The 144,179-nt window shown below is 43.2% G+C and overlaps 1 protein-coding gene across 3 annotated transcripts; it reads left to right on the top strand.

The window, feature by feature from the left end:
* Positions 1 to 47,711: 47,711 nt before the first annotated feature.
* Positions 47,712 to 136,577, top strand: MUSK (muscle associated receptor tyrosine kinase). Of its 3 annotated transcripts, none has more exons than XM_077816482.1 (14): positions 47,712 to 47,790; positions 52,386 to 52,512; positions 60,988 to 61,139; positions 67,232 to 67,359; positions 67,954 to 68,095; positions 96,973 to 97,097; positions 106,895 to 107,054; positions 108,784 to 108,790; positions 111,106 to 111,372; positions 117,722 to 117,897; positions 124,294 to 124,477; positions 126,725 to 126,916; positions 133,299 to 133,447; positions 135,901 to 136,577. In XM_077816482.1, the coding sequence occupies exons 1-14, from the start codon at positions 47,712 to 47,714 to the stop codon at positions 136,575 to 136,577; spliced, it is 2,565 nt and encodes an 854-aa protein (XP_077672608.1). The 3 variants fall into 3 exon arrangements, with proteins under 3 accessions (XP_077672608.1, XP_077672607.1, XP_077672610.1); XM_077816481.1 differs by having other exon boundaries at positions 124,252 to 124,477; XM_077816484.1 differs by lacking the exon at positions 111,106 to 111,372.
* Positions 136,578 to 144,179: the final 7,602 nt, after the last annotated feature.

Below are 144,179 nucleotides of genomic sequence, written 5' to 3'. Positions count from 1 at the left end.
TGTGTAGGCCATGCTGGTGCTATCAGGATGACTTTGGCTTGATAGATTCTGATCTTGTGCAGGACCCTGGACAGCAATGGGGTGGGAGGGAAGGCTTAAAAGGAGGGGTGCATCACCTCTGGATCCCGATCCCAGACCTGCTCTGGAGCAAAAGGCTTGGCATTTGCTGTTCTTTTCTGTGGCGAATAGGTCTATAGCAGGGAACCTCCATCGGTGGAATATGCTCTGGATCACGCAGGTATTGAGTTCGCACTAGTGATAGTTAGAGAACCTCCAGCTTAGGGCGTTAGTCATGACATTCTGAGACCCCAGTACATATGTGGCTGATATGGTGATTTATACACCATGTCCATAGTTTTATGGCCTCCATCCATAGGGAGTGTGACCTCGCTCCTCCCTGTTCACTTATGTGGAACATTCAGGCTATATTGTCTGTCATGATCTGTATGTTTTTGTTTTTGATCAGAGGCATGAAATGTTCACAGGCATTGCGGACTGTGTGTAGTTCCAGTACTTTGATGTGGAGGGTTGATTTGGAAGGATACCATCTTCCCTGTACTTTGAGGTTGCCTAGGTGGACCACCCACCCCAGTAAAGAGGCATCTGTTGTGATTATCAATTTGGGAGGAGGTTGAAGGAAGGGGACACTTGCGCAGATGTTGTATGGGTGAGTACACAATTGTAGTGAGTCCTTGACCTTCATTTGAATTCTTAGAAGTTTGTTGAAGTTGTGCTCGTGTGGTGCGAACACCGACTTGAGGCAACCCTGCAAGCTGCGCATGTGCAGCCTGGCCTGTTTCACCACGTATGTGGTCGCCGCCATGTGACCTAGTAGTTGGAGACAGGTCCTGGCAGATATCCTGGGGCTGTGCACTAAGGTATTGATGAGGTTCAATAGAACGGTAAATCTCTGAGGAGGTAATGATGCTGTTGCTTCTAGAGAATTTAGGTGCATGCCGATGAAGTCCAGTTTCTGGACTGGTGTTAATGTGGACTTTTGGAGGTGTATTTGTAGACTTAGACTGGTAAAAAGCAATATAGTCTGTTGGGAAGACGCCGTCACAGTCATGCAATGTGAGCCTTGATTAGACAGTTGTTTAAGTAGGGGTATATCGTGAACCCATGCTTGCAAAGGTGGGCCACCACCACAGCAAGAATGTTAGAAAATACGTGGGGGGCCACAGAAAGGCCAAAAGGTAGTACTGTATATTGGAAATGATCCTGTCCCAGTACAAATCAAAAATTTCCTGTGCATTGGGCGTATGGCAATGTGAAAATATGCATCTTGCAGGTCAAGGACAGCAAACCATTCCCCCTGTTCCAGTGCTGGAATGATTGTGGCTAACATAACCATCCTGAATCACTGAGTTCTGAAGAATTTGTTTAACTTCCTGAGATCGAGGATGGGTCTCCATCCTCCAGATTTCTTCTGCGTTAAAAAAATAACAGGAATAGAAACCCTTCTCTCTGTGATGTACCAAAACTGGCTCTACTGCTCCCAGTTGTAGGAGATGCTCCACTTCTTGTCTCAGTAGAGGCATGTGAGAGGGGTCCCCAAAGAGGGATGGGGAGGGAGCGTAGGTAGATGGGATGGAGAGGAACTGGATGGCATAGCCAGTCCTGATAATTTCCAGAACCCATCTGTCAGAAGCGATGGTTCGCCAGGTTGGATAGAATGATATCAGGTGGTTGGTGAAGGGATGGCTGGTGGGATGTAATGTTGGCAGCAATAGATGGGGGAGGTCTGACAAACCCTCGACCAAACTTTAAAATCTGCTGTTTGGATGTTGATTGTTGAGAGATGGTGCATTGGGAGAAGTTTGGGCCATGTCTGGGCTCTGTCTATGTTGCTGGGTATTGTCTCAGTTGCTGCATGTACGGGATTTGTCTGGATTGCTGCGATGTACAATACCTGCCTTGTTTGCGTTTTGTTGCAGGCGTATAAATGCCAAGAGATCTGAGAGTGCCCCTCAAGTCTTTCAACGAGTGGAGTGACTCAGTCTTGCTGGCGAAGTTTTGGACCCTCCAATGGAAGATCCTCTACTATGGCTTGGACTTCCTGGGGAAATCTCGACAGGTGAAGCCAGGAGGCCCAGCGCATTACTACGGCAGTAGTGATGGTCCTTGCAACCGTGTCAGCAGAGTCCAAAGATGCCTGGAGGGTTGTCCTAGCCAAGAGATGAACCTCAGAAATGAGCGATGTAAATTGCTCCCTTTTGTCCTCTGGTATGCAGTCAATAAAGTCAGAAAATTTGGAATAGTTTATGTAGTCATACTTTGCCATAAGGGCTTCTTAATTGGCGGTTTGGAAGTGAAGTGTTGCTGGTATGTAGGTCTTGCACCCGAGTAAGTCTAGTCATTTCCACTCCTTATCAGAAGGGGTGGTTTTGGAAGAAGATTGTTTTCCCTTTTTGTTAACTGCATCAACTACCAATGAATTTGGCTAAGAGTGTGTGAATAGAAAGTCCATCCCTTTTGGAGGGATGTAGTATTTTTTGTCCACTTTCTTAGATGTGGGTGGGATGGTAGCAGGGGACAGCCATACATTCTTGGCAGGTTCAATGAGTGCTGAATTAATTAATTAAACTGTAACAGCATGTAGCAAACCTGTAACAAAGAAGGCGGCAACCTGTAACAAACCCCATTGCCTTCTCTGTCCCCATATCTACTCTAGTGACACCATCATAGGACCCAGACACACCATCAGAGGCTCATTCACCTGCACATCTACTAATGTGGTATATGCCAGCATGTGCCAGCAATGCCCCTCTGCCATGTACATTGGCCAAACCAGACAGTCTCTGTGTAAAAGGATAAATGGATACAAATCAGATGTCAGGAACGGTAACATACAAAAGCCAGTAGGAGAACACTTCAATCTCCCTGGACATTCAATAACAGATTTAAAAGCAGTCATCCTGCAACAAAAAAAAACTTAAAAAAAAAGACTTCAAAGAGAAACTGCAGAGCTACAATTAATTTGAAAACTTAACACAATTAATTTGGGCTTGAATAGGGACTGGGAGTGGCTGGCTCACTATAAGAGCAACTTTCCTCTCTTGGTAATGACACCTCCTCCTCAATTATTGGGCGTGGACTACGTCCACCCAGGCTGAATTGGCCCTGTCAACACTGGTTGTCCACTTGTAAGGTAACTCCTTTCTCTTCATGTGCCAGTATATTTATGCCTGTATCTGTAATTTTCACTCCCTGCATCTGAAGTAGTGGGGGTTTACCCACGAAAGCTTGTGCCCAAATAAATCTGTTAGTCTTTAAGGTGCCACCGGACTCCTCGTAGTTCTTGTGGATACAGACTAACATGGCTACCCCCTGATACTTGAGGGAAACAACATCCCTTAAGGGGATGAAATAAAGGTTTTTTTTAAAAGGGGGAGAAAAAGAAGAAAAAAGTAAAGGGGCTCACTCAGCTAACCTACCTACTCTAAACTATGTGACTAATCTAGCTAAGCTAATTCTGAGGGAAACAGGTGAGCGCATTGCTGGAGCTCCAGCTCGGACCAAGGGTGCTAGAGAGGGAACTGGGGGGTCTGGGGGCCCCCACAGGGCGAGTCAACTGCTGACACAGGCACAAGACGGGGAGAGGGCATCCATGGCCCAACCAGGTACTGCTGTCAAATTCTCTGACTAGAGGTGCAGGGTGCACAATCACCTAAAGTGGAGCACCCACAGGGACACTCCTCAAAGAACAGGTTGCTGCATAAGGCAGGGAGACAGAACTCACTCCACCTTGCTTTAAGCTGCTCTTTCCAGCCTGACTCTGGTAATTGCACGCTTTGCACCAGAGGCCCCCTGGCCTGCGAACAGGATCAGAAGCCGTACCCACCATCCCAACACACTTAATGTGACAGCTTTCAATTCCAACAGAGTCCTCAGTACTCAGGAACATTGCTCTAAAAGGTAAAAGCACTAATGATACAAAGCTAGTAAGAGCTCTGCAGTCAGAGGGGAATAAAGAGGACTGGGAAATACAGAGATGCAGGTTTCTAAAGCAGAACCAATGACACACTTGGTGCTGGAGGGAAGCAGAGAGACATCGTCTACAGCTCTGGATGCTAGGAAGCTGCTTGGGAGAAATGGCTAATACCATCATCTGGGCAGAGACCCAGCTTAAGTTTTCAGGGGCAGGGGGAAGAGGGGGAGCAGCAACATAATAGTCTGCGAATTGCAAGCCCAATGAAATTGGGCAGCTCCCCTCTTCCCTGAAAATCATTTCTTTACTATAAATAGGCCACTCCAAAGTTGTGTGTGTGTAGATGGCAGATTCTTTAGAGAGCATGAGAATCCCATGGCCACTTCCCCACCCATCATCCCAGCCATGATCTCACATCCCCTCCGACAGCCTTAGCACTAACTGAATTTGTACATGTGTGGTTAACATTGAAATCAAAGCCTGTCTCTGATCTCATGGGTGAGTGAACACTTACTAAGCTTTAAAAATCAAATTATTTCCCTTTCCAAATCCCACTGTCTCCTGTTTCTCTTTATTACAGATGCCACCCCCTTACATCTGTCTAACCCAGTCTCTCCCAACTCTTTTGCCCATTCTCTGCTCCTCTTTGCCCTTCCCCCCCCCCCCCCGAACAACCTGAATGAGGACGCTCTTGACTTCTACCCAGCAGCAATTTAAGGGCTTGTTTTCCACTAAAAAAAACATCTAGGGTATATCTTCATTGCAGAGCTAGCCTGGGGTAGCCTAGCCTGCATGGGGCATCTCCACTGCAAAGCCCTCCCTGTGCCAGACCCGTGTCCACAGTGGTGCTCCACTAGCCCACATGTGAGGGACAGGGTTCTGGTGGGATATCCACTGGTTCTCAGCAGTCTTAAACTGGGTTGCTCTATGAATTCATTTGCAGGGTGCTCTTGTGCTCTCCCCTGCCCCCCTTCTCCTAGCGTGGAGCTAACATCTGTGGCAGTGACTTGAGAACAAGACTTTTTGTAACTATCTCCCTAATGAAGTGTCTCATTATTGGATACGTCTATGCTACAAAACCATCCAACCAAGAAAAAAAACCCCAGTGGCAGCAAGCGTCAGAGCCCCTGTGAACTGACTGGGACTTGTGCTATGGAGCTGAAAATAGCAGTGTAGACTTTCCCGCTGGGGTGAGTGGGACAGGGGCAGGCAGCAGGCTTTGAAACCCAAGGGAAGAGGGTCTCAGAGCCTGAGCTCCCCCGCCCCACTCCGCTGAGACCAAGGCTCTGAGACTGACTGTGGCTTGGGGCGGGGGGCCTGGGGAAGAGGGCGGCATAGATATGCCCGTTAATGCAGACAGTTCTGAAGATCATAGGAAACAACACTTGGCAGCAAGAAGTTTTAATGAGAATGTCATGGAAGAATTCAGTCTGCCAGCCACAGAGTAATTTGTAGTGCACCCAGCTGACTTCTCCCTCTCCAATTCTTTCCTGGCCTCTAAACATAAAGGTGTCATTATGGGTTTTATTGTTGTCACGCCAGTTTTACTAGAAGGCTGGTATCAGCTTCCGGCCAACTGGCAGCTTAGGAAGATTTCTTGGGCAGCATCTTTGTTCAAATGCTCTAGAAGTGCAGCAAAAAGAGCAGAAGGGAGGAGGTAGACTAGAAAGTACAGCCCAGCAAGAATAAGTTTGAAGGACTAACAGCATCTTGGCTTGATAAGCCTGAAGGAAACTCAAGCTCAGGCCTATACCCTCAACCCTGCCAGCTAGCCCAGGCTTAGAGCACCCTCAAACCAGGGTTAGAGGGTTTTTTGTGTGGACAGGAGGGTTGGGGCAATTCTTCTGCAGTAATGCCCAACCCTTAGTCTGTTCCTGTTGGCAGTTATGGGCTCCTCTACCTCATAGGGCTGCAGCATCACCTAGTGATTATTTGTGTGGTCCCTATCACTGTGCTATCCAAGTGCCTCAGACATTAATGAATTCATCCTCACAACATTCCTGTGGGGCAGGGAGCTATTCTTCCCTTTTCTGACAGGTGAGAAAGCTGGAGCAGACTAAGGGCACACGGGAAGGGTGACACAGCTAGGAATTAATCCCAGACCTCACAAGACCAATCCAGTGTTGTCACTGCAACACCATCTTTCCATCTCTCCTCAAGTTGCTCCTCTCCTCGCATACACTGCTTCTTCAGACATCCAGATTCTAAGCCTGTAAAATCAGCAGTAAAGGTGGGGTCAGTACCCAATGCTCTCTGGGCCACAATTTGAGAATTGCTGCTACAAAAGAAACCAAACAAAAGTCACTGCTTAGAGGGGACTCATATTAGTGGCTCTGTGGCGAAGAGATTTTTGGGCTCCTTTAATTTTCTGACTCTGCAGGAGGGTGGAAAAGTGATCAGATGCACAGAAAGAATCTGTAGAAAGATCAGAAGAATGGTACTGCTGATAGCTTTGCCCTAGTTAGGAAGCAGTGAGGCTCCGTGGTTGCTGAAGCAACTCTGCCTCAGCGTAGAAGGGTCTGTCTATCTTTTTGTGGATCAACTATTACTGGGATAACTAGAGGTTTAGAGCTTGGGAATTGGGAGACCTGGATTCAATTTCCTGCTCCACACAGAGTTTCTGTGTATCCTCTTTGTGCCTGAGTTTCCCCATCTTTTAAAATAGGGATTTAGCACTCCCCTATCTCACAGGAATGTTGTGAGGATAAATATGTTAAAAATTGTGAGGCATTCAAATATTTATATAGTCCCAGTTACCACAGTAACTAAGATAGGTAGATGGATTACCTGTATGTGTATGTGTGTACCATGACCATTGCCCCTAGAAACGGATCTGGCTTTCTGGGAAGTTCTTCTTTTTCCACGCAGATATAGGGCCCTATACTCCACAGCCTTGCACACTGAACAAGGTGAGTAGAAAATAGCTGTAAAATGCCAAGAGTGCAACCTTTTACTTCCCACTTTGCACGGATGTGACTCCAAAATACATGGCAGTGGAGATTCAGACCCAGACATTTTCTTCCTGTTATTTTCAAAGCTTTGGCACCCACAGAAAAATCAAATAGATTAACAACAATTGCTACTGCAAATATGGTAATACATGCCATGGGGCAGATGATCCAGCAGTTTGAACTCTGAAATGCAGGGCTTGTCCCAAACAGTAGCGAGATGTTTGAAGAGCTAAAGGTTGTGCTGATAGGGGGACTGAAAAAAAAAACAAACCTATCTTAACAGGAATTTTGAATGAGTAAAGACTCAAAGGTCATTTTTTGATTCAAGAGACCAGTATCTCCTATGAAGCATTACCATCCATTTCCTCCCCCCAAGGACATCTAAATTGGACCTATCAGGTTTAGGCACACAAAGCTGCAGCAACTGACCCACGTGAATGAGAACGCTGATTCTGGCTACCCTCCAGTGGTGCTTTGGTATAACTGCAGCAGTTTCCTTTGGAAAACAAGCACTTGAACAACAAACTGTTGTTGAAAGCCCAAAATAAGCACAAGCCCACTCTTATAAGCACTCTCCAACTATGGTCATTCTCTTAAAATACATATTATTGCAAGCCAGAAGCATATTTCACTGTGAGGATTTCCCCCTAAGTCTTCACGGAGTTACCCCTCTATATCCAGTTCATTTTAAGCACACTGCATTCTGGGGTTGGTCCAAAGTAAGGGGGCAAGCCTTGGTTATGCTCTGCAGGTGCCCAATGCTCAATGTGCCGTGGAAACGCTGCTGTCTGAGGCATCAAGACCAAGCCGCAGAGAGCATCAGCTAGGTAGACGCAACACCCTCTGTGTGCTACAGATAGCAGACACAAGTGAGTCAGGGTCATGAAAATGGGGTGTTTGTGCAGCAGAACTCCCCTGTAATTATGATATATCATGTGTACTGAAGTAGTGCCCAGAGGTCCCAGTCAGCGATAGGGCCCCGCTTTGGTGGGCACTGTAGACTGTGCCCCAAAGAGTTTGCAAGCTTATCTGAAGCAAGATGCAGCAGAAGACACTGTGACAACAGGAGAAGAGGAGATGGTAATCAACCAAGTGGCCACCTAGGAAAGCAATGTGCATAACTAAATGGCTCTGAGTCATTTCAAAGGTTTATTTTAAAATAAAGATACATGAACCAATGTCACCGGCTCCTGACTGCACCTCAGTCTGGCCATCATTAGGTGGCTGACCCCTCACACCAGAAGCAACGTTTGATGGAGTGGCTTTATAGAGGAGCTTTGGGGTGTGTCACGGTGCAGCACTCACCCCTGCGGTGCCTCCTGCTGGTCACGGGGGATTAGCTCTTCCAGCCTCCGGAGCACCCTCTGAAGGTCAGTGTCCCTCCCGGACCCCGGTGCCTCTTTTACCCAGCATGGTGCCCCCCTGGCAGTACCCTCCCCAGTCTCTGGATCTCCCCTCCCTGGGGAACCCCCACCCACTATCCCCACCTCACCTCACTCTTTGGCTACTGCCAGTCATCATTGAGCCCCTACACACTGGGGTGGGCTGCAGTGTCTAAGCCAATCATCACAGGCAAGGGGGGTTTGGACCTGCTGCCTCTGCCTACCCATGGGACGCCCCCTGCAACTCCAGTACCCCTTTTTTAGGCCATCTGCCAGGCCTGCAGTCTGGGGCTTTCCCAGTCTGGAGCCTCCCAGCTCCTCTGGCCTTCCCCAGCCCTGCTCCACTCCAGGTACCTTCTCAAGCTCCCCAGCAGCCAGGCCTGTCTCCCTCCACAGCTAGAGGAAACTCTCTACTCCTGGCCCACTGCCCTCTTATAAGGGCCAGCTGAGCCCTGATTGGGGTGTGGCCACAGCTGAGCCTGCTTCCCCAATCAGCCTGGGAGCTACCTGCCCCCAGCTACAGCCCTCTCCTGGGCTGGTTTAAGCCCCTCCAGGCAGGAGCAGGTGACCACCCCACTACAGGGTGGCAGCCCCAGAAAGTGGAAGTGTGTGTGGAAACAGCTGTGGGAAAAGCAAACAAGTGTGTATTCAAGGTTAGCACCACTGATGGAGCTGAGAGGTCAGGGCATGATGCAGTAAGCAACATGGGTAGATAGGGTAGATAAGCAGGGAAGGGCATAGTCATGAGGAGCCTTGAAGGGGAGGACACGAGGCCGAATCTGACTGTGTCCACTTCATAGATGCCATGGCCATTCCCTATCCTCCCCACAGCACAGCCCTTGACTATACACTATGTATTATCAAAACATACAAAGGAAACAAGCTGAAAACTAGAGAAGTCAGCGGTGGTTTTGGTAACCTTAGCAGACAAGGAGATATTCAAACAACAACACAGTCTGAATATCTCAGTCTAAGATATTTCAACAACCACCTCCCATTAAAATTAATGGGGCCTGAGCAACCAAATCCTGTAGGAGGCTTTGGAAAATCTCATCCATAAGTGACAACCTTTATCTGTCAGCCTGCGTCACTCAGGTGACAGGTACACAGTTATTTGTGTTTATCTGCTCTAGGCATTTTGTTTCTAAAGGGTAGTTAGAGAGGGAAGATATCAACATGTGTCACAACTGACACTAAACCCTGATGGCTTGTTTAAGTGCGGTGCTGGTCTGCTGTGTAAGAGCTAATGGATTTTTAAAATTCCCCTTAGTAAGAGAAAAGAGAAACTTTCATTTATATGCAACACTTATCTATTGTTGAAACACCTAGGGCTTATCTTATAAAAAGCAGTGCAGCTTTAACTATACTCATGTAGTGAAGCAGCAAAAAGTCCCCTATTGTGGAGAGATAAGCCTTGTCTCTCTAATATCCTGGAACCAACATGATTACAACCCTATTGTGGATGCAGTCACACCAGTATCAGAGTGCTCATAGCTTATTCCACCGAATGAACACCAGTACAACTGTGTCTATACCAGAGCTTTTACCACTGTAACTTTGTCAGGAAAAACCACACACAAAAATAAGACAAACCAAACCCAAACACTCCTAACTAAGGCTTTGTCTACACTGCACTTTCACTGTTAAAACTTTTGTCGCTCAAGGGTGTGGAAACACCTCCCTCCCCGAACGACAAACGTTTTAATGACGAAAAGAGCCCGTGTGGACAGCGCTTCACTGGTAGGAGCTGCTCTCCCGTCGATGAAGCTACTGCCTCTCGTTGGGGTTGGTTTTATTTTGTTGCCGGGAGAGCTCTCTTACAATGCGCACCTTACAATGGCGAGGCTGCATTGGCACAGCCGTGCCGGTTTAAGGTGAGCGATGTAGACACAGCCTAATACAGTTATGCCAGGAAAACTTAAGTGTAGACCAGCCCTTAGGCCTTGTCTTTACTAGGTGAGGAAAGAAAACAGGTGTGTTTTTAACTCCAGTTAGCTAACTTAAGGTAAAATCCTAGCGAATACAAGGTAATTGTCACATGTTAGCATGGTTCCCTATAGTCTTTACCTCAAACTGCATTGTCTTCACTGCAGTTTCTGCCTTGAATTAGTTACCTTGAGTTAAGAGCACACTTCTTCCTCTTAGTCAAGGCCCAGCCTCTGAGATTAAAGAATGAGGGGCCAAATTTTCACTTCATTTACACTGGTGTAAATCCAGCATATCTACATTGACTTAAGTGGACCTATTCTGGATTTACACTGGTGTAACAGAAGTCAGCATCTGGCCAGAGAAGTATAAGCTCAAGACACAGCACCTGTCCCTACTTCCACATAAGCATGCCGGTAGACTTGAAAAACCAAAATCCAAGAACCCTACATTGAATAGCTAATGCATTCCCATATTAAAATACCCCTCCTCCCCCATTGAAGAGCTACTGGCCTTAGCCCATGCGATATGGAACGTTGCAAGTCATGAGTCTAGGAACAGAAAAAAGGTTTAGCCTGTATACCCATTCACATGGTGTAGTTTTAAGAGGGAAAAGATAGACACATTTCCCTGCAATGTGCAAAAATAATCTGGACTGGGCTTTTCAAAGGAAAATAAGGGAGTTAGGATCCCAACTCCCATAGGCTTCGTTGGAAATTCCATCCTTTGCTGTAAGGTAAAGGCTTGATCCAGCAAAGCACTTAAGCATGTGCTTAACTGATTCCTATGGGACTATTCACAAGCAGGTGCTTAACTTTAAGCATCAGTGTTTCGGTGGATTGGGGCCTTAGTAAATAATTTTTAGCCTGGTGTAAGCTTTGTACCACTTAGTGAATCCATTATTGTAATGTACTTGTTTCATTGGGGGTGTTCTCTGTGTTAATCTCTCTCAGGCTGCATACCTCATTCTGGTAAGGTCAGAGTTTTATTTATTATGCCATATCTTGTTTTGTTCAGATTATAAATATTGTTGAGTGACAAACATCAATTTTTTTTCATTCTTTTCTGAAAGACTGCCTGGTAACTTGGGGCACAGCTAGAGAGACTTTACAAGCTATCATTACTATGGCAATTCAAAGTGCTAATGTACAGGCGATGGGCAGTATACATCCAAAGCATGAGTCACTTCTTGCTACCAATAGCAGCAGATACAATGACTGAGGTGTGCTCTGAAGGGGAGTTGGTGATGGGAAGGGGTAGCAGTGTTACTAAAATAGCATTACAACTTGTTGCAACGTGCAACGAATTAGCATTTGCACAGAGTGTATTCATTCATAAAATGATGATGATGACTTTAGGCCATAGTCACAGTATGGTTGTAACAATGACTGAAAACAGTTACAGGCCAGTTTTAGCACCGTATGCAGCCGTGCACAGAAGTGCGTGTGCCCCAATCCTGCATTCCTTGCGCATCCATAATTGCCATTGATGGCAGTGGGAGTTTAGGGTGGGCAAGGAATGTGTGTCTTCCAATGGTGGTAAGAAACTGTGCTCTAGACTTCCTGAGGGGTAGGCTGTAACATGGTTTCTGGAGGAGTGATGGTTTAGAAAAAAGAAAATACTTGTCTATCTATACTGGATAAGATTTTCCAACTCAGGTGCCTAAATAAGTGACCTGACTTTCAAAAGCATTAACAGCTCTCGCCAAAGTCATTGGTTGCTGCTCAGTGCGTTAGAAAATCAGGTCACTTTTCAAGCACCACAATTGGAAGTTTGGAGCCTAACTTGTGGCACCCAGTTTGAACATTTTCTTTTTAAATTAAAAAACAAGTCACTTTCAAAGTGAACAGTGCTATAGGATTTCTATCCTGATCCTCCTTGCTTTATAGAGGGTCAAGCTAAAGCCCACTGAAGTTGATGGGAACATTTCCGTTGACTTTGATAGGCTTTAGATCAGGTCCTAATTTTGTGCTACCTAAAATATTTGAGAGACTTAGTTTTCACCTTTGCATGAACTTTGTGGTTTCAAACAAAGCAAAGACAGTAATTTACTGTAGTTATACTCTATGAAAATAAGATGCTACAGTGATAGGAATGATTATAGGCTATATTACCTAGCTAGAAGAGAGTTCAGAATCCCACATGCCCACTTTAGAAGTCTGAAAGGGTCAAATTTTGCAGCATATCCTCAACGTACCATTATCAATCCTTTCCCCACAATGTTTCTTTACAGCCAGAGCTGTTGACAGCAGCATTTGAAGTTTGCCTGCATTGCTTCCACCCCTCTCAGCACATCTCGTCGTCTGCTCCCCATCACGTAGATCAAAAGAGCCCACCCAATGAGGCCATCTTAGCTGTGGGTGGCCTGGTGACCTGCCAATCCCTCCCATGTGTGGGCACTGCTCTGAAGTAACTAGATGGGAGTAAGAGCACAGGAGGGGCTGACACATCTCTAAGTGTGTCAAGCTGCAATATATTATAAATGCCGGGTGTGAACAGAGTGATTTTCTTCCCTTATATTGTCTGACAGAACCCCCTCTCCAATGGCTACCCATGTCTCCTTTCCAGTTGTGTGAGTTCTTGCGTAACTCTAGAAACCTGTAGCTTCTTCCTTAACTATTTCTTTTTTGAAGTTTTAGTCCAGAGCTTCATTTTGCTACAAGACACAGCCTGATCTGTGAGCAAGATCTCAGCTAAATATATTGAGTATTATTAAGTAGCTAAGTAGAACTGGTCAGAAAAAACCTGGATGGAACTATTATCTGGCAGAAAAGGGACAGTTCCACTGAAATTGACATGCTTCTCGAAATTGGTCAGTTTCTCAGAAATTCAGTTTTGGAGAAAGAAAAAAAGAAGTCTTGACAATGTCAAAACCTCCTGTGTTGACATTTTCAGAATGAAAAATGTTTCCATTTTTCATTTGGAAGTGATGTTTCATTTTGAATTGTTTTTATTTTGTAATATAGTATAATAGAATAAAAAAGTTAAAAATCAAAACAATTTGAGTTTTCCATCTGGGAGAATTCTAAAATGTTCAGGTTTTGTTCCAATTTGAAATGAAGTCAAATTTTCAAAATCCCCAACTCCCTTTGCAAAGTGGAATTTCCATCCTCTGCCCAGCTCTACTACTAGGCCTATTTTATCATATTCTGTGGAAATGCTTTTGAGGTATGAACATGCCTTTCTAGATGACACGCTTTAGTCAAACAAGTTATTGAGCTCAATACAGGGTAACTGGTGAAGTTTTGTGGCCTACATTATACAGGTGATATGACGAGATGATCTTAAATGGTCCCCTCGGGCCTTAAAAATCTAGAGAATATCTTTTGAGCTGTGCAATAAAGTATTTCAAACCAACTAATCTCCTCAGCTCAAAGCTCTATTTTCCTGAAATAACAGGAGACACTGGCAGGCTTAGATAAAACAATTTTATCTTTATAAAACAATCTTACTATTCAAAATTCTGTTGTCTTCTGCATCTGGGATACTGGCCTTGCTTAAGAAAAAATATTCCTTCAGTAAAGTTTCATATGCAACCAGAAGATGTCAGTGTTGACACAAACAACAGTGCTGGAGTTTTTAAAAATAGAGCAGATTTCACACTAAAGACGACATTTAGCCTTACCTGAGAGGCTAATATATTGGATGACATCACATGTGACTGTTACATGATTTAGCAAGAAAAAGTTTGCTGAAAAATTAAAATACTTCAGTATTTGCTGGGGGAAAACACTGAAGGGCTTCTTCATCTGTGTTTTACTCTATGCATAAGGTCAAAATTACTGCTGCGTTTTCCAAATAAACAATCAGTTCAGCATTAGAGCAAACATCCATTCAAATGACTGTACGAAAATATTTCCAACAAGCCAAAAGACAGACTGGATAATCATGAGATATGATGCTTTTCACTTCTAGGTCACTGGCTCTGATCTGGCCTAAGTTTTATGACTGAAAGTTGTTAGCATTTGACAGCTGTTTTGTGGCCTTTCTGAGTTAGTGATCTCAGTGCTGTTGCTAGTGGATTGATGTCCCCAGCACATAAATCAGCTCAAGAACTGGCATCTTCATGGACAGTGTCACCAGTGGTGTCAATGGAGAAAGAACTGTTCTCTTACCCCTAGAGATTGCCCCTCTAGGTCAGGGTACTGGCCCGCTGATGGGGCAGTTTGGGAAACTTGCACACTACTTGTACTCTATTTTTCAAAGTTGTCAATTCAGCAGATCTTTCAAATGCATGCAGATTTGGTAGTGATCAGAACAAGTTAGGTAGCCAAGGCTTGGTCCTGCTCCTATTCAAGTGTATGGGTAATTTCCCATTAACTTGTATGGTGCCGGATCAACCCCCAGAAAGCTTTTCATACTCAATTCAATAAAGACTTATTGTTTGGAAAGCAAGCAAGCATCCAAGTGGGAGCCATAGTGAAGTCATTAGAAAGGAAGGCTTCCAGAGGCTTCAGGAATTCTCTAGGACTCCAAGAGTTTGGAATTCCTTGCTTGTATCTTTATTAATGACAAACTTCCTGGGGGTCTGGCAGAGGCAGGAAGCACAAATAGTTTGTGTTCCTTGGAGCATTTCTTCAGGGCCAAATCCTGCCTATGGGCATGTACCTGCAATTCACAGACAAGTTATAGTCAAAATCATATATAGATCTGAGGTCAGAATTTGGCTATTATGTATAAGCACATCCACCTGAGTAGGTACTTATATGGCCTCTACCATGGGAGTATTTGAGTGCATACATGTGAGGTGTCCACATGCCATTGGATCAGCTTTGGTTGCTTCTTATATTTTTTTATAAGTATTTATATAAATATATGTAAATAAAATATAAACATTGTTCAGATTTGGGGCATTCAATACTTCAAATATACTCAGCTAAAGGTTTATGAAAAACACGCTATTTTCAAGTCTACTTTTGATGGTTAGCATCTGATTGACCAGATCTGTATCTTGTAAATATTGCCTGAGGTCCCACCATGTGCTTGTGGCCAATGTAACTGCCGTAGGATGTACGTTGACAGTCGGATCATGGAACTGTTCTCCTGGCTAGGGAAAGTGGGATGCACACTGCTCCATCTGTGTGATTTTCTAGAAAAAAAACCACATCATTGTTTTATTGGTGATATCTAAGAGCAGAGATGAACCTGAACCAAAACCCCAGACCTAAATATCCTCACTCTTTAGGGAAGCTCAGACAGGGACCTGAAGTTGCTATCATCTTTGCAGTGGGCCAAACAATAAACCCAGCTGCAAACAGCCTCAAACATTCAATGTGTTCCAATCCACATTATGCTTGGGCCCATCTCTGCTGAAATTGCTTCATCTGGTGATACGAAAGTTTTAGTGTCCTACCCAACTAAATATTGTTAAGAGTGCAGTACATTAAAGGGTTTTAGGTGTTTGTATTACAGCAGTGCTTAAATGAAGCCAGACTTTCAAAGTAAGATATGTAGAATGGTGTCACTTTCACAGTGTTGTGAGGGGGGTATTGAATTGTTTACGAAGAAATTACTTACAGAATATGCATCAGGCTCCCATGAAGCCCTTCGCACATGGTCACATTGTAGGGTCTAATTTCAAGAGCTAAAATTTCCCCTAAAAATGCAGACATGTATAACCCATTGTCATTTCCTCTACCCAGGTGCTTCAGCAATGTGCTGCATCCTGACATGATGCATTTGCACATTAAGATGTGGTCTGAGCAATGAAAATAAGCTTCTAGCTTATTCACTCTTCTCAGATTCACTCCACCCCCTGGTTTAAATAGTTTGATGCCAGTCTGAAGGGATCAGATGATCCAGCGCACACAGGCCCCAGTCCTGTTCCCTTAAAATCCATGGCAAGACTCCCATTGACTTCAAAGGAGAAGGGCCAGTCTCTGTGCAGCGGAGATGTACTAATGGGGCAAGTTAGATTTCAGTACATTTGGGTAGATTCCTTTACATTCAGTAAGGAGGCCTTTCACCTAACTACTAGAGCTTGCTGACTTTTTTTAAAATAAAAACCAGAAGTTGAAAATGGCCTTTTTTAAAAATGAAACATTTCACGCACAAAAAATTAACTTTCAAAGAGGATGTGTGTGTGTGTGTGCCTGCCTGTCGAAAAATGTACAGAAATTTCCCTCAAAAAACGTTACAAACATCAGAGTAGTTATCAACTTTGTGTTTACCAAAATCCCAGGTTTCAGTAAATGAAACATTGTGGTAATCAATTCAATCATGGTTTGGCAGGTCTTATATAAAGAAATTGATTTCATAAGCGGAAAATGGGCCCATTGCAAACCATGCAAAATGGGAACAGCTTTGAAATTTCTCTCTCATATATATAAAAAGCTTGTGATTAGCTCTGCTAGTTATGCCTGTTGTGAAAGAAAGTGAAAAGTAGTCTCACAAGCCAGGGCAGGAAACTGTCAGAAGATATATGTTAGATTTGGGGCTGGCTGACTTTAATATGCATCGCTGAAAAATGCAGATCTCTGAGCTGTTTTAGGATTAACAGTGGTACCCGCAACTGTCTGCGGCCGGAGTTTATGGATTTTTGGATGCATTGCATGATGGGTTGGGTTCATTCACAGCCATGGTGAAAATCACAATTTGAGCAACGACTGAGGGCAATAGGAGCATGGAAAAAATACAATGGGCCAAATTCTGCCTTCATCTTAAGGGGACTTGCAAGTGTAAAAATGAAAGCAGGTTTCCAGATGACGAGTGTTAAGTAGAGGCTAAGACTAGAAGTACATGGCAGCAGTTTAAGAGTAAAAACCCTTAAAAAAACATTCTACTTTATATTTATTGAAAAAAATCCATTACGTAACTAGGAAATTCATTTAACGTTACAAGACACTCACAGATTGGAAGCTATATTTGGGTGGGTTAACTGTGAACTTCCAACCTTAATGCTGCTCCTCCAGCAATGCCAGAGAAAGCAGTAATACCTAATTCTCATACAGTACTTTTCATGAGCCAATCTCAAAGCACTTTACAAAGGAGATATCATTTCCCCTACTTTGCAGATGGAGAAACTGAGGCACAGAGCAGCAGAGTGACTTGCCCACAGTCACCCAGCTGGCCAGTGGCATAGCTGGGAATAGAATCCAGATCACCCGAGTCTTGTGCTATAACCACTAGGCCACACTGTCAAACTATCTTATCTAAAAATCAGCAGTTTCATCTTTGCATTAATCACACACCCGAGAGTTTTCTTTTCCTTACAGAAAGAAATTCATCGCTGTGCAGAGGACCAGCACAAGATTTATGCATTATGAAGTTCTCAAAACAGTGCATAATGGAACTCACAAAGGCCTTTTGATAGCATTGTGCAGAGATGAATTTCACTACAAGTAGTGTACCTCTTCCAAAGCCGACTCAAGTCTATGGAAATCTTTCCATTGACTGCAATGGGCTTTGGATCAGGCCTTCAGTTTGTATACTTCTGTTTCATTCCCTTATCATATTAATTTGCATTACACTGTACATCCAAATATGTTGGTCACAGGAAAGGTATGTAGGAGAATTTTCAAATGTGACTCTGATTTATTACATTGCAGGAGATAAACGTAAAAAAAGGAAAACTGGACTATATTAAGAAAAAAAAGACCTACAGCCAGGACACAAATTAATTTCCATCCGTCATTATGACTCACGAGACAGCGTGCCGGCAACATTGCACAAAAAAAGGCCATTGAAGTAGTAGTAATTATTTCCATTGCTAATGGTTACACTGGCTCAACAATATTTACAGGTTTTGTTAAGCTGCCGTAAAAAAAACACTGCAGGGAAATAAACATGGCTATTTTACCAATATAATCAGACCCTTCTCTGTTTAGAAAACAAAATGGATTTTTTTTCCTATCCTTGCACATGAGATGTCAGGATGTCTAGTGAACAAAGTCAGATTTAGGCAGACTTTCAAATCAATTTGCAAAAAATTCTTGCTGTGGTACATGCAAGCTTATTATTCCAGCAGCACCTAATTGCACCTGGAAGAGTGAAGCGCAGTGACACTCAGGTCTGGCTTAGCTGCCCCTAACAGCCAGGTGCCACCCTTCCATGATGGAGGGGTGGCTGGGTCAAACTTTGGTTCGAGTGTGCTAGGCACTGTAAAAGACAGTCCTTTCCCCTTAGTCTTTATTTAGAAAACAAGGCTTACAGAAAACAAAAGGCTTTTTTAAAATGGATCAGAATCTCAGTTGTTGCAAATCAACATGATGCCACCAAAACTAATTATACCAGCTGAGGATCTTCCCCTTTATTTTCCTATGAGATGCAGTACTGTCTAGTGGTTAGAGTTGGGGACCAGGGGCACAAGAGAATTGGGTGCCTAAGCACCTAATTATTTTTTTACAATCCAATACACAAAAGTGCACCACTGCTTGTGACACTGTGCCTCACCAAGGAAGGTTCTCTCCTGCCACGGTAAGAGCATGTTCTCCGTCAGAATGCAGATGGATTTTTGTGTAGTTTCAAACCAGAGCATTTATAATAATTCAGTGAGCCAACTGAAACAGGACATATCCTGACAGAGAGATTGTCCCAGCCAAAACTGATTTTTGATGAAGTTTTACAATGGTAATTATTAACTGCATGATTACGGTAATTCACCTGTACAGCAAAAACCTTAGACTTTACATGTAACAAATAAGCTTGTTGACAGCACAAACTATAGGAGTACTTGTGGCACCTTAGAGACTAACCACTTTATTTGAGCATGAGCTTTCGTGAGCTACAGCTCACTTCATCGGATGCATACCGTGGAAACTGCAGCAGACTTTATATACACACAGAGAATATGAAACAATACCTCCTCCCACCCCACTGTCCTGCTGGTAATAGCTTATCTAAAGTGATCATCAAGTTGGGCCATTTCCAGCACAAATCCAGGTTTTCTCACCCTCCACCCCCCTACACACAAACTCACTCTCCTGCTGGTGATAGCCCATCCAAAGTGACAACTCTCTACACAATGTGCATGATAATCAAGTTGGGCCATTTCCTGCACAAATCCAGGTTCTCTCACCCCCTCACCCCCCTCCAAAAACCACACACACAAACTCACTCTCCTGCTGGTAATAGCTCATCCAAAGTGACCACTCTCCCTACAATGTGCATGGTAATCAAGGTGGGCCATGTCCAGCACAAATCCAGGCTTTCTCACCCCCCCCCCTTTTTTTTTCCAGGGACACACACACACACACACACACACAAACTCACTCTCCTGCTGGCAATAGCTCATCCAAACTGACCACTTTCCAAGTTTAAATCCAAGTTAAACCAGAACATCTGGGGGGGAGGGGGGGAGGAAAAAACAAGGGAATAGTAACTTGGATTTAAACTTGGAGAGTGGTCAGTTTGGATGAGCTATTGCCAGCAGGAGAGTGAGTTTGTGTGTGTGTGTGTGTCCCTGGAAAAAAGGGTGGGGGGTGAGAAAGCTTGGATTTGTGCTGGACATGGCCCACCTTGATTACCATGCACATTGTAGGGAGAGTGGTCACTTTGGATGAGCTATTACCAGCAGGAGAGTGAGTTTGTGTGTGTATGGGGGTGGGGGGGTGAGAAAACCTGAATTTGTGCTGGAAATGGCCCACCTTGATTACCATGCACATTGTAGGGAGAGTGGTCACTTTGGATGAGCTATTACCAGCAGGAGAGTGAGTTTGTGTGTGTGTTTTTTGGAGGGGGGTGAGGGGGTGAGAGAACCTGGATTTGTGCAGGAAATGGCCCAACTTGATTATCATGCACATTGTGTAGAGAGTTGTCACTTTGGATGGGCTATTACCAGCAGGAGAGTGAATTTGTGTGTGGGGGGGTGGAGGGTGAGAAAACCTGGATTTGTGCTGGAAATGGCCCAACTTGATGATCACTTTAGATAAGCTATCACCAGCAGGACAGTGGGGTGGGAGGAGGTATTGTTTCATATTCTCTGTGTGTATATGAAGTCTGCTGCAGTTTCCACGGTATGCATCCGATGAAGTGAGCTGTAGCTCACGAAAGCTCATGCTCAAATAAATTGGTTAGTCTCTAAGGTGCCACAAGTCCTCCTTTTCTTTTTGCAAATACAGACTAACATGGCTGTTACTCTGAAACACAAACTATATAGTTAAAACACTATTTTAAAACACCTTCCAGATTGATCAGTAACTGAGGGCTTGTAACAGAGAGAACCACTACACAACCCCTTGTAGCATCACAACTCTCTCATTAGACGAGAGCTGCCTGCTTCTCGTTAGGGAAGTGCTCACTTGCTTTTTCTGTCAGCCCTGCACCCCTTCAAGGGTCACCACTGTCCAAACTAAGTGTCCAAAGAGGTCTTTAACAGAAAAGAAATTATTCCACCCTCTCTGGGGCCCTGCCTTTGGCTTAACCTACAGCCCCCTTGCTAGGCTTCAGAACCCTTACAGTGAGCTTGTAGGCCCCCTTCCTTGGGGCGGGTAGAGGAACCCAGTCCCATCTGCAACTCTAGGCTCTGGCCTAGAGCCCTACACCAGAAAGCTAGCCCTGCTCCTTTACTTGTGCTTTGTTTTTTCCAGGTCACTTGCTACCTCTCCTTATATTCCCAGCCCTTTGGTCTTCCAGTAACTTTCCTGGTTATTCAGGATCTCTCCTAGGCCTCCCTGCTGAGAGAACTTTCCCACCTGCTGAGTCTATCGCCTTCCCAGCTGGGCTTTATCAACACTTTAGCCTGGCTCTCTCTGGGGAAGTGCCTGGTTCCCCTCAGGTGGGGCTCATTCTGTCATCAGGTTGGCTCTCCAGCCCATGGGGGAAAGCCACTCTGTTACAGGGCCATGTGGTTATGTTACCATCTGCCCTCTATAAAGGGCCAGGTGTGGCCATACTGCCCTAGGAGAGGAGCAGAGAATTAAATTCCCTGGTTCCTCCTGGTGAAAAGTAATGTACTATTGGTCTATACCAGTAGCAGGTTACATCCCCCACCTAACCAGGTCAGCTGTGCTGGCCGGTATGCGGGGGGGAAGGAGGGGTTGAAGAGCCAAGTCCTCACCCATTACTCTCCCATTCTCTGCTCTCCTTCATAGGGAAGTGTACTGGCAAGGTCTTAGGGGCTGCTTCCCACTCACTTGCTTTGTGTTCACAGCAAAGTTAACTTGAGTGTTTCCTTAACTAGAGCCCTGTCCAACAAAAACCTTTAACTCATGTGAGGTGGTGCTTTTCGCTCAGGCTAGCCCGTCATAGGGTCGAGGCTACAGCTTGAGTGAGTACAACTCCTCAGTTGCCAACACGGCCACTCTGCAGCATGGACACAGGCTAACTCCACTTTAATGCTACTAGTCCTCCAGTGCCTTCCCACCTTCCCCACCATCCCCAGAAAGGACAGGCAAGGTCTCCCACAGTTCACTGGGAGAGAATTCATACAGTCGCTCAGCTCAGTGCAGTGCAAAGAGCCATGGGCTCAGTCCCCAGACATCTAAGTGTCAGACAGGAATGAGTGTGGTGTGGACACCGCAGCTTGAGTTCATTTCACAGTGTGGCTGCTCTCACTCGAGATAACCTGAGTTAACTCTACAGTGAAGACATACCCTGTTCTGTGACTCAGTGTTGCTATCCCACACAATGGAGTAAGGGAGCACCTCCGCTGTGCAGCATTATATGGCCAGGTCACAATCCTGACCCTAATAATAATAATAATATTTATAGATACAGATAAAATTGTGTTTGTATCATTTTCTTATATGCACTTCTATGGCACTTGTGCAATAATATCTCAGCACCTCTCTAGGCCTAATCTCAATCTAATTCTTTAGACGTATACCCAGCTAGAAACACTGCAAGCATAGAGCTCTGCAAAATGAATATGGCTGAGATCTTAAAGAAAATGAGAACAAAATATTTCAACGCTGCATTCGAAAGGAAAAGGATGAGATCATAATTCGAAGAGCCTTGCCAAAGGTGAAGTCAGCAACAATTGCTGAAGCACTTACAGGAATGGAAACCAGCTATCAGAAGTCAATATGAAAACCCGAGTTATGCAACCATGACTAATACTTCACATGAAGTTTAAGACTAAAGCAGGGGGTTTTTAGTAGGGGTTCATGGACCCAATTGCACCCACAGTGGCTCCTGTTCTGTGGGGCCCAGCTCTCTGCTCCAGGCCCTGAGATCTGGTGCAAAGGGTTAGAGTGCTACTCAGGTTTGGCCCAGTCACCCCTCTGTAATGAAAGAGGGATGGATGGGCCAAACCTGGGAGGTGCTGTGACCTTTCATGCCAGGTCACAGAGCTGGGAGCTGAGCCCACACCTGCGGGACAGGAGCCGCCGCTGCAGGGTGAGTGTGGCAAGCTCGCTCTCCAGTCCCTCCCCCCCTCACTGGGATGGCATCCCCCTCCACAGGGTGGGATTAGGGTTTTGGTACTGGGACACAGGGTGCTGCTGCAGGTGGTTGGTAGCCCCTTGGCAGGTGAGGTGGCAGCAGCGAAGTGCACCCTTTGGATCAGGAAGCTGCATCCATCACTGGATTGAAGATGTGGCCTGCAGAGCCAACTCCAACTGCCTGTCCCTGTGAAGAGGAGTCAGAGAAGAGGTGTTTCTGTGGCTGGGAGTTAGTCTGTTTATTAACAATGTGATGAGCAAGGCCCTAATCTTGCCCTTTTGAGGGCACAAGCGAAACATTTTGCAGTATCTCTGTCCATTGTTAGGGTGGGAAAGATTTATATACTGTATCCTGGCCTTTTCTGGACACGTTTCTGAATGAGGTGGCTGGGGGAGAGCAGATGCAGTATATGCAGCTGTGGGAGGATTCTTCTGTAATCCAACCAGCACGACTAGTGTTCTCACCTTCTTTTGCCCTTATACAATGCCCCTGCCTCCTGTCAACCCCTCTTGGCTTGCCTTTATGTTTTCGATACAATATGCCTTGTACTTCTCTAATGTATTGACCTGGATTCACTCTCTCATCTGCCTCGGGTGCCAACCCTGCCCATCTCTCTGCAAGCTGCAATTCCATCGTCTGAAGCACAGTTATAACTGTGATGAAAAAGCAGGGCCTCCATGGGATAATCTGATATATTCTCAGATGTATCATTCCAGATGTGTGAAAATGTCTCATGTCACAATAAAGCCAGTCAAGTAGCTTCTGTGCTCCACTCTGTCGACTCACACTTACTATCACCATCAGGTTAAATTTCAAAACAAAGCCACGAGGGCTGCCACATTTTGTGGCATGTACCAGTGGCACTCATGTCAGCAAAGTGACACACCACAGAATTCCAACCATCACAATGCACATTGTGTATGTGCAGTTACCAATTTGTTGTGTTCTCTTAGAGGGTGTTCTAAAACCATTCAATAAAATCAAGACTATTTTTAGCTCATATTAGTAATTTGAAATCAGTCAGACTTGGATTAAATCATAAATGAAGATTATCTATATCAGACACCTCAGAGACTGATAAACTATCAATGCATATATATTGCTGCTGTGTACACCAAAAAGGCGTGTAAGATTTTTTGGTCCCTGAGTATGATTTCTATTCTTTACACCTCCGAATATTTTTCTGAACTTTTAGGAAAGTTTCTCTAACATTTAGCCTGAAAATGCCCATTGCTCTTCAGTATATGATTCCTAATTGTCTGTGAACTATGCAACTTAAACCACAAAAGTATTCAAAATCATCTTAGGACTGAGTTTGAACTGAAACCAGTAACCAGAAGAGGTTTGCTTGCATATTTATCCATTGCTGATGCCTGCATTTTCTTGTTTCAGGAATCCGAGGTGCACTGTATTTTGCATTTACAAAAACTTGCCCACAGAAAAGTGTTCCCAAAACTTTTGGGATTGATCCAGAGCCCACCAAGGTTAATGGGAGTTTTTGCATTGACTTCTGTGGGCTTTGGATCAGGTCCTTACAGACCACTCTTGAATAAGTGACCCTTTCAGGCATTTTATAACTCAACTGTTGCTTTATTTTTTAAAAACATTTTCACATATGTAATAACTGAAAGCTGTGGAACCAATCTATCTGACTGTACAGAGATCTTGGAGTCCTACTGGCATATTTAAAACCATTCAGTCATCCCAAAGAAATCTGAAAATGCAAAAGCATCGTAGGAGCTTCCAGATGGTGACTGCATTTCAATTTTCGTAGTTTTCTCCTTCCTCTTTGTTCAAGATCTAAATGGGAGACAGTGTCAGAGATGTGAAAAAAGTGCCTAAGGAAACTATTTTGGTGCATCCCTCTTCTTTTTCAGAGCAGCAAGGTTTATACCATATCCTGGGCTTTTTCTTTCACATTTCATTTGCTGAGGATTTGAATGTGTAACACATGGTTCCTTATGTGCCATTAATAACAATACATTACATCTTAGAAGGCCAAACTACAGACACAGCACCAATGAAATGCAGCTACCTCTGGAGTGGAGGGTGACAATGAACTCTTGCACTGACTACTGTGCAATAGGGAAATTTTGGGCTAGAACACTGGGGCAAACTTTCTCTGTTTTAGTGGATGGATGTTCCCTCTCAGTTCCTGTTGCTTTGGGTCTTGGGACATACGGTCCATAAATTAACACGTCACTGCTTGTGTTACTATGCACGCCTGTATTGTTAAATTACTCAGCATGGAGCCATACATATACTCCAGTGCTTGAATGCCAAAAACCACTCAGATTTGCTTGACCATAGCACTTATGCTATGTGATCTATCCATCTAGTACTAACATGTCTACTTGCAGCAAAACTTTCAGAACATCTGCTAAAAAACATACAATTCATGCACTTTGGATCAAATAATTTTGCAAGATTTAAATCCTGATACAACTTTGTAGATTCAAAATTAAACAGCCTTACACGGACTTTAAATCTGCATTAGAAAACCTCTTGGCTGCAACTGTATAAAAGTCAAATTACAGTTCTAGAACCCTAATTTATCAATTTATTTCAGCACCTCTGCCTTTCAAACCACATCTTTATTACATGAAAAGAGTAGGTATCTCTGCAACTTCCTCTGACCATTTTACCAGGAGGAATAGGACTGAGAAACAGCTAATTCTTTTCAGATAGGACACTGAACAGACAATATATAGTAACGGCTTCTGGTGACTACCAGTCTGGGCTGGATTAGAATGGGTGGAGTAATGACGAAAGACAGTATAACATATTCCCCAACCCAGGAGCCATCCTGTCCTCATTTAAACACTAATTTGATGCCAGATTGTGACTGGGCCCTGCAAGGGTGCACGGTAGGGTGGATACAAGAAGTCTTCCCCACCTTTTTACCTCACACTAGGATCAGCCACGGTTGCAGTCTCTGGATTTGAGAGCACACAGGAAGTACTGTCACCGGGCTCCCTAAAGAGAATATGTAGGGCCAAAGCTCAGCCCACCTGTATATCAGCCCTCCAGAGCAGACTGGGAACACAGGGAAGATGGTGCTGCATACAATCGTCCTTCAGATTTAAGTAGCACAATCCCTCCCTAAGCTCCCTGCTGGGGCAGTGCAGCTCTACACCAGACCTCAGTCATGGCTGTGCTTACCTGGCCCGGTCTAGGTCCTTGAGAGTAAAATCATAACATCTTGCTCAGCCAACACACAAGGCTAATACAATTTCATATTGTGACATATCAGGGTATAATCCAGACTAATAAGCAGCTGTGTCACCCCTGACCTACAACCTTGGGTGCCTTACAATGCCCTTGCTGAAGTAGCTCCCACCTGGCCCACTCACAAACAACCTTCCAGCATGCAAGCCACACCCTGAGTATCTGTGTGTAACGGCAACCTGCCAGCCACACTTGGCCTACCCTCTGGTTCTCACCAGCCTTGGTTATACTGCGGGGTGACCCCAGCACTCCTTCAGTCCCAGATTTCTCTCCAGAAATGTATGTCCTGTACTGACCAGATCTCTCTTGGACAGTACAAAATATTGTAAGACTGTTATTTCTTTAAAGGAATAATATGCCAGCTAATCCTCTCAAATAGTTATTCAGACACTTCAATTTAAACACACTGGATTAGATAAAACAGCAAATCAAGTTAATTAACTACAAAGAGATAGATTTTAAGTGAGTACAAGTAATGAGACATAAAATTCAGAAATGGTTACAGGAAAAATAAAGATAAGACATTTGCTAGTGCCGAATTTAACAAACGATATCAGATTCAAGCCAAGCCAAGCCAAGTTTCTCACCACATGTTTTCATCAGTCTTACTGACCAAACCTGTAGGTCAGGACCCCTCCCCCAGTGCGTCCTTTGTCACTTCAGGTGCAGTGAATGCAATGGGCAGAGAGAGAGAGAGAGATGGATGCTGTGGGGTGTTTGTCCCTCCTTTTTATAGTTTCAGTCTCTCTCTTGAAAAACATTTCCAGCTGGGTGCTAGGAGACAAAGAGTCTGTGTGGAAGAATGTTCCCTGCTGGCTTTTCTCACCTGTTTGAGCTTCCTTTGTTTCCCTTCCTGCTTGATGACTCTGTTTATTGCTTAAATGCAAATTAGGCAGAGCACACATTCCTTTGTTTGCCAACCTCAGTTTAGGCAGGGCCGTGGGATTTGGAACATGTGTTAATAATATCGTACAGGGAAATGTTATAAATTTACATATGATGTTGCCACATATTTTATTAGGATGATACTGACCAACAAATTATGAGTTTTCAAAGGATAATTTACAAGGCATGCTTTGTACAAAAAATATTACAACAGCCTCTAGGGCAGGGGTCTCAAACTCAATTTACCTTAGGGCCAGTGCCAGTCCTCAAATCTTTCCAGGGGGCCAATAATGTCACTGAAGACGGTGTTCAGAAAAGAAAACGTTCCTATTGTATTTTTTATTTCGAATTTCTTATAAATAATAAAACTGGTGTACAACTTTATACAGTTCTTTGCCTGCCAGAGAGTTTTTAGTGTTTGCCAGACACCTGGCAACACTTCAGTTATGTCAGTTTGTTGATGTTTGGCCTCAGTGACTGAGCAGTTGAAACCTTCAGGACTGCAGCAAGGAGGGCATCAGATAGTTGTGTTTGGTATTTTGACTTGTTTACATTCATTGTGGAAAAAAGTGACACTGCCTCCATGGCTGACTCTGCCTGGCGACAAGTGATGGTATGTCTGTCCCTCTCCCCCGGCCTATAGGAGCTGCAGGGGGCGGTGCCTGCAGAAGACATTGCCAGCAGCTCTCCTCCATGCACTGCAGTGGGGAGGTTCTCGGGCCGCAGATGGCCCATGGGCCAGGACTTTGAGACCCCTGCTCTAGGGTGTGAACATGGGTACATTATGTCACACATATAAACTCTTAGATGACAACATTAGACACAAGGCTTTACAGAGAGGGTCTACCAATATTTCATTAAAAGGGGGGTCCAAACAATCTGGAATGTTGAAGGAAATCTAGAATCTATTCACTCTTTCCCATAATATATCCCAGGCTAGAAGCAGCACCACTTGGCAAAGAAACCACTATGAAGTGCACTTGCTGGAAATGTTGATGCTTGCTTTCTGAAAAACGCACTGTATACATTGACAGCGTGGTGTGGTGTGCAACTTGTGGTGTCTAACCTGGCGTGTGGAGAGGGGAGATTTTGCAGGTGATCATGCATATTTATCCTTCACCAGGAAAATACTTAGGGAGGACGTGATACTTGGTGTGATCTGGTGCTTCCCAGAGGCAAAACCATTTGCTCATTAGAAGCTTGTCTCAGGATGGATAATTTATCAGTATCTAGAGAGGGGGTGACACCCTCAAAGGACAGGAACTCATCATAACCCTCTCTTCAGTCTGGTGGGGAGATTCTATGGCCCCCAGGAGCCCTCTCAAGCTCAGCACTGGGGTTAGAGAAGCAGACCCGAAAGTTAAATCACAGAGCCCCAGAAGACCTCAGTGTCAATTAGCTGGCAGTAATAGTAGCTCGAATCCACACCAGGGACCGTGCTAGTGGCTGTAACTATTAGTGGCAGTATCAGGAACAGGATAACTGGCCCCTTCTCTTACTTATATAAAGAATTTTGTTACATTAAAAACCAAGTTGTTTCCATATATACACACACGATTAATCTGAATGTCACCCCACACATAAATATCACAACATGAAGATCTGAAGGGAATGACATGCCTAAGAGATTTAGGAGCACAAGTCCCCATGAAAGTCAATGGAACTCATGGTCCTAAACCTCTTAGGTACTTTTGAAAATCTGTCCCTTAAGCTGTGTTAACTTTTTCATTGTAGAGTTATATCAAATTCCCATTAAATTCAATGGGAGTTGTTCCATTGATTCGACCTGGAGATCAGTTGCTAGGTAATTTTAAGTGAATCCACCACCTAAGATCACTATCATGCAATAATTAATCACACAAGTAACTCCACTGAAATTAATGAGATGACTAACATGCGTAATGACCAGTTGTGTGAATGAGAATTGCAGGAGTGTTGCCAGCTCTTGTGATTTCATTGTGAGTCTTGTGATATTTGGTGTTTTGCTTAATGCCCCAGGTCCTGGAGCCATGTGATTAGGAGTGCATCTCAGCTTTACTTAAAATATAATTAAGTAAGTTTCTAGCCCTTATGGTTGTGGAGAAAAGCTTGCAAATGTGACCTTAAAGGCTCAAACACTGGAAGGAAAATAAAAAGACCTCAACTTATTGTATTTTTTCAAAGGCCTGGCATGCGATGTTTGAATATTTGGAATTGGTAATACTGTGGTTAACCATACATTTTGACCAAGAATGCTCAAAAATTTATTTATTTCGTTAAAAATGTGTTTCAGTTTCTAGATGAGTTTTTTAGGACTGGCGCCATTGCTTAATTCAGGGATTTCTTCTTCTCTAATGTTTCATACAGTGTCTTATTATATTCCCCAAACATCCACTCCTCCCCCATAAAAGCCTGAGTCACCCATCAGGCGAAGTTCCTTAATGAACACATTTCCTAAAGTGTTTTTTGGTTTCAAAACATCACTCTTTCACAAGAAAACACGCTGCTAGAAAGGTCAGTTTCAACTAGTTTTCCATAAAGTATCCTTGGTTAGGTTGCAATACAGCTATTAGAGAAATGACGTTTCCTTTCTCAGTATCTGGGATCATAGGCACAACCATGGTGGAGGTAACAAGGGGGCAGCAGGGGACATGTCATTCCCTACTTCCCCTCCTCACACACAATAATTTGCTTGCCTGATGGCTGGGAAGGAAAGGAAGTCTCTCTGTAAGCATAACATCCTCCTACCGGAGATCTCCATTCTATGGCCCCATGCAACAAACAATTCTGTCTTCCCCATTCACCCTAACCTTGATGCAGCCATGCAGGGAGGGGACACAGTGCTGGAGGGGTCCACTGTGGGACACAGAACACGTGGGGTGGGGTGGGCGGAGGGAGAGACGCAGACGACAATGGGACATAGAGCATGCTGGGAAGGGGGAAGTATCCTGGGGCCCTCTACCTACTCAACTGACATAGGCTGGAGTAGCCCCAGGGCTAGGGCTAGGGTGGAATTGTGAAGAGAATCAGGGAACTGAAGACCGTTGCCTAATAGTTCCCCTGTCTCTGCTGGTTGTAGAATAGAATTTGACACTCATTTGCTGGGCAGAGTTTGTCATGAATGAGTGGACCAGCTCTGGGGGCTGGACACGTAGGAGAGGAGCATGACCACTTGTGACCTGTTGCATCCCTTGGGCTTTTTGAAAAGCTCGGGCGCTAAGTTGTTCTGGTCACAGTAGATTCCCCCTTGTGATTTCAGTGGCACGTTATAGTCTGCCTTTCATTCTGTCCTACATGACTATGAACCGTTAAAACCGTTGTCACATTGCACCTTAGAGATGGTTACATTTTAATGATTCCTGACTTCACTGACAGCTTCAAATACACAGCAAGGACAGAATTTGGCCCATAGTTTGTAGTCTGCTTATGGTGAGGCCAATATATGCACCAAAGGTCCCCTGAAGGAGTACTTAGCCTCAGTGATATGAATCTCAAAAGTGAACAGTGCTTTCATTTACAGCTTCCTTCACACATGGTTTTAATGTCAATCAGCTGCAGCTTTAACTGAATATAATAAGTTTTATAGTTTTGTTCCATTGCTCTTGATCCAGAATAGGTCTAATATCTTGGTTTGAGGGCTTCTTAGCTGCTAGATATTTAGAGGTACTGGCTGATTAGATTTCCAACCATCTGCATCTCTTTCCTTTTCCCCCATGAAACATATTCAAGGAATTTGGAAGAAATATATTGCTGTCATGACTTAAGGCTTATCTACATGGGGAAATATCCTGGAACAGCTATTCAGTACTTTGGAAGTAGATTAAGCTAAGCCACACCAAGGCACTCAGGGTATGTCTACACTACGGAATAAGGTCAAATTTATAGAAGTGGGTTTTTTAGAAATCGGTTTTATATATTCGAGTGTGTGTGCCCCACAGAAAATGCTATAAGTGCATTAACTCGGCGGAGTGCTTCCACAGTACCGAGGCTAGAGTCGACTTCCGGAGGGTTGCACTGTGGGTAGCTATCCCACAGTTCCCGCAGTCTCTGCTGCCCATTGGAATTCTGGGTTGAGATCCCAATGCCTGATGGGGCTAAAACATTGCCGCGGGTGGTTCTGGGTACATATCGTCAGGCCCCCCTTCCCTCCCTCCCTCCGTGAAAGCAAGGGCAGACAATCGTTTCGCGCCTTTTTTCCTGAGTTACCTGTGCAGACGCCATACCATGGCAAGCATGGAGCCCACTCAGGTAACGGTCACCCTATGTCTCCTGGGTGCTGACAGACGTGGTACTGCATTGCTACACAGTAGCAGCAACCCATTGCCTTCTGGCAGCAGACGGTGCAATAAGACTGGTAGCCGTCCTCGTCGCGTCCGAGGTGCTCCTGGCCATGTCGGCTGGGAGCGCCTGGGCAGACATGGGCGCAGGGACTAAATTTGGAGTGACTTGACCAGGTCATTCTCTTTAGTCCTGCAGTCAGTCCTATTGAACCATCTTATGGTGAGCAGGCAGGCGATACGGATTGCTAGCAGTCGTACTGTACCATCTTCTGCCGGGCAGGCAAGAGATGAGGATGGCTAGCAGTCGTATTGTACCATCTTCTGCCAGGCAGGCAAGAGATGAGGATGGCTAGCAGTCGTACTGTACCATCTTCTGCCGAGCAGCCATGAGATGTGGATGGCATGCAGTCCTTCTGCACCGTCTGCTGCCAGCCAAAGATGTAAAAGATAGATGGAGTGGATCAAAACAAGAAATAGACCAGATTTGTTTTGTACTCATTTGCTTCCCCCATCTCATTCCTCTAGGTCACACTGCAGTCACTCACAGAGAAGGTGCAGCGAGGTAAATCTAGCCATGTATCAATCAGAGGCCAGGCTAACCTCCTTGTTCCAATAAGAACAATAACTTAGGTGCACCATTTCTTATTGGAACCCTCCGTGAAGTCCTGCCTGAAATACTCCTTGATGTAAAGCCACCCCCTTTGCGGATTTTAGCTCCCTGAAGCCAACCTTGTAAGCCGTGTCGTCAGTCGCCCCTCCCTCCGTCAGAGCAATGGCAGACAATCGTTCCGTGCCTTTTTTCTGTGCGGACGCCATACCAAGGCAAGCATGGAGGCCGCTCAGCTCACTTTGGCAATTAGGAGCACATTAAACACCACACGCATTATCCAGCAGTATATGCAGCACCAGAACCTGGCAAAGCGATACCGGGCGAGGAGGCGACGTCAGCGCGGTCACGTGAGTGATCAGGACATGGACACAGATTTTTCTGAAAGCATGGGCCCTGCCAATGCATGCATCATGGTGCTAATGGGGCAGGTTCATGCTGTGGAACGCCGATTCTGGGCTCGGGAAACAATCACAGACTGGTGGGACCGCATAGTGTTGCAGGTCTGGGACGATTCCCAGTGGCTGCGAAACTTTCGCATGCATAAGGGCACTTTCATGGAACTTTGTGACTTGCTTTCCCCTGCCCTGAGGCGCATGAATACCAAGAAGAGAGCAGCCCTCACAGTTGAGAAGAGAGTGGCGATAGCCCTGTGGAAGCCTGCAACACCAGACAGCTACCGGTCAGTTGGGAATCAATTTGGAGTGGGCAAATCTACTGTTGGGGCTGCTGTGATGCAAGTAGCCCACGCAATCAAAGATCCGCTGATATCAAGGGTAGTGACCTTGGGAAATGTGCAGGTCATAGTGGATGGCTTTGCTGCAATGGGATTCTCTAACTGTGGTGGGGCCATAGAAGGAACCCATATCCCTATCTTGGCACTGGAGCACCAAGCCGCCGAGTACATAAACCACAAGGGGTACTTTTCAATAGTGCTGCAAGCTCTGGTGGATCACAAGGGACGTTTCACCAACATCAACGTGGGATGGCCGGGAAAGGTACATGACGCTCGCATCTTCAGGAATTCTGGTCTGTTTCAAAAGCTGCAAGAAGGGACTTTATTTCCAGACCAGAAAATAACTGTTGGGGATGTTGAAATGCCTATATGTATCCTTGGGGACCCAGCCTACCCCTTAATGCCATGGCTCATGAAGCTGTACACAGGCAGCCTGGACAGCAGTCAGGAGCTGTTCAACTACAGGCTGAGCAAGTGCAGAATGGTGGTAGAATGTGCATTCGGACGTTTAAAGGCGCGCTGGCGCAGTTTACTGACTCGCTTAGACCTCAGCGAAACCAATATTCCCACTGTTATTACTGCTTGCTGTGTGCTGCACAATATCTGTGAGAGTAAGGGGGAGACGTTTATGGCGGGGTGGGAGGTTGAGGCAAATCGCCTGGCTGCTGGTTACGCGCAGCCAGACACCAGGGCGGTTAGAAGAGCACAGGAGGGCGCGGTACGCATCAGAGAAGCTTTGAAAACCAGTTTCATGACTGGCCAGGCTATGGTGTGAAAGTTCTCTTTGTTTCTCCTTGATGAAACCCCCCGCCCCTTGGTTCACTCTACTTCCCTGTAAGCTAACCACCCTCCCCTCCTCCCTTCGATCACCGCTTGCAGAGGCAATAAAGTCATTGTTGCTTCACATTCATGCATTCTTTATTCATTCATCACACAAATAGGGGGATGACTACCAAGGTAGCCCAAGAGGGGTGGTGGAGGAGGGAAGGAAAATGCCACACAGCACTTTAAAAGTTTACAACTTTAAAATTTATTGAATGCCAGCCTTCTTTTTTTTGGGCAATCCTCTGTGGCGGAGTGGCTGGTTGGCCGGTGGCTGGGTGTGGAGGCTATGGAACTTGGGGAGGAGGGCGGTTGGTTACACAGGGGCTGTAGTGGCAGTCTGTGCTCCAGCTGCCTTTGCTGCAGCTCAACCATACACTGGAGCATACTGGTTTGGTCCGCCAGCAGCCTCAGCATTGAATCCTGCCTCCTCTCATCACGCTGCCGCCACATTTGAGCTTCAGCCCTGTCTTCAGCCCGCCACTTACTCTCTTCAGCCTGCCACTTACTCTCTTCAGCCCGCCACTTCTCCTCCCGGTCATTTTGTGCTTTCCTGCACTCTGACATTATTTGCCTCCACGCATTCGTCTGTGCTCTGTCAGTGTGGGAGGACAGCATGAGCTCGGAGAACATTTTATCTCGAGTGCGTTTTTTTTTCTTTCTAAGCTTCACTAGCCTCTGGGAAGGAGAAGATCCTGTGATCATTGAAACACATGCAGCTGGTGGAGAAAAAAAAAGGGACAGCGGTATTGAAAAAGACACATTTTATAAAACAGTGGCTATACTCTTTCAGGGTAAACCTTGCTGTTAACATTACATACATAGCACATGTGCTTTCGTTACAAGGTCGCATTTTGCCTCCCCCCACCGCGTGGCTACCCCCTCAACCCTCCCCCCTCCCTGTGGCTAACAGCGGGGAACATTTCTGTTTAGCCACAGGCAAAAAGCCCAGCAGGAATGGGCTCCTCTGAGTGTCCCCTGAAGAAAAGCACTCTATTTCAACCAGGTGACCACGAATTATATCTCACCTCTCCTGAGGATAACACAGAGATATAAAGAACGGATGTTGTTTGAACACCAGCAAACATACACTGCAATGCTTTGTTCTACAATGATTCCTGAGTACGTGTTACTGGCCTGGAGTGGTAAAGTGTCCTACCATGAAGGACGCAATAAGGCTGCCCTCCCCAGAAACCTTTTGCAAAGGCTTTGGGAGTACATCCAGGAGAGCCACGAATGCCAGGGCAAAGTAATCCTTTCACATGCTTGCTTTTAAACCATGTATAGTATTTTAAAAGGTACACTCACCGGAGGTCCCTTCTCCGCCTGCTGGGTCCAGGAGGCAGCCTTGGGTGGGTTCGGGGGGTACTGGCTGCAGGTCCAGGGTGAGAAACAGTTCCTGGCTGTCGGGAAAACCACTTGCTTGCTGTGAGCTATCTACAACCTCATCATCATCATCATCTTCTTCGTCCCCAAAACCTGCTTCCGTATTGCCTCCATCTCCATTGAAGGAGTCAAACAACACGGCTGGGGTAGTGGTGGCTGAACCCCCTAAAATGGCATGCAGCTCATCATAGAAGCGGCATGTTTGGGGCTCTGAGCCGGAGTGGCCGTTCGCCTCTGTGGTTTTCTGGTAGGCTTGCCTCAGCTCCTTCAGTTTCACGCGGCACTGCTTCGGGTCCCTGTTACGGCCTCTGTCCTTCATGCCCTGGGAGATTTTGACAAAGGTTTTGGCATTTCGAAAACTGGAACGGAGTTCTGATAGCACGGATTCCTCTCCCCACACAGCGATCAGATCCCGTACCTCCCGTTCAGTCCATGCTGGAGCTCTTTTGCGATTCTGGGACTCCATCATGGTCACCTCTGCTGATGAGCTCTGCATGGTCACCTGCAGCTTGCCACGCTGGCCAAACAGGAAATGAGATTCAAAAGTTCGCGGTTCTTTTCCTGTCTACCTGGCCAGTGCATCTGAGTTGAGAGTGCTGTCCAGAGCAGTCAAAATGGAGCACTCTGGGATAGCTCCCGGAGGCCAACACCGTCGAATTGTGTCCACAGTACCCCAAATTCGAGCTGGCAAGGCCGATTTAAGCGCTAATCCACTTGTCAGGGGAGGAGTAAGGAAATCGATTTTAAGAGCCCTTTAAGTCGAAATAAAGGGCTTCATCGTGTGGACGGGTGCAGGTTTACATCGATTTAATGCTGCTAAATTAGACCTAAAGTCCTAGTGTAGACCAGGGCTCAGTGTGGAATAAGAGTGCCCATAAAGGGAGTTAGTGCAGAATAGCTATTGCACTTTTAAATTGACACCCTGGCTCATTTCACAATAGCTTCCCCATGTAGATAAACCCTTAGAGAAATCACATCCCCCAGCCCATCCTGTTCAGAGGAGACTCCAATTGGAAGAGCGGATATAGCAATAGTTACGTCTTCTGAGATACCTGCATCAAATTTTAATTTTTGCTCAAAGTGAAATTTATGGAATGTTCAGAGAACCTCCATAAATGATCGATCTGGGCAGCATCTACATCTTCGGTCTTTGACACAGATCAGAATTTTCAAATTTGAGTGCCTTCATTCTGGCAGCTAAATCCAGACTGAGTACCTAAATCAGGTTACTAATTAGAAACCCTGAAAGAGATCCGCTCTCATTGTTCACAGCTTTTGGGTCCTTCTGGACTCCCGTATGCTAGTGGATATCCAAAAAGTCCCATTACTATCTTTGAATGGCCAAGAATTTTCCCCCTCCCCTACTGGAAACCAGATCTAGCGATACCGATTCATGTACTCACAACTTCCAGCCTCGATCATTGCAGCTCATTAGATCTAGGACAGAGGCCTCACTCCCTGAAAGAGCTCCAGCTTCTACAAATTGCAGCAGCCCCTCCCAGGTCATCGCAAACCTGTCACCCTAGTGCTCAGATGTATGTGCCCTGTTGAATCCAGAGTACAGTTCAAGGTCTCAGCCCTTACGTTCAAAGACCTCCATGGCGAATGAAAAAAAACAAGATGTCCCTTGCACCCTGTATGTTTTTTTGAGCTGTCAGACATTACACAGGTGAAATCCTGGCCCCACTGAAGTCATTGAGCGTTTTGCCATTGTCTTCTATGTGGCTAGGATTTCAACCTAGAAATTCATGTACAGATGGAGAGAAAGGGTATCTTTTACTCAAGTGAACCCTTCTGTATAGCCTCATCCACTGCATAAGAACTGAACCCTCTGCTAGCCATGAGACTTAGTCTTGTCACATTGTGATTGCTACTGTGCGGTTAAAGTGGTATCCATGGTTCCTAAGACCTATACGAGCCATTCCTACATTGATGACTATAACCGACTGGTAGGATTCCTCAGTGCTCATGCAGAAAATCTTACTGATCCCATCACCGTTCCCCAAAATGTCATCATAGCGGACTTAGTCCTTGGTTGCATGCTTTCTGGAAGGGCCTCTCTCAGAGGCTGAGCCGCACGCTTACAGATAACAGATGTCCAGCGAGGGACACATGAGATTTCAGTTTGACAGAAGTAGTTTATGCACCAGAGGACATATAAATTATCAATCTGCTACTAGGAAATCCCCCTCCTGCTACATACACACACGCACGCACGCACCACTTTCAGCAGCTGGAGCATATTAAAAGGAGGGGGAAAAACTCAAGCCTGGTGTAATTCCACTGGAGTCCGTGGAGTTACACCAGGGATTAATTTGGCCCAATGCTTTTTTATATGCCAAGATACTGCAAAGCTCTCACAGAAGAGGCAAATATTATGATAAATCCTCAGCAGGAGAATCACTTAGCGGCACAGTTTACTACGATTTCATATTAAACTATTTTGGGAAACGAAGCCCAGCATTACTCACTCATCATGTGGCTGCTGGGACAAGGTGCTGCTGCCCTTGTCATCCCAAAGATACGTGGGTTGTTACATGGCTCTTCAAGAAGGTTCATTTTGCTTAAAGGCGTGGGTATGTTTGATGGGTCTTGGGGTACCCAGGACTGTAAGTCACCTTGTTACCCCTGCCTCCAGCATGAGGGAATTTTGCTGGTGGTAACTAGATGTTAGCTCCTTAACACCACCAGCCTGTTAGCTACCCAAGCACTCTCCTCTGGATTAACAATATATGCGCCTCAGCCCCTGACTCCCTTTGAAGCGCTGCTACAGAAGATTTGCTACAGAAGCGAGAAACATCTGTTAGCCATAGTGGGCGAGTCTAGAAGTCTGCCGACCCTTACCACATTGTTCAGGAAGGACTCCTACAACGAGAGCTCTCCTTTTCAAGTCACAGCAATGCTTTCATATTTGTACTTTGCTTTCTGTTATTGAGAGTGTGGCATTACTTCTCCATCTCCAAGAATAAACATAATTGAGACAAGAAAAAGCTCTTGGCTACCCACTGAAAAATACCACGATACATACTAAAAGCAGAGCTGTGCAAATCCTGGTGGTTTCCCTCTACAGGGGTCTGTGTTATTTTTTTTCTCTGGTTTTGTTTCGTGAGGATTCACATAGCCCGCGTTTTGGTTTGAGTTTGGATGAACTCAAAATCTCAAAGTGAAACTCAGTCAAAATGAGAGCGTTTCACCTCAAGAAACTTGCAAATTTCACCAGATTCTGATGCACCCCCATAAATCAGCCCATGTTCTCTCAAAACTGTGCACACACATCCTCCAAAGGGGCAGAATTTTAAGATACTTGGCTCCTAAAGATGCAGATAGATGCCTAAGGGAGTTTACAAAAAAGTGCTTAGGTGCCTAATTCTCATTGTGGGAGGCTGGCACTTTAGAAAATCCCACTACACCTATCTGCATCTTTAGGCACCCAAATACATTTAAAAAACTAGCCCTGTGTGCGTCAGGTAACTTTCTGAAAAACCTGATCTGGATGTACAGGTTGTAACAAACCCTGTAACCTGTGACTTGTATGAGCTTTCATGCTGAGCTGTGAATATTTTGCACAGTTCTGGTTGATGTCTTGATAGGGTGAATGACAGCAAACAGGACAAACCTACAGGGCGAAACTCAGCCCATTCAGGTCAGTTGCATTTTCCTGTGCTGGAGCTAAATTTGACATGCAAAACAGTACAGTAAGTACAAAAGGAGCTATGTTTTGCTTTTTTTAATTATAATTATATTATATTATATTATATTATAGTGACTAGGGCTAGTTGAAAATTTGCCAACAAAACTGTAATGTCAGTTAAACTAAAAAAAGTGTCTGCTTTCAACACAAAATTTAAATTTCTTTGTCAACCCTCCTGTCCCGCAGAAACATCTGAAAACAGAAATATTGCCATTTGGAAATGCTGTTGCAGTGTCTCATGGGAGTTGTAGTTCCGTTACCTCGCGGCTCCATTTTCTTCTGTGAGCTAGGATCTTGGGACAGACTACATCTGCCATGATGCACATGGCCAGGGACTCCCATGATAAACTGCCTCCCCACTCCAAGAGGGGAGATTATGGTGCCTCATGGGACACAGGCTGACCAGGAAGTCCAGCCTATCTAGAACAGGAGCATCAGGTGTCTGAACTACAACTCCCTGAGGCACCATAGCAGGGTTTCTGAATCAAAATATTACTGCTTTGTGGCCAAAATGTTTTGGTTTTCAGGTTTCTTTTTTCTATATGAAATTTTTACCAAACAGATGTTTTCCATCGGAAATTTATAGAAAAGACCATTTATTCCATTGTTGTCAAAACTTTCTATGAAAAAGTCTATTTTCCAACCAGCTCTGTTGGATACGTCACGTAAACATTCACAATACCTTTAATGTCACCATCCTAGTTCTTCTGTGGCACTCCCTTGAGGTGTGGCAGGTTATGTACTCACCTGGTTTCTGGTCACTCAGACTGGGGTAGCTGGTCACCCAGGATCTGAATATGAGCCCTCTGGCTGAGTTCCTCTGGAGTTTACCCCTTCTCGGGTACAAGGGAAGAAAGAAAAGAGCAAAGACATTGGAAAAAAGAAAAGGCAACAAATAGCCAGTCCCAGACAGACAAGCCACTGGCCTCTCTTCCTTCCAAGGGGCCCTGGGCAAGCTACAATCCAACTCAATGTCCACAAAGAGCCTGCCTTCATTTCAGGGAACTTGGACCATCCATAGGAAAGGAGGCAGGCTCTACTGCCTTTCACCAGGCCTGCCCCCTAGGCACCGGGAAGATAAACACTCTGCTCTGCTCCCAGGGCTGCCTCCTACTGACTGCTCCCCTCTTGAACTCTTCCGCCACTCTTTACATAATGTGCAGGGGTTGCAGTAATCCCCTTCCCGTCTACTGTGGGGTTTGTACACCCACCATGCTTAAAAATCTGAAGCATGACACTCTCGCAAGAGACAATGGACCTTGCAGGGACAGATCCACCACTGATGTAAAGAGGCTTAGCTGCATTAAAATCAGTTAAGTGAAGTTAGTTTACAATAGCCAAGCTACAAAGGCTTTATGCAAAACCCACTGACATTAATAGAAAGGCTCCTATTGACTTCACTGGGCTTTAGATCAGGTCCTACATGCTGTACAGGTGTGTAGGAAACCAAATTGACAGCTACATGGAACGAAACTGTTGAAAATGAAGTATCTTACCTGAGAGTGAGCATCTTAAGGAACTAAAGAAGTAATGAATGGAAAAGCCAGGACAAAGTTTATGAATAAGGGACAGGAGTGCATAATGTTTTATTCATAGTGCAAAATCATACATTTGGGTCAATGTATTTTCCTTTGCATGGTTTTGCTGAAAAGACATGGCAAAGAGCATTCTATAAAGCCTTGATGCAGGACAAGAGACAGTAGGCTCCAAATATAGGATATCATTTAAAAAAAAAAAATCTAGCAGACCTCACCCTAACTCACTGTTTTCCTGTACTTGGCTGCTGTTCTTCCATCGCTTATGCACAGACGATCTCAGGTTTTCAATATGAAAAGTGTTATTATGCCAGGATCCTCCAGCTGTGTGCCACCGGTGTTCAGTTGCCAGTGCTTCTGTACTCATAATGCCTCTTCTGAGGGACTGAAATTCAGCCAGGATGCAGAGCCAGCACAGGGTTCTCCTCCTCATTTACTGCTCACACAGGGACTGTCCAGACAGAGTGGCTGTGCATAAGAGTTTCCGTGCACTCCCTCTGTGGTACAGAACGCGACTGCTGTAGAAATTAGAGATGGAGCTGTCATAAATATAAAGGGAAGGGTAAACCCCTTTGAAATCCCTCCTGGCCAGGGGAAAGCTCCTCTCACCTGTAAAGGGTTAAGAAGCTAAAGGTAACCTCGCTGGCACCTGACCAAAATGACCAATGAGGGGACAAGATACTTTCAAAAGCTGGGAGGAGGGAGAGAAACAAAGGGTCTGTGTCTGTCTGTATGCTCGGTCTTGGCCAGGGATAGACCAGGAATGGAGTCTTAGAACTTTTAGTAAGTAATCTAGCTAGGTATGTGTTAGATTATGATTTCTTTAAATGGCTGAGAAAGGAATTGTGCTGAATAGAATAACTATTTCTGTCTGTGTATCTTTTTTGTAACTTAAGGTTTTGCCTAGAGGGGTTCTCTATGTTTTTAATCTAATTACCCTGTAAGATATCTACCATCCTGATTTTACAGGGGGGATTTCTTTATTTCTATTTACTTCTATTTTCTATTAAAAGTTTTCTTGTAAAAAACTGAATGCTTTTTCATTGTTCTCAGATCCAAGGGTTTGGGTCTGTGGTCACCTATGCAAATTGGTGAGGCTTTTTATCCAACATTTCCCAGGAAAGGGGGGGTGCAAGTGTTGAGAGGATTGTTCATTGTTCTTAAGATCCAAGGGTCTGGGTCTGTAGTCACCTAGGCAAATTGGTGAGGCTTTTTACCAAACCTTGTCCAGGAAGTGGGGTGCAGGGTTTTGGGAAGTATTTTGGGGGGAAAGACGCGTCCAAACAGCTCTTCCCCAGTAACCAGTATTAGTTTGGTGGTGGTAGCGGCCATTCCAAGGACCACGGGTGGAATACTTTGTACCTTGGGGAAGTTTTGACCTAAGCTGGTAAAGATAAGCTTAGGAGGTTTTTCATGCAGGTCCCCACATCTGTACCCTAGAGTTCAGAGTGGGGGAGGAACCTTGACAGGAGCTAAACCCAAACCCCAGAGCCAAGAACCCCTACATTCTAGTGAAGGTCTAAACTTTACAGCATAAGCCCCTCTCTAGTGGAAATGATTGGGATGTCACAAAGGATTATGGCTTCAAATGAGAAGCAGATGAATGATTAAGGAATAAAGATCACAGGTTATGTTCTGCTCCCAGTTACACTTGCACAAGCCCATTGATGTCAAGGGGTTGCACTGGGGTAACTTAGAGCATCTGGTTTAATGCAAATATCCTTAGCTCTGCTGACGTTTTTTAAAAGTGCTGTCCATAGCCCAAAAGGACTGCACGGTTGCTCCTGCGCTGGGCTGCCATCTAGGCACGCTTACTGTCACTGGCAGAATGCATTACAGGCTGCAGCACTGTGTGGCAACTTACGTCCACATCAGTGAAGTGAGAAGGGGAGGGGACACGCCCGATTTGGGTTTGAGATAAGTCACCTGCAACCAGATAGACGTAACATGGCAAAGGTGACAGCATGATAGCACAGGGCAGCCAGGGTTCAGGTGTACCATTTCCATTACCCTTCACCTGCAGCCAGATATAGCTGGAAACTGCCATATTGTTGGTGGTACTTTTCAAGCTATAGAGTTTCCTCACCATGATGTTCAAATGTTGCAACAGCTCCCAGGTCCCATTTGACTCCAGTGACATTACCATATTTCAGCGATGACACATAGTTGTTTCTGGGTGCTTTCCTGCTGAAAGACGAATATGTTTCTGAATACTGACTAGCAAGGAAACTAATTACTATTATTTTCGTGTTGCAATAGTGCCTAAGGACCACTGTCATAGGCCAGGACCCTCTATGCTACATGTTGTTCAAACACATATGAAACGGAGGCACTTATTTGTTCACACAGTGCCTAGCACTGCGGGTCCCCAGGCACTACCGCAATACAAATAAGGACTATTAAAAATAGTAACAGAGCAACATTTTAAACCCGCTGCCTAACGTTAGGCACATGAATCCATACTGAGGCACCTACCGTAAGAATGTGGGGGTGGGGGGAGGGATTATCAGAGGTGCTAATAGTAATTAACGTGTGACGCAGGAGTTCTGGGAAGAGACAACAAAACTTTATTTCCTGGCTCCTGTTCATTGGTGCGGTATTCACTCAATAACATCTACTTTCACCATCTGGTCAAGTTCAGGTTTACTTTATTTCTCAATGCTACACGGTGCATGTATGTTGGCACCGCACTGGGATCTATCTCAACGTGATGTAGATCCTTAACTCATCCCAGTCCATTACACACCTCGTCGTAGTCTTTATTACATTTTGCATAGATCACCCCCAATTACCATTGAAGTCTATGGAAGCTGCGAGCGCTCGGCACATCTGAAAAATCAGGTCCCCTGTTTAAATAGCTAAAAATAGATTTGGGTATCCAAATTTGAGAAGTTTGGCCTAAGTCACAGGGGAAGTCTGTAGTGGAGCTGGGAATGGAATCTAGGTTGCCTAGATCTTCCCATACGATGCTTTAGACATGAGAGCATTCTGCTTTACAATGACAGATTTTATGTGAATTTTCAATCTTACTTCAAGCTTTAATAAGTGATTTTCTTTTTATGCCTTGGAATCACATGCATCAGGTTCCATCTTCTAGTCTAAGATTCCATATAATAAAATGCACTCTGCATCGCTTTGTAAGGGACCATGTAACTGTGCATTTCTGTGTAAGAGCCAATTTTGCCAAATGGGAATGCACTGGGAAGTTCTTTATCCCCACCAAAAGGTAAAGGGGTTGGTATATTCACCTGATTTCCATGCAGGCTCTGCTAAATGTTTCTAAATGTGTCTCTGATTTCTCACTCATTGAGCTGTTGCACCACATGATAGAGTGAGTTTCATAAATCAATGGGCATAGTGGCCCAGGAGTTTACAGTCCTCTTACTACATTTAGAGTCAGAGGGGCTGAAACAAGAGAACAGTGAACACCAAGACTTTATGCACCTGCTTGGGGTGTCACTCTGTAGAGAAATCAAAACCACCACCAGCTGGCTCAGAAACACAGCAACAGATTTCTTGTGGCACTGTTGCTGAGGATAACTAGGCTGTGAGATTTTCAGCAGCGAGGTGAAGCACTGGCAAGCTGGTACTTCACTGAGAAGAAATGTGAGGTCTCCCAGTTGAGGGAGGCCCATGTATAGTAAAGGATTAATCCGTAGTGATCAGCTAGGGAACAAAGATAGCCACATCTTAGCTGTATGTTTTGTAGAAAAAGGGCACTGCTAGCAAAACTCAGATGTAATATGTGAATCTTCTTCCCTCAGATATCCCTATGCAAACTCAGTTACATCCTGTAACTCCAGTGACCTGAGTAACAGAAGGCAGTGCATGGCTCGGTGTCAGCTTGCATGTCTGTGTGAACGCGGTGGATGGAGAAAGTGTGGAAGTAAATGAAAGATGGTTCTCTCCCAAATTATACCAATAAAGTGGAAATGTTTCAGGGTAGGGGGCCCTGTAGGGACTGAACTGACTTTAGCTTTGAAGTGATTCTCATACAGCAGAATTGCGTTATCTGAGACCAAGATTTACCATATACATTTAAAGCCTAAGTTATTGGGCTTTTGTGTAGGGAACACCCCCCCACACCCACCAAGCCACATGCAGGCCACAGGGCTGAAACAGCTGCTCCTTTCTCTGCACTCCCACAATAGGAGAAAAGAGATTGGGCAGTTGCAGTTTGGGTGACTGATGCCTCTATTTTCCCATATGGGCCAGTCTCTCTGGCTGGACTACAATTCCCATGATACACCCCCAATAGCGACTCCAATGAGCCACCACATGCCCCAGTCAGAGGGGAAACTGCACTGTAGCATGGGGGATGTAGTCTGGCCAGAGAGCCCAGGCCACAAGAGAGACTGGGAGCCTGAAGCACCTCAACTATGGTACCACTAAATATAATGAACTAATTAAAAGTCTGAGATAATTTAGTCTCAAAATGAGACGATGAAGAAGGACTTGACAGAATTATTCAGCATTATGAATGGCAGAGTGAAAATGAATTCATCCCTTCATGTAATTAGAGAACAAGTGGGATGATTGAACTAAAGAGAAGCAAGTTTAGAATAAATTTAATGGAAATACTTCTTTACACAGATGAGATTGGAATTCAGTGCTGCAGGAGGTTGTTGAGCCTAATTAATAGTAATGCCATGGGGCTGGGTTTAAAAGCTGGATAATTTTATGATCATTAAAAACATTTGTAGCTGTATGAGTTAAGAACATAAGGGCAACTAAATATCATGCTTTACTATGCAAACTGATTGCCTTCAATTATGGACAAGGAATTTCCCTGCCCCTGCACACATCATGGCAGTTAGCTAGATGCCTTACAAGGGAGGTTTGCATATTTTATTAACGTGTCAAGTAATGACCACAGTCAAACATAGGATATTGGATTAGATTGGTCAATGATCACATCCACTATGGCAGATCCTGTAACTTAAAAAATCCAGCACAATATATAGCAAGAGAGTGTTATGAGAATAATGGAAGTCTTAGATCAGGGGTCTCAAAGTCCTGGCCCACGGGCCATCTGCGGCCCGAGAACCTCCCCACTGCGGCCTGCAGAGGAGAGAAGCGTGCAGCCACGCTGCTGGCAATGTCTGCTGCAGGCGCCGCCCCCTGCAGCTCCTATTGGCTGGGGGAGAGGGACAGAGATACCATCACTTGTCGCCGGGCAGAGTCAGCCATGGAGGCAGCATCACTTTTCTCCACAATGAATATAAACAAGTCAAAATACCAAACACAACTATCTGATGCCCTCCTTGCTGCAATCCTGAAGGTTTCAACTGCTCAGTCACTGAGGCCAAACATCAACAAACTGACAGAACTGAAGCAAAGACTAAAAACTCTCTGGCAGGTGAAGAACTGTATAAAGTTGTACAACAGTTTTATTATTTCTAAGAAATTCAAAATAAAAAAATGGTGTTCTTTTCTGAACACCATCTTCAGCGACATTATTGGCCCGCTGGGAGGATTTGAGGACTGGCACTGGCCCTAAGGTAAACTGAGTCTGAGACGCCTGTCTTAGATTCTTCCTCTAGGCTCCTGACAAAGGAGATATTTGTCTAGCGTTATAATGCAGAAAGAGTTTAGATACTGTGTTGAAATAAGAGATTGGGCCAGGCTGCTGAGTTCAGATGCAAAGCCAGTAATGTCCAGATTTGAGACATTGTTTTGATTTGGGCCCATTTTTCATTAAAATATTTTAAAATATATATGTTTTTCTTTACTGACATGTCAAGGGAAAAAAAAAGGAAAATACAGACTAACACTACCCCCTGACACTACAAGCCAGATGTTTAAATTAAGACAGCACTTGTTATTACTGATATCAGGAATTACACCTTGCAGGCAATATGCACGAAGGGCATGGGGTGAGATTCTCATTGACCCCTCTCTGCTTCCATGGAAGTCTCTGATGCATCTACCACTGACTCCAATGGGAGCAGAGTACTTAGACTATCACTGGTTGCTTTTGAAAATCCACCCTCAACTTTTTTCAGAGTAACAGCTGTGTTAGTCTGTATTCGCAAAAAGAAAAGGAGTACTTGTGGCACCTTAGAGACTAACCAATTTATTTGAGCATGAGCTTTCGTGAGCCTCAACTTTTTGTTATACATGCTGACTTTGGAGGTTAAACGGTAAGTGGGAGTCTGTGTTACATATCTCATTGGTAGAAGACGACTGGGAAGCTTTATGACAGAGTGTTAGAAATACATCCAATTCATGATCACTATACTTTTTCAAAAACAAATTTTCAAATAGACTTTACGGGACATCAAAGCATCTCCATAAAGCAGATTTAGCTAAGCATAACAATAGCTGAAGAGGCTGCCAGCCATCAGCTAATCTTCAGGACCAATCCAGAGTTTTGGCTGAAATACTTTTGAAGACCCAAGATTTCATGTGGCACTAAATCATAATCCTGTTACTTGAAATAAGAACAGCCATACTGGGTCAGATCAAAGGTCCATCTAACCCAGTATCCTGTCTTCTGGCAGTGGCCAATGCCAGGTGCCCGAGAGGGAATGAACAGAACAGATAATCATCAAGTGATCCATCCCCTGTCGCCCATTCCCACAACAAAAAGGCAGTCCCCTACTTTTGTTCATGTTTTTCCAATATCTGTGCTCTGAATCCAAGCCTCACATATCCCCCCTTCTCACCTACTCCTCCATCAAGCTCCGTTGAGCTCTTCACTCTATGAGATGTTTCAGGACTGCTACTGCCCCTGCTAGTTCTCCGTGGATAGGTAGGACTTTTCTTCCTTCCTTGACCACCGCTTTAGCACATTCACTACACGTTACTCCTTGTCTACAGCAGGCACACAAGGTGGGGGATGTGGGAAGAGCCCAGATATTTGGTCGTTGCAATTCAAATAGTTGTTTAGGCCTATAGTTTCAAAAGTTGTCACTAATCTTGGGGTCCTCAGTTTTTCAGTGCCCATCTTCAGGAAGTGAAGATACAATGAAGTACATTAAAAAAAAGCAGGCACCTAAAATTAGTGGCCACTTTTGACCATTTTGAGTCTAACTTTCCAATCTGCACTGCTGGCATTGTTGGGACACATGCAAATGCTGGACATCTGCACACACAAATAAATATACAATAAATAAAAATTGGGTGCATATGTAGGTATTGTTTTGAGGTTCCCTTGAAAATGTGCTTTGTTTTTCAATATAGATTTGGCAAATAATAAGAAATCACAGAGATAATCATGCCTAGATTTAACATGTATATTTCATAAAATGAATACATCAATTCTTGCCTGAATTGACCATGCTGTTGCTGAGATTATAATAAAATACACTTGGTCCTCCAGAGCACAAATTGAGAAACTTCCCCTGGTAGCAATTAATCTTTCACTTTCCCAAAGCTTGTATGGGTTCAAGAGTCTATTTGCAGGACATGACACTGCTTTCTCAGTTTGCTGCAACAAATCTGGAGAACTGACAGTCTCCCTGACAAACAAGACAAGCTTTCAGTTCACAGGTTCAAACATATTGTGCTCTAGCAGATGTATATACTACGCAAAAGAAAAGTGTTATCTGAAGTGGAACAGGTGGTACATTTCAGCTACTCACCAGGGATTATGACAAAAGAGAGAGAGAAGGAGAAAAAGAAAGAGAGGACCAAGTTGAAAGAAAATCCAGTGTCACTGACAAATATACGTATTACTAGTGTATTTACCTTTGGCTGGGGTAAAGGCATGGCAATTTGTGCTGTACTGGGTCAGGTTATTATTTTGGAAAGGCATTTGGCCATTGTATTCCACACTCTTTGCTCAAAAGGAATTCTAAAGGGATTTGCTTTCTCTTGTTTCATGAGCCTCACATTTTCATACTGACCTAAGTGGATGCACACCAGCTGGCCATGTCCATCACTGCAGCCACGTCTGAGAATTCCTGATTATAGTTAGATCCCATACACTCCGCAGCAGAGACGGTCATTAACTGAGGCACTTTGTAACAAACCATGGTTTAAAATGAAACCGGCAGGGAACTCAATGCACTTTGCCTAAAGGAGCCTTGTATGATTCTGGATTAACCATGAAAGACTTAATGAACATTCCACTCGTACATATCTTCACCCTGGCGGCCTTCAGCTTAGCTGAAAAACTTCCAAAAGGTTTGTTTAAACAGCCTTCATCTTCTCCTAGCTTTTGTGACTGATTAAGGAGTTTTTATAAGGACAGGCAAGGCTTGAAGGGGGGACCCTTGTGTCAATACTGAAAACTGTATAAATGTAAGGCTTTCAGTTTCACTAGTTTGGTCATTTCTCTATTGTCTTTAGAGGATAACAATGAAATAATCCTGCATTTATACCTAAAGCTGAAGGTTGTTTATTTACAAATAGCACTTAGTGTCACTGTAATGGGCAAGGATGTTCTTTGGGTCCAGTTTGCGTGGGATGGGTGTTGTCATGTCAAAGAAAGCTCCTAAGACTTAGCTGCTGACTGGTATACTATGTGTTAGGGTCAAAAGTTTTATGATATTCTTGTGCATCTATGTATGTATATGTATAAATCATATTTGTATATATAATGCATATACATGTGTATATATAAAATGCCTACAAAATGCATGTATATATATATATACACATACACATGTATCATATATTAATATCATATGTCATTTATATTATACATACACACACACACACCAATATGAGATTCTAAAAATCTGTTCAGAAAATTCTGAGAGATGCAAATGCAACTTTATTGTAATGGGAACTGAAGCTTTACCATATGGGAACCCAACTGTCAGCCAGGTAAATGTAACTTTTTTATTTTTCCATATTGATTATTAGGACTGGATCAAAATATACCATAAACTACACTCTCTGTGGACAAAGAAATTTAACCCAAGAGGAAGCTGCTAGTCACTTATTATGCCAATAGCTCTGCCCAAGTCAAGATTAATACCTATAACCGGTGATCAGACTGTTTTCCTTGCTTTCCAAATTTATTGACATGGAAATTGGCCCCAAGGTTTTGTATTAAGGCAGCAACACTAGATAAGGCTCGGGAAGAGCATGGTAGATAGTAGCAAGACTGGAGAGACAAGAAAACAAAAAGAGATAGAAGTGATTTTTCTGATACCATCATGCAATGAAGAGACATCTGCCCTTTCATGAAACATCTGCACTGGATTTTCTCTTTAAGAAAGCTAAACATCATGTTCATGTCAATTGTCTTGTTTCATGAGAGAGTCTGAACATGTGAATGCAACCAAGTGTGCTGAAAAGACCACAAAGTAATATTTTGGTAGGTTTTGCAGCAAAGCTGGACCAGCAATGGTCAGAAATACGCACAAGAGAAGTTCATAGTTAGAGAAGTTTCACTATTTCCAAGAGTCTACAATTCTGGAATGGGGGTAAATTTTATTTTTCTGTTTCATTTGTTCACTTAAAAAAGTTTAAATTTAAAAATAAAAAACAATCCAGTACTAACTGATGGACTGCACTTAGAACAGGGTCCACTATCTTCTCAATGAAAGTAACAAACACTAGAAACTTTTAATATTGACCGTGAATCCTTTTACTATTTCCTAAACTTACAATTGATGCCCAGGAAAATGGCACCTGAATGGCCTTAAGGATGGAGCAGTTATATGTCTTGTTGTGCTAGTTAAAGTTATACTTGTTATCTAAAAATATCAGGGCATAGTCTTGACTGACCTGAGTGCCGCAGCATGCAAAAGTCTTGGCCGGTTTCTCAATCCAAGGCACAAGGTACTATGCATTTTTCTCACTTAATTTAACCATTGGCAATATGGACACCATTGGATTTGATGTGATTTTCTGTCTGGGAAAGCATTGGTTCTCATCAAAACCAGGACTTTTTTTATGTCAATCTCTAAATAAGCACCGGTCACTGCCATTTTGGAGATCTCTCTCTGGACAGAAACAAAATGGTGGCACGGCCCACAAATTACTGCGTCACACAAACACACCAAGTACTTCTTGGACCTGTGTCTTTCTTTTCTCTTATCCTAGCAAAATAATATTTACTCAATCTTCTCTATTATCCCAACATTAAATTTTAATATGGGAAAATAAAAAAGATAGGAAGGAAAGTGCAGGATACTCCCAGTTATTAACATTATGGTTATAAAGGCTTAGAAAGCAACAGAGGGCACTGTTAACAAGTTTTCCTTTAACTGTTTTTCTGATTGGTAAAATATTAGTTGTATGGATGCCATTCCCTTTACATATAAGGGTTAATCCTGCTCTGAGAGTTATGCCATTAATTTGAATGGGAGCTGGATTAGGCCCAAAAGCATAATAGCGCTAGTGCCAATGGTATCTTATCTACCAATAAAAAGATAAAATAAAACTCTTTAATTGTGCCCATTATATCTGTTTACTCCCTGACTCTGAGGGATCTTGTTTTGCCTGATGAGCAAAGTACTATCAATAATACATCCAGTAGATCAGCTGTTACTGCTTTCTCCCTCAACATAGCTACATTTAGCTCATGAATACAATCAGTATGCAGTATACAATATGCATTTGAGTTAATTCATTAATTAAAGTAGCTTGAGATCAAAATGCACCTTTCCACAGCTCTAGGCACGCCAACATAAATTAAAATATCGCATACAAGACAGCCATTGCAACCGATCCATCCCATAATAGAACCCAGCTATAAAATCTGATTCACAAAATAACTAAACCCTCTTTAAAATGAACAGACTTAGGGCAGAAAACGTACTAGCAATAATAAAGGACTTCAAAAAGTGCCTATAGTGTGTTTTCTCTAACATTTCAACACAGTTTTTTTCTTGGCATCTTTTTCAATAGGACCTGGAGTGAAATCCTGGCTTCACTGAAGTCAGTGATAAAACTCCCATTGACCTCAGTGGGGCCAGGATTTTAACCCAGCTGTAACACTTGCGAACAAGGAGGAAGGGACTTCTTATGCAGTAATAAACACACACCCTGCATACTTTAAAGCAGTGATAACCTGATGCAACTATCTTGTTTCTTTTAGCTGCAGAATTATGATTTGTTTTTCACATATATGTAATTACTGATTACTATGAGCAGTTTGCAGTCATATTGAAAAGAAATGTTATTAGCAGAGACATGTTTTAGTAGCAATTTTCAAAAATACTGGACTATGACATGAACTTGAAAGATATAGTTAGCACGAAGGGCCTGAGTCTCCTCAGTTTTACTCCAGTTGGACTCCATAACACCAATGGAATCCTAAGTTACACCCAGGTAAGTGAGAAAAGAAGCAGGCACAAATTCTGTACTATACCATCTAAATATTCTGTCTCATTTGTACTGGAGTGCCTCACATTGCCATATGTTTTTGGTGCATTTTAGTGCTCAGGAATATTTAAGATTGAGTGTATTGGCTACAGAGGAAGCAGACATAGTGTAGGCAAACATTTTTCCACCAAGAAACATCAAAATGTAGCAGAGATCTCTGCAGTAAACACAGTATATCTATTTAGTAATGTATGTGCGGGAAAGGTAATTTTCTTTGTACTGTTTAAAGGTCACTGGAATTTCTCTTGTTGCTCCTTCATGTTCACTGCAGTATTTCACAGAGAAGCAGACGGCTAGTTCAAATATAGGCACAGCTGTCAATGAAATCCAGTGTACCGAGTACTGGATGTACGTCTCTACCAGTCATACATTAAGAGTTACTGGTTGTGTATCTTTGGTTGCAGGGATCACCATGGGGAGGGAACATAATTATGAGAGGTACCTTTTGATCGCTACCAACTATGCTTCAGCTTTTACCAAGTGGCATGGAAAATACCTTTCCAAAGATAAAGCAGCATTTCAGTTGATGATGGGTGCCCAATAATAAATGTAAGCGATAGTTATTTATCATCCACATCACACTGGGCACGAGCTGATTAAGGAAAAAGAAACAAGAGGTTGTGTGTCAGTCAGGCTGTAGTACTGACGTACCTCAGGGGAATTTATAAACTATCCCTATGCCAATAATAGTATTACACATTTAAAAAAAAATGAAGAAATCCAGAAAAACTGAAACAGACTGCATTCATGACACGGATTCCTGAAGCTCACATATTTTGACATCAATGGCGCACCACCTTACACACTCACACGAGGGTGTCAAGGAGCCCCCTTATTCCCACATATGGATCCAGCATTGCTGGTCCGTGCAAGGATGAGCAGCTGCTGTAGGGGCCACTAGTTCCCCTCGTGTAGGCAAGTAGTGTGTAAAGCCGAGGATCTGCCCCCCGCCCCCCAACATGCCAGCCACTGCTGTTGAGCAGGCATGGAGGGGGAAGCAGGGACTGAACTGTGACTCTTTGAATCACACCAGGTTTGGGGTAACTTCATGGACTATCCCTTAGAGAGTTTAAGAAAAAAAACAAAACAAAACCATGATAAAGAGACCAGGTAATAAGTGCCCATGGAAACCTCAGTTCAACTGTTCTAGTGCAGGAGGCCCCGTGTGTACTGGAAGAGCGTGCAGATTTGCGAGTGATGAGGATGCAGAGAATTGCCAGCCCCACTAGCCAGTTATAAGTGGCCTAGTTCTGTGTCAGAGAATTACTGAATTCCAGGGAAGGGGTTGGGAGGTGACCCCACTTACATTGACTCTGCACAGCAGCGGAGTCCCATTGGTTTGTGCCCGTGAAGTCAACAGGCAATTTGATGATTTTGCAGACATTGCTCAGAAGAAACCCAGGCCTGAAATCGCATGTTTTCTCCCCTTCTTTCTGTAGCTCCCTTTATCAATATTCCTCTGGAAACCGTGGACGCATTAGTAGAAGAGGTTGCTAAATTCATGTGTGTAGTGGACTCCAATCCTGAGCCAGAGATTACCTGGACACGTAACAACATTCCCATCAGGTAAGTATGAAGTACTATGACAGCTCAAGGGGACACTGATTAATCTAGAATCAAACCAAAACTAAAAGTTTCAATTCAGTTCAACCATCCAAACTGAAATATTTCGATTCCAGAATGTCAAAACATTTCATTTGTTAGGAAATGTTGAAACAAAATGTTTGGAATCACAATTTTTAGGCTGGTTTCAGAGTAGCAGCCGTGTTAGTCTGTATTCGCAAAAAGAAAAGGAGTACTTGTGGCACCTTAGAGACTAACCAATTTATTTGAGCATGAGCTTTCGTGAGCTACAGCTCACTTCATCGGATGCATTCAGTGGAAAATACAGTGGGGAGATTTCGAAAGCTTATGCTCAAATACATTTGTTAATTTTTAGTCTATTTCCATTCCATAAAACGTGTGGATATTTCGACTTCTTATCCCAGTCAGGATTAAAACAAATTTGGAAATACCAGAATTTTCTGCAGGATGAAAATTCTGATTTCCCACCAGCTCTACTAAAATGTAATACCGAGGAACACAGCAGGACGTAAAATTTGTAGGGCTGAACTGAAAACTATGGATGAAAAGCACCAGCAGAGTGCCAAGTATGTCCCTCTTTAGCATGTCCTTGATAGAACAGCAATGTCACAAGCTGTGATCCTGTAATAGGGAAATAAATGAGGTTACCTGTTGTGATTCCAGACAAATTACTGGATCAGATTTTTTGGCAGGAGAATCACAAGCGTTTTCCTATGAAAAAGACATTTGTGACAGCAGAAAGAAATGTTGCCTAGGTGCATTTTGGTGAAAATCTGTCGTGAGGGGAAAAATGAGCAGAAACAACATGTGCGGGAGTTCTGTACGTTAGAACACGGCACAGATGGGATGCATTAGCAGATGCTTTTTAAGATAGTCCCAGAGTGCTCGGAGCATAGTAGCTGAGTACACTATTCCATTTTGTGGTAACAGATGGGAGAAATAAAGTGCCTAGGTATTCATATATGCTTCATAGGGTTGTTATGTAGGTTCCTGGAGCCATATCTCCATTAAATATATTTGCAGACAGACAGCTACCTGTGCCAATGCTTGTCAGATTTTGTGCACAAGTCAGTATGACATTTGTTGTGTATCCTTGTGCCACCATTTTGGGAGGAGTCAGTTTTTTTTTCAGGGGGAAACAAGTGTATGAGCAGCATCAGCCAATGGGGGAGCACTGGGATGGTTTCTGTCTCAAGGAGTGAGGCAGGATGTTTCTCTGAGGTCTGCTCAGAGCCTGTGACTATGCCCCTTTATGTGGTACAGCCTGTTCTCCTCAACTCACTGGTCCTGCTCTAAGAGCCTGCGTAGAGTCCTTTCTTCTCCTTTTGGGGCCTCATGCAGTCACAACACTCCCACTGCACAAGCCATGTTGAGAAGGAAAGTGTCCTTGCATTCTCCCCCACTCTGCCCCCGAGTCTGGCCCAGAGAGAGATGCTTACTTAGGCATCGAGCTTGTTAAAATATTTTCACACGAAACTCCCACTGACTTCAGTGGGAAAACGAATCTGCACTAGACCCAGTGCTGACTAGTAACTTTGTGGACTAGCGAGTGCTGGGGGTGGAGCACTCTAAGGGTCCTGGCCGCGTGTCAGGGTATTATTGTGTGTCAGGTTTTTGGGTGTGGCCCAAGATTCTACATTTTAAGAAAACAGTTTTGCTTCATTGGGGTGAGCTAGTTAAAGGGAGGGTAAGACTATGACTGGTTTTATTTGGGGATTATTATTTATTATTTAGTGCTCACAGGGCGCTTGGCACTGTACAGCACACAGAACGTGCCAAGAGTGCTAATCCACAGTGCCACGCACTGATGCTTAATACTGGTGGAAGAGATATCGGACAGGGAGTCAGGAAATCGGTCGTCTGTTCCCATCTCTGCCATGAGCGTCTTGCCTGAACTTGGGTGATCCTATTCTTAGTCATATTGGAGTTATTTTCAATGTGGTCATGTGGGTGTATATCAGAGCAGAATTTGATCCTTGTTATTCTTTAGGTCTCATTTCTGTATACGTTAGAACTAATTTCCCTATACGGCCCTACACATTTGAATTTGAAGGAGCAGTCATATGACTGAGTCTATTGCTGGCTATGCCACCACAGATTTCTTGTATAACTCTAAGAAAGCAATTAACTCTGTTCCTTAGTTTAGCCATTTACAGAACAGGGATGACGTTTCTCTGATGAAAGGGAGTGTTGCAAGACTTCATTCATTTGTGTTTTCAAAGTACTTTGTGAACCTTGCATAGAAAATGTTCTGTAATAGCAAAGTAGTATTATTCCTGCCTTGTGAACATAGTAATAGATTAAAACAAGGTTTCTTTGTATTGTACACTGTCACACATCATTCACTACCTACCAAAGCATCATCTAAAGAAGAATGATGTGCTGTGCTTTGGAAACTGTTCATTTCAGGGTGGTAGGGAATATTACTGTTGTTGCTATGGTTACATTTTGCAGACAATCTCTTGCAAAGGTAAAAAATAGTCCATCCACTTTTAACCTTGGATCAGGCAAATTCCTTTACATTCTCTGTTTCACATTCTTGATCCTCCCTTGATTCTCTTTCAGCGATGGGAAATTTCATTTTGTTTAAAAATAATCTGTATATAAATAAAGTGAGACCTGTTTTAATTGTGTAATTTGTACATTACTCAGGATCTGCTTGAGGATGACTTCTGAGAAATACTCACGAGACTCCAGACAGGTCATTACTGCAGGCAGATTTGACTGTTTGTGCGACCATTTTAGAATATTAAAAAAAAGTCCTATCAATCTGTTTAAAACTGCATATGTATATCCACACAAGATTTTAGAATTCATGCTTCAGTGACTGCAGGAGAACTGTCCTCTTTAGCCCAAATCTCAATCCTGCAAGAATTGTACTAAAGCCCCCAAACTGTGCCAAGCATCTTGCAGAACAAGGGCCTAAATCCGCATGAATAGAATCTTCAGATCAAACAACCTATCTTCTAGTTCCTTCTCCATCAATAAAACTAACATTGAAGGGAGAAACAGCCTGGGGGATGCCATTTATACATCAGGACTGGGGTCACATCATCCCCAACCCCCAATCCTTACAGGTCCACACACCTTCTCTGAGAGTATACAGAAAAGTAGACACTAAGTGGTACACTATCTCCTTCTCCAATAACTCAAATCACCTTCCCAAAAGGTGTATCACTTTGATACTAAATTAGACAGAGCATGCCTGTTTTACACAACTGCCAAAAAATCCTCTAAAAGCCTATTTTTGTGCGACCAAGCACATCAGTTGCTTTGTTCTTCTCCTGGTGTTTCTGCAGCAGAAACAAAATAGCTTTCTCCAGAGCAGTCCTGACATTCAGGGTCTGTGCTGGTGGATACAAAGTTTTGGCATGAAGACAGGGCATTATATAAACTGAAACTATTTCAACTAACTACACTCCAAACTCAGGGAGGGAGAAATATTTGCTAAATGGAAAAGAACCAAATCAATGGATTTGTAAAAAAATAAAACGTCACAGACGCTAATTGTTACACACAATACATATTAATTATTTTATTTTTGAAAGCTTCTTCCCTTGCCAAGGCTCAAGGACACTGGACAGACAGGTAACTTCAAAACAAAACAATATGTAAACAATTGAATGCAATGGGAACAGTGCCAGAATAAGGACTGATGAGATTAGATTGCATGCAGCTCCTTATGTATTCCTTGTTTTCTAGGGTCACCGAATATTGACATATATAGTAGAGTTTTCTGCCTTTAGTTAGCTGCTGGCCAACTAACTCAAGGTAGCTAATACATTCGTAAAGCACAGTGTAAAGCCACACATGTTTGCTTTAGGACCTGCAGTATAAACTTCAACTATGCAGACATTACTTGGGGTAGCATTTCCAACATAAAACTCGATAGACTAGGGTCATAGGTTAGAATCCTGAACAACAGGAATCCACTGCTTTGCACCCTGTGTGGTTGTTTACACCTGGGTGAGTGTAGAATGCTCCCATTCTGATTTTGTAGTATTTTCCCACTCCCCTTGCACATGTGTAAATGATGATACAAGGTGCCAGCCAGCGGAGAGCTATGCCTCGTGCTTTTATAGCATTTTCACTCCAAGAATCAGGATGGGCTTTACAAACAGCACCGAATTCAGTCTCACAACAATCCCGTGAGGTAAGGAAGGGTCATTATTTCCTTTCTATGCTTAAGGAAAGTGAAGCACTGAGCAGGTAAGGTTACGTTTTTGAAAGACATTGCCTTAATTATTGGAGGCCCACTCTGCAACAAATGGGGCCTGATTATCAGAGGTACTGTTGAGTACCCAATGGCGTTGTGGCTACTCAGTACCTCTGAAAATCATGTCCTTGAAAATTAGGGCCTAACGCCCACATCCTCAAAGGCATCTAGGTCATTTCAATTGATTTCAAATGGGAGTTAGGTGCCTAAATATCTCTGAGGATTTAAGCCTACGTGACTTGCGTAAAGTCACATAGGAAGTCAGTAACAGGCATACAGAACCAGATCTCCTGACTCTTATTCCTGTGCTTTAGCCATAAAACCGTCCTTCCTGAGCGCTATTTAGGGTTTGTATCTTTCACCCTACTTTGTAAACTCCTACATTTTCCTAGGGAGAACTAGGAAAGGCAACTAACCAACATCCTGAAACTATTTATTGGCAGTTATGACATGTCAGTGTGTGCTAGATGGGTTTATTTAAATTGTGGTTACACAGAACAGCTGAGCATAAAAACTTTCCATTTGCTCACCTCCTGCTTCATTGTCCAACCAAAGCAGTAGTGTGGAAGCTTTCCTGGTACTCAGACAGCCAAGATAGTTTTATAATGCTGCCAGGGCAGTTCTGGTAACATGTCTAATTCTCAGTAAACCCACTGAAGTGTAGCTACTCACGACATGTATCTGGCCAGCATACAGATCACACTGCAAAGCTTAGTTTGATTAAATTGCTATCCTTGAAAAATACTGCTTTAGTCTCATAGCATCTTCTGCTATGGCTGGCACAGTCTCCAAAACATATACACTAAATCACACACCTATTCTACAATGCAGAAATCTGTATTGACTGCATCAGACTCTGTTATTTTTCTGCTTTGTACTTTACTGTCCCATACAGGGGCAGCTTGTGCCCACTGATTTTAAGCCCTCGCGATAAGGGTTTGATTACTTGCTCAACACAGCTCTCTGGCTGTACTGCATCATGTGAACTAATGGCACTGTGTGAGTGATTAATAAAAATAAGTACAAAAATCTGTGATGTACCATTGTTCTGTGACAGCCATAAGGGATGCAGTAAAAAGGGAAAATGATCAAAAATAAATTATTCATATATTATGTATTCATATAATTATATTGTATTATATATTACATTTAGTGCTGATTAATCACAATTAACTCACGATTAACTAAAAAAATTAACTGCGATTAACAAAACTAATCACAATTAATCGCACTGTTAAACAATAGAATACCAACTGAAATTTATTAAATATTTTTGGATATTTTTCTACATTTTCAATTATATTGTATTCTGTGTTGTAATAGAAATCAAAGTGTACAGTGCTCACTTTATATTTTTTTTATTACAAATATTTGCACTGTGAAATGATAAACAAAAGAAATTGTATTTTTCAATTCATCTAAGTACTGTAGTGCAATCTCTCTATCATGAAAGTGTAACTTACAAATGTAGATTTTTTTTGTCACATAACTGCACTCAAAAACAAAACAATGTAAAACTTTAGAGTCTCAGTCCCACTTCTTGTTCAGCCAATTGCTAAGACAAATAAGTTTGTTTACATTTAGGGGAGATACTGCTGACTGCTTCTTATTTACAATGTCACCTGACAGTGAGAACAGTACTTCGCATGACACTTTTGTAGCCGGCGTTACAAGGTATTTATGTGCCAGATATGCAAAACATTCATTTGTCTCTTCATGCTTCGGCCACCATTCCAGAGGACATGCTTCCATGCTGATGATGCTCGGTAAAAAAATAATGTATTAACGAAATTTGCGACTGAACTCCTTGGGGAAGAACTGTATGTCTCCTGTTCTGTTTCACCTGCATTCTGCCATATATTTCATGTTATACCAGTCTCAGATGATGACCCAGTACATGTTCATTTTAAGATCACTTTCACAGCAGATCTGACAAAATGCAAAGAAGGTATCACTGTAAGATTTCTATAGATAGCTACAGCACTCGAACCAAGGTTTAAGAATCTGAAGTGCCTTCCAAAATGTGAGAGGGATGAGGTGTGGAGAATGCTTTCAGAAGTCTTAAAAGAACAGAAACTACAGAACCCGAACCAAAGAAAATCAACCTTCTGCTGGTGGCACCTAACTCAGATGATGAAAATAAACATGCGTCGGTCCGCTCTGCTTTGGATCGTTATCAAGCAGAACCCGTCATCAGCATGGATGCATATATTCTGGAATGGTGGTTGAAGCATGAAGGGACATATGAATCTTTAGTGCATCTGGCACGTAAATATCTTGCGATGCCAGCTACAACAGTGCCATGTGAACACCTGTTATCACTTTAAGGTGACATTGTAAACAAGATGTGGGCAGCATTATCTCCTGCAAATTGTAACCAGACTTGTTTGTCTGAGCAATTGGCTGAAGTAGGACTGAGTGGACTTGTAGGTTCTAAAGTTTTATATTGTTTTATTTTGAATGCAGTTTTTTTTGTACATAATTCTACATTTGTAAGTTCAACTTTCATTATAAATAGATTGCACTACAGTACTTGTATTAGGTTAATTGAAATATACATTTCTTTTGTTTTTTACAGTGCAAATATTTGTAATAAAAATAAATATAAAGTGAGCACAGTACACCTTGTATTCTGTTGTAATTGAAATCAATATATTTGAAAATGTAGAAAAAGTCCAAAAATAGTTAAATAAATGGTATTATATTATTAACAGTAAGATTAATTGTGCAATTAATCACAATTAATTTTTGATAGCTTGACAGCCCTAGTTATAATTAATTACATATGCAGTGACAACCATCCCAATTGTGTCTCCTGTATGCTACTGGTAATTTTCTTTTATATTTTGCTCTCATTTAGATTCTGATCCTGAGCCTATTGAAATAAATGGCAAAGCTTACACTGATATCAGTAAGATCAGGCTCTTACAGAGCTACACACTGAGGATCCAATCTTGATCCCTTTGAAATCTATAGTAAAACTCCCATTGCCTTCAGTGGGGTCCAAAGTTCACTCCTGGGCTTCATTCACTTCAACAGAGTTAGTCTGGATTTACACAGGTGCAACTGAGAGCAGAGATAGCTCCTTATGCTTAAAGGTGGGTTTAGAGGTATCTAACTTCACGTTTGGAAAGCTGAGCCTATAAAATCTTAAATGGTGAATTTAGACTTATGATGCAAAATGTTTTAAACATTAAATGAAAACAGGGCAAATAAGGCTTTGGGGGTTTAAGCCTGCTTGGCAGAAGAACCCCTCTTTCAGTGACATTTGACAGAAGCAAAGGGCTGTTTTCAGGAACGCAGTTGTAAAAGGTCACAGAAAGATGTAAAACTCATAAACTTATGGCTATAGGATATTTGATGCAATCCGGAGAAATCTTGCACCATTAAAGTGACTGCAAAGTTTGTTATATTTTGCAGTTTTGCAAGGAAAACCACAAAACAGCCCCTTCCTCTCCCCTAGGAATTTTGTATTGCTACACAATAGTTAGTCTAGCAGACCACTTCTCCTTCCAAAACATGGAAATCTTCACAGCCTTGTGGTGGCCTTAGGAATTTCCTTTCCTTTGCTAAGACCAATGGGCCAGATCCAGTTGTCATTTAAGTTATAACCACATTCAGATCTTGTAGTCCTTATTAGAGATGGATGGCAAATTTTTATTCTCATGAAAAATTACCAAAATTTTTTTTTTCTGGTTTAAAACAAAATAAAAACTGTTTTGGATGCCAGAAACTTAAAATTGCTTGGCTTTTTCTTACTCAAAACCTGAACAATTTTGACAAAACAAACATCTTTTCACAAAAATTTCCATTTAGTTGAAAAGACACTGTTTGTCCAAAAGCTGTGATGAAATATTTTCAACCAGGTATAGCTCTTATACAGACAAATCCTCATCGAAGTCAAATGCCCCTCAGCTACACTCAAACTATGACTTAGTTTGGTGAAGACTACTGGAGATTCAAGTGGATGCAAGGTTCTGTGCTTGTCTATCCACTTCAGGATAATAGTCCTAGATACTCAACACCTATATTTCACAGTGACTGATATTATAGAAATACCACAGATTAGATAAAAGAGTGTTCAGAACTGCTACTAAATTGGTATCATTACATTTAGAAGTTTCACCATTTTACGAACCACGAGACAAAGCTAAACTTGAAGTGGGTTTGATGACTCGGAATGAGTTCAGATTTATACTGTACATCTTCTGCTCTTACCAGTGTGTCACTGTATCCTGCAGGCTGTTTGATACACGATACAGCATACGAGAAAATGGGCAGCTTCTGACCATTCTCAGCGTAGAGGACAGCGATGACGGAGTATATTGCTGCTCAGCTGACAATGGAGTTGGAATGCCTGCAAGAAGCTGTGGGGCTTTACAGGTGAAAATGAGTAAGTGGGAGGAGCCCTTTCAACACAATTAAACTGAGTAGATGATAAAAGCTGATCTCTCCTTTTGAATTAATCTAGCAGACACTTAGGACTCCATTCTGCTGCTATTTGTGTAAGGGGACTGTTGCCCCCTTACTAACATTCAGTGGGGGTGTTTCGGTTGGCTAGCTCCCAGTACTAAAAGGGGAAGGGTCTATGGGGAATCAGGACCCTGAGACTGATAGTCCCCAGGAACAATGGGGAGAGGCCAGTGCTCCAGGTCAGCCTGAATGACAGGGTGGGCAGGCTAATCAGAGAGTCAGGAGGCCCCGTCCTCCGTGTGAGCTGGAATTGCCTGGGTCAGACAAAGTGGGGCCGAGCTAAGGAGAAAGCAGGGGCCCAAGCTAAGCTGGGGAGCAGAGCTGTGCCAAATCCAGAGGGACCAGAAAAGCAGCCCAGAGAGAGCAGACCCTGTGCTGGGAGCAGAGCTGCAGCCCCAAAGCCAGAGGCACAGCCCAGAGAGAGCAGACTTGCCCTGGGAGCAGAGCTGCAGCAACCAGAGCCAGAGGGGCCAGAAAAGCAGCCCAAGAAGCAGGTCAGTGCTGGGAGCAGAGTCACAGAAGCAGCCTGCAGAGCAGACCTGTCCTGGGAGCAGAGCTGCAGCAACCAGAGGCAGAGGGGTCAGAGAAGCAGCCCAGGGAGCTGGAGGCAGAGCAACAGCAGCTGTGCAGAGACCGAGTGGTGGAGCTAGGGCTGGAGCAGTCCGGAGCTGGATGCGATGAGCAGCTGGGGAGAGCGAGGGGGACCCTGGGCAGTGGGCCCAGCACAGGGAGACGCCTCAGCTAAGAGGCTCTGCAGGCCAGGCTTGGATCGTAACCCCGACAGGGCGGGGGTAACACTGGGAAGAAGGGTCCTACCACTTAGAGCCTGAGAGCATGTGACCACCACCAGAGCAAGTGTCCAACCCACAGCATCCCTGCAGCACAGCTAGGGCCTGAGAAGAAGGCCTGGGACTTACAAGGAACAGACTGTGAACTGCCCTGACGTTCCAGGGACACTGTTTGTGATGTTCCCTGCCACAGAGCGGGTTGATATGTTTCCTTTAACCTTTCCCATTTTTCCTTATTCTTTTTAAAATTAATTGTTGATTAAATAACTTGCATTTGCTTTAAATTGTATGTAATGATCAGTGGGTCAGAGAAGTGCCCAGTGCAGAGAGAGTACCCCGGAGTGGGGACACCCTAGCCCCTGTCCTAGGTGACCACAGCAGGGTTGGGGGTCGAGCCCCCCCCAGGAATCCTGGGCCCAGCCTTGTTGGGGTTACGAGGACTCTGCCAGACAGGAGAGTGGAAAGGGAGCCCTCAAGGGCAGGGAGGCCACTGGGTAAAGGAAGTGGGAGTGAGGACTCAGATCCTTTTGCTAGCCCACTTCACTGGGGTAGTACAGAAGCCAGGAAAGCTCCCCACAGTAGTGGGACTATTCCCCCGCTTACATTTGGAGAAGAAAAAAAGAAGCTTTCTTTGCACAATACGGACAATTTACAGTTTCACATGATGCACTTTCGATTTTTGCATATCTGTATGCACACCTCTGGCTTTGCATGGGGTTTCTACATCTGGCAAATGTAGTCAGTGTTTCTTGCATACAAGTGACCATGTTTGGGTCTTTGCTTATGCATATGTGTTGACCATGTTCTTTGTTCTGACCATCCAATCCCTAATGAGTTCCCCAGCTATTTCTTGACAGACAATAATGGAAACCCTTACAGTACCTGGACGGAAAATGAGAGAGAGAAAAAATTAGCTGCCCAAGCTTCAGGCACCAAATGAAATTTCTATGGTATGTTCCTGTGACTCTCAAAACCGTAAAGTAGGGTAGGTTTATCTTTCCTGACTGACAACCATGGAAGACTGTTATAATGCTTTGCAGATCAAAAAGGCTATTCCTCCTTGGCTGACATTTTCACTGTGGAGCTCATCTAGGAAATTGCTGAGGACTCGTCTTAAGATCCACCCCCAATGGACGGAATGATGCCCCTACCACTGTGGCGCATCTCCACAGCACAACAGCAATGTGATGAGCGTCCTCTCACCCACTACGGAGGGGGACAGGAGTGCCCTATTCCGCACTGAATGGCGTAACCCACCATTCCCCAGCCCCCACGGTGGCAGGTTAGGTTTTTTTTAAAGAAATCCAAACAGCTGCCCCCGTTTCAGCAACCTTTGTGTGAATCAGAAGGCTGGACCTTGTTTATCATTTCCCGTCATACTGGCGTGTGAATTCACATTTAGCTACATCCCACTGACAAAAAATCTGAAGCAGCTTATTATCTGAAATATATTGTATTCATGGAAAGACTGTGCCTAGTTCTAGTCTGAAGGGACAATAGCAGATTAAAAAATAGTCATGGACCGAATCTTTAGCTAGTGTAAAGGGGAAGTAGAGAGGGACTGAGAGGAAGAGTCTATTTGAGAGTTGGGGGTGGGAAACCGGCAGCGTACAGGAGAAAAGAGATTGGAAGGAAGAGACTGTATGCATGAGGCAATGTGGGATCGTAGAGTCTTTCCACAGTTAGTCATCTCCACCACCAGGAACTACTCCAGTCCCCAAGTTAGATGAATTTTGTGACTTTTCTAAGAGAATGCAGCCAAACAGTACCAAACAAGCTATGGAGGCCTTGAAATATGTATAGAATATTGCCCCAAGGAGTTTCAGTCAAAGCCACTATCTTTTATTTTTGAAAAAAATATGTTGATTAGATGCAAACCAGGCACCTAGAGGTGAAAACCCAACTGGTTAATCACCTCATAGGAAACCTACCCACTGCTATTAAAAATAATCACGTAAATGTGAGAATGAGACCCAGACATGACAACCTCTGGAGAAGCCTCAGGAGAGACTACACAGCATACAGCCATATTCTTCAATTTCCCGTTCTTGCTTTATCTATAGGATCCTACACACTCTCACACCTAATAGGCGAAGAGTCCATCCACTAAGAGTCTGCTACCGGATACTTTAGAAGAGGAAGGCATAAAACCTTCATAATAAACCTAACTGTGCATTGCTGTGAAAATGTCTCCCTGACCCCATCTGGAGATCAGTTTGTGCCCTGAAGCACAAGGATTGCTAGCTTTCGCAACAGACAGTGTGTCTAACTATTGTAACTATGATGCTATTCTTATTCATGCAGGGCCGCATTTTGGCTCTTGCGGTGAGAAGCACGCTCTGGGAGGACTGGGAGGGAGTGATGCCAAAGTGGCAGTCCCCTAAAGCATTTTGCCCAAGCGCAGCTGTACACAGAGAGGGAGAACTGGGAAGGAGCCCACTGAGCAGTGGTACTTATGGTGAAAGGCACAGCATGCATTCTCCCTGTCGCTGCCTCTGTGTGCCATCCGGCCTCAGAGCCCTTTAAGATGACGAGCCTTTACTAGCCAAACAGTCCAGCGCTCAAGGGCACGCTGGGGATATAGTTTGGCTGCCTCCTATGTCAGCATGCTTGGAGGGAAGACAAAGTACTCCCTTCTTTGCTGTCCTCCACAAGTGCATCTACGCAGGGGCAGCCAGCCACACTTTGGTCCATAAGCACATCTTCCTTTCTGAAGTTACTACGTCTCATTTGTCTTATTATTTAATGTTAGCATGAGCTTTACTTATTGATGCCATTGGTATACCTGGTGCTGAATATCCTTCAGCCCTGAGTTCCACAAGATAATTATATGGCACTCCCAAGTATGTTCTGTTTGAGTACTATATGCTATTTGAGTACAGCATATCAGATAGCATGGCCCAGATCCTCACAGGGACTTAAACTCCGAAATTCCATTGAAATCAAGGGAAGTTAACTAAATAACCTTGAGGATCTGGCCCTGATTTATTCAGTATGGCCGATTCTCCCACACTTGTTCACCTTGAGTAGCACTATGCCCATGTTGCAATCAAAGTGGCTATTTGTGTAGTGACATACTACTCCACATGAGTATGAGGACCAGAATCTGCCTTTATGTGAAGGATTAAAAAACCCTTGGTAAAGCAATAAAGTAGCCCCTCTTAGCAATGTTGTGCATCAATCCTTCAAGTGCTGCTCCTTTAAACATAATCTTCCCTTGTATTTTAGTAACCAGATTTATTTCAGAGCAAAGTACAAATAAGCCCGCATCGTACTACGTGAGCACAGACTTTTTTATCCACAATCTCAAAAAGTCTTGAGCATTGCTCTATACATGTAGTTGTCCCTTCTTCATAGCTAGGGCCTGGTTCCTGCGAATACTTATACGCTTGAATAGCCCTGTTGAACTCAGTGGGAATAATCAGGTGCCTACAGTGATTTACATGTGTTTGCAAAATCAGAAGCTAGATTTGTAACTGCTATTACATATACGAGTATGAATGGGCATCTGTGAGTTAATGGGCCGGATCCTGAAGACTCTCTGCATGCAGACAACACATTAACATTAACAGGAGTTTTAGGCATGGGACGGTTGCAAAATTGGGCTCCAGGTTTGCTAACTATTGGTCTAATCCAGTGCCTACTGACATCAATGGGAGAGTTTTTGATGTCCATAGGCACTGGATTATAGCCATTATGAGAAAATAAATATCTTTGAAACCATTTTATTACTTATTTAGAATTAAATAAAAATGCTCCCAGAGAACATGGAAGACAAAACTTCAAATGTTTTAGAAAAACTGACACTAAGATTTTTTTTCAAAACTTAAAGTTTCCAAGGTCACGTTTACCTTCCAGGAACACAAAACTAAATGTACCCAAGTTAATCTTTCAGTTGCTCTGGGTTTTATCAGGCCCGCCGACAGCAATTCTGGGCTCCAGCGCAGAACAGTCAGTGGGCCCCCACGCACGCACAAGCCACATCCACGCAGACGCGGTCAGCCTGACATTTGGGCGGTTCTGTGCCTTGCTGGCTGGTGCCCAGTGAGCTGCCGGCTGTGCTGATGGGCATGCTCTTCTGGCATGGCCAAAGCTTCCACATGCCGGCCTGGTTGGGTTACCAACTAATTGCGAAAACCCAAAGACCCTTGCCCTGCCCCCTGTCCTGCCCCTTCACTGAGGCCATGCCATCTGCTCACTCCATCTCCCCTCCCTCTCTTGCTCGCTCTTCCCCCACCCTCACTCACTTTCACCAGGCTGGGGCAAGGGGTTGGGATGCAGGAGGGGGTGTGGGGTGCAGGCTCTGGGAGGGAGTTTGGGTGCGGGAGGGGGTTAGGGGGTTGGCGCTTACCTCAGGCAGCTCCCGAAAGTATCTGGCAGACCCCTCTGGCAACGTCTCCGGCCCATGGGAGTTGTGGAGTCAGCGCTCGGGGTGGGGGGGCAGCACAACAGAGACCCCCTACCCCGTCCAGGGGCTGTAGGGCTGTTCTGCTGCTTCTGGGAGCAGCGTGGAGTGAGGGCGGGCAGAAAGCCTGCCTTAGCTCCATTGCGTTGCCTGCGGTGACAGCCAGGGGCCCCCAGGCCCTTTTAAATTTCCTGGGCCCCTGGGCAGTTGCCCTCTTTGCCCCCTCATCGACAGGCCTGCTCAGATTATCCAAATGTTAATACTCCTGTCACACACCCTTCTTCTTGGGTTACAGATGGACCTGATCTAAAACTCTGCATTTGGACACACTGAGGAAGTCTGAATCCAGACCCAAACTTTCACAGTAAATGCTCTCTTTACAGTGGACAAAGCAAAAACCCTGAAGACAAATATTCTTGAGCATCGGAGAGATTGTTATCTGGATCTCTGCCCAAGATCTGACGAATTCAGATCAGTGTCAAATTTCAATAATTTGAATAATTTATACTAGGGTATCTGATTTGGTGTCGTTTACCTGGATTTAACATTTTAGGGTGTAGCTATAGTTTATAATTATTTCTTTCAGTGGAATTACATGCCTATCAAGAACTCTCTTGGTTCTTCTGTCATTTAGGCCCAGATCTTCCAAGACTTTAAGTACCTAAATACCTTTGAGGGCTGGGCCTTGGTGACAGCAATAAAGGCTATTTGTAAAGAGATGCAGACAGGGGATTTTTGATGATAAAGAATAGTATTGAGTGTATCTGAACTGTGTCTCTTGTCCGCTGTTCAGATTTAATTTTGGCCTTTTTGTTTTAGAACCTAAAATAACTCGTCCTCCTGTAAATGTAAAAATAATAGAAGGCTTAAAGGCTGTTCTTCCTTGCACTACAATGGGGAATCCCAAACCTTCTGTCTCTTGGATCAAGGGAGAAACTGTTCTAAAGGTGAGTAGAGAATGAAATTAAAATATCACTTGCATGCTACAAATATGATGACATAATCAGTCCAAGTATTTGTAAATTCTGCCAGAGAAGCATTTAAAGAGACACAGATGTCATGTTGAAAATGTCAAAACAAGATTTTTGTTTAGGGGTAATTCTACCGGTATAGAATTTTTTTTTTTGGAATTTCTCTATCTCATTTTTCAATTAATAGTAGATCTGAACTAATATAACCCAAAAAGAGTTTTTGAGTCTAATTGTGAATAAAATGTACTCATCTGCTTTGCAGATATTCATTCACAAGCCTTTTGAAGTTATTATTCCCTTATTTGTAAAAAATTGGGTGAGTGAATGGCTTGAACAGTACGAACTGAACTTATTGGACTGGAGGCTCTAGCTATAAATTCCTTAATTCATAAGTCTTGTTCAAAGGTGAACATTTACTTCTAGCACTGTTAAAAGGTATTTTGGAATTCACTTAACAATTCCTGTAGGAAAGTCCACATTTGTAAATGAAAGTTTCTAATTGTTTGACGCAACACGTTAAAGTCTATTCATTTTTCTATTTCCCAACTCCCACCTTCCCATCTCTGGCAGGAAAATGCTCGGATTGCTGTTCTGGAATCAGGGAGTTTAAGGATCCATAATGTTCAAAGAGAAGATGAAGGACATTATCGCTGTGTAGCAAAGAACAGCCTGGGCACAGCCTATTCGAAACCTGTCACAATGGAGGTGGAAGGTGAGTGACCCTCATACCCAGACTATCAGCATTTAAAGATCTTTCAGTCATAACACGATCCAATTTCCAGTGAAATAAATGGGACCTACATTTTGTTATTCAAAAGCGTATGTTAAAGCGGGTGCAAAAGGCTAGAGAAGGGCAAGCAAAGAAAAACTCAGGTTGAGAGCATTGGCTCCGTGTCTAGGAGTGAAGGAAAAGCAAAGGAAACGCAAATCAGCAAGTATGTTTTCCTGTTGCTTGCTGATGGTGAAAGTGATGATTTATGAGGGCCAGCTCCTGCAGACCCTTTGACTTCAGTGGGAATTTTGGCTATGTAAAGACTACTGGATTTGCCTTACAGAGAAATAAGTAATTGATGTATCTCCCTTTTCTTTGTCTAGCCATTCCCATATATTGGTTTGTAAAGCCTCACTGCGATTCTACCCTATATCTTTCTAGCTTGGCCAGGGTGGGGAATGTTGGCGCTCCAGATTGATACTGAAAAGCAGGCTGCTGGAAAGTGCTCACCCCGGGGTGTCTTCAGTTGAAAATGTTGCAGCACTGCTTCTGAGCTTACTATGAAGGATTGCAGCATGATTATTATTACTGCCATTTCCATCCTTTTCTCCTGTTTTTTATTTGAATTGGTTGAGTCTTCAGGAATACAGAACAGTTCTCTTCAAGGAACAGTTCTTTGTACATTTTCCTCCTGCTCAATTGGACACCGATTGATGTTGTTTGTTTTGGTGCTTAGTTACTCGTATACAGGGTGTTTTCCCTCTGGTATAAATTATCACCGATTTCAGTGTGCTGAAAGCAACAGACTGCAGTAGAGAGAGATTGAAAAAGCTAACAACATTTTGATTTCTTGGATACTATAACGAAAGTTAGGTCAAGCAGTGCTTTATGGTAGTCAGTGGTGGAGGAAGGATTAATCCAATGGTTGAGCCAATTTGCATTTCCCATTCTGAATGGAACCCCCATGCTGCAAAGTGGCTGTCCATTTTTCCAGTAACTCTAGTTTGGGGTTGCGTGGTTTTGATCGGTGCAGGCTATATCATGGTTTTCATCAGGGGAGGCTATATTTAGCCTTATGATGACATTTTCCCATATATAGGGTGCAATCCTACTCCCAAACTCCCACTGACCTCATTGGGAGCAGGATGTGGCCCATTGTAACGGAATTACAAGTTAATGTAGGTTTGTTGTTTGCTTAGCAAGCACATTTGCAATTAAGATTTCACCGGACAAGTTGTTTGTATATCAAAAGATCTTGCAGTACACTGAATCAGAGATAAGAGTGTTTTCTTATAACTAGAGATCCAGACTGCCGCAGGGTTCATCTCTGGCGTTTTGGTCTGAAACCATGACAGACATGTGGCCACCCAACACATTTGGATCTTGGTCTAAATTTCTCCAGTGTTTGGGGCTCATTGGTTTGGGCCCATTGTAGAGATAAAGTCCATGAGGGCCTGTGAAGAATTGATTGATTCCAGGAACACAGTGCCATTCAGTGGAACTTCCCCTACAGGGCAGGACCAACCTGTTTTAAGTTTTAAAGCACCAGGACCGTAGGAGCCAGCTGTGGAGTCTAAATCTGTGTTGGGACTGCACCAAAATTTGGGGTGCTTGGATTATATTTTGTTTTGTGCCTGTTAATTCAACCAGTGGAGAATTAATCAGCAAAATCACATTGCAAAGAACTCTGCATGCATACAATCTCTAAAACAAGAAAAAATAGTGGTTAATTAATTAATGAAAGCTCAGTGCTCGTGCACAAACTATTCCTTCATATTCCATTAATGTATGTTATACTAACAAAGTAATGCTGTTTATTACTCTTGCTTTGGTTCTTCTGACCAGGTACCCATATAATATACCTCATTTCAGGGTAGGGTTGCCAACTTTCTACTCGGACAAAACCGAACACCACGCCCCGCCCCTGCCCTGCCCCTCCTCTGAGGTCCTGCCCTGCCACTTCTCCAAGACCATGCCCACTCCACCCCCCCATCACTCTTTCTCCCCACCCTCACTCACTCGCTCATTTTCACCGGTCTGGGGCAGGGGGTTGGGGTGTGTGTGGGGGTGAGGGGTCCTGCTGGTGTGGGGCTGAGGATGAGGGATTTAGGGTGCAGGAGGGGGCTCCAGGCTGGGACCGAGGGATTCGGAGGGCAGGAGGGGGAACAGGGCTGGGACAGGGGGCTGGAGTGCTGGAGGGAGTGCAGGCTCCGGCTGGGGGTGTGGGCTCTGGGGTGGAGCTGGGGATGAGGGGCTTGGGGTGCAGGAGGGTGCTCTGAGCTGGGACTGAGGAGTTCAAGATGCGGGAGGGGGATCAGGGCTGGGGGAGGGGTTTGGGGCACAGGGGGGTGTGAGGGCTCTGGCTGCGTGTGCAGGCTCTGGGATGGGGCTAGGGATGAGGGGTTTTGGATGCAGGAGGTGGCTCCAGGCTAGGGCCGAGGGGTTTGGAGGGCAGGAAAGGAAACAGGGCTGGGGCAGGAGGTTGGAGTACTGGAGGGGGTCATGTGTGCAGGCTCCAGGCGGCGCTTACCTCAAGCAATTCCCGGAAGCAGTGGCATGTCCCCACTCTGGTTCCTAGGTGGAGGCACGTTCCAGGTGGCTCTGTGCGCTGACCTGTCCACAGGCGCCGCCCCTAAAGCTCCCATTGACCATGGTTCCCACCCAATGGGAGCTGCAGAGCTGGCGCTTGGGGCGGGGGCAGCGTGCGTAGCCCCATGACTGCCCCATGCGTAGGAGCCAGAAGGGGGACATGCCGCTGCTTCGGGAGCCGCGTGGAGCCAAGGTAGGCAGGGAGCCTGCCTTAGTCCCACTGCGCTGCCGACCAGACTTTTACCAATCCAATCAGCACCGGCCGCCTGGGTCCCTTTTCGACTGGTCATTCTGGTAGAAAACCGGACACTTGGCAACCCTATTTCAGGCCTTAGTTTTGTTTTACTTTTCAGCTACCAAAATCTGAAAATAAAAATCCTGCAGTGCATAAGAATCTGTTTCTCATTCCAGTGTTTGGGTGTAACTCCAGCAAACATTAACAAGAGTTGCGTGTGCACAGACCACACCTCCTTAAGCATTCAGTAGACTGATTTATGGCCTGGCCCACACACTAGTTGTCCCTATTTTTAGTATTTTCCCCAGATGTCACAATTTTAAAATAGCTTCAGGTGAATAATAATCTAAAATGGCATGGTGCAGGCAATCAGTCCTCAACTAGGTCATTTGAGTGAATTCATTACAGTCCATTGGAGCTTATGTAAGAAAACTAATGGAAATACTTTTTCTAGATTACCTTTCCTTAACAGAAATAAAATAGTTTTTCTTAGCTGATATCTTGATACAACCATTCACTGAAATTACTGGACTGTATATTATTCATTAATATTAAAATGTAGTTACCGAGAATGATTGGAATACTATCAACATTTAATCCCAGAACAAATGCACATTCCAAAAGTAATACAAATATGTTTAATACCATGCTAAATATAGATCATGCAGGTCCTGATTTTGAAAAGAGGCTCCTCTTGAGGTTCTAATTTTATGGGTTCAGTATTGGGCCTGGAATTAGTTTCAGGCACAGTTCGCAACGTATAAATTTCTAACTGCTTGAGGGATTAATATAATGCCCACTGAATTCAATGGGAGTATTTATTGCTTAAAGTTAGGCACATCCTTAAGTACCCCGCTGAATCAGCACCAAGGAACATCAGGTTCTCAAAGCTGCAGAAAACTTTTAGTGCTGGATGGTTAAAGAATTAAATTAAAACTGAAAACACTATGTTCTTTGCACTTCCATGTTCGGGGGCATGAGCCGATGTGAATTTGGAGCCTGATTCTGCCCCCACTGGAATGAATGACAATGGATAGAGTTGGTCAAAAAATACCAAATATTTTTTGCAAGAAATGTAAAATAAAACTATTATTTCTAGAAATAACCTATGGAAGTTTTTTCTGTTTCTTGACACAAACCAGAACCTAACCCTCCCCCCCACCCAAAATGTTGGTTTCTAATTTTTTGTCAGCCTCCCTCCCCCAAAATAATGATTTTGCCACCCCTCGTCCCCCGCATTGTTAATTTTTTGGCCTATTTTCATCAAAAACATTTCAGCGAAAAAAGTCAGCCAGCTGTAGAGTAGGATAAGGGCCTAAATGAGGTAGAGTTCCTCTGGAACCCTTTCTCATTCTATCTGTGCCTTACTGCATAGCCTGTGCATCTTCAGTACAACCCACTTTTATTTTGCAGGTGAAATACCTCCCTCTTCAAGTCAATTGGAGTTTTTCCATTAATTTCATTGTGGCCAGCATTTCACCCATACTTTTTATAAAAATGACTAAAAAACCCAGATCATTTGCACTGTGCTTGCAAGAACTCCCCACCCCAAAATCAAAGGCAAGTCAAACTAGTTTTCACCAGAACACATAAAGGTATTTTTCCTTTCTAAGGACTAGCTTGCTGTAAAATTTCAGCTTTCTTCCCCCAGACATTTCAGCACTAGACATATTCAAAAAATGTTTGAAGAAGATTCTTTTTATGAGATAAAAAGTCTGTTTTTTTAATTTATTCTTCTTATTTTCAAAACTGGCTGAACAGTTCTCACTCAAACTTTTGAAGAATAATCCACCTGCCTTCTGAATCCAAGTCCCCAAGGATCAAACTTTCCTAAAGTTATTGCACCACTAAATACAGAGCTTTAGAATGGAAATGCTTATGGAACCTTAACAATAGCTATTGCTACTTCTCCGACTACAGTATAAATATATTTTGATAGATAATGAATGCATTGCTTTCGGTAGCAGAATAAACTAATGGATGTATAATACAAAATAACATGTTACATTTCTTGTACATAGCTTGAAAACCCTGATTCAGGCACTGATTATAATTTATTTCATTGGGCCAGATTCTGCAGTCATTTACACTAACATAAATCCAAACTAGTTACATTTAAATAAATGGAGATTTCCAGATTTACATTTATGCAACTGAGAGCAGAATTTGGCTCACTGACTTCAGATGAAATTAATTGTGCTGATTTTATTTGAAGAATTTCACAAAATTTGAAATTCATCCTAGTTTATAGAACTGGGTGAATAAGGGAAGAATGTTAACTGAATAATTTGTTTGAAAAATACCATGAAATTGGACAAATAAGTAATTCCACAAATGTTATTCTACTGGCTCTGATATTCCTGTGGATGTTGTATCATCAATATTAGTGTACAGCCATACATCTGGTTCATCATAACACAATTCAGTAGCTTTCATAATAGTTGGAGATTGACTAATGATAAGCAATGATGGAATTCCCATGGAACTGCATGGTACATCCACGAGAACACGCAGGATTTGAATCGTGAATCATGCTAATACAATGAATGATCACATTCAGATCCAAAGGCTCCAGCTGGAATACTCAGTACAGGCACGCAAATCAGTTCACTAAAGTAGGGCTTGCAGAATTCAACCTCCCCTTCTCCCCCACCACCCAACTTGAAGGAAAACATCTAAATGCAGTAAAAGCTGTAGGGATGAGTTTGAACAAAGGAGATACAGGAATTGATCTTCTCCGGGGGGGGGGGGGGGGTTGGGGGGAAGGAACACAAGTGACAAACATTTGTTAGAAGAGTGTTGGAAGTGACAATGCTAAATAAACTGAAATAGTAAATAGAAGGGCAGAAACTATTTTTACAATTTGAGCATGGCCAGTAGTAATAAAATCACGCTGCAAGGGGGCTGGAATGTGATGGTGTCTCTCTTTAGAGACGTCATGGCACACTGGAGCTTATTTTTATGGTTTCATTCCAGGGATAGTAGAGATGGTCCCAAAGGAGAATCTCAGTTTCAAACAGCCCAGAACATTGAGGGGCTCTACATGCATACGCAGGCATTGCGTCCTTGCGTGCATGGCTTTCTCATTTATATCAGTGCAGATTGAAGGCAGGGCATGGCCCTCGGTTGTGTCAAGAACGCAATCCTTAACCCTTTTCTGATAATTGGATAAACGTGGCGCTTGCATAGGCCAAAAAAATTGTTAAAAAATGCAATATTCACCTGCCTCTTCCTTTATTTGTTGTGCAGTCCTGGATGTGACAAATGCAACAGAAGTATTTGCAGACTGTGTGTGCTATATTCTCAGTGACTGCACTGTTAATATTTGCAGTGATACTTTTCCAGGCATCAGTCCTAAATTGCTGATTCAGCTAATAGGGTGGGTCCAGAAATCAATGGGGATCCACCAAGCATAAATGTAGCCCTTTCTATGAAAAGCATGCATTGAAGTTGGCCAGCAAAAATATTTTTATGAAAAATAAATCCCTCTAAAGACTTTCTACCTCATGTTCTGGTTATCTTATCAAACGAGATGCTGATAGTTGGTATTCATAGAATACATGACATCTGCTGTAAATAATAGCCGATGTGGCAACACCAAAGTGGAGCAGTACAGTTACTTTGGTGGATTCAGGCCAGGGCCAGCTTATCACATCATCTGGGCCACATATTGTGACAGAACCTCCTGCTCCTAAATTGTTGCCATCTTCTGCTTTCAGTAGACCACAGGATCTGCTGCCACTCAGAGCCATGCTCCCTGCTCTGTCTGATCTCTGTATGACTCAGAGACTTTTCATCATTGGTTCTCAGCCCAAAAGACCCAGGGACATACTGTGGCCTCTGATGAGATTGTTTTGCTTTGCCCTGATGTAACAAAGAAACCTTAAAGCTGCCAATACAGAGCAGCACAGAAGATCTCCAGCGGTACAGAGTGGCATGGTCAGCCTGTGTGTGTCAGAATATGCTACATTTCAACAATTCCCAGCTGATCTAATGGTCCCAGAAATTGCAGCAAGCCAGAATACATTTGGGTAGCCCAAAGGCTACTTTAATTTAAACCAGAAACCAAACTAGTTCCATCCGCCCTGAGTATCAGGGGGCACTGTGGTGATGAATATACCTCCTTTCCTTCCCTCACCCCAGGTCCCATGCCGCGTGGACCAAAGAATCAGGATCACAGGGTTGTAGGGGCTGTTGGACCTTTTTCTCTTTCCCAGGCCATGGATGGAGAGGAAGGACTCCCTTGGTCCCACACAATGTAGGGAGAGGTAGACAGAAAGAGCAACAGGAACTTTCTTTTTATTTTTGCAAGGACGTTTTAGGTCAGGCTATTTGAGTTGATCCAGGCCTCATTTGGGTTTAATCCATTCCTGTCTGTAAAGCCATTTTAGTCCTATATTTCTGGAATTAATGGTGCACTCACATGTTCAAGTAAATTCAACAAATTAAAAAAAAACCCTTGGTCATTTTAATCTTTAAAAATGATGAGTCATCCATAGAGCTGCAGGATTTGAACCTTTTGCATTACAGAAGTAAACCTAGTATGATAGATATAGCCACTTAGCTAGTGCATCTGCTAATTACACATTCAGAACAGCCGTCCTTGCATTTGGTATGGCTGTTGTTACATTTTTTGAGTATCATTTTCTGTACAGATTCAAAATCCTCTAGGGAAAAATAAGTATCTCTTTAGACACACAGAGAAGGTATAAAGAGAAGATGGTTCAAGTACTCTGCCCTTGTGCTGTATATCTCGCACTCTAAAAAAAATTTCCCAACATGAAAAAAACAAAAGCCTAAGGACTCAATACAGTGTTGAAGTAACTGTTTACAGAAGTATCTGTCTAATCTATCTAATCTAATCTATCTATCTGTTGTATTTTTATATTGGGCCAATTTATTTTTACAGTATATGCTGAGCACTGACTGTGAAGAGAGTATTGAAAACAAATTAATGTGTAAAATGCCTGAACGACATACCCGTGCTTAACCCAAACTGCCTCCCATATCTTCTCGGGTGCCAAAAGCCCTACCTGTCTCCCACCCATCTGCCAAACCTCTAGCGTTCCCCCTTCACATACGGTGCAGCTGTGTGGTTTCAGTACAACACGCTGAATATTAAAAATATAGGCAAAGGTCATGTAAATGGAATTTAATATCACATGAAATAGCACAAGTAACACTGTGCCGATTCTGTTATTCCATTTGTATTTAACTCAATAAAAGCCTCCATTTTTTTCACTTATCAGACAGAATCTCCCGTCTATGGGACCACAGTGCTGCAGAATCCAGGGGCCTTGCCACAGAATTATTTCAAGGTTGCCATAGAGCCTGGGGGGCTGTGGTTATAGGTGTAGAACCATTGTTCATACGGTGGCATGACATGGAGGGCTTGCCTGTGTTAATCAGGGCTTGTCTACGCTTATAAAATGCTGCATCTGGGTCGACGGAAGAATTCTCCCATCGACCTCACGCTGTCTACATTAGGGGTTAGGTTGGTTCAATGGAGTTACTATGGGGTGTGGATTTTTCACACCCCTGAGCAACGTAGTTATATTGACCTAATTTCCTAGTGCAGACCAGGCCTCAGTGATCAGCAGAACTCACTAGGCTCAAAGGTGTGTTTCAGCTGGAACAAGCACTGAAAGGTCCAGGGGCCAGACTGAAAACCCAGTGGAGACTTCAGTAGGACTTTGTGTCTAGCACAATGGGGTCCTGGGTTCATAGGTGCTACGACAATACAAATAATTAATACTATTAATAGGTATCAGGCTGTAGCTGTGTACCTAAATTTCTTTGATCTCTAAGGATTGGGCTGAAAATCTCATGAGAACAGGCTATTTCCGGTCAGGCTGAAAATGTTTCATTTTGAAGGATGGGCAAAGTTCAGGTTCACTCAGACATGATCCAAGCAGATTCATTCATTCCTAATTCAAAGTGGTCCTAATCCACTTCTTGTTCTGCTGCTATTTGATATGATAAAAGGCAAACCAATCAACACACCGGGAGGAGCAGTATGCCTCACATCCTGTTACTTGGAAGATACTTTTTTTTAAAATTCCATCCCTTGTAGACAGAAGCCCTTTGGTGCTTGCAGTTTATTGCTTATTTATAGCTACTAAAATAGCGCCCTGCCACAGCCCACAGAAACGTTCCCCCACAAGCCACTTGTGAGACCTGCATTGCCCTTAAAAATAGGATGGGCTTGCTCTGTGAATCATTCCTTCAGGGAGGACAATCAGCAAGAAGCTGAAATGGAGATTAAAAAAAAATGATGCTGTTTCTACACCTGCAGAGAATTTCTCCCCTTCCCCCTTCATTAACCAAGGCGCTAAGGGGGCTGAGAACTTGCAGATACAACAGACAGTCACTTTTCAATTTGACAGACAGGTTGAGGACACATATTGTAACAATGTTCATTTGCTTCCACTACTTCCTGGTCTCACAAAAGCCGAGTCTTGTGTATTTTACAAATTTGCATTATAGATAAGTTGGCTGACACAAGAAATTACTGTAAAAAATAAGTGTGAAAAAGATGCACATTGGAAGTGCAGATAATTGTGTGTCTACAATATGGTTGCTGGAGCAGAATGCACAGCAGGGTTTTCAGATGGGAGTGGTTCAGAGGGCCACCTGCAAGTCTGTATTTGGGGCATAGAGTGCAGCCCGTGACACTCTTCCTTCACCCAATTTCTGCGTGATCATGGCACTCTGTTCTCTTCAGTGCCACACAGCCGTGGGGACCATAGTGACTAGGAAGAGGAATTTTCTACTGAGGTGGGATGGATGGGGCTTCTATCAGGGGTTCTCATTCAGGCTTCTTAGCCTAGCTATCTTTCTTTCTTTACATATTTATATGGCCCCTATCTGAGCACCTCACATTCTTTAATGTGTTTATCCTCACAACATCCATGGGAGGCAGGGAACTGCTATTATCCCATTTTACAGATGGGGAAATGAGGCACAGAGAGGCTAAGTGACCTGTCCAAGGTCACACAGGAAGCCAGTGGCATAGCAAGGATGTGAACATAGGTCTCCTACATCCCGGGTCATCCTTTTCTGGCTGCTTAGAAGCTTTGTCCAGATAATGTTGTCTGGGCCAAAAGGTACATTCTCCATCCAGGGCTCCTAACCCCTGCTGGCCTGAGAAACAAAACTGTGACTCAAGCATCATCATAATGAATGACCAATAGTCACCAGTCATTAAAAGGTCACAACTGAAATAAATTTCAGTTGAGAAAGCTGTCCATCCCTAGAGCACAGCTACTCCCTAGGCAAGCCCTATGTATGAAGTATGAACATGGCAATAAAAAGGATAGGAGCATCCCTTCACTCCTGGACCCACTCCAGGCCCTCCCTCAGTGTTGTACGACAGTGATATTTATTTAAATAGGAAACAAACAAGTAACAGGATGAGCCAGGTATGGCATGTTCAGCTACACACATGGTGTACTTCTTATAAACATAGCTGGTACATGCCACAGCCATTAACTGGAGAAACCGTCACAGCTGTAGCCCAAGGCACTTTCTAAAGGATAATGACTAGCTTAGAAGGGTCCAGCTGCTGCCCTGGACCTTATTTCAGGCCATTAACACCAGTCATTTTTGAATCCCACACAAACTGCAGTGGGCCAAGCTAAGAATTGCTTTTATAGTTTCTTCAGTGAAATACTAAACTTACAGGGTTATACACTGGCTCTGAATGTGCACATATGGCTCCCACTAAAGCCAAGACAGGGCTGCACTTTCACTTCCAAAGCCAGACTATGGATCTTAATGTGTTTCTCACGTTGCTGTTATTTCTTCAGAGTGCCACTGGGACTGCTCTTGAATGATATTTGTGCTGATCTGGGCCTTTACAGCTCATTTAGTACTCAAGCAGTGAATTAATAGCATCCCATCAAATAGCACCAACTACAAGCATATGTTCATTTCTTTGTACCTTTTATTTTCCCGTAGTCTGCAAAGTGCTTCCAGCCAGGAAAAAAGGCAGTGTTCAGGAATTATCCACTTAGCAAAGGGGAGATGGTGGCAAGAGGAAGAACTAATTTTTAATCAGAAGGACAGATAAAGTTGACGGGAATGTATTGTGCTAAATAAACTGATTGTGTCAACACAAATACCACCTGTATCTTGCACAAGTTCACTTTTTTTCTGTTGCCGAAAAGAAAAAGAACTGCCTGAGTTCCAAAGGGACATTCAGTAAGAGATCAGACCCCAAAAGTAATGCAAGTAATGCAAGAAGTGCTTTCTCACAAACTAATGATCTTATTTTACTTTCTTTATCCTCTTTCTTTGGTCAAATGCACTGGAGATGATAGAAAAGACTTAAAGTGCTGGAAAACATTTTTTATCTTTGGAGGAGGGTTATAAAGGCACAATTCACCTTCTCTTATGGCATTTGATTATTTATTTATTTATTTGTATTGCAGCAGTGGCTATAGGCACTGCCCCATTGTACTAGAAATTGTATGTCTCAGTTTCAGGGTAATTGCACCTGTATTTCCCCTCTGTGGTCCCTGAAGGGCATCCACTTATGGTTTCTGGCTCCTCAGCCATCACCTCTCTTGTATGGTGACCCACGTCTTTGTCCCGCCTGACAGGTTTTAAGGCTGCCTAACACTGTGATATCCCCAGCAAGCCAGTCAGACCGAAGGCCAACATTGTGCTTTGCTTTCTCTCTGAGGGCTCTAACCAGTGTATTGCAGCAGTTAAAAGTTACCACACAGCTGTTCTTAGCAAGCACATTGATTCTTAAGGTAAAAGCATTACAGAGAAAACATATTAAGAACAATAAAAGAGCGTACACGCGTGCTACCTACCTCATCTCCAACTGAGGGGTCTGGTAGGTGTCACTCTTTCCAATTCCACAACTGGGTTTGCCCACTTGATTACATGTTCATGTCAGTTTTTGGATCAGGAACCAGAACCCTGACTGGACAGTTCAGCCGTTTCTTGATACAGTTTGGGCCTTTTATCTCCAGTCTCCAGGACCAGATAATCAATCGCCAGTTGATGGCTCTCTCCTCAGACCCTAGATACAAAATAGGCTGTGCTTTTATATAATCAGAGTTGTGTAATTTGGATCAACTGTTCCTCAGGGATTCCCCCCGCTTAACACTTATTGTCCCAAAACTCCATGCCTCTCTGGCACATTTCAATATTCTTCTGAACTCCTTACGCTTCCCAGAATTCACATCTGTCACACTCCACAAACACATAGTAAGAAGCAATCTATGCTCTAAAGACCTCACAATGTAAATAGACAAGATTCATAGAGTTTAAGGCCAGAAGGAACCATTAAGATCAAGTCTGACATCCTGTATGACACAGATCAGAGAACCTTACCCAATAATTTCTGCATCAAATCCATAAATTATTTTTGAGCAAGGGAATATTTTTAAAAAAAGACAACCAAGACAGAGAAAGGATAGGAGAAAGTATGATCATCTCCATTGTACAGATGAATATAAGAACATAAGAATTGCCATACTGGGTCAGACCAAAGGTCCATCCAGCCCAGTATCCTGTCTACCGACAGTGACCAATGCCAGGTGCCCCAGAGGGAGTGAACCTAACAGGTAATGATCAAGTGATCTCTCTCCTGCCATTCATCTCCACCCTCTGACAATCAGAGGCTAGGGACACCGTTCCTTCCCCATCCTGGCTAATAGTCATTAATGGACTTAACCTCCATGAATTTATCCAGTTCCCTCTTAAACCCTGTAATAGTCCTAGCCTTCACAACCTCCTCAGGCAAGGAGTTCCACAGGTTGACTGTGCGCTGTGTGAAGAAGAACTTCCTTTTATTTGTTTTAAACCTGCTGCCCATTAATTTCATTTGGTGGCCCCTAGTTCTTATATTATGGGAACAAGTAAATAACTTTTCCTTATTCACTTTCTCCACATCACTCATGATTTTATATACCTCTATCCTATCTCCCCTTAGTCTCCTCTTTTCCAAGCTGAAAAGTCCTAGCCTCTTTAATCTCTCCTCATATGGGACCCATTCCAAACCCCTAATCATTTTAGTTGCCCTTCTCTGAACCTTTTCTAATGCCAGTATATCTTTTTTGAGTTGAGGGGACCACATCTATATGCAGTATTCAAGATGTGGGCATACCATGGATTTACATAAGGGCAATAAGATATTCTCCGTCTTATTCTCTATCCCTTTTTTAATGATTCCTATCATCCCGTTTGCTTTTTTGACTGCCGCTGCACACTGCGTGGACGTCTTCAGAGAACCAGCCACAATGACTCCAAGATCTTTCTCCTGATTAGTTGTAGCTAAATTAGCCCCCATCATATTGTGTGTATAGTTGGGATTATTTTTTCCAACGTGCATTACTTTACATTTATCCACATTCAATTTCATTTGCCATTTTGTTGCCCAATCACTTAGTTTTGTGAGATCTTTTTGAAGTTCTTCACAGTCTGCTTTGGTCTTAACTATCTTGAGTAGTTTAGTATCATCTGCAAACTTTGCCACCTCACCGTTTACCCCTTTCTCCAGATCATTTAGGAATAAGTTGAATAGGATTGGTCCTAGGACTGACCCTTGGGGAACACCACTAGTTACCCCTCTCCAATCTGAAAATTTACCATTTATTCCTACACTTTGTTCCCTGTCTTTTAACCAGTTCTCAACCCATGAAAGGATCTTCCCTCTTATCCCGTGACAACTTAATTTACCTAAGAGCCTTTGGTGAGGGACCTTGTCAAAGGCTTTCTGGAAATCTAAGTACACTATGTCCACTGGATCCCTTTTGTCCACATGTTTGTTGACCCCCTCAAAGAACTCTAATAGATTAGTAAGACATGATCTCCCTTTACAGAAGCTATATTGACTTTTGCGCAACAATTTATGTTCTTCTATGTGTCTGACAATTTTATTCTTTACTATTGTTTCAACTAATTTGCCCGGTACTGATGTTAGACTTACCAGTCTGTAATTGCCAGGAACACCACTAGAGCTCTTCTTAAATATTGGCGTTAAATTAGCTATCTTCCAGTCATTGGGTACAGTAGCTGATTTAAAGGACAGGTTACAAACCATAGTTAATAGTTCCACAATTTCACATTTGAGTTCTGTCAGAACTCTTGAGGTGAATGCCATCTGGTCCCGGTGACTTGTTACTGTTAAGTTGCTCAATTAATTCCAAAACCTCCTCTAGTGACATTTCAATCTGTGACAATTCCTCAGATTTGTCACCTACAAAAGACGGCTCAGGTTTGGGAATCTCCCTAACATCCTCAGCCGTGAAGACTGAAGCAAAGAATTCATTTAGTTTATCTGAGATGACTTTATCGTCTTTAAGTGCTCCTTTTGTATCTCGATCGTCCAGGGGCTGGACTGGTTGTTTGGCAAGCTTCCTGCTTCTGATGTACTTAAAAAACATTTTGTTATTACCTTTTGAGTTTTTGGCTAGCTGTTCTTCAAACTCCTTTTTGGCTTTTCTTATTACATTTTTACATTTAATTTGGCAGTGTTTATGCTCCTTTCTATTTACCTCACTAGGAATTGACTTCCACTTTTTAAAAGATGCCTTTTTGTCTCTCACTGCTTCTTTTACATGGTTGCTAAGCCACGGTGGCTCTTTTTTAGTTCTTTTACTGTGTTTTTTAATTTGGGGTATACATTTAAGTTGAGCCTCAATTATGGTGTCTTTGAAAAGTGTCCATGCAGCTTGCAGGGATTTCACCCTAGTCACTGTACCTTTTAATTTCTGTTGAACTAACCTCCTCATTTTTGCATAGTTCCCCTTTCTGAAATTAAATGCCACAGTGTTGGGCTGTTGAGGTGTTCTTCCCACCACAGGAATGCTAAATGTTATTATATTATGGTCATTATTTCCAAGCGGTCCTGTTATAGTTACCTCTTGGATCAGATCCTGCACTCCACTCAGGACTAGATCAAGAGTTGCCTCTCCCTTTGTGGGTTCCTGTACCAGCTGCTCCAAGAAGCAGTCATTTAAAGTATCGAGAAACTTTGTCTCTGCATTTGGTCCTGAGGTGACATGTACCCAGTCAATATGGGAATAATTGAAATCCCACAGTATTATTGAGTTCTTTATTTTGATAGCCTCTCTAATCTCACTTAGCATTTCATCATCACTGTCATAAATATAAAGGGAAGGGTAAACACCTTTAAATCCCCCCTGGCCAGAGGAAAAACCCTTTGACCTGTAAAGGGTTAAGAAGCTAGGATAACCTCGCTGGCACCTGACCAAAATGACCAATGAGGAGACAAGATACTTTCAAAGCTGGGGTGGGGGAGAAACAAAGGTTCTCTCTGTTTGTGTGTTGCCTATGCCGGGACCAGAGCAGGAATGCAGGTCAGAACTCCTGTAAAGGGTTAATAAGCAATCTAGTTAGATATGCATTAAATTCTGTTTTGTTTAAATTGCTGATAAAATAAGTTGTGCTGAATGGAATGTATATTCCTGTTTTTGTGTCTTTTTGTAATTTAAGGTTATGCCTAGAGGGATTCTCTATGTTTTTAATCTGATTACCCTGTAAGGTATTTACCATCCTGATTTTACAGAGGTGATTCTTTTACTTTTTCTTCAATTAAAATTCTTCTTTTAAGAACCTGATTGCTTTTTCATTGTTCTTGAGATCCAAGGGTTTGGGTCTGTGTTTACCTATGCAAATTGGTGAGGATTTTTATCAAGCCTTCCCCAGGAAAGGGGGTGTAGGGCTTGGGGAGATTTTGGGGGGAAAGAAGTTTCCAAGTGGGCTCTTTCCCTGTTATATTTGTTAGACGCTTGGTGGTGGCAGCAATAAAGTCCAGGGGCAAAAGGTAAAATAGTTTGTACCTTGGGGAAGTTTTAACCTGAGCTGGTAAAAATAAGCTTAAGGGGTTTTTCATGCAGGTCCCCACATCTGTACTCTAGAGTTCAGAGTGGGGAAGGAACCTTGACAGTCACTATCACTATCCTGGTCAGGTGGTCAATAATAGATCCCTACTGTTATATTCTTATTAGAGCATGGAATTACTATCCACAGAGATTCTATGGAACATGTGGATTCATTTAAAATTTTTATTTCATTTGATTCTATATTGTCTTTCACATATAGTGCCACTCACCCCCCTCGCCCCGCACGACCTGTTCTGTCTTTCCGATATATTTTGTACCCTGGAATGATTGTGTCCCATTGATTGTCCTCACTCCACCAGGTTTCTGTGATGCCTATTATATCAATATCCTCCTTTAACATGAGACACTCTAGTTCACCCATCTTATTACTTAGACTTCTAGCATTTGTGTACAAGCACTTTAAAAACTTGTCACTGTTTATTTGTCTTCCCTTTTCTGATGGGTCAGATTCTTTATGTGAATGTTTCTCGTCTGATCTGGCCCATACTTTATCCTCTTCCATCCTCTCCCCCTGACAAAAACCTAGAGAATTTCTATCAGTAGACTCTCCTCTAAGAGAAGTCTCAGTCCGATCCACGTGCACCTCTGCAGCAATCGGATGGGGGAACTACGGCAGGGAGAGAGTAAGTGATTTGCTTAAGATGATGTGTGAAGTCTGTGGGAACTGAACCCAGATCTCCTGATTCCCAATCTATACCCCACCACAGCACTAGCTCTGCTAAAACTTCCTCCAGAATCTTACATTGGCTTCAGTAACAGTTTTGACTGTTTTCAGAGTAACAGCCGTGTTAGTCTGTATTCGCAAAAAGAAAAGGAGTACTTGTGGCACCTTAGAGACTAACCAATTTATTTGAGCATGAGCTTTCGTGAGCTACAGCTCACTTCATCGGATGCATACCGTGGAAACTGCAGCAGACTTTATATACACACAGAGACCATGAAACAATACCTCCTCCCACCCCACTGTCCTGCTGGTAATAGCTTATCTAAAGTGATCATCAAGTTGGGCCATTTCCAGCACAAATCCAGGTTTTCTCACCCTCCACCCCCCCACACACAAACTCACTCTCCTGCTGGTGATAGCCCATCCAAAGTGACAACTCTCTACACAATGTGCATGATAATCAAGGTGGGCCATTTCCTGCACAAATCCAGGTTCTCTCACCCCCTCACCCCCCTCCAAAAACCACACACACAAACTCACTCTCCTGCTGGTAATAGCTCATCCAAAGTGACCACTCTCCCTACAATGTGCATGATAATCAAGGTGGGCCATTTCCAGCACAAATCCAGGTTTTCTCACCCCCCCACCCCCATACACACACAACTCACTCTCCTGCTGGTAATAGCTCATCCAAAGTGACCACTCTCCCTACAATGTGCATGGTAATCAAGGTGGGCCATGTCCAGCACAAATCCAGGCTTTCTCACCCCCCCCCCTTTTTTTTTTTTCCCCCGGGGACACACACACACACACAAACTCACTCTCCTGCTGGCAATAGCTCATCCAAACTGACCACTCTCCAAGTTTAAATCCAAGTTTAACCAGAACGTCTGGGGGGGTGGGGGGGTAGGAAAAAACAAGGGGAAATAGGCTACCTTGCATAATGACTTAGCCACTCCCAGTCTCTATTTAAGCCTAAATTAATAGTATCCAATTTGCAAATGAATTCCAATTCAGCAGTTTCTCGCTGGAGTCTGGATTTGAAGTTTTTTTGTTTTAAGATAGCGACCTTCATGTCTGTGATTGCGTGACCAGAGAGATTGAAGTGTTCTCCGACTGGTTTATGAATGTTATAATTCTTGACATCTGATTTGTGTCCATTTATTCTTTTACGTAGAGACTGTCCAGTTTGACCAATGTAAATGGCAGAGGGGCATTGCTGGCACATGATGGCATATATCACATTGGTGGATGTGCAGGTGAACGAGCCTCTGATAGTGTGGCTGATGTTATTAGGCCCTGTGATGGTATCCCCTGAATAGATATGTGGGCACAGTTGGCAACGGGCTTTGTTGCAAGGATAAGTTCCTGGGTTAGTGGTTCTGTTGTGTGGTATGTGGTTGTTGGTGAGTATTTGTATTGACTGTGTATGGAATGGCAGGGAAGCCAGCCCTTAAAGATGAGCTACCAAAATAGAGAGAGCTTTAAAAATATACCACAAATAAACACACTTCATAAACAGTTACATATCTTTCATACTATCCTCATTTCTGTTAGAACAAATGAGATATATTCCTGTTCAAAGAGGGATTTTCCCTCCCAGTAGAGTTTCTCCTCTTAGTGTTCCTTCAGCAAAGTTTTTTTTTCTGCCATAGAAAATGTTGTGTGTGCAAAATCTTGCAAGTACATTTTCTAGCAACAAGGTAGTTATGGGCAAGTTTTCAAAAGTGGGTGCCTGAAGTTAGGCAACTAAATCCATACCTAGGCATCTAAATAGGAAGCCTGATTTCCAGAAGTGTTGTGCTAACACTAATTTCAAGAGCTGTAATGGGTGGGAGCTCAATACCTTTGAAAATTAGGCCACTTATTTTTCTACCGTATGGATTTAGGTGCCAGGTTTGAACATTTTGCCCTAGACCTCCCATGCCAAAGAATGCACCTGCAATTATTTATAACCATAAAACGTTTCCTTTAATTATGTACAGAGACAAAACTGGGAGCATGAAACCTGAGGTATATTTCAAAATAAGGCCCACAGTGGTGAGAGCAAAACTATTTCCATGGCAATAAACTAGGGAGTTTATTATTATATATGACCAGAAGAATATGACTTCATTCCAGGGCAAAGCAGGAGATGGATTGATAGAGCAAATCTTTATATTTCTTAACCTGTAAGCGCCTTGGGGCAGGGTCTGTGTCTATATTTCTTCAGCGCAGATTCGATCCTGACTGGGGACTCTGAGCAGTACTGAAATACATGTACTAGGAAAATACTACATGTATTTTCAAAAGGGCTCAGTTCCCATTTAGGCAGCCAAATGAAGCCAGATTTTCAAGCACTGAGCAGTTTCACTTGGGTACCTAAATGGGAGCTGTTGTGAAAATCTAGTGTAATAAATAATGAACATCCTTAGATATATCTCAGTCCGGATCACAGTGGACACATCACTGCTATTGGAAGTAACTGGCACCCTGGTTGGCAGCTGGGAAGCCAAGGGCACACTAGGTCATGGAGACTGAACTACCCTCTCACACTCAGTCCTGGTATAATGGGGTACAATGCCACTGAAGTCAAGTCAGGGATGAATTTTTCCTATTGTACTGGCAGAGAATCTGGCACTGCCTGTCCCCATGCTGTACCAGGTCTGTAGTTAAACAGAGGGGACTTCAATTTCCAAGGCTGTTAATTCTCTCTCTCGCACGCACACACACACACACACCCCTCCACAAAAAATGTCTTTATTAACAGGAAGGAAAACGTTTGTCACTACCACTGAAGAGACAACCTCCAGATGGGACCCCGTGTTCTAAGAAATGGGATCTACATTAAGATTTGCCAAGCTGGGGGTGCTAATTTGAGGACTTCTCAAATTTATTTCAAAAATGGAAAATACTGAATTCCTTACTTGTATTAATGAGAAATTAAATCTGGCCAGTCATAAACCAGGCCAGCACACTAAGCTTCATCCCAAGCCCCCTAATAAATGTCCTCCTTTGTTTTACAGCCCTGCTAAATGATGTACTGTATCGCTACAGGCTTACTAGGAGACATCTGTTCTTAGGCCAGCTGCTCTCATTTCTGAGAATGAAGTAATATCATCCAATCCAAACAATAGGATTTTAATACAGCCACAAAATCTTTTATGTCATGAAAAGATTAAAACACATTCTCACAAATTTGAATGACTAAACTCCTTGCAAAAACAACAAGGAGTCCTTGTGGCACCTTAGAGACTTACATATTTATTTGGGCATAAATCTTTCATGGGCTAGAACCCACTTCATCAGATGCATGGAGTGGAAAATACAGTAGCAGGTATCAATACACAGCACTTGAAAAGATAGGAGTTGCCATATCAAGTGGGAGGTCAGTCTAAAAAGATAATTCAATTAACAGTAGGATACCAAGGGAGGAAAAATCACTTTTGTAGTGGTAATGAGAGTGGCCCATTTCAGACAGTTGACAAGAAGATGTGAGTAACAGTAGGGGGAAATTAATATGGGGAAAATTAGGTTTTATAATGACCCAACCACTCCCAGTCTTTATTCAGGCCTAATTTCATGGTGTCCAGTTTGCAAATTAATTCCAGTTCTGCAGTTTCACGTTGGAGTCTCTTTTTGAAGTTTTGTTGTTGAAGAATTGCCACTTTTAGGTCTGTTATTGAGTGACCAGGGAGGTTGAAGTGTTCTCCTACTGGTTTTTGAATGTTATAGTTCCTGATGTCAGATTTGTGTCCATTTATTCTTTTGCATAGAGACTGTCTGGTTTGGCCAATGTACATGGCAGAGAGGCATTTCTGGCACATGATGGCATATATCGCATTGGTAGATGTGCAGGTGAATGAGCCCCTGATGGTGTGGCTGATGTGGTTAGGTCCTATGATGGTGTCCCTTGAATAGATACGTGGACTGACTTTTCGTTTCCTTCTTTTCCAAGTGGGGCACCTGACCCCCCAGTCCTTTAAAACAGAATGCTCCTACTGTCATCAATGGGAGTTTTGCATAGCAAAGGCTACAGGATCTGGCCCTTTGTTAATATAGGGCTTGATTGGTTTCAGGTTTCAGTCTGCAGCCACGAGGGCTAAAAATTTACTCCTTTATAAAAAATGAAAGCTGAGAGTCTCATGTAATCACTTGACTCCAGCAGCTGGGGCTTTAAGAAAAAACATCAACTATCAAGAGGCTCGGGATAAAATCACGAGAGGTGGCAACATGGGGGCTCTTTTTATTTGGATGACTAACAAGATTTAGGAGCCTAACTTTAGGCACTGATTTCTTTTAAATCTTGGCCTATGTCCACATATTTTCCACCAGTCGTTTTATACCCAAAGTGCAATAAATAGATTGAAAGCACCTCCTTTCCACTGAGGACTTTGGGCGATTTTGGTTTGGTTTTGTTTGTGCATGCCCCACAAGATGCTTCATAAAAACATACAAATATTTTGCAAAGTCAGTCACTCTTCTTGACAATAAGAAGTACAGTCATCTAGATCCCGATCCATCACATTTATTAATTCTTTCTGAGGAATTTAAACTGAGATGGGTCAGAGACAACAAGACTTGGGGTTAGCTTTTTCTTGAAAGGTCAGCTATGTAAACGATGACATTTTTACCCTCTGACATTTCCAATTAATCTGCATGAAATCCCAGTAATTCTACAAATACCATGTCTGAAAAAACATCATACATTATGTTGTATGGACATGCATCACCACGACTGCCGTGTAGAACTGCATGTAGTCATTAATTTCATGCCAATCCCCAGAACTGGTCAAGTGAAGCACAATCTCTGCAGCTGACATTAGGGGAGTAGATCCTGCTCACAGTCCAAATGGATTCTTCAATAAAGCGAGATCAGGGACTCGCAGCAGCAGAGGTGGACTCTGATTAAACATGGATCATATGGATTCCATATGGAATCTGCTTGATTTTTCTCTCTCTTACACACACACCACCACCACCACCAATGTCATGCAGCCAGTCAGAGTACAGGATTTTATTAATCAGCGTTGCCAGCTCTCACGATTTTATTATGCGTCTTGTGATACTTGGTGTTTTTCTTACAGCCTCAGCTCCTGGAGGCAAGTGACTTTGTGAGACTATATGAGAATCTCAGCTTTCATTTATTTAAAAAGTAAGTTTCTGGTTGCAAAGCAAAGCTTGAAAATGTGACACAAGCACACCTGAAAGGTTCAGAAACTAGACAGGAAATAAAAAGAATCCAACTGTATTATTTTTATTAAAATCTCACACTTTTAAAGATCGATCTCATGGTTTTTTGGCTCCTGACCTCACGGTTTACGAATTTTTAGGGTTGGCAGTAGTGTTGGCTGTACTGTCATTATGCAAATTGGACTCCCCCTGAGTCAATCAGGATGTGTGGCACTGTGTGTGGGTACAATCTGGAGTCAGTAGTGGTACAGCATCCCTCTGAGATGAATATCAGACAATTCCATTTCTGTGCAGGAAGAAGGGATAAAACCACAGCATGCTCATCCAGAGGAATAAGCCTTCAGCTTCTAAGCTACAGTGTCTAGTATCAAAGCATGTTTTTTCTTAGCAAGGTAATAGCTTTTCAAAACAACCGTATTCCAGGGAGAGCTCCAGGATTTATGGATAGTAGTGAACGGGGAGATGAAAGAACCCCAGGTAATAGTAGGACAGACTGCATCAATGGAATATCTGACTGCATGTTAAGTGCTCCAGCTTGCAGAGGAATTTCTCCACTGTGAAAAGACTTTTGTATCCCATATAGATTGCCAAGGAATCCTAAAAAAAAGACTGCTCATATGTAAAGCTGCAATTACCATAGCCTTGGGAGGATTAGATTTTTATAGGTCAATGTCGATAAATGCCAATTTCATACCATATACACACAAACCGACAGAAAGTATTTCCATAGATGATAATCTACGCTTACAGATAGGCAAAGTAAGAAAAATGCTTCTTGAGAACTTAGAGTTTGATTTACACTGTATATTTTGACGTGATATTTTAACGATTATTAGGGCTGAAAAGCCATTAAAAAACGAATAGCCATTAATCACGTGATTAAAAATTAATTGTGATTAATTGCACAATTGTGCTGTTAAACAATAATAGAATACCATTTATTTAAGTATTTTGGACATTTTCTACATTTTGAAATATATTGATTTCAATTACAACACAGAATACAAAGTGTACAATGCTCACTTTATATTTATTTCTGATTACAAATATTTCACTGTAAAAAAACAAAATAAATAGTATTTTTCAGTTCACCTAATACAAATACTGTAGTGCAATCTCTTTATCATGAAAGTTGAACTTATAAATGGAGATGTACAAAAAAAACTGCATTCAAAAATAAAAATGTAAAACTTTAGAGTCTACAAGTCCATTCAGTCCTACTTCTTGTTCAGCCAATCACTCAGACAAATGCTTGGTTATATTTGCAGGAGATAATGCTGCCCGCTTCTTGTTTATAATGTCACCTGAAAGTGAGAACAGGTGTTCTCATGGCATTGTTGTAGCCAGCGCAAAGATATTTATGTGCCAGATGCACTAAAGATTCATATGTCCCTTCATGCTTCAACCACCATTCCAGAAGACATGCGTCCGTGTGGATGATGGGTTTTACTCGTTAACGATCCAAAGCAGTGCGGACCAACGCAAGTTCATTTTCATCATCTGAGTCAGATGCCACCAGCAGAAGGTTGATTTTCTTTTTTGGTGGTTTGGGTTCTGTAGTTTCTGCGTCAGAGTGTTGCTCTTTTAAGACTTCTGAAAGTATGCTCCAGACCTCATCCCTCTCAGATTTTGGATGGCACTTCATTTTCTTAAACCTTGGGTTGAGTGCTATAGCTATCTTTAGAAATCTTTATGTTTTGTCAAATCTGCAGTGAAACTGTTCTTAAATCAAACATATGCTGGGTCATCATCCTAGACTACCAGAACACACACACACACAAAAAATGGTAAAATGTGGGTAAAACCATGGAGCAGGAGACATACAATTCTCCTCCAAGAAGTTCAGTCACAATTTAATTAACACATTTTTTATCATCAGCATGGAAGCATGTCCTCTGGAATGGTGGTCGAAGCGTGAAGAGGCATATGAATGTTTAGCATATCTGGCACATAAATACCTTGCAATGCTGGCTACAAAAGTGCCATGTGAATGCCTTTTTTCACTTTCAGATGACATTGTACATAAGAAGTGGGCAGCATTATCTCCTGTAAATGTAAACAAACTTGGCTGAACAAGAAGTAGGAATGAGTGGACTTGTAGGCTCTAAAGTTTTACATTTTTATTTTTGGATGCAGTTTTTTTCGTACATCTCCATTTATAAGTTCAACTTTCATGATAAAGAGATTGCACTACAGTATTTGTATTAGGTGAATTGAAAAATACTATTTATTTTGTTTTTTTACAGTGCAAATATTTGTAATCAGAAATAAATATAAAGTGAGCATTGTACGCTCTGTATTCTGTGTTGTAATTGAAATCAATATATTTCAAAATGTAGAAAATGTCCAAAATACTTAAATAAATGGTATTCTATTATTGTTTAACAGCACAATTGTACATAGTACATCATTTAGCAGGGCTGTAAAACAAAGGAGGACATTTATTAGGGGGCTTGGGATGAAGCTTAGTGTGCTGGCCTGGCTTATGATTGGCCAGATTTCATTTCTCGTTAATACAAGTAAGGAATTCAGTATTTTCCATTTTTTAAATAAATTTGAGAAGTCCTCAAATTACATTGTTTGGTTATTGAGTGCAGTTTTTAACAAAAATAAAATCTACATTTTTAGGCTGAACTTTCACAATAAAGAGATTGCACTGCAGTACTTGTAGGAGATGAATTGAAAAATACTATTTCTTTTGTTATTTTTACAGTGCAAATATTTGTAATAAAAATAAATATAAAGTGAGCACTGTACACTTTGTATTCTGTGTTGTAATTGAAATCAATATATTTGAAAATGTAGAAAACATCCACAAATATTTAATAAATTTCAGTTGGTATTCTATTGTTTAATGGTGCGATTAAAAACTGCGATTAATCTTTTTGAGTTAATTGCATGAGCTAGCTGCAATTAATCGACAGTACTAAAAATTATAAATCTTTAACCTTTTAAATCTGTGTATACACTGTTATTAAATAATTGTCTGACACCCCCCTCGTAACTTCCCATAACTGTGAAAATTTAAATCAATAAACGTGTAAAAAAAGTGCTTAAAAACTATTTTGCACGATTGTGAAAATTTAAAATCGACAGAAATCTTAATACTTAAAAATAAACATCAATATTATCCATCAAAATTATACAAAAATAAAATCCAATTCTGCCAAGCCTGCATAACCAGAGCAAAATGTAAATAGCTAACTTAGGTCCTGTGAAACTAGATGAAACCTGTGTCTTACAAGTGCTCATTTCTATATACAGCGCAAACATCAGGTTCAAGGATATAGGAAGATAATGCATTCAAATTACCTTCCCAAGACCATGAATAAGGAAATTCTTTTCATGTAAATGCTAGTCTTGTATGTATGTGGTCTTTCAGAAGAAAAGACCCCTACAGCACTCACTGAAGAGAGTTTGTAGAAGATGGAGACACACTAGTGACTATATAGTAAAGGGCCAGACTGTTGGGGTATGTCTACAGGACAGCTGGGAGCGAGTCTCCCTGCCCAGATAGCTAGACTTGTACAAGCCAGGCTCAAGCTAGTGCACTAAAAATAGCAGTCTGGCCATTCCAGCTCAGGAGGAAGCTCAGGCTCTCAATTCCACCCAAGTACCTAGGCTTGAGAGCCCAAGCTCCAGCCTGAGCCAGAACATCCACATTGCTATTTTTAGCACGCCAAAAGTCAAGCACGCTAGCTTGAAACCTACTAGCACTAGCTCAAGCCCTGCTATCATGAGTCTCTCTACCCAGGCTGGGAGGTTCGCTCACCGTTGCAATGTAGACGTACCCTTGTTGGACCATGACCATGTGCATAAGACTAGGGGAGTGTCCAAGTCTCCTGTATATAGTGACAACTTCTTGCTAGTGCCCTCTTGGAGCAGAAAGGGCAAGGAAGAGACGAAGCCTTGGCCGCATCCTCCTACATCCATGAGGATTAGCAGAGCTGGCTCACAGTCTCCATGTATGACTACGCTATTGGGAGGGCTGGCTCCAAGCTTTCCTGAGCTCTGCCTAGGGCAGGGGGGTTTTCCTCCAGCCCCTAATGCAACCCAGAGCATAACTGCCATTATCAAGACCTTAGATCATGCTCAAACATTACGCATTCAGTGTTCTGCGTCCATCAGCCCCATCTCAATAGCAGCAGAGTTTGCAAGACCTGCAAGCACAGCCTGAATGCATTGGAATCCCCACAAGTTCCATGCCTGTCTCTTACCCTGCAGAGCTCAGCGGGATTCACATAGGAGCAGACATTTCTGTGAATAACTGGAATACCCAGAGCTATTATAGTAAATATTGTTTAAAAATAAACAAGAAGGGCTGTAAACCCTCATGCTTCAGGGCATAAGCCAGACTCTTACTATGGGGGACTAAGAGAAAACTTTCCCTGAGGGCAAGTTATCTCATAATTGACTTCTGGGGGGTTTCTGGTACCGTACTCCTGGCTACTCTTGGTGACAGGATACTGAACTAGATGGTTTGATCCAGTCTGGTAATCTTGTGAGCCAGTGCTCCCAGAGTCTGAAATACGTGCAGATTCGATCCATGTGTGACATTCCTTCATGGTGAGAGAGAGCCACTGATTTCCCTCTCTGGGTCCTTCAGTCAGTGGCAGCAGCAGGGGGAGGAAGCAGGAACCTATTCCAGCTCACCTCAAAGCAAAGGGATCTGGGAGGAACTCAGGGCCTCATTACAACTCCCCCCATAATAAGCATTCAGGAAACCAGCAGGGACCAGGGTATTGGAAGGAGCCAGGAGCTGCTGGGATGGGTGTGTGGGCAGAGTCTGGAAGAGGGATTGTTGGGGAAGGGGGTGGAGAAAATTGGTGTTCTTATAGGGGTAGAAGGAGGAAGGACTTGCAGGAGGTAGGAATAGGGAGTCTATATGATCGGTGGGGAACATTCCCTCATTTTGCCCTTTTCCCCCTTAACCTCCCCAATCCCCCCTTCCCATTAGCTTTGTCCTGTTTCCCTCTGCCCCAGGAGTACCCAGGGTTGTGAGGCTACTCACCACCACCTGCACTTAACATGAATCAGTCTTGTCCGAGCCTGCTGTGGATCAGCTCCCTGAAACCACCACCCTCTGCCTTTCAGGCCTTGCTCTCTGTTCCCTGCAGTGTCCGGCCCCTTATCCAGCTCACAGAATTACCAGGCCTGCTGTTCCCAAAAGAACAGAACGTACCAGCTTGTAAGATTCAATTCAGGACCAGCACTTTGCTTAACACCACAGCACTGGGATATGTTTATAGTGAATACAAATAAGTTTATGGTCAAAGACAGAGATTCAGGAGATGGTGAGTGAGGATAATGGAAGCAAATGGTTAAATATAAAACAAAATCGTAACACTTTCTAGAGACTAAACTTAACTAGCATGTTAACCTCCTGTCTAAAGAAGTTTGTCTCACTCAAAGTCCTTTGCAGCTTTTCCAACCAAGGCAGGCTGAGACCCCACTTTCATGAATGCAAGCACACTGTCTGGTTACTTCCTTGGCGCTGGATAACAGGGTCTTCTTTGTCCTTTAGTAATACCGCCAAAGTTCATTGTCTGTACTGTTAGAAATGATACCCCCATGGCTTGTTTTTTCCTGTGAGCTCCTTTCTCATTGAGTTTACATCTCTCCATTAACATTTGACTTTGTATGTAAATGTGCCTTTGCTGTGCTAGCTTACAGTGCTTCACTGACATCCTGATGGAGAGACATGTTTCCTACCTCTTGTCTGGAGGAACCAGACTCAGACATATCACCTTTTGGTGACCTGTTCTTAAGAACAATTTTCTGATTGATACGTAACTCCTTGCATAGTGCATGTACATACATTTCACAATGAGACCGGTGACCAGCGTGACACTGGCTTTCATTGGAAACCTCACGTGGCATTCTTTGATGAACTTGAATGTACTTACCAGAACCAGGAGATACCTGTACCCCTTTGCACCCCCTTGTCAGTTGACATTAAGACTTTGTTGGGTCATAATGGCAGGAGAGAACTTGGTGTTATTAGGGGTATGAGGTGGATGTCTGGCAAGCTTCTGGGAGTCTGGGGTACATAAGGTTGTTGGGGAACTTTGTCTCATACTGTGAATCCTACTCTACTAAAAGCACCCCCAAGTTAATGATTTCATGCCATCAGTTTTTAAGTAGAAGTTCCTGATGATTTCAGTGGAGATTTCTACTTAAAACCTGATAGTATGACATGGTCTCCTGTGAGCAGTTCTTAACCTGTGGGTTCCTTGACGCCTATTGGAGTGATTTAAAAATATTCTCAATTTGGGGCCAAAACCCAAAATATTTCAGCTGGGAAAATCTCATGAGCCCATTCTCCTCTCAGTCTGGCTGGGGAGCCCTGCCCAATCTCTCCCAATATGCACCAGGTTCAGGGACCCCCATGATGCATTAGTTCCCCTTGCCAACAGAGGTGCCCATAGTGCATCAGGGGAGATTAATCTGACAAGGGAGCCTGGACAATCAAGGAGATTGGGGTGGCACAGGCAATGGGGTGGCATTTCAGAATCTAAATATTTCAGTTTGGATTTTTCTTCCAAAAAAGGTAAAAAATTACTGCAGAAAAATTCCTATTTTGTGACCACTAGCTGACATGCTGCCAGCACTGGGTGTGGACAGGGTATGGAGCTGTGTGGGGACAGAGAGACAGCTCATGGTTGCTCTTGGATCCATGTGGTTCGACCCTACTTTCCCATAGAACCTTGACCTCAGCAAGTTCTGCCTCTCGGTGCAATGCTAGCCACTCCTCCCTTGGGGGATAATACAATGGGAGTGGAGAATTTCAGGAGCTGGGGATTTTCTGTGGTAAGACCTTATCTCCAATGTTCCCAGTACAATTCTGTCTGAACTTTAGTGAAAGACACCTCCCCCATGCCTTGTTAATGGTGTGCATGACTGATTTCTGCTGGTTCCTTGGGCAATAGCTTAAAATAGGTTTCACTATTTGTAGACAAGAGATCAGGTTATGCCGTGCAGAAACAGCTTGTAGTGCATTTATTGTAAATTGCCCCACATCAATGCACTGTACATGGGTTTATCCCACTACACCAAACTCTGCCCTCCAAATTCTTGCACATGCACCTCTGCAGTTTGTTGGAGTTGCCCACAAAAATCGGAAGGCAAAATTTGGCTAGTATTGTGTAGTGTATGTAAAGATGACAGTCTTGGGGGGACAAAAAAGGGCTCTCATTTACAAGTGAATGTATGCAATGTTTTTATTCACTGTAGGGCTTGGACTGCCACCTCTTTCAAGATTTACTGAAGAGGAAGAGTGTCTGAGCTTCATCTTTAAATAGTCACTTAACTAGTACCTTTGTCTTCTTAACAGTTTTTGCCAGAATCCTGAAGGCTCCTGAATCCCACAATGTCACCTTTGGGTCCGTGGTGACTCTGCGGTGCGCAGCAACAGGCATTCCCATTCCCACTGTCACGTGGCTCGAAAATGGAAAAGCTGTAAGTGCTCCTTTTATACCTGTGACTAATGAGGGCAGGCATCAGGAAGCAGCATGATCTAATGAATAAAACGCAGACCTGGGAGTCAGGAAGTTGGGTTCTATTCCTGTCTGAAATGATGTGGCGTGCCACCTTGGACAAATCATTGAACCTCGCTGAGTCTCATTTTCCCCATCTGTAAACTGTGGATAGTTGTACAGTGCTTACCTGCTTCGTTGAGATGTTGGGTTGAGTGACCTGTTAATGATTGCAAAGTGCTTGGTAATCCTTAGATGCAAAGTGCGTGAGGTATGGTTATTAGTAAGAGTGCTCTACGTCAACAGAGCTGCAGGTTTGATTTAGTGTTTTATGGGGCTTTTCTCACCATCTTTTCTGACTTGCCTTTTAATGATTCCTTTGATAGGTAGCCAAATATTTCAATAATAATAGGGCAAAAAGATGACATGCTGACTCTGTTTACAGAGAGAACCATAGCATGGGACTGCTGTGAGATGTTAGTACCAGGTTGATGTTCTTGTAGCTACAGATTGCAGGGAGGGTATATGCCAGGATATATTAGGGCAAGATATCTTTATAACAAACTGCCCACACATAATATTTATAGGTTCATTGACTTTAAGGCCAGAAGGAGCCATTGGGTCATCTCGTCTGACCTCCTGTATAACACAGGACCTTAAATTTCACCCAGTTACACCTGTAATAAGCCCAATAACTTGTGTTTTGCTAAAGCATGTCTTCCGGAAAGGCACCCCATCTTGATCAGAAAACATTCAGAGTTGGAGAATCCACCACGTCCCTTGGTAATATGGTCCAATGCTTAATCTCCCTCACCATTAAAAAAGTGTGCCTTATTTCTAATTTGAATTTGTCTGGTTTTAATGTCTTGTTTCTTGTTCTGCCTTTCTACATTGATTGAGAAGCCTTTCGGTACCTGGTATCTACTCTCTGTGAAAGTACTTATGCACCATAACCAAATCAGTTCTCAATGTTCTTTCTGCTGACCTAAACAGTTTGAGTTCTTGAAGTCTCTCACTGTAAGGCGTTGTCTACAGCCCTCAAATCATTTTATGTCTCTGCATCCTGTGCAATTTTCAACATACTTTTTAAAATGTGGACACCAGAAGATATGATTCTATTACCAGTCTCACCAATGCCATATACAGAGGTAAAATCACCTCCCTAAACAGGCTCATGACCCTCCAAGGAGCTCATCAGACCTTCTTTTGCCATAGCATCACGCATGTTGAGTTACTTAACCATTATATTCCCTAAATCCTTTTTAGAGTCACTGCTTTCCAGGACACAGTCCCCCATTTTGTAGGTATGACCTATATTCTTTGTTCATAGCTGAATGACCTTTGGCTGTATTAAAATGCATTTTGTTTAAATGGGCCCAGCTTATCAAGCCATCCAGATCGCGCTGCATGACCGCCCTGTCCTCATCCTTATTGACCACTCTACCAATCCTTGTGCCATCTGCAAATTTGATCTGCTGTGATTTAATAGTTAATTTCAGATCACTGATAGAAATGTTGAATAGCATCAGACCCAGTACCGATCCCTTTAGAAACAGCCCTATTTGATGATTCCCCATTGACAATAACTTTTTATGATCTCTCTGTATTAATGCAGGTACTGCTAGAACTTGCAAAAAATCCTGCCTAAAATGCTTTCTGAATTTGTGAACTGCCCCCACTCATGTTCTGCATTAAGGACAAAATTTTTGCCTGCCCAGAATAGCTGCACACAGCAGGACAAGGGCATGGGGAGCAATGTCCTCTACTGTGAAAATTAAAACAAGCAATGGATCAGCAGCTCCATTGAGTATTGGACATGACTCCCAGGAAGCATGTTCTGCTGGTTTATGGGTGATGTCCCAAGACTGCTGTCAAGGTTCCTTCCCCACTCTGAACTCTAGGGTACAGATGTGGGGACCTGCATGAAAGACCCCCCCCAAGCTTATTCTTACCAGCTTAGGTTAAAAACTTCCTCAAGGTACAAACTTTGCCTTGTCCTTGAACCCTATGCTGCCACCATGAAGTGTGTTAAACAAAGAACAGGGAAAGAGCCCATTTGGAGATGTGTTCCCCCAAAAATATCCCCCCAAGCCCTACACCCCCTTTCCTGGGGAAGGCTTGATAAAAATCCTCACCAGTTTGTACAGGTGAACACAGACACAAACCCTTGGATCTCAAGAACAATGAAAAATCAATCATGTTCTTAAAAGAAAAATTTTAATTAAAGAAAAGGTAAAAGAATCACCTCTGTAAAATCAGGATGGTAAATCCCTTACAGGGTAATCGGATTCAAAACATAGAGAATCCCTCTAGGCAAAACCTTAAGTTACAAAAAGACACAAAAACAGAAATATACATTCCATTCAGCACAGCTTATTTTACCAGCCATTTAAACAAAAGGAAATCTAACACATTTCTAGCTAGATTACTTACTAACTAACAGGTATAAGGCTGCATTTCTGATCTGTTCCCGGCAAAAGCTTCACACAGACAGACAGACCCTTTGTTCTTCCAGCTTTGAAAGTATCTTGTCTCTTCATTGGTCATTTTGGTCAGGTGCCAGCGAGGTTATCTTAGCTTCTTAACCCTTTACAGGTGAAAGGGTTTTGCCTCTGGCCAGGAGGGATTTTATAGCACTGTGGACAGAAAGGTAGTTACCCTTCCCTTTATATTTATGACAACTGCTGATACACAAGGAATGCTCCCAAACTTGCTGTCCCCAGGCAGAATGGCTAAGGAACCTTCTGCTCTCCATTACCCCACTGCTTAGGGATGGCAAGGGCAGAATATTGCTTTAACTGCTTTGTCAGTTGGCTACTTGTATATCATCTTATGAGTAGTCAAATGGCCTTTTCTATACATCCTCAATTCCTTTAATTCATCTTTAGTAACCCTGGTAGAAGATCTTTAGGAACACTTTACTTTTCACCCTCATATTCTTTTCTATTGATCCCCTCTATCCATTAGGGTTCAGTATGTGCAGGCTTTGTGATCTGCAGGGACACATATTTGAGTACCCCAAAGTGGATGAGCATATTACACGAGAAAGCTTGCTTGAGGTCTGAATGAAAATCAGACTCTTTCCGCATTCGGTTTTTGGACTGTATAGCACAACTGTTTTTTATAGCTGGGTTTAATATTTTGCAAGGACAAATGTTATTGGGACCTATTTCCGACAGTGTATCTTTCTAGTGGCATAAGCTTTTGGAGGGGAGCACTGTGTAATGACCTAGAAGGTAGGCACCATCTTCGCCCTTCTGCGGTATGCTAGCAGATGCTGGGCTTTGCAGATCAGTTTTCGACATTGGTGAGGCCTCATCTGGAGTACTGTGTCCAGGTTTGGGCCCCACACTACAAGAAGGATGTGGATAAATTGGAGAGAGTCCAGCGAAGGGCAACAAAAATGATTAGGGGTCTAGAACACATGACTTATGAGGAGAGGCTGAGGGAGCTGGGATTGTTTAGCCTGCAGAAGAGAAGAATGAGGGGGGATTTGATAGCTGTATTCAACTACCTGAAAGGGGGTTCCAAAGAGGATGGCTCTAGACTGTTCTCAATGGTAGCAGATGACAGAACGAGGAGTAATGATCTCAAGTTGCAGTGGGGGAGGTTTAGATTGGATATTAGGAAAAACTTTTTCACTAAGAGGGTGGTGAAACACTGGAATGTGTTACCTAGGGAGGTGGTAGAATCTCCTTCCTTAGAGGTTTTTAAGGTCAGGCTTGACAAAGCCCTGGCTGGGATGATTTAACTGGGAATTGGTCCTGCTTCGAGCAGGGGGTTGGACTAGATGACCTTCTGGGGTCCCTTCCAACCCTGATATTCTATGATTCTATGATTTCCGTTGGAGGAGAAATCAATGAGGTGGAGTCTGGGTATTTTTTAGTGCAACTTGTATTCAGTGTAAAATTAACAACAGCCCTTGAAAACAGGCGGTCACAAACACCAGGCAAGGCAATCTCCTCTTTCAGGAATCACAGCTCAAATGCGAAGACCTGGTTCCTGGGAAGAAAATTTGTACCAAGGATTAACATGAGTTACAGAGATTAAGACAGAGAGCAAACTCTCCTGCTGCTTGTAACTGCTCCATCAAAAGGTACTGATATCACAAAACTAGCAACAATGCGTCCAAGACTGAACAGGGGCCAAATGCTAAGAAAAAGATCTTGTAAGACCATGTGTAACAGCACTAACTGATGACTCCTACATTATCTTTCTAGTTGTGGCATCTTTGCGGCATTATACTCCCATGTGCTTGCCTTGTGGTTCATGCATTCAGTATGAATCACATGCAGTCCCCATCATTCACATTCACTCTCCAGATTTCTGTGTTGTGTTCTCCTGGGTGCTGGGCAATGTGTGTTCTTATATTCTTTCATAGCCACTCTCTGCTGCTCTTGTATCTGAGATCATACTCCTATGGAGGAGCGGCAGAACAGCTGAGAAAACAGTAGAACCACAGAATTCTCTGCCTTCTTTGCAGGAGCCTTCCAAAAAGCAAGCTCTCCCCTCCCCTTACCACTAAATAGGCCTCAATATATCAAAAGGAGCTCTCAGCACAGGATCCTAAATGCCTGTTGTCTGTAGTATCAATATCTTCTCTCACATCAACTTCCAGCTCCTTTGCCTGACCTGGTGATTTACTATTGCCTTTGTTCTGAGTAGATCCAGTCACTACAAACTTATCCCAGAGAAAAGAGGGTCTGATCAATACACCTGGCCTCCAGCCAAGGGCTGAACTTTGTATACTCAATCCATTTCTTAACTGGGCATTGTTTGGGCTGGGGTCAGATCCGCTCCAGCCTCTATGCCTCCAAAGCAGAATCAGTCCCAAGAGGAATGCCTTCACGACCACATAGCTTTAAATATGGTAAGGAGACCTTTCTTTAATGAGTGCCTGCCTTTAGTAAAGTTAAACCAGGAAACAGGTGGAATCGAGCACATGTATTTAAAGACTGACTTGCAAGCAAGCAACAGCGAGTAATTTGAGGCTGTGATCCCTGCAGCGTCTGTGTTGTTATAGTCTCTGGATGCTGACCTGTAATTGTCCTGAAGTTTAACGAGATGAAAGCACTGTAGTCATTAAACTGCCATGGAACAGAAAGATGAAAGTTCCTCTAAACAGCAGCTGTCTTGACTTCCCAATGAACAAACAAACAAAAATACTGTTCCAATCCTGTTTCCCCTCGTTAGCTGTTGCAAGACATCAAGGGACTGAACTATAGCTCTCTGTTGTACTGCAAGGGAGAATTAAGCTAAACACAAAGATGTGGTAAAAGCCTCTTCCTTCTTAGATTCCAAAATGGAATTTTAAAAAGTTAAAGAAAATCCTCCTGGGGGAAGGAAAAAAAAAATGTACACAACTTCTTTAACAAGTAAAGGGAATCAATACATTTAATGAAGACAATCTCAGGTTCCAAGTAGAAAAATTAACAGCCAATTTGTAAGGTCTAAAAATACAATTACCTGAAATTTTCAAGAGCTACATCAGAAAGACAAGGTGGGCGAAGTAATATATTTTTTTGGACCAACTTCTGTCGGCGAGAGAGTCCAGCGTTCAAGCTTACACAGAATGCTTCCTCAGATCTGGGCCACAGACTTAGGTCCAATAAAAGATATTACCTCACCCATCTGGTCTCTCTACTACCCTGGGACCAACATGGCTACAACACCACAGCAAAAGCTACCTCAGGCTCTCTCATGCTGTTTTACATAATGCAAAAGACAGTTTGTAATGCTCTTGCTGTTTGCAAGCAAAGTCAAAGGGGATCGTTTTCACACAAAGAGGCCTTGAGCTGAAATTGGTTATTGGATTATTTTCAACTGTAGCATATTCCCCTGTTCCTGAAATTTCTATCAACTGACCTGGCAAGCAAAGCATTTTGCATTGTGTGATCCAGGCTGAGAAGGAACAGTCCCGACTCACTGTTCTCAGATTTCCTTTCTGAGGCCCATTACGCTGAGTAAAACTCCACAGAAGATCCCAGACTTGACTCAGACCCTTTCATGTTTTGGCACTGATTGGATACACAGGAAGAAGAGTTCAGAGGAAGGGAGGCTTATTCTGAGACAGTGATCCAAGGATCAGAAGTTTCAGTGAAAAATAAAATAACTGACAGGCTCCATGCTTGCAGAGAAGCCAACAGCACTGTCTAAGGATGAAGTCTGAAATGTAAGAGAAGCATTTCAAGGAAGAAACGTATTAAAGCCCAGTCAGCCTGGTGTACTAGCTCAACTATTATTGCAGCTGGTTGAAATCCAGGAGACCTGGGTTCAGGCTCTGAAGAAATTCCTTTTCCATACCAGCAAGAATGATTGCAGTTTTGCATCCAAAGAAGTAGGGGCAGGACAAACTCTCTTTGCTCAATTATCTAATCATGAACACAGGTAAATGTTTAAGAAAGAATGCATTCCTTTCCTCTGAAGCGGATGTCATGGATGTGAGGGGCGGGGATGTCTTTTGGTTTTGTGTTTGTTCCTCTCCTAGCACAGTGGGGTCCTGGTCCAGAATTTGGGCCCATAGCCACCACTGCAGTAAAAATAGATAATAATAATCGCATGCATCTGTGTGATAGGGCTTAACCCCCCCCCCCCATCATCTGCAAGGCTAGCAAATGCACCTTATTAGTCATGCTTTGCTCCTGGGGAGGTGAGCAGCTAATTGGCTCATTGCCAAAAGGCATGGAGATAAGCCCTAATAAATAAACTGAAGGAGTTTAGTTGGGGGGGGGGGAGGAAGAAGAGATGGCAGATGAGACAGGTCTCTCTGACTGAGAGAAGCCTAGGGCTAGGGTGCACAGACAGAGACAACGGGGGGCAGCACAGTACAAGGGTAGCGTAGGTTCCTGCAAGGGAAGCCCTGAGATGGTGTCTGTAAGTAGAGAAGACTTGAGTAGCCCCAAAAGGCAGAAGAACTGTGCAGTTTTGTTTGGGCTTGTTTATAATACCCCTGAAGGGGTTAGAACTTAGGTGACTTGGACGAAGGTCTGAGACACAGAAGACTGGGGCCAGAGTCAGGTGACCAGCAGGAGGCGCTAGAGCTGAAGCTAGCCGCTACATCCTGCGCCAATGCAAGGGGGTGCTCTGGGGGTGAGTAAGCCCTGCCACAGTCCTCCTTTCTGCTGATTTCGAACACTGTACAATGCGCAACCAAACTGAATGTGTGTGACCCAATTGATTTTCAATAGCATTGTGCTGTTTGGAAAACACACATTTCGTTAAAGCTGTTGCCAGATATTTTCTGCAGGCAAGACCTCCGACTGGGATGACAGGAATTCTTGAACCAGAACTGATTCCTGTTAATAGAAATCTCACTCCTATCACCACACTGGATAACTGATACTAAAAATTATTCCTGCCGTCTGGCAGTAGCTATTCTAAATATGGCCCAACTCCTTCCCTGGCCCCGTTGCCTCTCTCCAGTTTGATTCCGGCTCCAGAGACCGCCTCACTTGCTCCTTCCTGCTTCCTGACTCGCTCCCCATAGCGGCTTTCAGTAACCTGTGCATATATGGGTATACACCAGAAACTGAGAGCCACTAGCCATTAGCCAATGAATCCTAAAAACATGGATGCTGCATGCCTCGAATCAGAATGGATCCAAACTCAGTTTGAAGTTTGTTATTTTTCACTTGATTTAAAAATAATATGGTACAAAATGTGACAGACTAGATCCACAAGCAATAAAAAGAAGCCATAAGCCTGTCTTAACCACCCAGCTAAAGTGAGTTTACAGCTGTTTTGAGAAGGAGTACTTGTGGCACCTTAGAGACTAACCAATTTATTTGAGCATAACCTTTCGTGAGCTCACGAATGCTTATGCTCACATAAATTGGTTAGTCTCTAAGGTGCCACAAGTACTCCTTTTCTTTTTGCGAATACAGACTAACACGGCTGTTACTCTGAAACCTGTCATACAGCTGCTTTGTGTCACTGGAGTATCACAAAGTATCCAGAGCCTGATGGTGAAATCTGGCCCAAAATGCCAACTGTAAAGACGGCATTTCTTGATGATCCAGTGCTGATCTGCAGACCTCAGAAACCAGTACCTATTAGGGAGGGTGGGCAGATAAAATAAGCACCACCTCAAAATCCTAACCCAAACACCTCAACCTTTAAAGAGTCATTTAGTTCTTTAGGCCAACTCTAGAAGTGTAAGTGTTAACAAAGCACAAGGATGGGTGAAATCCTGGCGTCATTGATGTTGATGGCAAATTTCCCAGTAGTTTCAATGGGACCAGGATTTCACCCACAACGTTTCCATCCTGACTGCAATCAGGAGGTATTAGGAATCTCCCAAGTAACTCTTCTCATGAGATATCCAGTTGAAGAGTAAAGTTCAATAGGAGTTGAGGGTAATGGATCATAATGTTGCAGACGGAAGTGTTCAGACAGTATAACTTAGCTTTGAATAAGCATTTACACTGGAATACACAACCTTTTGAGATTCAGGAATTATTAGCATATATTCCACTGTGTGGTACTTGTTACTTTAAGCATGGGCATTGTCCCATTGTCTTCAGTAGAACTACTCCTGTCTTTCATGTTAGACATGTGCTTAAGTACCTTGCTGAATTGGGGCCCACGAAAAGATATTCCAGCTCACTAGCCCTAATTCCCATGGTCAGGTAGCACTACTAGGGATCCAGAAACGACTCTCTCTCACTTGAATTATTCCTGATGGTTTGACACTGTCTCTGGCTCTCAGTGGTGGAGTAGGCTAACTGCTCAGCTTTAACTTTGTGATGTGACTTTGCAGGAGCTATAATGGACTATCATCTACAATTGCAGTGAGTGCCAATGCTGTACCAACAAGGAAAGGCTGACTATAAAATTATCCCAGCCTAAAATCATATCGTCCCCAGCTCACTCGTGGATTTCTGAAATGGGCAAAGAGAAGCACCAAGTCTTAACTCTTTCACATGTTACTGGGGGTGAGAAGTCAAAAAGTCTATCAGACCTTTCCTTACATTGGAGCCAGAGCACTTGCTCTGTTCAAAACAGATGGGATGGGATGGGTCTACCTTGAAAAGTGTGAAAATGGCTTGTGAAAATTTTTGAGATCTTGATTTTTTGTCCTAATTTGGGACAGGAAAATTTTCAAAATCTCTACAATTCTCACGGGGCAGGAGAACCATTTTCCACCTAGCCCTAATCCTTGGCTGCCATATTTAATGAAATTCAGTGAATTCAAAGGGAAATTTGCTCAGTTTACGTGTAACAAGATTTTTTCCCCTAGCAGCGAGCCCTGCAATCTCAAAGCCCTGCTATGTTCTTTGTGGCTCATTATCATCACCAATAAAGACAGATCCTGGACCAGATCCTCAACTCAATTACAAAATTCAGTATGACCCTGTGACGTTGCAGTTTAGTTAATAGTTATTGATGTAGCATGAAACAGAAAGGAATCAGACTCCCCCCGTGCGTTGGTGTTGCACTGCTAACAGGGATAAAACATCCTAGGCTCTGCTTTTAGAAAGTTTGGAGCACCCACCTTCTGAAAAAGTCTCATTAAAGATGTCTCACATTGGGCACCCCAAAATGGAAGCACCCAAAATCACCAGTGATTTGAAAATCCAGACTATTAAAACTTGCTTTTGCCCGTAAAGTCAGCAGTTACGAAGGTGCCATTTCTATGCAGTCCCTTTTCTGACCATGCCGTACTTTAACTCACTGCTAATTTAATCCACCTGGTTCAGCTTTGTTTGTTATTTTAAAATTTGTCTTTTAAAAAACCCCTCAACCAACCCCAACCCAGTGTTCTGTTTTTTGATCTTTTAGGTTTCTACAGGATCTATAGTCGAAAGCGTGAAGGACAGAGTGATCGACTCCAGACTGCAAGTGTACGTCACCAGGCCGGGCTTGTTCACTTGCATTGCTACCAACAAACACAGCAAAACCTTTGGCACTGCAAAAGCTGCAGCGACTATCAGTGTGTCAGGTATGCTGAAAAGAAAAGGCTTTTACTAAGCATCTTGCCACCCAGCATTACCTTTATCCTGTCAGGAGGAAGGAGTAGGGGAAGGAGCTTTGGAGGATGTGAGGGGCTCTACTTAATAATAATTTACAGTGGGTTAAATTTGACCATAAGTGCAACCCCCTGCTGGGCTATTTCCTTATATATCATTATGCTTCAGAGATTGGCACAGCTGCCATTTCCTGCTTACTTGCTGTTGTCTTGCATGCTGTGTCCCAGAAGTGCTGTGTAAGTTCATCCTTGTGAAGGAAGTCACAGTATTAATATCACCTAACAGCAAAATGAAAATAACCTCAATGAATGACTAGCATCTTATGTTATATGAAAGAAACCATGGAGCTTTGTGGCAGAACAGGTTCCCCTCCTCACAGAGTGAGATTGCAGGGCCGTGCAGCTACTGGTCCTTAGGTGACCTCTCTGTTTGTTAACTGAACTGTGCTTTTGGGGGGAGACCTGTGCTGTGAACTGGAAAATTTGGGGTATGATAAACCAGGGAGGAACTGTTGATTATTGCAGGATAAACTGAGAGCCCAATTCATTCTTGCACTAACACAGTTAGTTTGCCCCTCCCTTATTCAGGAGTTGGTTTGTTTTCCCATCACCCCAAAAAGACCTAGACTTTCTTACAAGAGAACGCTTCGGGCTTGATGACCTATAGGTTATCATAAGTCCCAAGTAAAGGGCAGTTTGTAGCTGTACTGCCCAAGGAAAAAGCCAGTCACAATTCACTCCATGTTTCCCCCTGGCTCCAGGAGGGAAGTAATCTGTGTCAGTCTCTTATCAGGAGCAAATTACTTCTCTCTCTGCCAGCTCAGCTGCGCTTGCTGGCATATTGCGGGGTGGGGTGGGGGTAAAGATAGTGCTCCAGTCATTCCTGACCCCTGCCTGTTAACTCTCTGCCCAGCTCTTCCCCATATGCTGTGCTGATGTCCTGCACAGGAACATAGGCTGAGCCACAATTTAATCTGCAAGGCCTGAGTGCTGACTCCATGGGTGCTCCAGGGCTGCAGCACCCATGGGAAAAAAAAATAGTGGGTGCTCAGCCCCCCCACCGGTGGCCACGCCAATCAGCTCCTCTCTCTCCCTCCCTCCCAGCACCTCCTATCTGCCACAGATGCTCTTCAGCGGTGTGCGGGAGGAGCTGGGGGGAGGGGATGGAACGAGGGCATGGCGTGCTTGGGGGAGGGGGAGGAACAGGGTGGGAAGACATGGGGTGAGGATGGAACGGGGAGCAGGAAGGGAAGGCGGGGCCTTGGGGGAAGGGGTGGAGTGGGGGTGAGACCCAGGGCAGAGCAGGGGTCAAGCATCCCCCAGGAAATTAGAAAGTCGACACCTCTATTCAAGGTGCTACATTACGTGGACACCAAACTGCTGATCTGCTGGCCTGCCAGAACCAGCACCATTGGCCCGTGGATCACCACGATCCATTTCAGCAAGAATTTCATAGAACACGCCTTTCTGTTCCTAATTCATTCTCCTTCCTCTTCCCAAAACACATCCAGGAAGGAAAGTCTTGGCCTCCCTCTCCGTTACAAAATACAACTCCATGACAAAAGAGAATGGCAGTTAATTTCCTATATGAACCTTTAAGTTTTGCCCTCAAGAAGAATGGGTGAAAGGTCACTGACTAACATCTCCCTTTCTCTCCCAAACCTGGCTCCTGTTGCGGCTGGCTCATGTGCCTTTCCAATAGAATGGAGGTAAGACGATGTTTTCTTGTCTGTTGAGGTGATTGTTTGGGCCAGGGAGGCTGTGAGAGGAGATGAATTATGAAAGTAATAGGAGAACCTCATTTGAGATTTCCCCTCTGATTTCCAGAATGAAAATTTTTTGAATATATTTGGCTGAGCCTTTTTAAATTCCTTCATCACATTTGACTGAAACCTATTTAGGTCCCTCTGTCACAGACCACATAATTGGGGAAGTTATTCATAGCTGATTATTTACTCTGTGAATTCAGCCCTCGTATTCTCTTCACAAGTAATCTATGAGCAGAGTTCAGTTGTTAGCGTTTGTCATTCAGTGCTGCTATTTGATGCAGATTTTCGGTGTGCATCTTTTAGTCCGTGTTGCCCGCACAAATTCTTTACAGCAGCTGTTCGTTTCAGCATTTGCTGTTCAGAATTCACTTTTTGTACTGCATGACTAGTCACCAGATGAACATGTTGATTTTGCTTACGATTAGATTACTGTCTGTGGTTCTTTAATTTAGTTTTAAGATAATGGCACATACACATTCTTCTGAGATCTCTGAACACAAGGGAAACATAATAGCACTGATTGTTGCTATCAAGCTATTCCTGTGGGCCTCCTGCCATAATAGTTGCTGGTTTCACAGCTGACCAGTGCAATCCTATGCATGCACTTATTGCTTCCAGCTTTCTCTGGCTAAGGGTGTGGAGGACATCCCTCACCCACTAAACAGTAAATAACATTTTATAAAAAATAGTACAAGTACTCCAAGAAGGAGCTGACCCTGCCATATTTCTCATTCTGACAAGCATTGCTTCAGTGTAGCCTCTGACATCGCAGTGCTGGTTAGGAAACCGACCCTCCACGGCGTATTCGTGGGCTGAGGCTGACTGACGCAAGCAGAAGTCTCCTGGTCAGCCCATGGAGCATGCATAGGAATGTTGTGGTGGCAACGTTCAGTGCTGCCATCATTCGTTACTTCCTTTTCTTTTAGAATTTTTTTTTTAAAAGTTTGATATTGACCCCAATAATTAGAACTATTACACGGCCAGAAAATGTCCTTAGATTGCTATGAAAATATCACCTGAAAATCATTGAATTTACAGTTGGGAAAGGCTTATTCATTTGTCTTGTTTATTCCCTTGTCGGTATGCTTTTTTTCTTTTCCCTGGAGGAACCTGAAGCTGTACTGACAATGGGTAATTTGTGGAGGGGAAAGAAATAAAAGGAAAATATACAAATAGCTTGACTGGCTTTTCCAAATGGTTAGCATGTTGCGAATTGAACCCCATTGACCTCTGTTAAACTGACTGAATGAGCAACCAGGACAGCTGCAGCCATGCCCCATCCCTCTGCATTTTGAACACTCTCTGGTTAAAGTCAAGGCAGACGCTCCCAGGTGCGTGCTCATACACCCCTCCTGCTGGCTAACCACTCTTGGCTGGATGACTCATGGGGGTGTGGATGTCTTCACGTGAAAACAAAACTCCATGTTTGCAGTCTCTGACCGCAATCCCAGCCTATCTGGCAGCTGCTCAATTAGTTCCTTTTAAATAAAGCTGTCTGTAATAATAAACCCCTTAAATAAACCCCTTAAATTGTCATGCTTTCTTATTACACTTATTCTGTACTAGGCTAGCCCCTTCTGCCTGTCGTCCGTATGGGAACCCAGAACTGTATCAGAGAGAGAGAACAATTTTTTCCTTATCTGAGAAAATATTGGACTAGGGTTCGGTTTGAATGTTGGGCTATGGTTGAGATTGGTTCTTATCATACCCAAATCACTTTGCCCATGCCTAATTTGAACTTCTGTACTAGGGCTTCCATGTGTAACCCATGTGCCTAATAGGGAGATGTCTCTTTAAGAGACCCATTGCGGGGAGGTAGGAGTGAGAGTTGTGTGGGGGTCATCGTTGCTAGGCAGATTTAGCACTCCACACCCAGAAGCTTCTGGAATTGGGTGTGGTAATTTTGGGTCTGCTCCAATAGGTTCCCTAGCAACAATGACCCAGACACAACTCACTCCTACCTCCCCCACCAATGGGTCTCTTAAAGAGATATCTCCCTATTAGGCACATGGGTTACACATGCACAGATGTCTCCTGCAGTACACTGCACTCACTCTCCAGACAGAGCAGAAATCTTGTGTAAGTTGCACCTAGTTCCATGTTTGGATAGCACCTGATTGTTTCAGTGGTTATATTTATGCTCCTTCTTCTTCACTGTCTAATTAGCCTTATAAATACGGTCTTACTGATGAAACTTTGCACTTCAGCACAGATTACCGCTGTACACTTACTCCTGTGTACATTCCCCCTACCAGCAAACTGTACAAGGGTGATACAGGCTACTGCAGCACATACAGAGGTGAGGTGTGTAGTGCTATCTTGGTGAAGGATGCTCTTGTTTTCTTCAACTCCTCCTATGCTGACCCAGAGGAGACCCAAGAGCTGCTTGTTCACACTGCCTGGACTGAACTTAAAACGGTGAGTTCATTCTGCCACCCAGCTGCTGAGTCTCTGCTGTGTAACTACATCTTCCAGGAGTGCAATCCCTCAAGAGTTGGACCAGCTCCAAAGCCCGTGTGCAGGTAAAAAACATTGACCAGGTGGGAGGATTTCGGAGAGGGCGGGGCAGGGGGAGTTTGTCCAGAAAAGAAGTGGGGATTGTAAGGAAGAACAAGAAAATTACTTTAATGTTTAAAACAGTGTATATTTATAGCATTTTTCTTCGCCCCAGTTTCAGCTTTGTTCATCTGCTCATGGAGGTTCCAAACCCAGCCCAATGAACACAATCACAAAGCTTACTTAGACTGTACTGAGGATGGGATCAAGCCCAGAGCTCTTTGTAATACAGAGGGAAGGCAGCATTAAAGAGCAAAAGCACTTTCAAAAATATGCCATTGGTTTCCATCTGAAGTGCACTAGAGGTTTAATGAATGAATGAGTTAACGTCTGTAAAGTGATCTGAAGAAGAATCATGCTATATTATGTAAATGCTAAGTATTTTATTAGCATTGGGTCACATCATGAAGTCATTATTCAAAGTAAGGACAGAGTATGGACTGCAGGATTTGGCCAACCCAGTAAAGCAAACAATTATTTTAACCATGTAAAAGAAAAATGTCAAAACACAGTACAACAGGTATGACGGCACAAATGCCAACATACGTATTTGCATGCTCTGATGGAGAGCCATGCATCAGCGCCCATTGGTACATCCGTACTAATGCTGGTGTAACTGTTTGTTCATACAGCACCTAGGCTGTTTGGGGCAAGGGGATAATGACTCCCAGGTGGTTCAAATGAACATGTACCAGAGCAGTGGGCCAATGTCTTGCCTCAACCAAATCTCTGATTGGCAGAAATGGCAAGTAGAGAGATCAGGACTGGATCCACTGAACTCAAACCAAACAGAATCAAGCAGTCTCTCTAATCACTATTACCTCTATTGTTATATAGGGGTCCACTATCCCAGTCAATTAGACATCCTACCAAAATCATTTACCTCTTTCAGTGCAACTCCCTCAGCATCTCTAAAAACAAGTCATTATGGGGAAGTCCCTGTATGAATTAAGATGATGTAGTGTGCCTTAAATTTGGTGAATATACTGTATACTAGATTTGCCAATCCACACAGTAACCTCTCAGCTTATTTTCAGTCTGTGTGACAATATTTATATCCAAGCCAGTCACCATGTATTTGTCAAGTGAGGCTTTCTGAGGTGCTGTATTAAATATTACACCTACTGCATTCCCCCCCCGCCCCACATCCACAAGTGGCCCTCTATGGGACAGAGCTCCCTGTGACTCAATGGAAGTTCTATGCCTAGAGGGCTTGAAAAATTATGGGCCACAGCCTAAGATGTGTAAACCAACCTAGTTCCTGCACCAACTGAGGCCCTGGCCCAGTGGGCCTAAGGGTTTGCAAGAGAATTCAAGATTAATAGATTTGTCTGGAATGATCTATTTAAAAATCCCAGCTGCTTATTGGCAATGGTTTCATCATCACTCTGTAGATTCACACACAATTTTATCTCTCTCTATCTCTTTATATGGACACACACACACTCTAGTATTTTAGTAGGGATTGAAGTCAGATTTAAATGACGGTTCCTGAGACTACTCCCTCTTCCTGTTTTAAAGATCAAAGAGCCGTACCACAATGATTTTCTCCAGAACCGCAATATCCCTACTACTTCTGTGGTCTTTGATTTCTGAAATGTAATTGTCAATGGTTCCGAGCCCTTGGACGCATTTCAGATGGTCTTGTTGATTTGTATATATTAATTTTTCCAGATATATTGTCTACTCTTTATCAACAGTTTATCTTTCTATAGCAATTGGCCAGACCTCACCACTTTTCAAATCTTGTTAAATTCCATTTTTAAATAAGAAATTCAGTATCTCAGACATAGAATCATAGAATCATAGAATATCAGGGTTGGAAGGGACCCCTGAAGGTCATCTAGTCCAACCCCCTGCTCGAAGCAGGACCAATTCCCAGTTAAATCATCCCAGCCAGGGCTTTGTCAAGCCTGACCTTAAAAACTTCCAAGGAAGGAGATTCCACCACCTCCCTAGGCAACGCATTCCAGTGTTTCACCACCCTCTTAGTGAAAAAGTTTTTCCTAATATCCAATCTAAACCTCCCCCACTGCAACTTGAGGCCATTACTCCTCGTTCTGTCATCTGCTACCATTGAGAACAGTCTAGAGCCATCCTCTTTGGAACCCCCTTTCAGGTAGTTGAAAGCAGCTATCAAATCCCCCCTCATTCTTCTCTTCTGCAGGCTAAACAATCCCAGCTCCCTCAGCCTCTCCTCATAAGTCATGTGTTCTAGACCCCTAATCATTTTTGTTGCCCTTCGCTGGACTCTCTCCAATTTATCCACATCCTTCTTGTAGTGTGGGGCCCAAAACTGGACACAGTACTCCAGATGAGGCCTCACCAATGTCGAATAGAGGGGGACGATCACGTCCCTCGATCTGCTCGCTATGCCCCTACTTATACATCCCAAAATGCCATTGGCCTTCTTGGCAACAAGGGCACACTGCTGACTCATATCCAGCTTCTCGTCCACTGTCACCCCTAGGTCCTTTTCCGCAGAACTGCTGCCTAGCCATTCGGTCCCTAGTCTGTAGCGGTGCATTGGATTCTTCCGTCCTAAGTGCAGGACCCTGCACTTATCCTTATTGAACCTCATCAGATTTCTTTTGGCCCAATCCTCCAATTTGTCTAGGTCCTTCTGTATCCTATCCCTCCCCTCCAGTGTATCTACCACTCCTCCCAGTTTAGTATCGTCCGCAAATTTGCTGAGAGTGCAATCCACACCATCCTCCAGATCATTTATGAAGATATTGAACAAAACCGGCCCCAGGACCAACCCCTGGGGCACTCCACTTGACACCGGCTGCCAACTAGACATGGAGCCATTGATCACTACCCGTTGAGCCCGACAATCTAGCCAGCTTTCTACCCACCCTATAGTGCATTCATCCAGCCCATACTTCCTTAACTTGCTAACAAGAATACTGTGGGAATCATTTTAAAACAGATTTCACCAGCCTACTCTTTTATTAAGAGACTACTTTCTTTTTAGTATTTTTACCACCATTTTTTTTTAAAAATACATCTCTTATTCCTTATTCCCTTTACTTTTTGGTGAGCGTTAACTTACATGGCACAGAAAGGGAAAAATATAAAAGCAGCAAGAGAGTCATCTTATTGGTTTCATCTCAACTTCTTCCTTTCCACAGAGTCCCAGGGGCCTGGAGTTGATGGTAGAATTGGGACATTAGAAATAAATCAGCCTATAATTGTACACTTTGCAGCTGGGCACTAGCAAGCTTGAGCTATTACTTGCTTATATTCTGAATATATCAGAAGCACTACACATTTATGGAAGCGATAGATACATAGAATAAATTAGTGTGAAACAAAACTGTGTGCTCTGTCTCACTTCAGTTAGATTAAAATGTAGCTTCAGGACCTATCCAAAACTACTCAGACCTTTGCAAATACAAAAAGAAAAGGAGGACTTGTGGCACCTTAGAGACTAACCAATTTATTTGAGCGTAAGCTTTCGTGGGCTACAGCTCACTTCGTGATACTTAGCCAGTTAAGAATGGAAATGCAATTCTGCCAATGACTAGGTCTTGAACTCTTTCTTCCCCTCTGAGGTTCAGGATATAGAGTCTCTCTGGTTCACTGACTAGGGCATTTGGAGTATTGTGGGTACCTGCTTTCTATCATCTCAGCTGAAAGATAGAAAGCAGGTATCTTTCTCGGAAAAAGTCATCTCACAAGTAGAAGGTGTAACAGAAAATTAATGAGGCCCAACTCTACCCCAGTGACAGGGGTGCAACTCTTGTTAACTTCAGTACGAATCACACTCAGAGGAACAAGGACAGAACCGAAACCTTAGCCTCGGAGTCTCAAAACCCAACCACCGTTCTCTTTCAATGAGATTGGGGTGCTTGCCTCGTTTAGACTGCTTGGAAAATCTCACCCTTACTGTTCTGGTCATCCTCGGTCATAAATGTTGGCAGTTGTCATGCTTCTGTGTGGACTCATAGGTCATTCTAAAACCATAAACCCCAAATCCATTATACAGTATATTTTCATAGGATTAGGTTCCCTTGGGACTAGATGATCATCACGGATATCCGTTCAGAACAAGCAGGCAGTCTTGGTTTAAAGTTTGTTTACCAGATACAGGTACTTATCTTGTAGTTTACAAAAAGGAGGACTTGTTGCAAAAAAACAGTGAACATCATGAATGACAGAGAGTCTCACATTCTTTCCAATTGACTCTGGAGTCCCTGGATAAGAAGCACTGGGAGAACTGGTGAATTGCCATATTTTGAGTGAAAGTAACTTCTCATCTTATGTAGTTATTGATTGGCTCCATCCTTCTCCCTGTCTTGGTGGCTGGGTATGACAATAGCTCAGGCAGGAGAAGAATGAGTTCATTCCTTTTGAGATACTGCTGTTCTTAGTACTTAGTGGATCACGCAGCAAGTAATATTTGTATGTTAAAAAATAATCTGGAATGACCAGGTGGCATCTCTGCTTCTCTAAAATAAGGTTCTTTTCTTCCTAGTCTGAATGGTCAGTAAGAGGTTACTGGCCCTCCTGTCCTCCTGCTGATTTTGTGTCTCTCCCATTTACATTACAAGGATTCTAACAATGGTCTGATGTCATCTATCTTTATATATGATCTCATCAAGCTCCTGCTCCTCAGTATTAGGTTTTGTACAAAGAACTGCTGCTCACATAGCCCCCTCACCATGGAATCAGAGAACTTCGGAAATATGAATGATTTTAGCCTCACAATATTCCTCAACAGGGATGTTCATCCCCATTTCACAGGCACAAACAGCTTAATCGACTTGCTCAGGGACATGCAAGATGTTTGTGGTAGAGGCAGGTCTTGAACCTGCATCTCCCAAATCCCTGCCCAGTTCCCCAAGATCGTCAGTCTTCCCCAGCTTAGGGTGCATCTCTCACTCCTTTGGAATGTGCTGTTTAATTAAAATTGATACGGTCTGGCTGAACTCAGTGCTTATGGGAGTTAGCAAGGAGAGAGCACTGGCTAAAGGCAAGCACAGTGCAGGCAGGATCTGTGCATTCTTCTTAAACAGCCTTGCTCCTAAATAGAGCCCAGATAGCGCACGCACTGAAGCTGCAGAAGAGCAGCTGCCCCATCCCTTGGTAAAATACACTCCACCTCAGCGGTGCTATCACTGAACAGTTGTGACTCCACAGGGGCAGAACGTTTTATAAAGATTTGCAATGTCCCCAGCTCTTATTAACATTAATCCTCACTGAGTAGTAGGGAAACTGGTGGCAACAAAATTGCAATGTGGTGCTTTAGGTTACACATTTCTAGGGGTGACTGATTCAGTTACTATCATCATGTGCCAACTGCTCAACTCCTAATTATGCCAAAGCCTGTGCTAGTGTTGAATAGTAGGCAAGTCTGTCCCACAGACTTGGCCGAGTCTGCCAAAATCATCTCCACTGTAACTGCAAAGCCAGTATTCCAGACCAGGTTTCCAAAAAATGAATGGCTGGTAATTAACTAAATTACCACCATCAAAATCGTTCCCAATATTCTGGGTATGACAGTTCTGGTTTTCTTATAAAGCAAACAGTTTTTCCTGACAGCACGCTATTCCTGAAGCAACTCAAAAACCATAAGCATTCTTTAAAATGTAAATGAATTTCAATAATTTATTCATCAATTACTTTCAAAGAGTAACCTGGGATGAAAAACATCAGACAGTCCCCTTTTTTATCTATTATTATTATTAAACATTTCTATTGACTTAGCACCTAGAGATCTCATCCATGTTGGCGTTTCATTGTATTAGGTGCTATATAAAGGTCTCTTCCCCAAAGAGATTAGAGTGAAAAAGACAAGACATAGCAGGTGGAGGAGACAAATCAAGGAGACCAGAGCAGGGAGATAGAATGTGCCCAATTCTCAGCCAATCAGGAGTAGTAATGACAGCTCACCGCCTGGTATCAGATTGTAACTTTCTGTCTGTATTACAACAGAGAGGTGAGTTTTGAGGAGGAACAGGAGGAGGTTAAGGTGACCCACAGGCATGACACACTGTCATTAGTTGGTGTGAACTCATGATACAGAATGACATGTGTGGTGCTTTGAACAGAATACTGCTTTACAAAAAATGCAGCTTCAAGGCTTTCCCTAGAGCAAATTGTTACATTTCATGCAGTGTTTCCATTACAGTTTATGAGCCGGATTCGCAGCTCGTATAAATCAGCGTGGCCCCATAGAAATCAGTGGAGCCATGCCGATTTCCACAAGCTAAGGATCTGTCTGCATAACTTTTGCACACCATTGTTAATGCAGTGTTTGTCAGCAAGCCATTGACTGTGTATTTCACTATTCTTTGTAAAATAATGTAGAGAGCATTGCCTTGCGGTAAAGGATCTCTACTGCTTTAAGGAATGGCTCTCAATGGAGGAGAACTCCCAGAAAGGGATTTACAAACCAGGATTAATGCTGCTCGCTCTACCTGAATGCAACAGACTTCCCAGCCTGCACAAGGACGCAAAGGCCTGCACCAGGATTCCATATTTTGGTAACTGAGAATTCTGCTTGCTGTTGTGCTAAATGGAGTCAAGGCGTAGCAAGTGTTTGGGGACGAGGGGAAGGCCTGAGGCCAGTGAGCAATCAGCACCAAAGTATGGGCCAGATTATGCCCTGAGGATGTGGCTCTCTTCTTCGCCAGAGGAAGGGGGGAAATCAGACATGTTGATCCTGCCCCCTTTCCTTGGATTCCATGGTGGATTCTCCAGAGTTTTGGGGATCTGTGGATTGGATGGAAGAGGGAGAGCGCATCCCCCTTGCACCCAGCAGTAAACCCAAATACACCCAGGAGCTGTAATAGCTTTCCTAAGGAAACCCTCTCTGCTGGGGAACCCCTTTAAAGAGAGATACAAGGAGCAGGAGGAGGCTGGGGAGTCCTTGGCAGTGTGACTCCAAGAGAGAGGGGCCAGCTAAAAGAATCCCACTCACATCACTGGAGACACACAGGGTACACTGGATTTGGCCCATGGTACCTTTAAGTATTTATTAGACTGTGGCATGTCAAATGCCCTCTGACAAGGAAGACAATTGTAAAATATAAAATTTACGAATAAAATAAGAACTGGTAGGAAATCAGCTTCCTACGTATCAGTCTATGTAGTTGGAAGAGGCTCTTGAAGTAAATTGTAGCCTTGCAACATCTTTAGTTCTACTTTACCCTGTGTTTGAAATGCCAAATTCTGTGCATTACAGAACAATAGCAACAACAGTTTGTTTATTTGGCCTGATTCCAATGTACAACCCACCCAAAAAACAACCACCCTATTTTAGAACCATTGGTCTCAAAACCTAAAACCAGTTTCGTTAATGATAGTGTTGCCACTTGAAGAACTGGTGTATTCACAGAGAAACTTCCCAGAGCGCTTCTGGGAAAGAATGTTTTCCCACAACACGTGCGAGAACTGATAGTAGCTGAACCATTGAACAAAGATTTCAGTTAGAATATCTGTTGCTTACTTGTTGTTTGTCTTTTTTTTCCCTCCAGATTTTAAGACAGAAAATACAACCAGTAAGTAGATTCCCTTGCAGTTTAGAACTAGAATCCTTGACTTGGTCTAGTTATTTAAGATGCCATGTTGCCAACTCTCCTGATATTTGGGAGGAGAGGGGGGTTCTTTCAGCCCTACCTACCTACTGGAATCAGGTTATTACCTGAAAATCTCAGCTTTCATTTAAAAAAAAATTAGCTCTCAGGCTTGGGGAGAAAATGTGATCCCCAAACTTTTCAACATCAGGAAGAAAATAAAAAGAACAAATAATTCATTCTTAAATCTTGTGATTTTTTTTAAAGCCAGTCTCATGATTTTGGGGGGGCCTTGACTCATGGTTTTTGAACAATTGAGGGGGGTTGGTTAAATCCAAAGATGTTTCACGTTTACAATATTTGCAATATACTTTTTCATTATGATGAGGCAAGATTTTTGGAGCATGATGACTCTTCGGGGTTCATACCTTCCGTGGAGCTTTTGATTTGATAAATCATGATGGTCTGGCCTTTGCATAGGTTGAAATGTGTGTATGCGACTCCTCAGTGTGATGCCAAAAACTCTTCTTAAAGACTGAGAGTTAAACTCTCTGCTTTGACTGTTTCGCATTCCCACAGACAAACTAAATAGAGCCAGGAGGAAGAAAGAATGTGGAAGGGCAAAGGAGAGGAAGGGAGAAGAAAGGAGCTGTGGAAGGGTGGAGAGAGAGAAAAAAAAACCACAAAAACAAAACCCAGAGGTCTAATCTCGTGTACTTTTGCTTTCACCCTTGGGAGGTGCTCAGATACTATCCTGCTGGGCACGCAGTGCAAACAGAGGAAAAATCCAGGAGACGAAAATAGGCTTTTCCAGATAATAATCTCTCTCCCCACAGCTTCCCTCAGGGTTTGGCTTCCAGAAGTAGCCATCCAAATCCCCAGAGCACTTCCCTATCATAGTGTTCTGCGAGAAACAGCTTAATTCATTACAGCTGCTCCTGTTGTGCTTCTTTGACACAAATCTTTGCATTTAAGGCATACAACTGTAGTCCTTCCCCTGCTCAGAGGGGGGGTGTGTGTGTGTGTGTGTGTGTGTGAGTTAACCCTTTCCTGATCATTTTTGGGTCAGGGGTTTTAAGTGCTTTGGAAGGTCAGAAGAGAGACTATGTAAAAATGCTACCTTTGGCTAGTATCAATGGCATTTTATCAAAGGACACCTTCTTATTCAGCTGATAAGCCCCCGCAATGTCCATTTAGTCATATTTTCTGGTTTTAGGGACAAAAGTACGATTTTAGTGCTTTATTATTACAATACTATTGCCAATCCATACAGCTATGGGAAAGTGAGCTGGATTGTATTCCAACTCATGCATAATCAACAGAGCTACTATTAACTAAATCCCAAATATAGAATCTCTGTTACTCCTTGCTCCTTCCTATGGGAAGACTGCCATGCGAGTGGCATCTTTGTTTCCCAGTTTCTCATCGCCCTTAGACAGAAAGCAGGGGCTACTTTTTTGGTAATTGTTTCTGACTCCAAAAAGGTCACTAGAAAGTGTCTCTCAGACATTATATGGATGTTTATTTCAGACACGTGGTGAAAGTACCAAATCGGAGGGCACGGGTCACTGTGCAAGGCTTTTATTTTTGTCAAGAAACAGGCTAATGCTTTAGTGGCACCAGATCAATCATTAAACAAGTTTCAGATATTATTCACCTTGCCTTTGAAAGGGAAACTCCTAAAATATTCATTCTGTGCTGCCAGGACATGGTCGTTGTCGGGTCTGGTGTGTGTTTTCTTTCCTCTGCCAAGTGTGCAATGCAGGGAGCCCTCTATGAGGTGTTCAGGTACTATAGAAAAGAAACTATTGTAGTAATGGAGGTGTGGAATGCAACAGATTAAGGGATACATGATCATCCATGATGTGTTTGATTTACTCTAGTAGCCCTACTTCCATTGGTCCTTTTGAACTTGTACTATAGATGTCCACCCTAAATATTTACATCTGCAACCTAGGTCTGCATGAACTACATTTACCGTACAGACGAGGAATGGGTAAAATCTGTTCAGACAAAATAAGAGGCCAAATCTTTTGCCCCAAACTCAAACTGAACCCCAAACAAATCTTTCTTGAAGTTCAAAACCATTAGTGTAACTTTTCACCCTGTTTCTTAACGTTGTCTCTTCTTGGCACTTCTGATGTCTGGCCAGGAATGGAAGAAATGGTACTGAAATAGTGTGAGAGGTGATTCTTGTGGCACTTCCAGCCCTCCCAGAAGCAGCTAGTTTAAGAAATCTTGCACTTAAGCCTATTCTCACAAGATTTCCTGCTCAGATTAACTCCAGCGTGAATAAGCTTTGGATCTATCTAAACTGTATTCATTCTTTATTATTCTTAGTATCAGTGTGTGCAGGTACCACGTACAGTGTCTAGGCACTATGCACACACACTATGCCCTAAAAAGCTTACTCTCATAAGACAAGCACCACACTGTTGGAGAAGAGGTACATAGTCACAGAGCCTGATTCTCCCCTCTGAAGCCAATGGACACTCTGCTGCTACCCTGCCTCTCCAGGGGCTTGTGGGGACTTCTGTTGCTAGTCCTGAGGGGAGAAGACTGCCCTAGGTCACTGCCAATCTAAGTGGGTGTGAGGCTGATCCATGGGGGTCCTGTGGTAGGGCCTCCGATTGGCATGATCTGGCCCTGGAATTCAAAAATAGTCTCACTTACTATTAGGGGGGCTTGTGTGCCTTAATTCCTTATGTATTTTGGAAAAATCTTCCCCCTTCATTCCTTAGAACCAACTCCTTCCAATCAGATTGGCAAATCTTTTGATGAACAGGATGGTTTTTAATTGTACAGTTCTAAGAGCTGTCCCTCTTTTTATTCTCAATTTTACAGGAAACAAGGAATAACTAATTTTATATTCCATGCAGCTTTACTTACTATATCTGCATATGAAAAAAGCAGAAAGATACTCGTAGGTTGTTCAGAGGGGTTCTGTGCTGCATTTTCTGTAACAGAAGTGAATTGGATGGATGGATGGATGGATGGATGATGGGCAGAATGGCTAGACTGGAATCTGAACCCACATTACAATGGTGTAAACCTGGAATAACTCCACTAGGTCCTTTGGAGTTACACCATCTTTACCTTTGTGTAGCGGAGTTCAAAATCTATTCAATGGTGTGAACAGAAGTCTAGATAGTCTCTTGATGGCAGACTAGCTGTCTGGACACTTAATGTTCTCAATGGTGTTTTTTTGCTTCTAATCTGCAACTGTGGTCATTTACTCCTATTTTATTAAATAGTTTACACATTTTTGATTCACTGTGCTGCAGTCCACTCTCTCAGTTTACTTGTTTAAATGGCCTTTCCCCACAGCAACTTGCTACAAAGGCAATGGCAGGTTCTACCAGGGTTCTGTCAATGTCACAACCTCAGGCATTCCTTGCCAGAAGTGGAGTGAACAGGTGAGCATCAGTTTACTCAGATCTACAGTCGGGGTTGGATTTATAGTCTAATGCTGGGATATCCAAAGGAGTCGAACAGAAACTCGGTGGAAGTTGGGCCGCTGCTCTTGAAAATCCCCTGAAAATCCCAGCCTAAGTACACTATCTTGGGTGTACAAGTCCAGAGGGGAGTGGGGGCAAAGATGGCATCTGAGGAGCCAGCCGTGTGCTAGGCATCTCCCCTGTGTTAGAGCAACCTGAAAACTGGTTTAAATAGTGCCAAAGGCCAATGACCCCAAAGGGGTGTTATGGCAGCTGCAGATTAACCGGGTAGATCTTCCTCGGTCCCTCTGTCAGCATGAAGAAAGGGAGGATGGTGGCACAGAAGCCACAAAGCTAGCTGCACGTTGCTGAAAGATCTGCCTACACTGGGGCAATCATTCCCTGGCTGGCGCCTCAGGCTTAGTACAGGAATCCCCCAGAAGCACAACAGACACACGACACAGGAGCCATCTATTTAAGCGATTGTGTTTTCTTGTAATATGTACAAGTAACTGGAATAAAATCCCACCTATTGAAAACGATACCGAGATGGCCAGCAAATTACTCAGGCCCTATTTAGGCCCTTAATTCTCATTGAAATCAACAGGAGCTAAGTGCCTAAATACCTTAGCGGATCAGGGCCTCAGAGACAGAAAGCCAGGGAAAGTGTGGTTAAAAGGTCAGGTATGTAAGCATTTCACCCTCATGACTGCCCCCTCACAAGATGCGGATGTCATATGTTTCTTGGCAAGCTGTTGCAGACTTGCAGCCATCAGCTGTTTCTAAAAACATCAGGAAGAAGTGCGCTCCAGAAACACTAACGCTAACTTATTCCTTCCCAACAGGTACCCCATTTGCACAGAAGGACCCCTCAGGTTTTCCCAGAGCTGTCAAATGCAGAGAACTCTTGCCGTAATCCAGGAGGGGAAAATGAACGTCCCTGGTGTTACACAAAGGACCATTCTGTAAACTGGGAATACTGCAGTGTGCCTCTCTGTGGAGAGGGTAAGGGACAGCAGCTAACTACTTCGCCCAGTAGCTGTTAGTTTTAGAACAGCATTAAACATTGATCCACAAAACCGTTCAGGACCGTCATATCCTAATAGTCACCATGACAGTTCTGACAGTCGTACCAGTGTCTTTGGAATTCAGTGGGAACAGGATTTGGCCTTAACGTTCAGAGTGCTTTACAAACTAGCACGTGCTCGTAAAAAGAGAAGGGGAGATGAAGGTAGAAAAGAAGCTAAGTGACTTCTTGCCCAAGGCCCTGGGAAATCCAGGCCAGAGCCAGGATACGAATCTTAGAGTTTCTGCCTCCCCAGTATTGTGCCCAGGCACACACTTTGCTCATCCACAGGACGTCAGGGGTTTTAAATGACCATTACAGAAATACTGCACTATTCAAACTACGCCTCAGCAAAGGCCCTTTTCACTATTTCCACTTCCACTAAGCAGAGAGCAGAAACATTCTAAGGCTCTAGTGAGCCAAAGCTATGTCACGATGGCTGCACTTGAAAAGGAATGAAGGGGAACAGCCTGATTTAGCTTTCCTTTTAGTCTTGGCCATTACACGTACAAACCAACAGATTGGTTTAGCTCTTTCAGAGCTTTGCTAGCAATGATTTATATTCATGATGCTTTTTGAAAGAGATAATTAAACTAAAAAGTTTAAATACATTTGTACCTATCAGATTTTTTTCAATCGCTTTTATTACTTTGATTCTTACCAAAGTTATTGGCATAAAAAGGGGGTTTCTTCCTTCCAAACGACCTTCTCCTGTATGATCCTACTGCGGAAGTCAGACTGTGGAATTTGTAGACATCACAATAATTACCATGACAACTGGGTGATGTCAGAAGTATCCTTTAACAAAAAGTTCTGTAGAATTTAAGAGGGATGGAATCATTATTTTTGTTTTCATTGCAGTATCCATATCACCAGGAACGAAAAAGCCACGTGCAGAGACTCCCAATCTCCCTTCTTCTTTCTCCCCTACATACTCGATGACTGTCATCATTTCCATCATCTCCAGCTTTGCATTGATAGTGATTCTCATTATCATTGCTCTTGTTTGCTGCCGAAGGCGAAAACAATGGAAAAACAAAAAGAGGTATGACCTAGAGATCTATAAATAAAGCCATGTCGGATTTGTTCCAGCAAATACAGCTTTGACATGGGGCTTGGAATGGACATTCCAGTACTCACTGAATTCAAATTTAAGGAGGGAACTTAAATGGATCACAGGGAGGTCAAAATGGATCACAGGTTTCCCCATTATATGGGCAGAAAAGATTAAATTCATCTTGGATCATTTCTTCTTGGCTGACAGCTTGTATTTTTCTTTCAAAAAGAAAAGGAGTACTTGTGGCACCTTAGAGACTAACCAATTTATTTGAGCATAAGCTTTCGTGAGCTACAGCTCACTTCATCGGATGCTGTAGCTCACGAAAGCTTATGCTCAAATAAATTGGTTAGTCTCTAAGGTGCCACAAGTCCTCCTTTTCTTTTTGCGAATACAGACTAACACGGCTGTTACTCTGAAACCTGTCATTTTTCTTTCAATGTCTGTTTCAACTCTTAAGGCCGATAGGGCAATGGGAAATATTAGATTGGAAACTCTTTGGGACAGGGATGTCTCTTTATATGTCTGTTCAGTATTTAGCACCCTGGGGCTCCAATCCTAACTGGACCCTCTGGGCACTAATCATACATTAACAACAAATAATGCAGGCCAAAAATTCTCATGTTCTTCCATGAGACCTAGAAATCAGGACAAAACGTTGGTGCTTGTCTAGTGCTTCAGCTTTCCCTCACACTTCCAGTTGAGGTTAGCAATGTTTCATTTTGAATTCTCATCGCACTAAACCAAGGTACTGGTGACTTATATACCGTACGACTAAGACTAAAAGTCACATGAACATCAGCAAAGTTCATAACTACATAGGACCTCATGTAACCTGAGGAATCATTTGACAAAGACATCTGGAAACGTGTGTGCAATTAAGCAGGTCAATTGCTTTCATTCTGAATAGCAAACAGTTGTTCTGGTTTCTCAGGCAATTAACAGATTTGAGAATGAGTTCAAGTTTAGCTTAGAATGTAAGGACATACTATGGTAGGCCATTACTAGACAATCTAGATGTAGGAAACTCTCCTCCTTGGGGAGCTTAGATGTGAAGTATTCAGTAGATATTTAGACATTGTTAAGAATTGAGTGGTCAAAGAGAATTAAAAAGGAGCAACTCCAGCCCCACCCACTTCCAATAAAAAACAAAACAAAAAGGAGACTCTTAATGAAATTTCTTCTGTTCCCAAGCATTACACTACAAACTCTTAATGGTGAGACTTTAGTCAATATATAAGAAGTTATCTGGACATGAATGTGGTTGAAAATATGTGGGTTTTCTCCCTCCTCAAAACCCTCATGCCCTTAAAGCAAATTCCTTAGCCCCAACCCTGCTGTTTATGGTTAACAGCCTGAACAGTTTGTGGAACAGGCCAGAAGAGAATTTTTCCAGCCACTAGATTCCTTCAATTGTCAAAAAGTGAAGGGATGCTGGTTTTTGAAAAGTGTAACTTTGCAGAGTGCTCTGCTGAAGGGTGAGAATAATGTTTTCAGGGTATCATTCCTTTTTGCTGTAGGTTCTCGTGTTAGATCTCCTTTCTCTATATATTGTTGCCCCAGATTACTGACTGAGGCCCTGCAAACTCTTAATCACATGAGCAATCCTGGCTCACATGGATAGTTCTGTTGCAACTGCTGATGGAAGGATGACTACTGTACCCAGTGGCCTGCTGGATTGGCCCCCGACCTGGCAGACCTAGATACTTAGTCTAGATCCCTAGAAATAACAGGCAAACTGGAAATGTCCCAGAAACAACAATACAAGTCATGAGACACATGGTAGTGCACAACTGGTAAGAAGGGGGGAGGTAGCAAAATGCCCAGGCAGATACATTGTACACTTGGAAGGCACATATCCCCGTGTTAAGGGGCACCACACTCACCCATCCAAGACATTTCCTACATGTAGTTCCACAAGGGCATACAGGGCTGAAAATGAGGATGTTGGCATGGTGGGAGCAAAGAGGCAGAACATGTATTCAGGGCATGCTATGGCTGGGCAGCCATTTTCATAGATAATCACTACTCCAGCAGCAGGGCAGGTTGACTGACTGTGCAAGGCTGGCAAGCCACTCTGTATGGTGTGAAGAAGCCCTGTGGATAGTCTTTCTGCACTTCCCCCTTTTCAGCTTTGCAGAGTCAAACCGCAAATGAAGTGAACAAAATGTTCCCTCTTGACGTAGTACCCTACATGCTCTAACCCACTGATCATTTCCTTATCTATCATTTCAGGGAGTCACAAGCACCAACGCTGACCACTCTTCCATCGGAGCTCCTACTGGACAGACTTCATCCTAACCCCATGTATCAGCGCATACCCCTTCTCCTGAATCCTAAATTACTCAGCCTGGAATATCCAAGAAACAATATTGAATACGTGAGAGATATCGGAGAAGGAGCGTTTGGAAGGGTCTTTCAAGCAAGGTAAGTGTCCTGCTAGCAAGTGCTCCTTAATACTGATACGTGGAAGATATTAACATCTGGCTAGAGTTCCGGTAGCAGGAAAATATTTGTTCGTTTATTCCAACTGTCATGGAGAAATTAATTGTTCTAACCAGAATGAAATGTGAGTGTGAAAGTATGACAAAACTAAATGATAAAAACTAGGCTAATTTACCCCTGTTGTTTCCCACTTTCAATTGTTATTTGGTAAAACATGATCACAAATGTCCATAGTCATCTTCTATATATTAGACAGATTATCTCACTTATTCCTGTTAATCCAGCTGAATGTGGCAGCTAAGTTTATGATGCATTCAGGACAGTAAGAATTTTGCTGGTTTTTCCTGTGACTAGTCCATTGTGAAATTTTCAAATTTTCCCAGGATTTCATGTTTGTTTAAGATGTTGGTACATGGTAGCCAGCAACAACAACAAAAAAAACCCCACCACCCCAACATTTGCTGGTGGTTACCCCCCCCTACTGTATTTGCAGTTAGGCCCCAATCCTGCTGCAAAAATACCTTTACTTGCTTAGCGGGTCCTTATTCCTGAAATTGACAGTTTTTCTTATTTGCCAGGAGACCAGGTCATAGACGGTCAGAGCAGGAGTCAGGCCTAGTGGTCAGAGTCCACATGCCCAAGACAGAGTCAGAATCAGGAATCAGAGCTGAGGGTCAGAACCAGAATCTGAGTCTGAATGCCATAGACAAGGATCTAGACAGAACTAGAGTCAGGAATCAGAGCCGAGGCTCAGAAATGGGTTACCAGGAATCAGGGAAAGCAGGAGCAGGGCTGGTTCTGAGGCAGGAACAAGGCTGGGTGCAGGGTAGGATCTGGACTGAAGCCATGGAAGAGTAGAGCAGGAGCAGGGCTTGGTGAGACACAAGCAGAGGGAGGCAGAGAGTCCCTGAGCATGTGCTTTGAGCAGCCAGCAAGCTACTGCTGCTGCTGGGTTTAAGAACTGGCCTGCTGGCTTCCTCAGCCAGTCAGGCAGGACGGTCCATCAGGCATTCTAGCTGGCTCATCAGGGTGTCAGGAACACTGAGCAGGTGCAGCTGCAGGGCCTTACTCCTGGCACTGTTCTGAATTCAAGGAATTAAGAACCAATCCTGTTTCTGTTGACTTCCATGGGAGGAGAGGGCAGTCACTACTTTGCAGGTGAAAGACCATAAATCATGAGCAGTGAGGTAAAGGCTCATGTAAGTTACGAGTGAAGCAGGGAAGATAAAAGGATAGAAATAGTATCCCAGTGCTAGTTCTCATGGATATTAATTACTCTGAAGTGTTTTCCAGTATTGGTTTCTCTAAATGTTTTCAACAATTTACAGGCGGGAATTTCAAAAGAACTCTGAATTTGCTCCACCTCCGTTGGCTGCTCTGGAGTTTGTGGTAACACCCCCATTGCCATCAGTGGGGTAAGATTAGGCCAGTGATGAGAAGTTTTGAAAGTCCTACCCCAGAATTGCTGAAAGGAAGTGGAAAGGCTGCAGTGTGTATTTATTTTGGCTCCCTTTCCTCTTTTCACGGTTAGTTTCAGTGATGTGCTTGTTACTTGGGACACCTCTGCAGGATGGAACGTGACTGGTTAATGAGGTTATATGTGGAATTGTGTGAGAGAAATGAAATGAACAAACAATGTACATGCTCCTCAGCGTGGACATGCACCCACAAACCTTACTTGTGGGACTAGTCTCATTGATTGCTAAGTCAAAGGACTCCTCTTGCAAGTTGTGGTTGCAAGAGTAGACATTTAAAAGTTAATAGTGTGGTAATGCTCTGCCCTGGCATGGTCAGTTATACCATTAACAACTTTATTAGGAAATGAATTATGTAGTAGGTTAAATTTGTTAGAGCGAGGAAATACTTCTAATGGATGCGAGGCATTTTTTTGTCCCCCTGAAGGGATGTGGAGGAAGTGCACATTTATTTATACAGACAGTGTTAAAAATAACAGTTTAAAGGGCACACAGCAAAATCACAGATGCTTAGCTTATGACTGACGATTGGCTTTGTTGGCTAAACTAGATGAGTTGAGCTTGAAGCAACAACAAAGCACATGGGACCAGATTCATAACTGTGCGCCGGATGCCAAGTGCCATTCTGATGAGGCAAAGCAGCCCTACACCCAGTGTATCTGCCTAGCTAAACCAAGCATCTGGGATACACTGGTGAATATAGCCCATCATTTTATTTCATACTGGGTAAAATTCACATCTATGCAGACAGGCAACACAAGGACTATGCCCCACTTAAGACCACTTGAGCTCTATTTTGAGGGTATAGGCTATCCCTCTGCCCAGTGGTGAAGTTGACCTGAACAGAATGGCACCTATACAAGGCAATTCAAACCCTACTTAAGCTGTGGGTTAAGTGAGCCTTAAATGGTATATAGATCTTTACATAGGCCCTATTGACTTGGGTGAATTCTATCCACGGTGAGTTTCCTCTGAATAATCCTTATCCCTCCAGATTCCCACATGTAATTTTCACTGCATTTTGCAATTCCTTTTAACAGAAAGTTTTTAAGCGATATTTAACGAGAACCAGAAAAAAGCGTGAGGTATATGAACAGAAAACAGAAAGACCCTGTGCTTTGGGAACGACTTGGCTTGATGGAGAAGCTCCAGCCATCCTGATTTCTGAATGGGTTTCCTCCCTATTGTTGGCGTTACCCTCTCACCTGGCAGCTTCATCAAGAATGCCTCAGAAGCCGAGCATTTCCTGGGCAAAGGTTCGCAGTTGGCAGTGCTGCGCAGAGTTGGTGGATAAAAAATAATGGTTCTGTTAGCTTCCAGTACTGCCAGACCCACACCTGGATGGAACGCTCAAGCTACCACATGAGAAATAAGCTTTTCCTGTTCTCAGAAAGGAAATTAAATTCACTGCCCTATGTATGTTAATGGATGCCTCTGAGTAAATTTAGTAAGCCTCTTATTTCTCCTTGTATAATATTTCATCCCTGTAAACATAATTCTACACACAGTGCCAATAATCTCTTTGCCAGTTGGCTTCCTTAAAATTCTGATTCACTGTTTACTTATTCTTGGGTGAAGCAGCATGTCAGGACAGGAAGTGACTGGCTGTTATTTACTGGCTCCCTCTGAAAGGCTGCCATTTGTATTAAGAACGGTCTCCTGCAGTGGGAATTGAGGATGTAACAAGTTACCGTCACATCTGTCTTAAGAACAAGATCAGTAGCCAGCTCCAGTCAGTCACTTAAGCAAAGCTAGGGCCAGCTCAAGACCTCCTAATAAAAGAGCATTATCTTATGCATTGCTGGTATTCCTTTTATAGCTCTCAAACCACATGATTCTACATCGATCAACATGCAGCTGCCTTCTTCAGTTTGAGCTCGGCGGCCATGGCCCGGCATATCTAACAGATTGCCTAAAAAACTCTGGGATTAAGACCGTGGTCAACAACTGCACTTCTCAGGCACAAAAGATCTCTCTACCATAAGGGCAGACATAGCTCCTGGGTCCGTCTGTGTGTGGTAACTCTGTTTGCACTACTGGTCAGTCCTTTGTGCTGGTTGTCAGCTATGAGCCAAATTCTGCAGCTAAGAACCATATCCTATCCTGTGCTGCTCCGATGCATAGTGGGCAGAAGGCATAGACAGCTTCCTCCACCCCATACACCATCGTGCACTTGCAGCATAACGTTTAATCCAAGCACTGGAGAGACATGTGCTAGCAAAAATATCAGTTGATGCAACCTGGTCCCAGGAGGAAATCATCTATTGGTTAGGAGGCCCCCAGTTTTCAGCCCTGGAAACTGAACTCCTGTTTAATATCAAAATGAGTTGTTTTCGAATACTGCCCTGGAAAGAGCACTTTGTGGATTAAAAGGGTTCTGTCTCTATACCTCTCTGCTAAAACTGTTAAAGACACCACTTCGTTCCAAATCATGGCGATTTTTGCAACAGATACTTGTCTGCTAAGAACTTGCTCAGCGTGAAATTCACCCTTGTGCAAACCTCATGCACTTCTTAAATCCCACTTAATTTACACTTTCAGGATTTAAGAGGTACCTAGGCTATTGCCAGCCTCTGCACAGGGGTGAATTTCTCACTCAAAAGAAGACCATGTGAAACCTGTGTTGTCTCTTATTTCTGTTCCGTATAAACCCTTCTAGGCTTTTGATCAGGTGTAATGAAGCCTTGATGCTAATCAGAAGAGGTGAGCCCCCTTATCTTTCTTACACTTGCATTATCTATCAATAACTAGAGATCATACCCTCCTTTTCCTCAAGCACTGAAACATATGCCACTGACTGGTACGTGAAAAGACTATTGTCCCCAATAGCATAGTGGAAGTTCTGATACCCACCAGAAGGCACAAATGGCATTTAGCTTTAAAGAAGGCAATTGTGGAGAAAAAGAAGAAGTTTTATTGCTCCTACGTTCTAGATCTCAGACAAACTTTTCAGCTGTAATACTGGCTTGCCTTGGGAGATTTCTTTTTAGATGGGTGTTTTCCCATTCTCTGACATTTGACAATGATGTGACATTTACTGTAGCCAAGTGCATCTGTTGCAATGCCATCAGTCCGCAATAGGTGAAAAGGAAACTGGAAGTTTGCTTCGGAAACTAGAACCTCTCATGGCTACCGAACAGTAAAATAACCTGACACTTAAGCAATGGTGGATCAGTGGGTCAGGTGTAGTAACTGAATTCACAAATGGATGCTTCCTTTTATAGGTATTAGGTGGCTACATCCAGGAACATAATGCTGAGGGCATGGCTTCCATATCTCTCCATGGGTAGGAATTACCTCAAGTAATAAAACGTACACCATTTCCACAGGTTTGACCAGTGTTTAAAGAGTGGAAAGTTACTGTGCTTTGGGAATTGACATCCTTAAGTCTTTGGCAAGCTCAGGACCCAGCATCTATAATTAAAAATGTTAAGGGAAGAGTGCCCCAAGGATAAGAAAAATATTCATGATTATTATTTATATCACAGTGGTGGCTAGAGGCTCCGACTCAGAAAAAGGCTTCAATGTAGCCTCGTGGATTGGGCACTGGACTGGGACTCAAGAGACGGGGGTCCCAGGTTCTGCCAGGCAAGATACATCACTGCCACGTGCCTCAGTTTCCCCTATCTGTGAAATGGGGTTAATGATACTGGCCTCCTTTGTAAAGTACTTTGAGATCTGAAGATGAGAAGGGCTATGTAACAATATTACTGTAGCTTTACTAAGCTGACAAGACAGCGATTTTCCTTAAGTACCAAAGCAGGTCAGTGACAGAACTGGGAATGGAGCCCATCTACTAGGCCATGCAGCCTCCCAAGCAAACCTCAGCCTGGGGTGTATTCGCAGGAGTGTTGTAAGCAAGACACGAGAAATAATTCTTCCGCTCTACTCTGCGCTGATTAGGCCTCAACTGGAGTATTGTGTCCAGTTCTGGGTGCCACATTTCAGGAAGGATGTGGACAAATTGGAGAAAGTCCAGAGAAGAGCAACAAAAATGATTAAACATCTAGAAAACCTGACCTATGAGGGAAGATTGAAAAAAACTGGGTTTGTTTAGTCTGGAAAAGAGAAGACAGAGGGGGGACATAATTTTCAAGTACATAAAAGGTTGTTACAAGGAGGAGGGAGAAAAATTGTTCTTAACATCTGAGGATAGGACAAGAAGCAATGGGCTTAAATTGCAGCAAGAGCAGTTTAGGTTGGACATTAGGAAAAACTTCCTAACTGTCAGAGTGGTTAAGCACTGGAATAAATTGCCTAGGGAGGTTGTGGAATCTCCATCATTGGGGATTTTTAAGAGCAGGTTAGACAAACACCTGTCAGGGGTGGTCTAGATAATACTTCGTCCTGCCTTGAATGCAGGGGACTGAACTAGATGACCTCTCGAGGTCCCTTTCAGTTCTACAATTCTAAGCAGTAGAAATCTTCAATTTATAGCATGTTACAGCAGCTGCTCCTGGGCAGGCACGTAAGCCAGCAAAGCTCAGCAGATGCTACTGTCCTCTCAAAAATATTCAAAAGGTAGAGCTGGCAAAATATGCAGGACTGACTAAAGGGGGTTTAGAGTCCTCAGACAGACACAACAAGGGCAGCAATGGTGCTATCTTTCCCACACACTGACCATGTGTCTTACACTCCTGCCAAGGAGGAGTCACCTCTAAAAGGTGAGGTGGGTTTGATTTTCATTCTCCTTCAGTCCTTGCCCTCTCCGGGGATTGCCCAGCAAGGCTGCAAAATAATTCCAGTTGCAGGTCACTGCTTTGAGAGTCCTCCCCCAATCCCTGCTTTGTTTGGTCTGTGGTTTCTAACAGGAAATGGGGCTAACATTGTGCGTCTGTGTGTGCACGTGCAATACCTCTAGTCCTATTTAGAAATTCTCTTTCTCCTAGGGCTCCTGGATTGCTTCCTTCTGAGCCATTCACAATGGTGGCAGTGAAAATGCTAAAGGAAGAAGCTTCTGCAGACATGCAGGCTGATTTCCAGAGGGAGGCGGCTCTCATGGCAGAATTCGATAACCCAAATATCGTCAAACTGTTAGGTACAAAAACAAAATGCTCAGCTCTTGGGGTATGATCTTTCCAGCAATCCATTTGTCGTTTTTTTGGGTCTAAATTTTCAAAAATGTAACACCTAAGGTTGCATACACAGGATTTGCAGTTATGTGGAAATTGCAAATTAAGGAATGGGCAACAAATTTGCTTTTGGTAAGGCCCTAGTTGTTGGGGGTGGGGGGGGGGAAGGGGTGTTTGTACATGCCACCGCATGTTTTTTGCATTCTCTATTGGCACACGTTTGAATATTTAGCACTAATGCCATTTTTGTTACACGGAGGCAGACTAGTTTTCATATATGGCCATGTAAATAAGATCCAAATCCTGCACCACTTACATCAGTTTCTATCTCTTTGCTAAGACTCTTAACACAGACACCAGTTAGTTCCAAATTATGGTGATTTTTGCAATAAGAACTGGACTGAAACCAGAGTCAATTCACTCAGGGTGAAACTCAGGGAGACTACAGGTCAGTTCATACATGTTTTCCTAGCTTGCAGTTGAAAGATGTGGGTGAAAATCTTATTGCTTACACCTCCACTTGGCTGTACGTACAAATGAACTGGCTAGAGATGCAGTAACTCAGAATTGTTATTCATTTTGCGGGCGCAAAACGGTGGGTGCAAATTTTGAGCACACAGATTGTCTGTTATTCAGGCAATACAGTGATGGGAGCCATCTGAGTACCTCATTGAGTCTTTAAAAATAGAAAGAACAAGAATAGTCTCTCTCTCCTCCTTCCCCTTGGCAGACTGTCTGAAAATAGCTTGATAAAAGTTTATTGGGCTTCTTAGAGGGCACCACCTCCATGGTGGGCTAATGGGGGCCCCCCCGTGTCATTCTTCCATCAAGAAATCTGACCACAAGAATTTTGGCCCTGTAAACGTCATCTTTCAGCAGTGGTAGAGGTCATTAACCAATGCCATCAGATGGTTCTTCTGTAAACTCCCTGGAGGTAGATTTGGCTCTTTGTCATATCAATAGGAACATTATCAGGGAATTCTGTCGGCAATCTGGTTTCATGAAAGCTGACCTGGCGTATGTACTTCAGCCACAGAAAAGAGGAACAGGAAGTGCCCTAAACTAGAATCAACTTTTTGTTTATTGTTAACACATTGGATAAATTTGGAAAGGCCAAAGATACAGGAATTAACTGGTTTTATATTGCAAGGGTGTGAGGAAATGAACACTATTTGACCTATAAACCTTTCACATTGCTTGTTCTTGCTAGAACCAGATGTTATCACGTTGGGAAATGTCTGTTCTTTCTCCGAGAGACAAGTGTTAGGTCATTGGCAAGAATTTCATATTTCACAATAAGCCATATCATTGACTGTGCTGAATGGCAGTTATAAGAAAGCAAAGTGTGTATGATTTGAATGCCGGTTGCACTGGTTTTCAGTAGCTGGCAAGCAGTGGAATACTGGTAATGTTCGTGTCTTTTTGGCCAGCTCTAAAATTGGTTTAATATTGTTATTTATTTGGTAAAACTGAATAATTTGGAAATCTATTAATTGAATAATTCCTTCATTCATTGAAAGTTGGGGGAAAAAAACCCCAATACGCACAGAATAAAGACTCGGGAGCCAGATCTTCAAAAGTGCCCAGCATCCAGTAGTTCCAGTTGAGAATAATAGCTGTTTAGGAAACCCGGCCCTCCTTAAATAATTCCTTTGAATTTGAAAGTGAATATTTGCTGATCATTTCTTGCATCTGACACCTAGCTCGTCTCATAATCACAATGCTTTTTTCTTTAAGATACAAAAGATATATGATCAAAATGTACTGGGTACTTGTCTCCATTTCATTCAGCTGGTTATGAATTTCTTTGAAAGAATCGTTTCTAACTCCCAAGGGAAAAACACAAAATTAAGATATTAAATGGTTCACAGATATTTGTCTTAACATGGGGCACTTGCTTTTATTCCAGGATAGACATCATAAGATATTTGGTGAAACGGTAGAAGTTTGTTAGGTGTACCTGAGTTGGGCAAAAATAGAGTTGTTTATAAAGAAACGTCAAGGAAAAATTAGAATTTTCGCAAGGCACACAGAAGCTTGGTGCATGAGAGTTCCACTATATTGGTTGTAAATTCTTAGGGGGAGGGACTGTCTGTTTTGCCTTTGTACTGTACCTATAGCATGATGGGGTCCATGGCAAAACTCCTTGTTAACATGAATGTGACCAAGATTTGGTTCATAATCAAATGAAGGCATCCAAATTTTTTTATTTTGGGGAATCAGAGTAAATCAGCCAAGAACATTACATTTTTTCCCTCCCCTTGGAGTTCAACATTAGAAGATTAATAAAGGCACAAAGAAAGTCAGGGGGATTTGAGGGCCTAATTTATATCTGTGCTTTTTAAAAATCTTCCTTATACCAAAAAAAAAAAAAAAAAAAAAAGGACAAGATTGACTTGGTGTATTTTCTCGCTTTCAGGGGTGTGTGCTGTTGGGAAACCCATGTGCCTGCTGTTCGAATACATGGCTTACGGGGATCTCAATGAATACCTGCGCACCCGCTCACCACACAACCTCTGCGGCCTGAGCCACAGTAACCTTGATGCCAGGATCAGGCTCTCCAATCCCAATCCCCTTGCTCTGTGCTGCACTGATCAGCTCGGCATTGCCAAGCAGGTGGCAGCGGGCATGGCATACCTCTCAGAGCGCAAGTTTGTGCATCGGGATTTGGCCACCAGGAATTGTTTGGTGGGCGAGAACAGAGTGGTAAAAATTGCAGACTTTGGCCTCTCGAGGAATATCTATTCAGCAGACTATTACAAAGCCAATGAGAATGATGCCATTCCCATTCGCTGGATGCCCCCCGAATCCATATTCTACAACCGCTACACCACCGAGTCCGACGTGTGGGCCTACGGCGTGGTCCTGTGGGAGATTTTCTCCTATGGCATGCAACCCTATTATGGGATGGCTCACGAGGAGGTGATTTACTATGTAAGAGATGGCAACGTCCTTTCTTGCCCCGACGACTGCCCTTTGGAGCTCTACAACCTGATGCGCCTTTGCTGGAGCAAGCTGCCTTCTGACCGGCCCAGTTTTGCCAGCATCCATCGCATCCTGGAGCGTATTTATGAGAGAGCAGTGGCTGCTATCTAGGTCTGAGGCGTGTACTGCAGCATGACATTTCACCCCCATCCTATGCCCAGTGCAGCTGGCCCACTCCTCAGCCACAACACCCAAGCTGAACTCAAGGGGAGTTTTCTGAGTGAGGGCTGCAGGGTCGGGCCCAGTATGTTTAATCTGCTAAACCAAAAAGGTAAAGGGGAGAGACTGTATGTGGACATTTGGGAATGGTGGCTACATTAGAGGAGGACAATTTTGCTGAGAGCAGAAGCATCTTGCTCATCAATCAAGGGGCAAGTTCTCATTTTGTCTTTATAAACAGGATTTAGCTTCTGAACTAGTGAACTAATTTGCAGTTGAGTCAAGGCCTAGACTCCCTCGAAAACCAGTGAGTCCAGTCCTTATTACTACAAATTAGTTCAATAGTTACTGTTTAGGATTTCTAAGGAACAAACAAAACACTCCCCTCAAAGCAAAACTTTCTGTTGACCTTAATTTCCCTGCTTTCCCATTCTCTCCTTTTTTATCCCATTTTCATGTGTTTAGCTTTTCCCCCTTTTCCTCTTCCCTTTCTGCTTTCAAGTCTCCTTTTTTTAAAATCCTTGTTTCCTTTAAAATTTTTGTACATATTCACTTCCTTTAAAAAAAAAGTGTCCCATTCTTTTCCCTTTAATTTCCTTCTTCTTTCACACTCAGATATTTGCCACACAAGATCAGACCATTAGCCTGTCACATCCTGCCGCGAGAAATGGCCAATATATGGATGCTACAGAGGACGGTAAACTCCCTTAATGGGCACTGAGAGCTGCCACTGAAGTCAATGGGAGTTTGCCTGAGTAAAGCTGAACATAAAAAGTAAGGGCCAGATGGGGCCTGCTGCTCCATAGGTGTGTGGGGCTGTGTGAGGCAGGGTGAGGAAGGGTATAAATCTCTGCCCCTGCACAGCACAACATCACTGCAGTTCCTGGAGCACAGGGATTGCTCCCTGCTCTGTACCTCCCAGATAAGAAACCCCTCAAGAGGTAGGGTCCCTCCCCTTCCCCTATGCACTGGTGTGGGAGCAGGCCAGATACACAGGAGAGAGTAGGCTGCCTCCCCTGAAGGGATCCTGCAATGGGAGCACTTCTCCTATATGCTGGGTTGCTTTGGGAGAAGTGCTGCATCTCCAAGGTGAAATTCCTCTTTGTGCTCCAGGTAGGACAAAATGGGTCTATGTAGCCTCCAACTAAGGACTGGGCCTCACAGGCTCAATTGAGCCCTCAATAAAGACTTTAGTATTTGGCCCTTCAAAATTTTGCCTAACATAAAATGTAGCCAATGATGAACACTTGAACTGAGGAACAAAATGAACACTTTAGCAGGCTGGGCTATCTCAGCAAAGGAAAGAGTTTAAAATGAATTTCCAAATTGCCCTTGGCAGACCATATGATGAAACAACTTGGATGATAGCTCAAACAGAACAATAGTTAGACTCGGGAGTGGAGGATGGAAATTTTCTATTCGCTCTTTGTCCCAGTGGGCCCTGGTAAGACCTTATGAAATACTCTGTTTATCTGAGAATTCAAAGGAATTGAACACTTTTTTTAAAGCCCTGCTTCATTAGTTTCACAACATGTCCATTTTGTTATGTGCACAAGTAACACTGAAATATTATTCTGATGAGTTACAGTCTTTGTCAATGCATACTGGATGGTTGTATAATTTGTGTTAGAATGAGTTTATAACTCAAGGTTGAGTCACGCTTTTATACACCTCAATAGGAGTTCTACATGCAGAAAAGGCAGGATTAGGTTCTAAACCTGTTCCCAGTCAGATATTTCCTAGTTTTAGACTCAGATTGAAAATTGTACTTACACACTAGAGGTGCTCACCATACGTTTTTAAATGCCTTGGATCAAAAGTGATGGTGTTCAAATCTAATCTCCAAGAACAAAGGGTTGTTGAGGGGGCGGGGGGGGATTTTCACAAGCACTCAGTTTTTGCCTGATTTTGCTCCTGTTGATGTCAATGGTGCAATTCTCATTGATCACAGTGACAGCAGTTAGGCAAATGCTGACTACGTGTGAAAAAAAAAAAATCACAGCCCAGATTCACAGGCCTTGTGCACAGTGGTGAATTTCACCCTTAGTGGAAGCACGTATAGAGCAAGAGGGTTGTCCTGAGGAGGGACAAATTCAATTTTAAATTATGGTACAAGGGCTGGGGTGCATGTTTAGGCCTAAATACACCCCTCAATCCACAGCACAGCTCCCACCGACTTCTTAGATTGCCACATTTTACTCTTGGTGCAATGTAATAACTAAACTCTTACTTATCATTCATTACTGCTTCAGAGCCTTCTTGTCACATCCAGCATCACTCTGTAAGAAAATACCCTCTTCTTTAGCAATGCCATGGTTTCCTCTTGCTGTCTCATCCCCATCTGTTTTCCTTCTTTCTTCCTTCTCTGCCGGAGATCCCAGTTCCCATAGGTAGGCTTCACTCCCAGCCCTTTTCACATTTCTTGTGCTAAAGTGATCAGCGAGGAAATAGTGCTGATATGCAGAGTGTCATTGGGAGACTATGGATGCATTGGGGCGCAAGGCAGCTGTTGTTTCAGGCTGTCTGCACACTCAGGAAGACAACACTGCATCAGTTTTTTGTGGGTCAGATCCGGCCTGCAGACATCTCTGACCTAGGCTAGGGCTACACTAGAGAGTTTACAGCAGCACCACTATAAGCTCTCTAACGTAACCGCCCTCAGCTAATGGGAGGGCTCTCTCCCGTCAGCTGAACGACTCTAGCCCCCCAGCGGCGGTAGCCGTGTTGGCGGGAGCAGCTCTCCCACAGGCATAAGCGCCGGTGTGGACAGCGCTTAGTGTAACTTATGTCGCTCATGGGGGTGGCTTTTTCAAACCCCTGAGCGACAAGTTATAGCACAGTAAGTGCTAGCATAGACATAGCCCTAGAGTTCCTTCTCTGGTAAAGCTGCTCCGGATCCCTGCAGGTGATGTTTTTTGTGAGGAAAATTTAATATTTTCTGAACCAGTTTTTAATCTCTTGGTTCCCAGAGGAGAGAGAGGGGAAAGTTACCCAGCTTAGAATCTGGAATCCCATAGTAATATGTAATCAGAAAGTGATACATGGTTCATCCCAGCAAAATGGAAGCTTTAGAGTAGTCATTAATGGGCCAGCGTGACTTCTGTGTTTAGTCAAGCTGTTTGCTTTCATCTAGGAGTCACCACAGAAGTCAGGTCTCAAAAGTGGGATTTATTGGTTGGAAAATAAAGCCAGCAATAAGGAAAGCAATGCAATGTGCTAGGTTTTTATAAACTGCAGTTTCAGCTCTGCTTCATGTTGTAGTCACATATTTTCTTACATAACCATCACTCAAAACATTTTGCATACAGCCACAAGAGCGTGGCTTAGTGTTTATAAACCACTGCTGCTTATTTCACCCAACCCAGGAGCTCACCATTACCAGAAACAGTGAAAAGAAATAAGCTGCTTCCTCTGGCCACAGTAGGGAGCTGCAGTCCCTGCTAGGGGATGATGTAAATTGTATGCAGTTACCAATGCAGCAGTGTGTATGCCCAGAAGTCTCTCAGCCACCCTGTTGACCGAGAACTGCTTACATAGCTTGGGACACTGATATAATCTCAAGAACCACTGCTCCAGTAGAAGAACGATCTCTGCTACTTACATGGTCTTCATTACCATAGTATTTGAGGCTAGGGAAATGCTATTATCCCATTTTACAGTAGAGTAACCGAGGCACAGACTCCACAGAGACTAAAGTGACTTGCTCCAAGTTACACAGGATGTCTGCTGCAGAGCAGGGACTAGTGCAGAGGTCTGCTGAGTCCCAGGCTGGCACCCCGCCCGCTGGACCATCCTTCCTGCTCTAAACAGGAAGGACAGTCTTGTGGTGAAGGCACTGGCCGGGGACTCGGGTAATCTAATTTCAGTCCCTGGCTCTGTTATATACTTCCTGTGTGACAGTCAGTATCCTCTCTTCTAAGTAAATACTTTGTGAAACAAGCACCTCTTTCTATCCCAGGTACAACTCCTCCCTAAAGGTCTCAAGAGTGGATTTAGATTGACAGAGCGGCTGAACTCGAAACAAATAAATACATGTAAAGCTTGAGAGATTGAACCTGCATTTCTCTCTATGATTCCAGTGCTGGCTTCAACTAATCACCCCTCCTCCTTTCCCCTCACCTTGCATAGGAAGTCCTCAAACCCTGACGGCTGTTTCCATGCTGCTTAATGATATTTCCAGCCCGCCCAGTTAAAAGCTCATAATGTCACATGCTATAATCTTTCCTCACCCTGCAACTGAGAAAGCGCCTTCTCACTGGAATAATACCCCTTTTTGTTGCACTTTCCTGACCAAGTCCTTCGCTCAGTGACACCGTTTCAGCCCCATTAAGGTCAATAGGGATGTACCGGTGCGAACAAGAGAGAATTTGGTTGTCCTTGTCCAGCATTCCAGCCTTTGCAATATAAACGAGTGAGCCTGAAATCTATGGTAGTTAGCAATTGTTCTTTTAAATGCAACAAAGAATGTTTCCACCCTTTTTGCACGGAGAAAGAAAAGAAGAGATCTTTTCCTAGCAAAACTTCCCACGATATGGGTAGAACTCACCCTTGTGCAGAGGACCACCAGCACATAGGCCATTTAAATAATTCCCTATTTTGGGGATGTAAGTGGTGCATAGATGTAGCGTTGGTGCAGTGCACGTGGGTGAATTTTATCCTGAGGATTCCTGGCTGTTGTATATTTTTCAGCTTGCTGTACAGAAATTGCATTATTTCAGTTTTCCCCTTTGTTTGAGATTTCAGCTTTGTTACTGTATGTTTGCTACCAAGAGGGGTATACAGTGTTCTGTTAACAATTTACTTAAACGCAAATTGTTTTTCATGTGGGTTGGAGGAGGGGGTAGTCTCTTGTTTAAAAAAAATTGAATTTTTTTTTTGCTGTTTGTTTGGATTTAAGTGTTCATGAAGAAGGTAGTAAAATATCAAGTAGATTTGATTTCACATCACATTTGACAAAAACATTCAGAGCATATATGACGCTTTACCACTGAGGACATATAGTGTGAAGTGACTAACCAGAAAGTCCAAGGGACACAGAAATCCTCCTATTCATATTTTTATAGATCTTTTTAAAAAAAGTATGATTAAAATACATTTTGTATGCTTGGATTCATATTTGTAATGGTCTTTCATCAGCAACATGATGCAATCTTGGCCAAGAAGTGCCTCAAACATATCCATGGACTACACCTGATTTAGATTAACCAATCAGATTCTTTCTAATGGGCTAAATACATGTTCTGTTCTTATAACTTCCTGTAATTATCTGATGTGCATTTCATGAATGATGCTTCTGAATGACATCCCAAGCAACAATGTATATTTCACAATAAATTTTGCACACTGGCACAGCTTGTGTAATTCTGGTGTGTAGTATTTAATAAAATGAAAGGTATAATGGGGGGGGGGGAGGAACACATGGGGCCCTCTTTTTATTCACCCCCTCCTCCTAAATTCATGGCTTTGGAGTTTTGATACTGGGTAAGTTAACAGGATCTATTTCATGTCAGAACATAGGGTTTATCACGGTTTATTTTCATTACATTTATATTAAACTATAGTTCAATGTTAACGTAGGACACTAATGATGGAGCTAAAAACCTGTATCCAGTTCACATTGGTACTATCTGAAATAAAGGTTGCACTTTAAATTTAGGGTACATTTTTGTTTCTAATACCTTATTTTGTAACCCTTTCCAAAATGTAGGGCTAAGTAAGCAAACATTGTATCAGCATCCGACAGCCAGAATAAATCAACTAAAAACGCACCAGAGCCATTAAAAAAAAATTACAAACATTTGAAAACCATTTGTCTTTTTACTGATGTGTTGTAAATCAAATACTGTTTATAGACCAATAAATTTATCCTGCAGCATGCGTGCAAGCACTGAATGTGTGTAAGTGAGCATGCATGCAATTTTGTATGTTTATCTGCTGTCCCACAGGACTCCTATAAATGAGATGCGATAAACGCATGAATTTATCTAGGCGAGAAAACTTTTACGTAAACAAACAACTCCATGGAAGAGTGGGACTGCATTGAATTGAGAATCACTGGATGAATGAAAGAGGGTTATTCACTCTCTGGGATGGTGAGCTCACTCAGGGCTAAATTTATCTTCTTTACGTAAAGGTATATTAACTTCAGAGCAATGATACTAGAGAACAGGCAGGCTTTAGTTACAGCAAAGACGGGGGAGCTTCTAGGGTCCTGCTGAAAAGCAGGAGGATGACACAGTATCCCTGTGAGGAAGGAACATCAGGGAACTGGAAGTTCTGCACGTGAGGAACATGACATTTTCTTCATGGATGAAATGCCAAACATACTCACCCCTGGCCTAAAAGCAGCCAGAACTCCAAGTTTATTTGGAGTCTAGTAGCTTCCGCTTACAGTTCATTGTTTGTTATTGTTATGATGAATTATTTGTATTGCAGTAGAGCCGAGAGGCCCCAATCCCGTTGTGCAAGGCCTGTATGCACACACAACAAAAAGATGGTCCCCCCCCGAACGAATTTACATTCTAGAAGGACGGGGTTCTGCTCAGTTCTTATTCAGTTATGGGTTTTGAAACAGGAATTCCTAGCTCACTGTGGTGTCTGACTATGCATATCGCATAACAGAGTTACAGCTCTCAGTGGGTTTGCATGGCTCCTCCTCATTTGGAAAGGACTCCTGACTAGAACCGTACAAACTGTTCGGAACAAAACCTGAAACCACGCCAAGTCGCCTGCTTGTGGGTGTCATTACTAGCTCAGAGCAGTTCGTTAAAAGGTTTTTGGGAGCCTTTCAGCTGAACCTAGGCTCCACTTCAAGTGAAACTGGGCTGATTTGCAAGTCAATTTGCAAACACCTAGAAGATAATAAGGTGATAAGTTTCAGAGTAACAGCCGTGTTATGGATTTGTCAAGAACAAATCATGTCAAACCAACCTGATAGCTTTCTTTGATAGGGTAATAAGCTGGGGGGGGGGGGAAGGGTGAGAGAAGAGCAGCAGATGTGGTATATCTTGTCTTTAGTAAGGCTTTTGGTACTGTCTTGCATGACATTCTCATAAACAAATTAGGGAAATACCACCTAGATGGAGCTACTATCAGGTGGGTAAATAACTGGTAGGAAAATAGTTTCCAGAGAGTAGTTATCAGTGGTTCACAGTCATGCCGGAAGGGCATAACAAGTGGGGTCCCACAGCAATCAGTTCTGGGTCCGGTTCTGTTCAATATCTTCATCAATGATTTAGATCATGGCATAGAGAGTACACTTATAAAGTTTACGGATGATACCAAGCTGGGAGAGGTTGCAAATGCTTTGGAGGATAGGATTAAAATTCGAAATGATCTGGACAAACTGGAGAAATGGTCTCATGTAAATAGGATGAAATTCAATAAGGACAAATGCAAAGTACTCCACCTAGAAAGGAATAATCAGTTGCACACATACAAAATGGGAAATGACTGCCTAGGAAGGAGTACTGGAGAAAGATCTGGGGGTCATAGTGGACCACAAGCTAAATATGAGTCAACAATGTAACGCTGTTGCAAAAAAAGCAAACATCA

Source organism: Eretmochelys imbricata, chromosome 5 (genome assembly GCF_965152235.1).
Source record: "Eretmochelys imbricata isolate rEreImb1 chromosome 5, rEreImb1.hap1, whole genome shotgun sequence".
NCBI lineage: Eukaryota > Metazoa > Chordata > Testudines > Cheloniidae > Eretmochelys > Eretmochelys imbricata.
The sequence above is the reverse complement of the archived record's forward strand: the minus strand, read 5'-3'. Positions and strand labels throughout refer to the sequence as shown.

What these genes read in the sequence shown, in the direction of transcription:
- MUSK (XM_077816481.1), top strand. Translation starts at nt 47,712, where the DNA reads ATGAAAGACTTAATGAACATTCCACTCGTACATATCTTCACCCTGGCG. An exon ending in AGCTGAAAAACTTCCAAAAG is followed by an intron (nt 47,791 to 52,385) that starts GTTTGTTTAAAC and finishes TTCTTTCTGTAG; the next exon opens with CTCCCTTTATCAATATTCCT. An exon ending in GCTCCAAAGCCCGTGTGCAG is followed by an intron (nt 111,373 to 117,721) that starts GTAAAAAACATT and finishes AAAATAATGTAG; the next exon opens with AGAGCATTGCCTTGCGGTAA.